The sequence below is a fragment of the Opisthocomus hoazin genome, chromosome 9, assembly GCF_030867145.1.
Source record: "Opisthocomus hoazin isolate bOpiHoa1 chromosome 9, bOpiHoa1.hap1, whole genome shotgun sequence".
Taxonomy (NCBI): Eukaryota; Metazoa; Chordata; class Aves; order Opisthocomiformes; family Opisthocomidae; genus Opisthocomus; species Opisthocomus hoazin.
In genome coordinates this window covers 31,195,439-31,339,617 of record NC_134422.1, presented here as the reverse complement: position 1 = coordinate 31,339,617, position 144,179 = coordinate 31,195,439, and the positions used below count along the sequence as shown (strand labels likewise).

The 144,179-nt window shown below is 42.5% G+C and overlaps 3 protein-coding genes, 1 long non-coding RNA gene and 4 other non-coding genes across 8 annotated transcripts; 6 read left to right on the top strand and 2 right to left on the bottom strand.

The window, feature by feature from the left end:
- The first annotated feature begins 6,680 nt into the window (after window positions 1-6,680).
- Window positions 6,681-10,890, top strand: FZD7 (frizzled class receptor 7). The gene has a single exon (XM_075430591.1). The coding sequence runs from the start codon at window positions 7,261-7,263 to the stop codon at window positions 8,983-8,985; it is 1,725 nt and encodes a 574-aa protein (XP_075286706.1). The 5' UTR covers window positions 6,681-7,260; the 3' UTR covers window positions 8,986-10,890.
- A 52,191-nt stretch (window positions 10,891-63,081) lies between these two features.
- LOC142362414 (uncharacterized) lies at window positions 63,082-89,955 on the bottom strand. Its single transcript, XR_012765062.1, has 3 exons — window positions 89,815-89,955; window positions 64,397-64,545; window positions 63,082-63,332 (listed from the first exon to the last, which is right to left on the bottom strand). It is a non-coding gene; the product is annotated as an uncharacterized LOC142362414 (long non-coding RNA).
- Window positions 89,956-98,022: 8,067 nt separating this feature from the next.
- Window positions 98,023-108,566, bottom strand: SUMO1 (small ubiquitin like modifier 1). The gene is made up of 5 exons (XM_075430305.1): window positions 108,429-108,566; window positions 103,218-103,292; window positions 101,845-101,922; window positions 99,848-99,919; window positions 98,023-98,899 (listed from the first exon to the last, which is right to left on the bottom strand). Exons 1-5 carry the CDS (start codon window positions 108,438-108,440, stop codon window positions 98,831-98,833), a joined length of 306 nt encoding a protein of 101 aa, XP_075286420.1. The 5' UTR covers window positions 108,441-108,566; the 3' UTR covers window positions 98,023-98,830.
- Window positions 108,567-111,465: 2,899 nt separating this feature from the next.
- On the top strand, window positions 111,466-141,167 carry NOP58 (NOP58 ribonucleoprotein). The gene is made up of 15 exons (XM_075430499.1): window positions 111,466-111,607; window positions 115,457-115,533; window positions 117,274-117,326; window positions 119,187-119,311; window positions 122,951-123,087; window positions 124,284-124,348; window positions 125,660-125,794; window positions 126,683-126,828; window positions 127,755-127,881; window positions 128,539-128,702; window positions 129,437-129,571; window positions 130,825-130,886; window positions 133,340-133,473; window positions 138,616-138,737; window positions 139,099-141,167. Exons 1-15 carry the CDS (start codon window positions 111,563-111,565, stop codon window positions 139,153-139,155), a joined length of 1,584 nt encoding a protein of 527 aa, XP_075286614.1. The 5' UTR covers window positions 111,466-111,562; the 3' UTR covers window positions 139,156-141,167.
- Window positions 117,580-117,668, top strand: LOC142362474 (small nucleolar RNA SNORD70). The gene has a single exon (XR_012765106.1). It is a non-coding gene; the product is annotated as a small nucleolar RNA SNORD70 (small nucleolar RNA).
- On the top strand, window positions 124,939-125,026 carry LOC142362475 (small nucleolar RNA SNORD70). The gene has a single exon (XR_012765107.1). It is a non-coding gene; the product is annotated as a small nucleolar RNA SNORD70 (small nucleolar RNA).
- On the top strand, window positions 126,919-127,002 carry LOC142362471 (small nucleolar RNA SNORD11B). The gene has a single exon (XR_012765103.1). It is a non-coding gene; the product is annotated as a small nucleolar RNA SNORD11B (small nucleolar RNA).
- LOC142362470 (small nucleolar RNA SNORD11) lies at window positions 128,046-128,131 on the top strand. Its single transcript, XR_012765102.1, has one exon. It is a non-coding gene; the product is annotated as a small nucleolar RNA SNORD11 (small nucleolar RNA).
- Window positions 141,168-144,179: the final 3,012 nt, after the last annotated feature.

The following is a 144,179-nucleotide window of genomic DNA, read 5'->3' as shown; positions in this document are numbered from 1 at the left end:
ACTCCTCCCGGTTTTGTGTCATCAGCAAACTTGCTGAGGGTACACTCTGTCCCTTCATCCAGATCATTCATGATTAGGTTGAACAAGACTGGGCCCAGTACTGACCCTGGGGGAACACCACAAGCTACAGGCCTCCAACTAGACTCTGTGCCGCTGCTGACAACACTCTGAGCTCTGCCATTCAGCCAGTTCTCAATCCACCTCACTGTCCACTCATCTCGCCCACGCTTCCTGAGCTTCCCTGTGAGGATGTTATGGGAGACAGTGTCAAAAGCCTTGCTGAGGTCGAGGTAGACAACATCCACGGCTCTCCCCTCATCTACCCAGCTGGTCATGCCATCATAGAAGGCATTCAGATTGGTCAAGCATGATTTCCCCTTGGTGAATCCATGCTGACTACTCCTGAAAACCTTCTTTCCTCCACTTGCTTACAGATGACATCCAGAATGAGCTGTTCCATCACCTTTCCAGGGATGGAGGTGAGGCTGACCGGCCTGTAGTTTCCTGGGTCCTCCTTCTTGCCCTTTTTGAAGATTGGGGTGACACTGGCTTTCCTCCAGTCCTCAGGCACTTTGCCTGTTATCCAGGATCTTTCAAAGATGATGGGAGAGTGGCTTAGTATCGACATCTACAAGCTTCCTCTGCACTTGTTGGTGCATCTCATCAGGGCCCACGGATTTGTGGGTGCCCAGTTTGCTTAAATGATCTCTCATCTGATCCTCCTCAACCAAGGGAAGGTTTTCCTTTCTCCAGGCTTTCTCTCTTACCTCCAGGGGCTGGGATGCCTGAGGGCCAGCCTCAGCAGGAAAGACTGAGGCAAAGAAGGCATTCAGTAACTCAGCCTTCTCTGTATCCTCCGTCACCAGTGCACCCACCTCATGTAGCAGCAGGCCCACATTCTCCCTAGTCTTCTGGTTGCTACTGATGTACTTGAAGAAGCCCTTCTTGTTCTCTTTGACATCCCTTGCCAGATTTAATTCCAGGTGCACCACAGCCTTCCCTGTTTCTTCCCTGCATACTCTGACAATGTTCCTGTATTCCTCCCAAGTGGCCTGTCCCTCCTTCCACAGTCCACAGACCTTTCTCTTCCATTTCAGTTTTGCTAGAAGCTCCTTGCTCATCCATGCAGGTCTCCTGCCTCCTTTGCTTGGTTTCTTACTCGTGAGGATGCACTGATCCTGAGTACAGAGGAGGTGATGCTTAAACAGCGACCAGCTCTCTTGGACTGCACCACCTCGAACCCTGACCCACAGGATTCCTCCAAGTAGGTCCTTGAACAGGCCCAAGTTAGCTCTGCAGCTGCTAATGGCATCCATGCAAATGAGACAGCTATATAGAATTGGCTGGCTGAAGGAAGGAGAACTAGTTTTACTCTAGCTTTTCTGCAGACAGCTGGGCTTTGTAATTTTGCAGTTTCTTCAGGAAGGACCTAGAGATCAGGTGTTAGCACTTGTCTTTGGTCTCAGAAACTGAAGGGGAATTTAGAGAAGGGGGAATCACACAGAAGGAACAAAATCTTTGGGTTTTGGAGGAAAAGAGATGTCTGACAGAGTCCAGACTAGGTCAAGGATTCATGGTGTGGAAGGGAGGTCTGGAGGAATATAGCTCTGGGAAGGGGAGCTTGAACTACAAAAAGACACTAGCCAAATTCCGAAAAACATTCCACAATGGTGCGAGTAAGCAGGGAAGGGTATATTTCTTTTTGTTTGGATCTGTAATACTTTAAGGATTACAAAGGAAGGAGTAACTCTGCTAAAGACCTTTGCAGACCTGTGAGTCATTTTCACAGGCACTGGGGGAAGCTCAGGATAACCTGGGGCAACTGTGAGGCTGGGACTCCTGCAGCACTGAAGAGGTGGCTGGCCTAGGGAGCCTGGGGCAGCTCCATTCCAAGTGGTTCTGCTGCTGGTGCTGCTCAGGCTGATATGTCACATATCCCATGTATAAGAAATCTGCCAAATATAAGAAATCTGCCAAAATCGGCTACAGCAGTTTGGGAAGCGTCCAAGCACTGTGCCAGGACAGAAGCACCTTTTCAGATTTAAAAGATCAGAAAATAAGTTTGCATGTACCTATGCTACATCCAGATTCTCAGAGCAGGATCTTCCCCACTGATGGAAAGAGGACAGCAGACACGAATGTCACCTTTTCCCACTGTCTCTGTAAGCTTCCCTTCTTCATACTGTGATATTACTGCACCCAGACACAATGACGACAGGGCCTGGCTGATAATACTGCTGCCATCAGACAATTTGTCTCGTTAAAAAAACACCTAGCTTAAGAAAGTGAAAGAAGGAGGAATTGTCTGGATTTTATACCAAAGGGCCTCTGTAACCCTAAAATTCGAGAAAGCAGATTAAAATCACTTTCAAGAAACAGGGGAATTCAAAGTGTCATGCAAGGGTTAAAATGTAACTGAGTCCTCACTGAACTGCTGAGTGGGGATGAGCAGATCAACTTCAGGTTTTGTTTTCTTATTCACGGATCTTGGAGATTAAAGCAATCATCAGCCTGATGATTGCCCATCTTTGTGCTTTGTGAATGTTTCCTAATGTTTTCCCCAATTTGATCGCAAATATGGAAGGCAATGCTGCTGCCCTGCATCCTTTGGGATACTACTTCATAAACTAAGAATTATCTTACAAATCCATGATGCAACCAGCTTTTACTTCGCTCACTGTGGGAAACCACATCCCCTCCAGCAGTATCCCCTTCCTTTTGTCACCTGTGTCTTCCCCATATGCTCTTTTCAATCAGTTTCTTATGTCTTCAATCTAATTTCAAATTAAGGCTCCATGGCGGGGGGGGCAGAGGCTTGCCTTCCTCACTCCCTGCCTGTGAAATACCAGGCTCTCTCGTCTCATTACAGAAAGACCAGATTTCTTTGGTGAGCTCAGACAAGATGCAATTTAGAGTAATCTATCAGACTGATAGAAATGCAAGCAGATATAATGCTGTGGATTTCTTTTATTTCTAATTATGCAAATCATTATGTAAAACAGCCAAATGCATCATTTCCCCCCAGGCTCCTGGCATTTTCCCACTAAGCTTTAGGGAGTGCAAATTCTGATGTTCTTAGCTCAATAGCCTGCCCGATCATGTAAGACTATATGTAATAGGCTTCAAAATGTTTAGGTTAAATGTGTCATGGAAGTTATTTACTAAGTGTAACTGGGACAAATCTCACAATTCAGGCCGCTGCACCAGGGTGTTGGCAGTGCTGGTTAGCAGGACAGCTGGTGAGGCCCAACAAGTTTCTGCGAGCAGGTGGAAGAAGAGGGAAGTAATGACCTTTGTTTTTTCTGAGGGCAAGGAGGACTGGAAGCCTTGCAACAGGTAATCTGAAAACGTTCAGCCTCAGGCGCCCAAAATAAGTGGTGGAGTGGGGAGGGGGTGTTTTGTTTTTATTTCCCTTCCCCCATGGGAAGAGTTTTCTATCAGATGGGACAGGAAACAAGGAAAATTATATTGGCAACATTTAAGGAGACTTTAAAACAGCAGGAAAAGACATCATGTAGGGGTGCTGCTCCTCACTCAGCTTGGAAGTTGAACTGGATTTATTTTTAAATGTGTAAAAAGACATATAATTGTTTGTTCCTAACAATTCCTCCCTATGCACCATAGTATAGTCAGACAGATCCAGACCTGGTATCAATACCTGAGACTGTAAATTTATCCTGGTATCTTGGACTTGCCAGGACTTTGCTTGTGAACAGACCATGTCGTATACTCGGAACACAAGTGGTTAGGAGATTTTTAGAGAAAACCTTTTGAACTGCTATGTGGTTGCAATAGCCAATTTCTCAGATGCTGCGAAGACTTGCACAGCACATTTGTTCTGGGTGGCTGATAACCTGGCTAATGGTGGTTGCCTGTGCTCATGTGCTGATGAGAATCCCTCCTGTTGTGAGGGAATTTGAGTAATTTTGCAGGCTAATGCTCGTGAATTTAGACTGAGGTAAAAACAGGAGATGAGCACAAATTTGTTGCCTTTTGAAAGGTAGCTGATACTACTTACAGAGATTCTGGATGCTTTGGGGTAACCTGCATTCCAGAATACTGGATTTTGCTGCTGCTTTTCTTTTTTTTTTTTTTAATCGTCCCCTGAAAGCTGTCAGTATATCCTAGACTGACTTAGCAGCCTGGGATCTTCTTAGGCCACAATTTGTGGTTTTGAGACTGCCATTGCCTCTCTTAGTGATTGTGTCCCATCTCCTAGTGGGAGAATTCTAAATGGGAATTTGGCAACATGCCCAAGAGACTTTCATCCTCCATCTTAGTAAATCCTGTTGCACATGGATGCAGAAGGCCCAGCAGCATCATTCCATGTGATAAATTTACTCTCTTCTTATCTCCCTAAGAAATAATCTAGGATACAGCTTTCCTTCCTTCCTCTTTTCTGCCTACCCTTCCAGTTTTTTTTTCTTTTTGCTTCACTGATTCTACTTGATGTTCATCATAAGTGTAATGGAGTCACACAGCTTTTAAAGCACATACCAGAGCTCCCAGTCGTCTTTTCATTCCTACCATGGTTTGAATCAACGACCAGTAGAACACACTGGCACTGATGCCATCTGCCCTGTCTTGTAAATAAATACCCAGTTAAAGTTTGCCACTTGATTTGACAGTCCTTACTCTGAATAGTTTCTGTCACTGTCTCCCTATTGGTGAAAGATAGTTCCTTGCAATACAATTTTACTAGCTCTGAACTTGTCTCTTTAGGTACAGAAATCAGAATGAGTGATGCATGTGGCAGAAAGTTTAAGGTTGCTTTACTTTCTCTGCACTGTCATTGCCCGAAAGTGAAACACTTCCTTTCATCCAATGATTTTCGTAGTGGATATCACAACATGCTTTGCAGATGAAGCCAGTCACATAAGCCAGCGTGAAAAATAGAGGCTTTAAGGTGATAATTGCAGATAGGTGACTCAACAGCTCATGGAATGTTACAGAAAGACGGAGAAAAAAAAAGAAACAACTGTAAAGAATAATCTTTTTGAAGGTTACTAACAGCCAAAGAACAAACAATAAAGCAGACTAGTTAAGGTAAGTTTGTACCATGGGAGGTTATTTAGGTGAAGAGTATCACAAAAACCTGCTTAAGTCAGTAGGTGTAGGAATTCAGATAATAAGCCTTAACAAATTGAAAAACTGAAGTTCCTCTAAGGCACTCTCAAACAGCTATAAGTAAGAATGAAGACAAGACTTCCTTCTTTTCCAGAAGCAACTGTTACAGCCATGAGTAGTTAGTCCTGCCAGTACATATTATTAGAGAGCACAGTATTATTTTTAAAAACATGTCCACTTTTAAAGGAGTAAATTTATTTCAATAAGCCTGCTTGTAAGTGTCAACTTCTCTTAACAAACATAACAAAAGCTGCAGCTCCATGGTCTTACTGGCATGAGGACACATTGTCCAACAATTGCTGTTGGAGTTCCCCGAGTCAAACTCTGCTCTCTTCAACTGCCCCGGATGACAGTACAGATTAGCTGTTTAATAGGAGCACTATTCTGAGTAAAAGAGTAAAAGTCAGAATTTGGATAGCACAGTTCAGGGGACCTCTCTCCTCAAAGGGAGGGATGGGGTAAATTGAATAATACACGGCTGGAGCCTGTCTTTGATCACAGGCTCTTGTAGGCCAGCGTGAAGGAAAAGCAGGCAGTGTCACAGGGCTTTTGTCGAGCACACCCTTTCTGTGCTGCTGAGAACATGCTCTGCCTGCATGTCCCAGAAGCTGGATGGTTCCAGCAACCCGTATTTTGGTGGTGCACCTCAAAACACAGCTATGCTGCAAAACCCATGCTTCTGAGCTTAGCAGACAGACGTACATTGGTCCAGCTCTAGATCTGCTCAGCATTGCCTGGCAAGGCTGGTAACACCCTACTCCTGACCTATGCCATTTTCTCTCTAGCAGGCAGGCTGGGCGCTTCCACAGAGGAACTCACGGTTTTTTACTGCCTTTTCGAGTCTCTTAAGGGGTTGCAGCAGTGCAGATGGGGATTAAAAATTTCTCCTCTTTGCTTAGGTAACAATGGACATTTCAAAAAAGGCTGCCTTACCCCACTTAAAGTTCAGATCTGCATGAATAAAGCGTTTATCCTGCCGGCAAAAAGCAACGGTCATGCTGCAGCAACAAACCAAACCCCCCACGCTGGGGGAGGCGATGGCACACGGACATGAACATCCCGACAACGCAATCAGCTCGTTCTGCAAACGTACCCGGGCGCTGCTCCACCCGCCCGTTTTTTTTTCTTCTTTAATAACTCCGGGCACAGGCAGCTGTTTGGATTTCCAAAGCCCGCTCAGAAACCAGCCAGTTAATTTTAGTTTGCTGGGGCCACCCTGAGCGAGCTGCCTACCCCCCCCTTCCCTGGCTCTGCCCTGCAGCGCGGGGGGCTGGGGAGCCCCCAGGCGGCTCCTCCCGCCTCCGCCCGGGATGGGAAAAACTTGTTCGCAACTTCCCCCCCGCCCCCTGAGCGGGCGGCTGCGCTGCGCTGCGCTGCTCTCCTCTCCCCTCCCCTCCCCCCTGCGCCCGCCCCGCCCCCTGCACGGCGATTGGCGGGCTGGCTCTGCGAGGCTCCGCCCCCGGCGCTGTTTGTGAATGGGGCGGGGGCGGGGCCCCGCGGCGCGCCCGCGCGTATATGTGTCTTTTTTTTTTTTTGTGCTGGGGCGGCCGCGGGCTGGGGGTTGTGGTGCGGGCGGTGTCTGTGGGGCTGTGCGCGGAGCAGGGCGAGGCGAGGCAGGAGGCGCACGGCTGTCCCGGACGCACAGCCCGCAGCGGCGCCCGTCGGGAGCGGAGCCCAGCCGAGCCGCGGGGAGGATCGAGCAGTAATTGGATTTTAAAAGTTATTTAAGCCCCGGAGTAAAATACACGGCTCAGCCGGGCGCAGCAATAATCCGTTTAGCCGTAACCTAAATCCCCGGCGCCGGGGCTGGACGGCGAGCAGCGCCGCCGCCGCGGGACCCCGCACGTAGCTGGCCGGAGCCGCTGCCGGGCTTCGCGCGCGTCTCCGGTCTCGACGCCGCCGCCTTCTCCGGCGGGAGCAGCTGCGGAAACTTTCGCCGGAGGAACGGCCGCCGCCGCCGCCGCGCTGCCAGCGCCGACTGGCCGGAGCAGAGGAAGCAAGCCGCGGAGGGCCGCCGCCGAGCTCCCGCCCCGCGGAGGGGGCCCCGCCGCCGCCCTCTGGGCGCTGATGCCCCTGGGTCGCCGCGCCGCCCGGCTCTGAAGGACTCCCCGCGGCTCCCCGGCCGCCCCGGCGATGCGGGCCGCAGGAGGAGGAGGAGCAGCAGCGGCCGCCGGCGGCTGCCCCTTGCTGGGCCTGGCCGCGCTGCTGGCCGCCCTGCTGGGGACCCCCGCGGGCGTAGCGGCGCAGCAGTACCACGGCGAGAAGGGCATCTCCGTGCCGGACCACGGCTTCTGCCAGCCCATCTCCATCCCGCTCTGCACGGATATCGCCTATAACCAGACCATCCTGCCCAACCTGCTGGGCCACACCAACCAGGAGGACGCGGGACTGGAGGTGCACCAGTTCTACCCGCTGGTCAAGGTGCAGTGCTCGGCCGAGCTCAAGTTCTTCCTCTGCTCCATGTACGCGCCGGTGTGCACTGTGCTGGAGCAGGCCATCCCACCCTGCCGTTCCCTCTGCGAGCGGGCCCGTCAGGGCTGCGAGGCCCTCATGAACAAGTTTGGCTTCCAGTGGCCAGAGCGGCTCCGCTGCGAGAACTTCCCTGTCCATGGCGCGGGTGAGATCTGTGTGGGGCAGAACACGTCGGATGCCCCGCCGGGGCCTGGTGGTGCGGCGGGCCGGGGAGCCACCGCCCACCCTACGGCTGGCTACCTCCCCGACTTCCTTACCCCGCCGCAGCCCCCCTCTGGCTTCTCCTTCTCCTGTCCCCGGCAGCTCAAAGTGCCCCCGTACTTGGGCTACCGGTTCCTGGGGGAGCAGGACTGCGGGGCCCCCTGCGAGCCGGCCCGGCCCAACGGGCTCATGTACTTCAAGGAGGCAGAGGTGCGATTTGCCCGGCTGTGGGTGGGCGTGTGGTCTGTGCTCTGCTGCGCCTCCACCCTCTTCACAGTGCTCACCTACCTGGTGGACATGCGGCGTTTCAGCTATCCGGAGCGGCCCATCATCTTCCTCTCGGGCTGCTACTTCATGGTGGCAGTGGCCTATGCGGCAGGCTTCTTGTTGGAGGAGCGGGTGGTGTGTCTGGAGCGCTTCTCCGAGGACGGTTACCGCACTGTGGCCCAAGGCACCAAGAAAGAAGGCTGCACCATCCTCTTCATGATCCTCTACTTCTTTGGCATGGCCAGCTCCATCTGGTGGGTCATCCTGTCCCTCACCTGGTTCCTGGCTGCTGGCATGAAGTGGGGCCACGAGGCCATTGAGGCCAACTCCCAATATTTCCATCTGGCTGCCTGGGCTGTGCCCGCTGTCAAAACCATCACCATCTTGGCCATGGGGCAGGTGGATGGGGATGTACTCAGTGGGGTGTGTTATGTAGGCATCTACAGCGTGGACTCACTCCGGGGCTTTGTGCTAGCACCCTTGTTTGTGTACCTCTTCATTGGCACTTCCTTCTTGCTTGCTGGCTTCGTGTCTTTGTTTCGCATCCGCACCATCATGAAGCATGATGGCACCAAGACAGAGAAACTGGAGAAGCTGATGGTGCGCATTGGTGTCTTCAGTGTCCTCTACACGGTGCCTGCCACCATTGTCCTGGCATGTTACTTCTACGAGCAGGCCTTCCGTGGCACCTGGGAGAAGACGTGGCTCCTCCAGACCTGCAAAACCTATGCTGTGCCCTGTCCCAGCCACTTTGCCCCTATGAGCCCAGACTTCACTGTCTTTATGATCAAGTACCTCATGACCATGATTGTTGGGATCACAACTGGCTTCTGGATCTGGTCTGGCAAAACCCTTCAGTCCTGGCGACGGTTCTACCACAGACTCAGCACCGGCAGCAAAGGCGAGACGGCAGTATGAGACCCCTCTCTCCTCTCTGGCACACACACACACATGCATGCACGCACGCAGAGGAGAGGGATACTTGGCAGTAGAGGACAGCAATGGCTCCCTGAAGAGTGAGGAAGGGAGGCTTTTCCAAACTTTTTCTTCCTCCCAGAGGGTTTGAAAAATAAAATCATTCTCTAAAGGATCAGACAGACTGTGTCCAGTGATGCTTATGCCCAGCTAAGTCGAAGAGCACAGAAAGAGGCCACTGGTGGGATGGGAGAGTCCTTCACCCAAAAGAAGTCTCCTTACTTTTCTCTCCCGCTACGCCTGTGCAGGAGAATGAACCAACCCAACTAAAACCATCCTGCCTTGCTTTGGACGAGAGGGAGGGGAAGCCAGATGTGCTGAGATACCCCTGCCGAGAAATAGCCAACCCCTCTCTGAATTGCTGGGGTCAAGCTGCAGCGCAGGCAGGGTAACTCCCAAGCCTGAACCCACTGCCTGCTCCTTCCAGCTCGTTGGAGCAATCACGTGAGTACTGCACAACCAGCTACAGCCCGCGTCCCGTGCTGGTGAGATGCCTCTCTTCTGTCACCTCACAAGTTCCTTTTTACCTCAGTGATCCTCGTTGTAATTGTTTTAAAGTGAAAATTTGGCCCTCGGTCTGTTGTCCTTGGTGCTGTGGGGAAGGAGGGGGTTGCTGTTCCACACCCTGAAAAGAAATGACTTGTTGCTTTTCAGCAGAAGGCTTTTCCCCCTTGCCTTTGTTCTAGGAGACAAAGGGGGAAACAAAAGTGTTTTCTATGTAGAAAGGCATAAGCATGGGATCGGTTTTTATGGGCAAGCTAACAAAAAGAAGTCGTTGAGGCTCACCCTTGGATGTGAGGAGCTCGCAGAAATAAACATTCATTTTATGAAAAAAGGAGGAGGCAGGATCTTTTCCTACCGTTCGATACGGGTGGCTTTTTTAAGCTGAAGGAAATGCAAGACTTAGAGGGTAAGAAGAACGTAACCAAGAGCACCTGCCAAATCAAGAGCTATTAAAATATCTAACGTAAAGATACAGTTTTTTTATTTCCTTCCCGTAAATGTGCTTTCTCTCCTGCTTAGCAGTGAGCTCGCTGCAGGTAAAGTCAATACACAGCCAGCTTCTGGGGACAGGAGGAATCCTTTTGGCTCAGGATGGACCCTTTGCCTGCTCCTCGGGTTCCCCAGTTGCACGGCAGTGACTCGTGGTGCAGGAGGGTGTTGGGGTTTAAAAGCAAGCAGTTACCACAAGTGAGAAGCCTTCTCATTTCAGCTAAAATGCAGCTGGTTAAGTTTCCAGTGATCACGTCTTGGAAGGAAAGACATTCAAAAACTCATCATCATATGCATCGTTTTCTTTTTAAAATGTGACAGATTTTTCTATTCTGAAATTTTTATGTTGATTTGTTTATACTTTATTTTTTGCATACTACTTTACATTCACTGAAGGGTTGTTTTTATATGTGTGTGTGTATTCTTGCCTAAGGACAAAATAGGAAATTCTGGATTTTTAGCAAGTCTCAACCCTATAGCTGCTCTTCATTTTTTGGGGCAAAAAGTGTCTGGAATGAAACTCAAAAAGAAAAAACCTGATCACGGTGAGGGGGCAGACTGCTGCTGTCTGAGGGCATACCAGTGGTCTGGGCATGAGGAATGGGCCAATTGGCCAAATCATTCAGTAGATCTGATCTCAGACTTGGAGGGCTTGGGTTTTTTGTCTTTTATAATGTGCATATGGAAGAAAAAAAAACCAAACGTGTAAGACAAGTGCAGTATGTATATTTTGTAAATCTCATTTTTGTAATAAAATATGTATTTATGTTTTTACTTGATTTTTTTTTTGAAGGTCTGTATGAGGCCCTGCTTCATCCCATGCACAGATCACTAAATAAATAATTTTAATATGAAGGCTCCAGTGAAGTTTTTTCAGTCTTTGAACACTGGGCAGGTTACAGAAGGGAGGGCAGCTCTGCGAGTGGCATCTTCCCCGCCACCCTCTTTGTTGTGGGAGATGTGAGAGACCTTTGGGTGAATACCCTGTGAATGTACTGATCTGAAACTCAGCTGTGACTTGAAACCGGCCTTTCTGAGTACTGGCCCCTCGCAACAGAAGATCACATTCTGAGACTGTTTCAAATGTTTGCCCTCACTTGAGGTACTTGCATTCTCGCCAAGTTTTCTTTCAGTCTCTGCCTCTCACTAAGGGCAAACTGATAAACCAGTTTCCTAATCTTGAAAATAAGGATAATGCTCTCTTCCCATTCCAAAGGGACTTTGAGATTGAGAACTGGAGGGTGCTGCAACTGCTGTAAATTAAATCCTCGCTTTGACGGGTGAAGTGTTTTAGTGAAACATGAAGGACTAGGTCCTTTTCAATAGCTTTCAAAGGGCAGTGTTTTGAACTGGCTTTTTTCTCCCCCAGCACCTTTGCTATTTCCAGTGTTGTTCAGGTGAATTTTACTTTAATCTTGATAGCTAGCCTGAAGCCTACATTCTTCATCACAGTCTTCTGAAAGCTTCAATAGAGTGATCTATTTTATTTCATTTTTTAAACGGAGATGAATGTTTAGATCTCAAGCGGTGTTGCTAAGTGCCCCGGCAAACAGAATTTTACACCTGTGAAATTATGATAGTTTCCAGCTTTTCTCTTGCCTATTTATTGCGTTCATCACCCTTCCTTTGTCTTAAACTGTGGCTATACTAAAATTTCAGTTACAGAACAGAAATCTAAGATGCCTTAGCTGGATGCCATCATGGTAGCTGTGGTTGCACTGCAATATTGTTTAATTTACTGAGCACAGTATGCGATAGTTGCACTTTCTCTCAGGGCACTATTTATCTGGATGCTGTGCTCTCAAACATAACCGATTACATTTACAGTGTATGAACTACTGATTTAAAGTTCTGTTCAGAGCTAGCCCTGTTCACACTGCCTCTCTAGAAAAGCCACACCTTTTATTTGAAAACACCGCTGTTCCCTAGAATTGTTCACGTGTCAAGTTTCCTTTTCAAAAATGCCTTCGCATTCCTGCAAGTGAGGCTGCTTCAAACTGCTCCATGACATGAGCTCACTGATCATTGCTGGGGGGGGTTCATTCCACTCACTTAGGAAACCTGAACATTTCTATAAACATTTCCTCCCGTTAATCCATCAGTGCCGGCCAGAGCGATGGAACGGCTGAAACAGCTCGTGCTCTGAAGGACTGGGAAGCGACAGAAGCAGTGGTGTGATGCCCCTGTGCTGTGCAGCCACAGCTGCATCGCTAAACATGCAATTACTCCTTAATACATCGTGGACAACTAAGTCCGCAATTCATGCAGGCAGCCTGTCACCCCACTCTTCTTTACACTCACTATCTATCCTTGCTAGCTGGTTGAGAAACTGCATTTAGGTGTGATCGCTACATTTTTTTCTATATGTGGAAAAACTTACATAGACTTCTTTTTTCATCCATGATACATTCATATCTGAAAGGAAATATCTCTATTTCCACCAGAAACCACTAAAGCTCAATGCTTTTATTTCAGTATTTCCTATTAAGTACTTCTAGATTTAAAGTCACTTATGCAAAACTATCCAAATCCTGGGATTTAAGTTGATTTTTAAAATTTGAGATTGTAGGTGAAATTTGATGCTGGTGGAAAGTAGAAGCAACTGTTCTTCACTTTTAAGCAGATGTGACTTGCATCAAGACTGAATTTGCTCACAGTGGAAACAATTTGGAGAACTGCAAGTAGTGATAGCATCTAGCCTTCTGGAATAAAAATCTATCACCATTCTGATAACAAAGTAGCAGTTACTTTCATAATGGAGTACAGTTTAAAAAATCTCTGTGTGAAGCTGTCTGGAAAAAAAGGAGGAAAAATAATCCTTTACTAACCTTTGCAGAACGGTTTTTATTTGACTAATATTTAAGTCCACTTTCAGTCAACTTTTTTTTAAACTTACATTTCTGACCCTTCACCTTCAGCTTTTGTCTGTGCAGCATTTTTGGTTCACAAGACCTTGGCAAGCAATAGTCATCATTGATCAATATCCCTGTAAGTTTACACCATATAGTACATTCTCATGAAAAATATATAAACACTTGGTTCTTAAGTTTCAGAGATGTTTGTGTTACTTTATAGAAGAAAGTATTAATATTTCAGGCAAGTTAAATACGAGGCTTTAACCGTTCTAGAGTTCACGAATAGCAGCAGCAACTGAATATTTGTCTCCACAGAAAAAAGTGCTTTTATAACATGTCAGTGTTTATTTGGGTTTATTTTTGGTGGAATACCCACACCAGCAATTGAATGTTTTCGTCCAAGTACTTCACCCGCAACCGATAGCTTTGCATGCAAGTAAAAAACCGCACATCTCTGTGTTCACCAACTGGCAACAGTAAACATTATAATTTCACATGGGTTTAGAAACCAAATTACTAGCTTGTATCTTAAATAGTCTTTTTCTCCACATCTCATTCTCACTTCCTTCCAGACCTTACAGGTACTTTGTATACACCCTGTTCTCCATACTTGCTTTCTATGCCTGTCATTTTTTAAAGCGATGAATCCAGTTGAAAGAAATTTAATCTGTTGCTTGGAGAGGAAAAGACAACTCTGAATCTTTCAGCACTATGACTGTTCATTGAGATGATAGACTATTGCCAAGCCTGTTCTGTATAAACCAGGGTAATTGTTTCATGCCAACATGAGCATGTGGTTTTGGCAGCTACAACACTGCACAGTATAATATAGGATTGGGAGAATAAGTACTGTGCATGGCAAGTTCCAAAATGCCCCACTTAGAACCAACACATTTTGGCTAAAATAATGCCCAAACTCTAAAACTAAAATACGTACATCAGAGGTTAATGCTGCTCAGACAACCAGTCTGCGCCACAGTCAGAGGAGGAAGGGGAGGATTTTGACGCTGTTTGAACTCAGGGTCCCAGGTTGCCTGGTTCAGGTGGCTGGGCAGTGCTCATCTCAAAACCAGCGGAAGTAAGGCACAGCACTTTCTCCTAATCCAGGTAAAGACCAGGCTCAAGCACAGCATTACCACAGCTGCAGCCAAATAGGATCCGACTGAATGATGCACAGTGAGGACAGGCCGAAACAGGGTCATGAGTGTGTACTCCTCTACATTGCATGCTCCTCTCTGTACAGCCAGCCTAACTGTGCCTGGGAACTATGGGACCAGGATAAATGAGAATATGGATAAAAAGCAGGAATAAGCAGGGCATAGAGCACATTTTTAAATAACAATTGTAGATTGGGGGGGGAATCACTTAGCCATGTCAGGCAGGAAATCCTGCTAGCAGCAACTTGTTCATTTTGGCTGCCCCAGCTGTGTCACAACTTGTGTTGGTTATACACAACCCTTTGCTTAAGCATGTTACTCTTACAAATACACGTGGAAAATCAGTGTGTGCTGCCTAGGGGAGTAGTCTATACGAGTAGGCTTTGGCTGCACAGGTCTTTTAGAAATTAATTCCATCATGTGGCCACCAGGGTAGCCATAACCTTACTACTAACACTAGGAACCCAAAGGCCAGGAAGAAAACTATAAAGGAAAAAAAAAAAAAAAAAAAAAAAAAAAAGAGGCCCAGTTCTCCCCTGCCTCCATGCCTCCAGCTTTACTGGAGGTATTGTCAATTCTAGCAGTGTTCTCAAATCTGCAGGAAGGCACTGCTGTTCTCAGGGCAGGCTAGGAGTAAGATTATTCCCATGGTGCTGTCCTTTTCCAAAGGCTAACATACAGAGGGGCTTCAGAAAAAGCTTGTGGTGAATGGGGAATTCTGACAGGAGTTACAGAAGAAGAAAAATACGTCATCTGGCTTAGATGGACACAAAAGGGTGTTCTAGCAAGTAGGCACTAATCTAGGATTTAGAAGACAAGTGCTTGATTACCTGCACTGTTACAGAAGGTAGACAGATCACTTACAGCCAGACTTTCAGCAGCATTCAGGCAACTAAAAACGCAGGCAGGTACATGGAAAGGACATTTCATAAGTGCTTAAATTCCCAGGTGCATGTCTTGGTAATTGACTGAAAATTCTCATCTCTGTCTCCAATTCTTGTCTATAAAATTGGAACAGTGGCACTTTCCTATAGTACAGGAATGTTGTGAGAATAAACACTCTCAAAATCAGAAGAAATTAAATACAATGATAATAGAGTTTGTATAAATACCTCTGTCAGATCTTTGTTCCATATTCTGATGTATTGCAAGGAGGTCCCATTCTAGAGAACACCAAATTTAGACTACCAGCTAGAATAAATTATTTGTATGTTTTCCACTATCTTTTATCTAAAATTAGCCAGGCTGAGCACATGCTTTCACAGGAGTATCACTCTAGCCAGTGCTCAAATACAAGGTGTGAGAATGTATAAAGATGCAAGCTAGGTAATTAGGAAAGTACACTGAGCTGGACGTGCATGCAAATCAACAGCTGTTGACTCCAGTCAAACAAATTGGACTTGTGTTATACTGACACGTAGGCATAGCAGAGATAAGGATTTAGGTCCATCTGTGCTGGTGCAATAGTGTGCTTAGCTCTTCCAGTACTCCTCAATTTCTCATTTTCTATATGCTATAAACACAGTTATTATCAACAGGCTCCATAACACGTCTGCTGTCCATGGTTCATTTCAGCTTGCTGCAAGCAGGATCTAAATCGTAGTAACAGGCCTAAAGCAGAGTAGTCCAAGGTTTCATCCAAGCCCTTAGCAGTGAGAACCATCTTCTCTGCCATGTTTTCACTTCATTTCTTGTTTCCTCAACAGCTTTTTCTGTCACCATGACCTGCAACAACATTCTTCTCTTTACTAAAGATGGCCAAGTAGAAGGATTAGTTGGCTGTTTGTACATTTTCCTGCCTCAACAACAGGGAACAGCATGAGACTACTATACTTCTTTCACCAATGAAATACAGAGGCATCTAAGCTGACTGGGGTAAATGTTTGTGTATTTCCCTGGTGCCAGCCTTTCCTGTGGAAGACTTCTGCGCCCTTCGCCCTCATCACACATCAGGTTTTTGTTGCTAAATAAAGTAAACCAACAAACCAAAAATGATTCCTCAATGCATCAAAGCATGCTCTAAGTTATAAATCCCCCCTCAAATAAACAAAACCCTAAGAGTCTTTATGGAAGACAGTCAAAGGGAGCTACTTCAAAAAATATTTACCTAAAGCATGAATCAGATCAGTTCCCTGACATGGCTTCCTTCCACAAATTTTCCATGCAGGGGGTGTGTGTATATGTGTGCGCATGTGTAGTGTGAGTGCATGCTAGTGTAACAGCTATGAGTTAAAACTGTGGGTAAATCTCTCATAAAAAACCTAGCGAAGAGAGGAAAGTCAAAAGGCCCTTGTCCAATGCAGCTGTCCGCGGCTAATTAAACACTGGGGTTAATTGCAATAGTGTGCTTGGACCCTGTTCCCCGTGTTTATTGAGGTGCCTGTGTGAGCTCTGGATTGCTCAGAATTTTCATGTTCTCACAGAAAATGAAACCGTCTACAAAAGGAATGAAAGGCTGTGATATGTGTGTATATATATATCTATAGGGCTATTTTAAAAGAAAAAAAGATTTTTTGTGTGAGCTAGTTCAAAGCCAGCTTTGATTATCTAAAGCAAAAGTCAGTCTTTAGAGTAAAAAAATACATGTAAAGATGGAATCTCTTTTATTTAATCCATGATGAAAAGAGCATTTCTTATTTCTAATGCTCTTGCCCCTCAATTTTTTTTTTTTTTAATTAACAGTGAAATGTATGAGTTTCAGGCAGCATTTCCTGTCCTTACTTCACAAGATGTGCAAAGCAGCATTCCACTAGGGCCATGAGCCAGTAAAAGCCATGTCATTTGACACCCTTACACAACTATGCATACCAGGCTGGAACCGAGTGGGATTATGTGAGTGGATAGAAAGCCATTCCAGAGAGAGGATTTACTCATACCGTTTTTCTTTACACATTCTGCTCTCTGAAGATAGTAAATCAGCTATTGGATTTGCAGAAACAACTCTCATGACAGCTAAAGAATTCAGGCAAAAAGTAGATGAAAGCAAAGATCTGGCCTCTCTAAAGCAGCTCATAGCAACCACAGGAAGAGACCGAACTGCACCCGTGTCTGAAGGGGCTAAACAGTGCCTGTGCCTGAATCATACTTCTCTTCTAAACCAGGGGCAGGAGGTGGGCTGGGTTTCCAGAGTCCAGGCCACATCTCACGGCAACTTTCTGCTTTTATGGCAGGCTAAACCAAAGTCCTGGATCTGAACGCTGTAAGATTTAAAAGGCCATACTTCACAGTTACTGTGAGCCAGAAACTGTCTTCTGGTAAGAAAACCGTTATCTGCAAAGATTAATTAATTGATGGACAGTTTTGCATTGTTATGAAGGCATAGAGCTTTGTATCACTGCCCACAGCCAGGGATGTCATCTTCTGTCTTTGAGATTCCTGAAGTTTTTTGCCGTTTGACTAATAGAGTCAACATCAACTAACAGACCTAACACTTTAACTCCATGCCTCTCATTTTCCTCAAGTAAAGATCTTACAGCACTGAATTCTGAATCAAATCTTAATTAAAACTTCTCAACAAGAGAACTGAAGATAAATGTTTCTCAGAAAACAGCCTCAAGAGACTCAGCAATTTCACTTAAATAAACCTCCCATTTTGCTATCAATTTTCATTAAAACTAGTTTTGTTAATAAAGTGTCCTTTGGTCAGCATTTCACCACTGCCCTCAGACTTAATACATTACTTGAACACAGACATTGAAGGTGTAGTAATGAGTTACATACATAAAAATAAGCCTGTGAAGGCCTGTGTCATGACAACCATTATTTTCACAAGCTCCACCTCTCAGCGTCATCCCTCGCTGCATCTTATTTAGCTGGTGAAGTTCTTTGTAACAATACCAGCCTATTTTACTTCTCCTTAAATGTAATTCTCCACAGGCAATGACATTTTTATTAGTAAATGAGAAGCAATGTGTGCCAGCAGACAGGGCACCAGACTAGGGATCAGGAGACTGTCATACTTTTTCCAAACTTGCCTATGGTCTGAAAATTATTCCAATCATCCTTACCTCCATTTCTTTTTTGGCCCTTCTCTAAATAGGATCATGCTCTTTGGGACAAAAAATGTCTCCATTGTCCCTACGTACACGTTGGTACTGTTCCCATCTTGCTGGAGCCCTGATCTCGACGGGGGCCTCTCAAGATTCGGCACAATGCAAGAGGTTCCAATTAAAAATAATTGATCATTAAGAGGCAGAGAATGGTAAAGAGTGAGCTGGCACTTCGCTTTCAATGGGGAAACAGTCAAACACTAGTGGCAAAGTAGACACATATGTGATGACACTGAATCTTCCCAAAGAAATGAAAGTTGGAAGTGTCACTCATCACCTTTTGGCCTTTTGTGTAACATGGGTAAGGAATGTTCCTTTCTCTGAAGAGTCTCTGTGGACTCTTCAGATGATGGGATTTACTGTCACATGCCCTCTTCTGCCTGTCTTTTTTCGGTTGTTGTACAAAGTGTTGCCATGTGGGGTCTGTGTGATAGCACATACTGCAAAAATCTCCAGCTGAGTGGAATTGATGCTGGCCAGTTTGATTGTTTGTTGGCTGACTATTCCCTAAAAATGAAAACCAGACACTGAGGAAACTATCATGTTCATAAAAGGAAAATATTTATCTGCAATGAAAAAAAAAACCCAACTGCCAAACCAAAATAATTGGCTGGACATTTCATTAAATGATCACTAGTGAAGACATTAAATAACTGAGCAGCAGAGCACGGAGGAAACCTGCTACTTCCACACACACCTCCAAAATATGGATTTGTATTAAGCAAAACAATTTTCCAGTTCACTCTGAACTGCTTCAATTGAAGAAGAAAACATAGGGGAAAATATCTGAACGTTTAGTTTAAATGCTTCCTAAATGAAGCAACTCCAAATTTGAATTTGAAATGCACTCAAAATGAGTGAAAAACATTAAGCAACCTCATAAGGTTTAGCTGCAGTTAAGGCGCAGACTGGATAGGCCAAGGCTAAGACGGACAGTTGAAGGCAGGTAGCTCAGCTTTGGAACAATGGGGAGTTTGAGAGACACAGGAGTCAGTTTTGCCTACAGTTTGCCCCATATCACTGAAAAAGTCTAACTCACTTCACCTGCACTATGTAGACCTGGTAATAAGGAACGTAAGGCAGCAAATGGAACATTTTGCTTAATGACACTAGAAATGGCATATAGTCTAAAGCATTTGTGGAGAGCAGAGAAAGATGAGAGCAATAAAACCAAATGACACTGACATACAACAGACATATAGGCACAATTATAGCTACACGTACATTTGCTTTTCTTGCGTTTGAAGCTGGCCAGAAAGAAAACTCCACCTGGAGTACTGCATCCAGCTCTGGAGCCCTCAGCACAAGAACAACATGGACTTGTTGGAGTGGGTCCAGAGGAGGGCCACAAAGATGATCAGTGGGCTGGAGCACCTCTCCTATGAAGAAAGGCTGAGAGAGTTGGGGCTGTTCAGCCTGGAGAAGAGAAGGCTCTGGGGAGACCTTATTGTGGCCTTTCAGTACTTAAAGGGGGCCTATGAGAAAGATGGGGACAGACTTTTTAGCAGGTCCTCTTGCAATAGGACAAGAAGTAATGGTTTTAAACTGAAAGAGGGTAGATTTAGAATAGGTATTAGGAAGAAATGTTTTTATGATGAGGGTGGTGAAACACTGGAATGGGTTGCCCAGAGAGGTGGTAGATGCCCCATCCCTGGAGACATTCAAGGTCAGGTTGGATGGGGCTCTGAGCAACCTGGTCTAGTTGAAGGTGTCCCTGCTCATTGCAGGGGGGTTGGACTAGATGACCTTTTAAGTTCCCTTCCAACCCCAACTATTCTATAATTCTAAAACAACTCCAGTGTGAAGCCATGTTTCTGCACATGCTCAGCCCAGCGCTCACACTAACTGGCCCTGCCTGCTGGCTAATGTGATGGGCTGACTGTGGTGTGGTTGACATGCTGGAGGGAAGGGATGCCATTCAGAGGGACCTTGACAGACTGGAGAGGTGGGCCTGCGAGAACTGCATGAAGTTCAACAAGGCCAAATGCAAGGTCCTGCAGGTGGGTCGGGGCAATCCCAAACACAAGTACAGGCTGGGTGGACAGTGGCTCGAGAGCGGCCCTGAGGAGAAGGACTTGGAGGTAGTGGTGGATAAGAAGCTCAACATGAGCCAGCAATGTGTGCTTGCAGCCCAGAAAGCCAACCACATCCTGGGCTGCATCAAGAGAAGTGTGGCCAGCAGGTCGAGGGAGGTGATTCTGCCCCTTTACTCTGCTCTCGTGAGACCCCACCTGGAGTACTGTGTCCAGCTCTGGAGCCCCCAACATAAGAAGGACATGGATGTGTTGGAGCGGGTCCAGAGGAGGGCCACGAAGATCATCAGAGGGCTGGAGTACCTCTCTATAAGGGCAGGCTGAGGGAGTTGGGGCTGTTCAGTCTGGAGAAGAGAAGGCTCAGGAGTGACCTTATAGCAGCCTTCAAGTACCTGAAGGGGGCCTACAGGAAGCATGGAGAGGGACTTTTCACAAGGGTGTGTAGTGATAGGACAAGGGGGAATGGCTCTAAACTAAAAGAGGGCAGATTTAGGTTTGATATTAGGAAGAAAATCTTCACCATGAGGGTGGTGAAATTCTGGTTGCCCAGAGAAGCTGTGGCTGCCCCCTCCCTGGAAGTGTTCAAGACCAGGTTGGATGGAGCTCTAAGCAACCTGGTTCAGTGGAAGATGTCCCTGCTCATGGCAGGGGGATTGGAACCGGATAATCTTTAAGGTCCCTTCCAACCCTTACCATTCTATGATTCTATGATTATATGACTTGCGGACTGGGCTGGCTCGTAGCCAGCCATCCCAGAGCCCATACAAGGCGAACACGTGATGGCCTGCCCCTGTCTGGGCAGGTGTTACTCTGTGATTCTTCATGCTGCCTTTTTAACAGGACTGGCCTCCAAACATAGCAAAGTACTGCCTCTGTCATCCTTTAAGTGTGGTGAAGTGCCCAGGCCACAAAGGAGCACTTAGTCATACATAGTTACATCAGCATCTCCAGGGCAAACTAATTGCTGACTGTAAACTGCTGCAATCACATGAATGCTCACCAAATGATACTCCTCCCATAAATTTTCAAAAGTAAGAACTTTACTGACAAAGAAATTCATGAAGGTTACCAGAAGCATGGAGTGCCTTTCTAGAATGCCAGTCCTAGCTATTCCCTTGGAAACCAGTAAATAAAGAGTTAAGGTATAAGCAAACACAACCTTAACTGTGCTGTTTGAGCGATGCCCCAATATGGCCATAACACACAGAGCCTGTGCTATCTCAAAGGCAGAGTGCAAACATTTGGGGAATAGGACACATGACCACAGGACAGAGTGTAAAGACTTCTTTTTGCAAGGGAAAATTGGTCTGTACCGACGTCGCAGGCACTGGGGGCAGGGGAAGTGCCAACACCAACCTTACCCAAGAGAGAACTGGTCTCTTCCTCAGGACTAACACCTACTTACTTTACAACCCCTGTCCTCGCAGGCCACCACAGGACTCCTCACTCCACCCTCCAGCACTGAGCCCACAGACCATCCTGCCAGTACCCTGGCGTGCTTCTGGTAATTCCCCTTGGGAGGAAGAGCTCTAGGCACCATTATTACCACAGTTTACAAAGTCAACACCAAAAGGAGACACACCATTGAACCAACCACATGAACAGAGGAGGCAGGGAAAGAGGCAAGCCACCTTCCAGAGGGACAAGGCCTTTCTCGCATCAAAGCCCAGCACTTTTCTTGTGTCACAGCCACAAAGCAGCCAAGCCCTCCAGCTCTGCCAGCTGGAGCAGGGCAGCTCCTGCAGCTGACCTGTACGATCCCTGGTGGTACGGCCAAGCCCAGTGAGGGCATGAGGAAGGTTACTCAGGCCCTGCTTTTCAAAAGACTTATGGCTAACCACATCTGCCAAGACAGAAAGATATTAAGATGCTACAGACAACTTTGCTGCTGTGTCAGTTAAGGCTCTTTTTTGGCAGGGGGTAGGATGGCAGGGAGACTGCTATCTCTGCTATGGCACAAATGCTGCTCTGAAATGCATGGCCATAGAGAGACCTGCTCAAATGCTCCCGTGGTAGGGGTATACTCCAAAGTGTTGTGCAGTCTCTCTTCTCTATTTATTTATCATTTTATGCTCCCTAGGAAACTGAGAATCACATTAGCGTCTCCCTCTTTTTTGTCCTACTTTGAATGCTGAGTAGCTAGCACCCATTATTCTGTGACAATGTCCCATCTTACTGACATGTCTTGAATATGTACATTTTTATACCGCTTTAATAGTGCTATTTTAGACTTTAAAGCCTGTCACTTGTCCTCATGAAAGACAGATGGAAAATAATGCTATTCTCATATTTTTCTGCTCTTTACATCCAAAGCAGCAGTCACCAGAGCAAGCCTCTGTCCTCCTGTTGGTAAGAATTTATGTATCCAGTTTGCACAGTACTGTCCTGTGACTACAATTGAAGGGCAAATCCTAGTACTACAATTACAGCACATCCGCAACATGTCAGGGCTTGTTCTGTGATCACTTACAACCCCTTGATTTGGAGTTTTGGCTGAGCAATGAATGCAGTATCAAATCAGAAATAAAGACAGAAATCAAAGACTACAAAGTGAAACCCTGTATTTATGGCTGTTCCCACCTTTGTATGGACACAGGCATGTACTGCTAGGGGTACACTAGTAAGAGATCAAGAGGTGGATGGACCACAAATCTGGGTCTTGAATCCAAACCTCCTCCAGTTCCAGAAGCCCAGACTCCAATCTCTGAATACAGGCACATTCCTGCCGTTTGGGCTTTCCCAAAATATCTCATAAGCAAGGGACTTTCCATTACATTCTACAAAGAGCTGAAAAGCAGAAGCTGTCCTACAGCAAGCTGACAACAGCATCCTCATGTTCCTCAGAAACAGTCTCCTGAGTTACAGGTAAGGTTGCAGGGCTGCAGACCCCATGCTTAGACCCTAGCGCTCTCAAGCTTTGATCCCAAGCCCTGGGTGCGAAAATCAGCTGATTGGCTCAGGAAATCAGGCCAAGGCCTGTTCTGCTTGACAAAGAAATGCCCTATGGCAGAGCTCGCTAGCAATAACCAACATAACCTGGCCACATTTCATCTGCAGGGGAAAAAAAGCTAATGAAGACTTCACATTGTTGAGCTGTCTTGTCCTCTTCCTAGTGATAACCACTGCATTTTCATCAGAGCATTTGTCACCAGCAAATTAGGAGTTAACCAGCAGTGTGGACTGAAGAGCATACATTTTATTTGTCTCATCCTGTAGTTCAAAAACATCCTCTTAGATTCAGGTATAAACGTCCCGTTTCTCAGCCTACGCAGTATTTGCCGTACTCTTTGTCTCTAGAGTTAAAAATCTCCCTGTCAGCAAGCACTTCTGTAAACAATCTCACTTTATCTGCAGAGAGTGAGAATCCCAGCAGTACTGGAAATAGATATAAATAGAAACTGTTAAAAAATTAAGGAAAAAAAAATCATTCAGCATATGCTAAGACTCGCAATGATTTCTGACAAGAATTAATTAAACCAGATGAAACACTTGTGATATGATTTCTGCTATCATATAATTTAATTAGTTCTGGCTTTTAGTTCATTGTAACAAGCTTCTGTGAGGGTGAAAAAGAAATAATTGTTTATTCAAATGGCAATAATTTGGGTTTCTTTAATTGACTCCTAGTGTGAAAGCATTGATTCCTGCTGTTTTCTAAAATGCTGAGTGGAAAAGTTCCAGCACGATCTCCAATTATGGAGGCCACTGAGTCCATTCCCCACTGCAGCCTCCCATCTGTGATCTAGCCTGCTTCAGCCCTATTGCTTCTCCTGGCTTCTCTGTACACTGCCAAGCACTGAGGCAGGGCTTAGCCATTCTCAGGTGCTAGTGGCCCTATTAAGTATTCCTATGCGAAGCTGATGATGTTCTCATAAATAATATCGGTGGGACTGAAATACATTTTCTGTCCAGCAGCCTGGATATTCTCGAAAGGAAATGTTTTAAAAAGAAAAAAAAATCAGACACCCAAAGAACGTCTAAAAGGCAAGAGGTTTTAGATTATACAAAAATCTTTCTTTAAAAAAAAAAAAAAGTGTTTTTTTTCCTATAACTAAATTGAATTCACCAATCTTTGCCCAAGGACAGGGGAGGAAATTGATTTTTCTTCACTGTCAGGATACAGTGTAGAAATGTCACTGAGCCTACAAAGATACATGCTGGTAGTTTTAAAAGTAGGGCTGGTAACTCCTGTTTCTGCTGATTGCTAATTTGTTGGGTGCCAGTCAGTGAAAAGGTCATATAATTCCTGCTGGGTAAAAGGCAGTACAGGACTAAGGCATGCAAAGAAGCCAAAAAAAAGAAAGAAAGAAAAAAAAAAAAAACATCAACCCCAACAAAAAACCCCACAACATTTCTGCAGTTTGAAACTCTGTGGAAGCATACTGCAGATTTATGCTTAACTCAATGCTGAATTATGGGTCACTGCTATAAAACCAGAATTCCTTACATTACTTAATCTAACAAGGTCCGAGAGACGAAAAATGGCCCAGTTTGTAAGATCTAAGGGGCTGAGACCTTATCTGCAAACTTTCCTGTAAAGCTCCAGGTGCAGTGTGAGATCTGTATCATCAGTTCCATGCTAAAAACTATGTTGTTTAAAACAAAACAATCACAGGCAGAAAAGCGAAGCTCTCAAATATCTTGCAAGAGCAAAGCAAAGGTTGCCTAATGCAACCTTCGTTCTGCCTCCGGGTTGTATGGTGTAATAGACTGTTCCAGTCTCTTGACCAGGTACTGCCCCCATATTCATTTTTTTGGCAAGAGCCCCTGCTTCACTCCAGGCACAGGACTGACAGTGCTCTGCATACAAAGCAGCTCTTTAATATTCTTTTTAATCTCTACTCTTCAGCGTGGGGCTCTGGCTTCATCTACTACAAACTGTCGCAACACTGCATGAACACTGATACTTTTCCATTCTATGCTGGTTTTGCTTTGCTGTTCAGCCCCAGAGCCCCCAGTGCTTTGCACTAGTTAACACATTTATTCCCAAAATGCCCCTGTGAAGTGAGGAATTATTATCCCTAATTTAGAGAGTAAGACTGAGTTATTTTCTAAAGAAAAGTAGGAAAGAGGCAGGAAAAGCAACCAGATCTCTGGAGTCCAAATCAGCCACCTAAATCATAATTTTTAAAGGCCAGAGGCCTGTTGTAATCACACCACAAAACTTCTGCTAGAGGTTAGGCCGCAGTGCTGGAGACATAGACCCATTCACTGACATAACATAAATCTACTCCTGTGACTCCCGTCCAATATATTACATGACCCTCCTCTAGGTTTACTCGGGGTGAACTTCAGTCTTGTGCAGAGGGCCAGCATTTACATCCTTTCTCAAAGGTTTGCAGTTGTGTGTGTGCCTCACGCTTACCCTCTGATCTTTTTTTGGAAAGAAAAAAGTCATGCTGTTTATCCACTAGACACTGCGATCACATAATTAGAGGCACATGTGTACAGACTACCATTAGAAGGGGCAGAGTAAATATTATGCTGGCTTCTTGAAAGCACTTCGATAGTCTAAAAAGTAGGAAATTAAACAATAACACAAACTCTACAGTAAAAGTCATTTTAACCCAATGAATTAAGGAACAAAATAATCTCTACCTTTCAATCATCATCTATCAGCAAGAGTGAGTTCTGTACACTTGAATACCTTCAATCCGCAAATCAAGAACCTTTTATTTAAACACCATGTCTTGCTATTTTAAAAGGAAAGGCCTCAGATTTCTTCACAGAGATACCTGCTCAGTTATGTGAAGGAGAGGACTGAGATGGCATACTGGTCTCATCCCTTCTGTGCTGTGCCAACTTTACGTATTTTCAGCTATCCATCTGTGTGGCCAGTGGAAGCTTGTGAAAAACCCGAAGCAGTAGAAGTTTCCTGTCCCTTTATCCACAGGTGATTCCCGAAACTACTTTGTTCCAGAGTTCATGGTAAACCAGAGTGCAAATAAAGAATGTTTTCTGAAACCACATCTAAACCAAAGCAAATCTGAGCAGTGACATATACCAATTACCCCGCTGAAGCCACATTTTCATTGCCTGCTTTGAGGCCCAATGTCAGTCAGAAGGTCAAGATTGTCAGCACAGCAGAGAAAGTGTAGCTCCTCACACACATGCACATGCCCTTCCTGGGTCTTCTGAAACATTCTGGGAAGGGGGAAGCAATAGCACCCTGCACACTCAGCCTCTAAAGCAAATTTACCAATTCAGACCTTTAATGTTCAAAACAACTTGTTTTTACAGTTCTAGTACCTGCCATGGTCTCCTTTTTCACTGACTGGGTGTTAACAAGTTTAAATAAATTAACAGTTACAAGTGACTGAAGAAAACGGACCTACCATATTCAAAATACCATTCTTTGCTGCTGTCATTTATGATTTCAGCTTTTTAATTTATTCCTTTAAAATACATTTTGTGTTTAAAACATACATAGGCTTTTCAGGATGGCTTTTAGCCATGGAGTTACTAAGCATCTCTCATATATTAAGGATTTATCTTTGTAAGGGCTTTCTGAATGAAGGGAGAATTATTCCCACTTTGCAAGTTGTGCAGCTATTGTACCTTCTTTGTCCCATCGCTGTGCTTGTATGATGTTACTGCATTCCAGCTGCCTGTATGACTGCGGTGTCTGGGGAAGCCAGGATGCTCCTGGCTGCAGCAGTGTTGACACAGCGATCAAAGGCTGCACCCCAACCAAAGACCCTGCAACTGAACTGAAAAAATGAATTGGACACTTGTAAATCAAGACAAAACAAGCTCTGGGTTTCTGCCTTGCGTGGGCAAAACTGAGTTTTGCTGTCCTAGCATAAGGGGCTAGTGCCAGCCTAGTGCTGGCCTCACAAAGCACCTAGAAACAATCACAGAAAACAGTATCAAAAAGTCTCTTAATACAAAGACGCAGTCCTGGCTCAGGAACCCACTGAGCTAATTGCTAGAGGTGCAGAGTGAATTCTGGAGAATACTCACCCTAGGTTTGTCTGCTCTTAGTGCTCTTCCCTTGCACCTTCTACTAGCCAGTGCTGGAGACTGACTATGGGCTTAGGTGTGTCCTCCTTTGATTCAAAACGCTGTAGCTCTGCTCTCACATCGTTATGTTACGTCGGGGCATTTCAGCCACTGGGGAAGGCTAGGGCAGAGATGGGAATGAGAGCTGGGGACTGAGCCTTGACGAGTTGCATTTGCTTCTCCAGCTGCCCATAAAAAGAAGAGGGGGAAATGGCAGGCAGGCGTTACCCTGCTGCTCCACCCTAGCAGCAGCAGCTACCAAGGCAGCTTCCCTGGGGTCTGCCACAGCCAAGGAAGTCACCACAGCTTCACTTCTGGTTTGGCTGCCTTTTGTAAGTGCCTGTTTTGCCTATGTCCAGACCTTTCCAAGGCCACACAGAGGGGGAAGCTACACCCAAATTCCACATCTCAATATAGTAGCTTAACCACAAGACTGTCCTCCCTGGCTTCTTTCTCAGGCACATATTGCCTCAGCCTCTGTATGCCAAATACAACATAGTGTCTCACAAAACAAGGTTACCTTCTCCCCTCTCCCAGACTTCAAAGGGATATGTTCATTTACCATTTTAAAACCAGGGAGGAGACTAGGGAAGAGCTCTATCAGGAGACAACAGTTTACCTTAAAACCTAACCAAAGGAGGCACAAATTCAGTTTAATATCCTCTGGCAGGGTATTTCATGACTAAAGCCATGCTGCTGAAGATCTTAGATGCTCTCCAGCCCACATTCTTAAATCCATGTTCACCCTAAGAAGGGCATTGTCTGTCCTGTGTGCTTTGCCAGGTAAACAAGTAACTACTGTAGCACACATTACAGTGCACATTGTCTCTCCTTGTGCCTTACCTTTACCTACATCTCTGCTCTAGCTGCATCATTCCCATGGAGTGCAATGGTCTCTGATTGTTACAGAACATCCTTCAAGGTAACCTCCAAGACTATGAAAATAAGGGAATAATTTCTGTCAGCTGCCAAGTCAATGAGAGCTTCAGTAAATCAAAAGGACAACATTTCTAACAGTGGAAGCATGACGCGGGTGTGCTAATGCCCAAGCTTGCTGATCGCTCTGTACCCCAAATTCTGCCAGATACAGACAGGCAAGATTGCTAGATATTTTCTCAACTTTCATGCAAACTCTGAATCTCCAGAAGTCCCAACACATGTAACACTCGAGGAGGCTTAACGTGAATTCTTTGCTCCTATTGTTCTCCCGTTCACATGTTGGGAGACTTCTTCCTGCTTCCTCCTTGTCAGGGGAGACAGCTTCAACAATATGGATTTTATTGTACACCTGCTACATCCCACTTCTGCCCCTTGTCAATAGCACAGAGGCCCAAATGCCATCTCAGCTGCAAAGAGGAAATGACTATTCACAAGACACAAAGGTTTATGGATTTCTGCCTAACAAAAGATTATTTCTCAGCGGACTCTTCATGTACTGATGCCTCGTCTCTTTCAGTAGGAAAGCAGACAGCCTCCAGCATGCCCAACACCAACGAGTGAGAGCACTCTCCAGGGCAGGTGTACTATGCAAGGTAGCCTCTTAATCTTCTCACATGCACAAGTGCTATTTTTCATACCAGCTGCATCTTAAACACTTGGTTAAGATAGTGATTAGTGGTGGTGGTAGGGTGTCACAGTGGGAGCTTTCTTAAGAAGAAAAGGCTTTGATTGAGCCAATGAAAGCTGTTGCCAGGGAACCAGATGCCATGAACACATCACTCCAGCAGCGCAAGAATACAAACCATGTGAGTGCTGGACTGAGCTTTAAATGCATTTGCTGGCTGAGGCCTGAAGACACCATTAACTCTTTGAGTACCCGAAAGAGTTCATACAATGAACCCAGAAGACGAGAATCTGTTACAAACACAGAGGAGCAAACATCTCACAATATCTCTGTATTACACCCTGTTGATCCAAAAGAAAAACAAAGAGGGGAAACTTTTGACCTTTAGTTTTTGACTGGCAAAGGAGGTTTGTTTGTTTTATGAAGTATGTAAGGAAACTTCTCTTCAAAGTAATGCTTAGTTTTACACTAATGTGAAAAGGAATCAGATAAGTGCTCAGATAGCCCTATAAAAGTATTAATTTTGTTTTTGTAGGGGGTGTTACACATGAAGTTTGATGTGCACAGTGTGTTCACCAGTCAGTTTCTCCGCAAGAGGAACAGAATAGCTTAGATTCCATTTTTCCCAGATCTGAGCTGGTTTCCAACACAAATGTTACCGATTTGAATTTTATCTGATCAGTTGCCAATTTGTTTCAAAGTTAACTTTCCACTCTGATTACTAAACAGCCTTGTACTCTACCGACAGAGCATTTTTTTCCTAATGTAAATTCCACAGTGCTCTGCAACCCTACCAGTAAAATGCAGCTAAAGCTTTAATTAAAAATCATGCCTGCCATATGTCAATTCATAAAACTAAAATTAAAATAACAAGGGGCTGTAACCAAAACTTTTTTTGAACACAAAAGCCTGCCTGCTCTGCTCCATTTTGAAGTAGTAACATGTGGAAGCCTCTGTAGTTATTGCAGGACAATGACTAGTACCAAACATTTCCATCTTTGGGTTTCTAGTTCAAATCCAGCACAGGTTCCCAAGTACAAAAGCTATCCCCACTCCGTAGCCTGAATAAAAGCCCCTCCATTCCTGTGTAGCCAGTACTGGCTGCGTAACGGCTTTGATCCCTCAGAGTCGGTGTGTTGAGCAAGTAACATGTTGCTGGCAGTATTATACTGAACTCCACCTACCAGTCTCCATTTCGGCCGTTTTATACCCTGTGGTAATGCCAGCCGTCTACTGAGCTCTGAGTTGGGGTCCAGTGTAGTACTGCCTTTTTATGCCTCTCCCACAGTGCAGAAAGCCTGGGGGGAAAGGACGTAGCAATACCATTATAATGCCTATGTGGCCATAAAGTCCCAGTGTGAGTCCTAACAATCTGAACATAAGGGACAATAAACCTTGGGCCCCTCAAATTTATTCTAGGGGATTGGCAAGAGTGGGTATACTGCAAAGCTGACTTAAAATCTTCATGCAACTCCCGTGCCAGTTCCTGCCCAGGATGAAGAACTGGGCTCCCCTGTGTCCACTGGCCATCCAAACAGGCACAGCATCTCACTGTCGATGTGGCACTTACTGTTCATTGCCACCAGAGACCCTTGGAGTCCCAGCCAGCAGCTATTCCATGACTGTATTGCATAGCTGAGGACTGGGAGAACACACACACCTATAGGGCAAACTACAATGCTGAAAAATGCACCACATGCTCATACAGAGCACTTCTGCCTCCCTAGATTCTGCAGGGATTTACTTGAGGGTCCACGGCCCGCTGTGAGCTTGGCCCTCAGACCCTGCATTAGTTACCGTGATGAGAGGCTCCCCTTCTGTTTACAATTTAACTTCTGGGTTTAATCTGCAGATACATGTGCCAGTATTACTGCAGTTGTTCCCACTGCAGAGCCCCTGTCTCCAGCAGGACATAACCACACTTTACAAAAGTTCTTGCGTAACCCTCATAGAACAGGGAAAAACAACACTGCAGCTCAGCTTAGGTTAGCAACAAATAAATGAAGAACTGGAAGAGATTTCTACAGGCAGAGCAGTGTTATCTAAAAACAACTTTGGCAACATATGAGGGCTAATAGCCCAGTTTTCTAACCAGTTCCATACAAAAGCTCTAACGATCAAAAGCAGTCAGTGTCTGCACTTTGTATTTTGAGCCTAAAACGTACATACGCACAGCTAGATACTGCACAGTGGCAAAGGAGGCCATTCTGGTGTGATGGCTTAGTGGGACATCAGGATAAAAGTGTCACTTACTGAGGAAACATGGTTCCAAGGCATGTCAGTGACCTCTGCAGAGCTCTGGTCAAAGACCCTGTGCAGATGTGATGCTGTTCAGTTTGCAAGACCAAACAGAACTGCAATGCAAGATGGTATTGTTACAGAGGCTAATAATCCAGTCTCTGCACTACAAAGAGGTGCAGATGTACTGAAGCTACCGTGCTGGAGAGTGGTATTTAAAACTGGCTATTGCTGCCCCCAATCCCCCCCCCCCCCAGTGTGCTGCTCAGCTCCTCACCAAAGATAATCACCCCAAAACATCTGTATTCCTTACTCTTACACACACACTCGTGCTGCTATGTTAGAAGAACGTAAATTAATTTACAAACTGGAGCCTTCAAGAAATATGAAGTTCAAGCTGTAATTACCACGTTTCCAAAATGTATTTCCCTCCTTCACATATGCACCAAGATATAACTCTCAGTTGATAATTGCATGTTCTACCCACACCGAGGATCCCAGTCGCAACACAAACATACCTGCTCCAGGACAGAAGTGACAGTGTCCTATAGGACTCTGCTGCAAATGGAAGATGCACAGCTAGTGAGGCAGAAGACAGCAAGAAAAGAAATGAGAATTTCCTGGACTGAGGAAGCTGAATGCTGCCCTGAGCAACTGCACTCTGTCCCCAAATACGGCACAGAGTCTCTGTGGTCAATCCTCAGGCTCTGTACCCAGTCCAGAGCCCCCTGCCCAGGCCTCTGACCAACCTCCGCAGCAAGCCCATCCTCACTCTCCTGTGCAGGCCATGTCCTCTTCAGCTTTGTCCCCACACATCCCTCCATTCTTCCCCTTCCCTTCCTCCATGCCCAGGCTCCCTGTGTCCTCTTCCTTTCCTTGGCACTGGCAACAGATTTTCCACTTCCTTCCTCAGACCTGACTCCTGTTTTCCTTACTCAAATTGTTTCCTCCTTTGCTCTCAAGCCCACCTACATTCAGATCAGCATCTGGTCTTACTTTGAGTTAATAAGTTATTTTTTCCTAAGCAAGCCTCTCATTACAATCACTGTCTCAATGAGATACACTCTGATACTCACTGAAAATGCATGTTTTCCATAGCTGTTCCATACCTACAGATTTGGAGAGTTTATTTCAATAGTACATTATTATGAATTTACACACATTTATTCTAACAGCATTTATAGCATATCTGACATAGCATGCGAGAGTGATGGATTTTTAGTTGTAAAATATATATTCTTCTAAGATATAATCTAACAATACTCACCAATAAAACTGACAAGCATAAAAAGCAATTGCCAAAACAGCCCCTTCCTACAACATTAACAAAATCTAATTAAGCACTGCTTAAAAACGATGTGGCACAGTGCTGACAAAGAATTACTAAAGAAATGCAAAGCAGAGAATCAACGATGGGCTTTGGAAGTAAATTTAGATTAATAATAAATCTCTATTTTCTTAATTTTTATTTGGTTCAATTCAATATAAAGTCATAAAGAACAATCATGCTTGGAAGCAAATTTTCTAAGCTGGGGAAAATCTAGAATGGCTCTGCCAGTACAGGCTCATTTCTATCGCTGTTCTGTTATGGAAAGAGTCATTTTTGCCAACTAAAGAAAGCAGCTCCACTGTTTGAAGACATATTTGTTTTGTACATTTTCCATTGCTGTTTGTATATTGTAAAGCACTTCGAGCACAATTGGAATGAAAGACACTGTATAAAAGTTAAAAGTTGTACTGCTGCAATATGCTGTAAGCCTTTGTACATGTCAGCAGGGGGCACTTCCACAAGACGGTGCTGAAGCGCAGTTGACAGACTGCCCTGGTCTCAAGGCCAGACAAAAGTGCTCACAGTGTGTTAACATCCCACTTCTGAAAGCAGAGCATGCTTGCACTGAACAACAGCTCCCATGAATGAAAAGCACAGAGAACTGCACACCTGAGTACTGAGGGAAGTAAATATCTGAACAGATCCTGCCACCCCAGTGCTGGTATAGGGGCTAAAGAACATCACGAGAGTCAGGAACACAATTGAGAGATCAAGACTCTTACCTTCCTCTGCAATTACCTAGGAGAGGTGAAATGTTCCTACACTAAGTTTCGGCAAGAAAACAATTGAAGGAATCAGAGAAGAAGTCACTCCAGTTACATAAAAACCTACACAAACCCATAGAGGGTGAATGTTCTATAAAACAACCCTCAAATCTGGTCTCTTCCAGCTCTAATAATACTGTTTTTCTCCACTCTCAGCTAATAATGGAATCTGCGGGGTGCCATAAAGAAAATACAATAAAGCAGCTTAGGAAGAATAATGTCATTCTGTCACCTTGGGGTACATACTGCAGGGCAGCCCATGCTTCAAATCTGAACCTGGCCCTTGCAGTATTTCTGTGCTTACTTGTGCTCTCCCTAGCTGATGTAAGCATCTTAATTTCTGTTTGCCACCATAGCAACAGAGAAACAACCCCTGATCACAATGAGGACGGTGATAGTGGTGGTTCACAGATCCCAAGATGTTGCAAAGCAACCGAACACTGAGAACAACAAGCGCACAGGACAGACAGGAGCCGGGGGGGGGGGGGGGGGAAGTAACCAACTGCACCAAATCTCCCTCACACTTTTCAAAAACCCAGGACACTAGTCTGGCTTTTCTGCTCTTTGGAGTTGCATGTTAGCAAGGCATAGATTTACGAATTAGTGCATTTCCGAATAAATAATCTGGCTGAGCACTCTGATAGCAAGTTTGCAGTTCTAGGGGCAAATTGTGAGCTCGCTGATGTTGGGGCTCAATGCCTAAACTCTCCCTGCTAAGCTGTAGCATTGGGTAGGTGATGAAAAGGGACCAGGAGAAACTGGAAGTGTATCATGAACCAGAGATAGGTCACTGTTAGACAATTCTCCATAGTAGCTCTCAGGAATTATTTTCCACTTCAGAACATTAACTAATGTTGAAATAATCCTTTTAATGACAAATTATTTTACAGTATCTTCTTTGCAGTGAAAATCACAATGTGATAATAACCAATGGCATAATATAATAACAGATATACATGTCTGCTGTAGCTAAAACTGGACAATCTTAACAAAATGATTGTTCGGGAAGCCAAAACACACAAATAAGAACAGATTTCCGGAGGGAAAAGTCATTGTCTCTGTGTTGTTAAATCTCAGGTGAACAGGTAAACCTGTTAGTTCCAGGATTTGTGTACGTTTCTTTTAAGCCTCGGTCTCTTATACTGATTTAAAATAATACTTACTTTGAATATCACATTCCATCAGAGTTTCACAGCAGCTAAAAGAACAGACTCATTTACATGATGTGTTGCAGCGTTGCGATGAAAAGTGAATATATTAGAGCCACAGCCAAAGACAGAGCTTTTTCCTGTGAGTTCACACCAACAGCACGCTGCACATTGGCCCTAATCTGACTCAGTGGATCTTCAGAATTATTTCTGAAATGATCATATTTTGATCCAGTTACACAGAAAAACTGAAGAAATAAAGCCTGCAGGATGCAGACCAAAATTGACCCCAAACTTTCCCCCCAGTTTCAGCACTGCAGCTCTACTAGTAGAGTGAGAGGGGCTGGGAAGAAAGCATCAGCTTCATGTATTTTTCACCCTACCTTGAAGTGGATTTTGAATCTCTGCTGTACCTCCCGTAAGAATCACGACTGTTCACTGTGTTAAGCATTGCTATGAGAACAGTTCTTCTAAAAATGTAACTTTTGGTCACTGGGAGCCAGAATATGATACCCTAACTTTACATCAAAGACAGCATCTGACAACTCCGATTACGAGAATAATTTGGAAACCCCTGCCTTATTAGTCGCATTCAAGAAACCAGAGAGTTTCCCTAGAGAAACGTTGCATACTTGTATTACAGTTTTCTCCCAGTGGCCCAGGGCAACTGATCTATCAGAGCCCTTCTCACCCACCTCATTCAAGGCACACAGACAACAGTCTCAAAGCCTCTATCTTATCTACACCCTTTCCAGGGCAGCCATTCGTCTAACCTCTGAGTGCATGAGGATGCATCTCAGGCTGAGATGGATTCCCCCAGCTAAGATAGTATAATCTGCTGCAGATGTATGTTGTTGCCTTTCCTACAATAAAGTGTGCTAGAGTTTCTGAGGGAAACCCCAGTAGAGAGTCCCTACATCAAGATCGTCTTACAGCAACTCCCTCTTCATTGTGTAATTAATCTCCTCTCTGCTGCTCACGACTTAAGGGCTTGTGTGAGTAAGAGAAAAATTTCTTGAGCTAGGAGGGGACAGACTTACCTGTTCACAAAGGATACAGCATAAAAGAGCTGTGGACCAGTTCGAATGCCACAGTAACACAGTTACTATCTCTATAGCGTAGCAACTACCTATCCCACCTGAGGCCAGGCCGATGTTTCTGTTCCCTGTGCACCCTCCTTTCTAAAGAGATCCATTATATAAAGAGAACAGGCAAAAGGAAAAATATTTTAAACTGAAACAGATAACAAGCTACAATTGCTGTTTATTCCTAAGACATTTGATCCCTATATTGTTACATTGCAAATCCATGAATTTCCCAATTAAGAAAAAATAAAATGTTTCACACTAATAGTGGTCATGGATGAGATGAAACAAACCCACACAAGTACTCCAGTCTGTGACCCGCAGTCTTGAGCAACTGGTGTGATACAAACCACATTGAATACTGATGTGAATATGGCTCTAGCATGCAGGCTTATCACCAGACATCCCAGATCCAGTCAGAAGTATCCTAAAAGAACATTTGCTTCAATATTTATATTCCATAGCCCATCAGACACACTGGACCCCAGGTAAAGACTGTGAAGTATCCCTAAAGCACTTCTAAATGGTCATCCTTTGTAAATCTGTAAATGCAGAAGACTGGGCCCAGAACTGTTCCACCTGCTCCTCGGTGCTGCGTGCAAAACAGATTGCTCCCAGCGCTGAAGGGCTGCTGTGGCCGCAGGAAGGGAAGATGCATCAGAAAAGGGCAGAGCTGGGAAGAGAGGAAAGAGAAAGCTCTGCAGATGCAGGGTTGCTGCTCCTGCTGTCACTAGGATAAAAGGAGCGATAAAAGCCACAACTGCCACTGTCAAATGAAACTCTGCCCCGGTGGCAGCAGCAGCAACCTGGTTTTACATGGCTCTAGTTTTAGGCAAAGTATGCTGCATGCTCATAGTCACTGCCCAACACATCTGCTGCCCTAAGCAAGTGCTTACTGTACCTTTGTCTAGGGCAGAACTTGTCTAGACCTAATCCATAAAACCCTCTTGCAGTCAAGAAGGCAGCTGAAGTCCCCACTGAGGTCACGTAGCGTATTGCCAGGTTAAAAGTGGGCGAAATCTTTGTGATTAATTCCTTAACTCTGGCTTTTCAATACTTCCTGCTGTAGGTGGTATATTGAACAACACCGTGGCTCAGGTCCTAGCTGTGCTGTAGGTAATTCTTACATACAGACAACAGAGCTTCACTTTACAGATTTGCTCATGACAGCAGATAAAGCCACGATGCTGAAAGCATCTAAGGAAAGAATAATTTCCTGTGTAGTTACTAAGCCACAAATTGACAATCTCCAAAATTATTAAAGGTTTTGATTTGCTTTTTCCTCTCCCATGTCTACCCTACTTTTTTCCTTCTCTGTTTTAGAAATATTTTAACTGGAAGTCTCATGAAAGTTACTCCCATTTTAGCAAGACTTCAAATGCAAAGCACATCATGGAGGACTGCTTGGGTCTGTCTCTTCCAAGAACCTACAGTACAAGTAAGGGTGTACTGGTTCTGTACTCTGAGAATCTAAGCCTTCATGGAAAAGTGGAGGTAGGAGAACAGGCCTGCAGGGCCACAGGTGTAGAAGAGAACTACAGATGGAGTTGCACACCCTCCAAGACTTGACAAGAGTCATCCTGGCATACAGACGAAAGCAGGTAGGAACTGACAGATTACAATGAGGCCCCTGGCTCTGTTCCTCTAGATGTTAACCACACAGTGACTCCACAAAACCTCAGAAAGACTACTGCTGTTCACTGATGTTAGCAAGCTGCTCATAAAATAAACCTGATATTGAAACATATTCTTTAGCATCACCTCCCCTATAATCTTCCTCATAATCTTCCCCTCTTTCCTTTGAAAGTTATCAGCTATAGTTCATTTGTCAGGATTAAATTTGTACCTGTTCTGAGGTTTTAAATGGTGCCAATATAGTCTCTGTGCCTCCACAAAAGATGAATTATTTCTCAAACACACTGCTGTATGGAGAGTTGCTTTCTTTGAAGCCCACATGGAGCTAGATTTTGGCGCCTGTAAAGTCTTCTGGAATTTTGCCATCAGCATCAACAGAGCCAGTTCATGCGTGGATTTCATGTCTATGAACACTGACAAGGAACAAACCTTCCCTACTTCTATTCAAGCGGAAAAAGTTTTTATGCTAACTAGACAAGTTTGGTTTTTTTCCTTGGATTGGAAAGGAAAGTATCAGCCATCCCACATGATACTCATCACACTGGCTCCCATATTTCTCAAGTCATGGTATAATATTCAAAGCAATTACATAATAGCATTTTGTATTCTGCATAACTCATTGCCATTAAATCTAATAAGATACACCCATGCCAATTATACAATTTTTTTCTGCAGTGCAGCAACTACAAAAAAAAAAAAAGGTAAAAAGCACAGTGAGGCTTTTTAAGAGGATGAGACTTATCCAGCAATCTCTGACAGTGTGAGATATTGTAGAGCTGCTACCGACATTTGTCTGGGAGGACTTTGCTTAACTCATTCTTGGCTCCACCATCAATGATGTAATGAGTTCATCCCAAACTTGTGGCAAGAATTATTTTTTCCCCCAACATCCTATGTCTTGATCTGTGCTATATATACACCCAATGATACATTCACAGATGTCTATGATAGTAAATTCTCAAATTAAGCAAGCCCATGCTGTGCCACTTTCCTGATAACACAGGATATTAGTAAGTTAAGATGAATATCATGATCCTCATCCAGCATCATATGTTTTCATGCTCTGACAAATGCTTAAATATTGCTTGCTTTTACATTGGAAGACAAGTCAGAGCTGAACAAACAGTTTAAAAAAAAAACATGCGTTGTTTTTTCTCCCAACCATTTCCTAGCAGTTTTTAATTTTGCTTTCCTATGACTCTGTCTCCACACTAAATGTCAGAGGCCCGAAGATTCAATATCAGGCTATGTTGTGCCAACAGTACTTAGAGGAGATAAAGACAAAATCTCTCTTCAGCTGCATTCTATTTCATGAACTAGGTACAGATCAGAGTGAGGGCACTGACATGGGTTAATGGAGATTACATAGCTTGTAAGTACTGCAGCAGGCCTGATGGTGAGCTGTGCCCAGTTTCTCATGTGACAGAAAGGGTCATGCACAAATATGACTTGATGTCACCTTTGCAGTTCCTTGAACCTGGAATTCAATGGCTTAATCATTGCCAGCGCAACTTACTTTGCTGCTGCCTAGCAGTTTCAAGGGAGCTAGGGCAGCTGAGGATTTTGACAATGTCTTTATGTCTCTAAATCCTTTATTCTTTGGGGAGTAGACTAGGGAGCTCCTATCTTGACTTTCTAGCACTTCACTCGGGGATTTACAAACACTGAAGGTATCCCTCAGGAATCAACCTTGGAGACCAGTTAAAGGGACAAATTTAACTAGACTTGTAATTTCTTATTCCTGCAGTAAGGTAAAAGCAGCAAAGCAGAGCCAAGGATCTGCTTCGCAGTTATTTGATATAGTCAACATTTCCTTGTTTGTTAGAGCATCTCAGCACTTTCAGCAGATAATATTGCACTAAGCTGGTCTTAAGCTTTAAATGAGGTTGCCAAATAACACATTTTGTAAGCGTACCTTGAAGGTCTGGGAGGGCATGGAGGAAAAAGCAGAGATATTGCCTTGCAGAGTTTGCCACTAGCAAAAGCTCTGCAGGATCCAGCTGACACACCTACCACCAGACTGAGACCGCTAGACCTGATGTTCAGAAACACTCCCAAGCCCAGCTGAAGTCATCAACAGGTGCAGGTGTTCTGAAAACACTCTGGCTGCGCAGAGTAGATGTTTCCTGAAAAACAGCATTGGAAGGAGGAATTCAGCTTCTAATTGGGAAATAAATTACAAAACAACTATTTCCCCTCAAGTCTGTGGCACAGCATCTTAACAACCTGCGGTCACAGTCCTTAGGGCTTTCCTTTCCTTGGTCAGCTGTCTCATCCACACTATCATCTATTCTGTCTCATTCAAGAAGAGTAAGCACAGTCTCGAGATTCTGGAAGAGGAAAACGGTACATAGCGTTCACAAACCGTGTGCCTGCATGTGTGTGTGTATGTAGGGCTATATGGGTGGAGGACTGAGAATTTTTCTTCCTCTTCTGTATGTTGGCTGTAGTTAACCAATTTGTTGAAAGTCACACAGAGCAGGGCATAAAAACACTGGCCTGGGATCCAGAAAACTTGGGTTTAACTAAATGGTCACCACCACAGAAATATAGAGAAACCAGAGCCTTTGACAAACAACTGCCTCACTTGTGCATGAGATCTCAGAGCAAACAGCAAGTCTGTCACAAATCTGGCAAAGCTAATTAGAAGCTAGTCAGCAGACAACTCTGCAGTAGAAAGATCTGGTTTTGTCTTAATCCTGTGACATGCTGTTACTGTGACAGCTCACTAGAAGAGCCTTGCTACCATCTTTGGCAGCCCTAGTAACCCTACCCCAAAAAGGATGAGCCCAAAAGATTTTCCAGAATTCATTAAATCCATGAGCCCAAAGGGCAACTTCAGTTACTTACACAAGGGACATTAATGAAAAAGCAAAATCAAGACGTCTAGCCTGTCAGCTATAAGACAAGGTACATCCTGCATGGTATTTGCAATGAAATAGCTAGATTTCTTTTTTAAAAATGTTGAACAAGATTGAGATTGACTTTGGCATGTAAAGGGTCAACACTCCCCCAAAGTCTACAAGCTAACTTCAGAATCAGTATGCTAATGCTTACTGCCCGCCAGAGCATGGCCTCCTTGCTAAAGTTTGTCAATAATTAAACAAACTATCTGTTAAGTGGTTACTGGACCAATATGACCACTTAATAACATGTTCTCTCTTTCACATAACAACATGCATACCCAAGCCATCAACTGGCAACAATGTTTAGTTATTATTAATCTGACCAGACTGGAAACAAAAATCAAATCCCTCTTATAAGAACACTGACTTCCATACAATTTCCTAAAGTTGTCTTTATTTTCTGGTTTATTTCTCATTAGCCTACAAGGTGCTGTAAAATGGTTCACGCACAAGGCAATTAACTACAAAATACCCAAGAACATAAGTTCAAAGCTCCATTTTTTTCAGGAACTACATCTTGCAAAATCATTTGGAAGCTTTGACAGTTGCCTTATGGATGTTTCTATTTCTTGATAATGCCAGCTTATTATCTAGGCTCCAGAAATATCCAAAGACCTCATCCCTATTGTGTTAAGCACTATAAAAACACATAACGAATCAACAAGCCTTTTTAGAAGAAAAAAGATCTTAGAAGGATCTTACATATGAAATTGCAATCTTCACTGAACATGAGAAATTTAAAGAGAAATGCCAGAGCTTAGTAGGTAAAACATTAGGAGGAGCCTAGAATATTTCAGCACTCATCACAATCATGTAGCTTAGAGTGAACAGCAAGAGCAATGTTTAAATCACAGGAAGCAATTTGGCTAGTCGTAATGATCCCAGATACCTAGTATTCTGCAAAATATATTTCGTATCCCAGCAACCCCCAAATTGCTGTTTAAATCTTAATCCTACAGCTTTACATATGATAAAATTTGACCTTTTATACAAGTGCATATTAATAACACCAGCTGAACAGTTTGAAAGGTGCAACAAAATTCAACCCTATTCATATTCAGAAATGAACATTTTTTTCATGTTATTAATCGAGGGCATTTTAAAAACCTTGCATGTGCACTATGCAGGCATGAAGGACTGTGCACACATACACACAAATATTTTACAGTTCTAGTATTTGCATGAGCCTTAAGCTAACTCTATCACATCTTACATAGTAACTATCTGCAGAGATAAAGAGTGAACTTTTACAAAGAAAAAGCCTTTAATCAGTCTTCTAATCAGAGTCTGAACTAATGAGGAAAGTCTCAGTGCAATTGAGATAGCTCTTGCTTAACTGCATCTGACATTTTGGAATAGATTAGGTTCTAATGGTCTACGGCAGAGCTTTCTCTTAGAAACCTTGGGATGTCATTAACAAATATTGGCCATCATATAGGGACTCCACACCTCTGTTGTCGAGACAAAACATCTTATAGGAAATCACTGCCTACTGTGTCGCGAATCACATCAGTGAAGCCAGGCGCAACATCCATCAAAGATTAAAAGAGCAGAAAACGAACACTGCTGTGACCAAACACTTGAAATCATGTGCCGACTACCACAAACAATTAGAATTCAGCAGGGGTATTCTCAGGCATTCACAAATCACGACTGCAGGAGACCTCAGGAAATGGGGCTACGATTAACCCATCCTGCTGTCCCCAGCCATAACAACGGGCTGTTACAGGGAAGAAGCCGCAAGCTTTCTTGTCATTAAAAAAGTCTCATTTTCCTAAAGTTTCACCTTCTGATCAGGATGTGAAGAATAGCCTGTTATACATGGAAACTTAAATTTCAGAGAGCAGGAAATCTGAGCTTAATTCTCTACTTTTTGAGCAAGAAACGAGATCCGCATTAAGGTTCTCATTTGGCAGCAAGGGGAACAGCTCAAAGGCTGCAGGCTTGGGATCTCCAAGGTAGACAGCTGCTCTCATCCCCCAGTGTCTAGTGACAATCTCAACACATCTTTGCAGAGCACCAGTAGACTCCATTGTTTAGGACGCATATCTTGTCCTTTCGCAGAAAGCAGATCACTACAGGAAGACAGGCTGGACATGACATTTGCTGATTCTGCTTGGATAAAGAGCATGTGAAAAATTGTATAAACTGTAGAATAAAATACCTAGGCTTGAACAATGTTGGGGTCAAAAAAACAAAGGCCAAGCTATTTGGGGCATTATCTCCATCGACATACAAAAATTGTGGAAATGCTCCTCTTTTTTACTACTTTTTATTTTAAAATGAGTCAGTTGAACTTAGTCCTATATTCTCAAATCTGCTGCAAGACCGCGTGAGATAGCCTGAGAACTGCAATGGGAACTTTCTCACCTGTCCTTTGAAAAGGACATAGAATTGGATTTTCACCAAAACAAAAAACCAAAAGGGCTGGAAGGGCTGGCCCTGCTGGCTAGTACAGCCCCACTGCCCCTTGAGTACCTGTGCTGGCTCTTGCCTTTACCTGGACACCACAAGCTCCAGTGCTCCTATTCAACCATCTCTCCCATAGCCTCTTCACAGCCTTGTTCATGTAGGCCCTCCTGCAATGCCTCAGTAGCTGTAAGCTGGCTTTGGAGCTGTGTAAGACAGGAGCTTGCAGAAGTTGTTTTGATCAGTCTTTGGAAGTTTTATCTTTTTCAATGTAAGTTTAGGCTTCCCAATATTATCACATGCAGGCACATTTGTTGGTAAAGGTCTGACATGCTGCCTGACTCCAGCTTGAGCTGAGAGCACCCAGTACCTTAAAGTCAAGCCTTGCACATTTTAAGAGAGCTCTCATGGCTGGACAGGCTCAAAAGCAACAAACACCATCGATGTCAGTGCAAGTTTTCTACTGCGTGATATCAGCCTGTTGTTTGCAACGGCTCTCACTAGAAGAAACGGTTGAATGCTGAGGAGAAATCTATACAGAGATGTAGGAAAAGAATAATTAAAGGCAGTAATTGGCTGTAGTGCAAAGGAAAACAGACACGCTTCAGCATGCCTCCTATACTGTGAAACACTTGGGCAAGTACAGGGTGGCCTGTTTTAAGAACTGCCAATAAATACATTCCATGAATCTACACAAACTAGAAGATGACTAACTGGCAGACACAATTATAGTTTTATAGAATTTGCAGTTTATTGAGATAACTACTGTTTAGAGCTATTATTCCTAAATTCATTTCTCTTCTGCGAGAGCATTTGATTTTCCATTTATGTCCTTTCAGTTCTTTCCACGTCTGCTCACTGGGATGTAGCGAACCCAGATCTTTCCAGCCCACGAAGAGTAATGGGTGTTCCCAGGTCAGTCCTTCATGAACCATAGAAATGACATGAGAGACACTCACCCTAATCAGGGAACAAGTTTGATACATTGCAGAGTACTTGAGATAAGGCACCAAGACCTCATTAACTCATTCTCAGTTCTTACACTGCACTGCACTGGGACTTGTTCAGATCATTGGCAACACACTGCAGAGGCAGAGCGTGGGATGAGGGCCAACACCAGAGGAGGTGGCTAAAATCAGAACAGACTAAAAAGGTAACTGATCTTGATCACAGTTCTCGTAAATTCTTACTGGATTAGCTGCTTACCTGTAGACATCTTCATAAGCACCTTCCAAGTTACTGGTTAGAGCCTGTTAACTCAGCAGCAGCGGGGAGATGGGACAGACACTGACAATGAAGTCCTCCCACATGTATCATTGCTGCAGAAGGATCACAAAGGAGCACCTTGGCACCCATACCTCCATTTCCTGAACAAATCTGATAACCAGATTGACTGACAGATTTGCCCAGGCTGTTTGTCCAAGAGGTACCTCTTCAGACTCTCCTGAACCTGGGATCCTGGCGTAACTGACAGGCTCCAATACGCAGGTCAGTGGCATTTAAAGTTAAATTAAAAAAATAATTAAAATTATCTTTCTTAACTGTTTTTATACTTAAGAATAATACAGCTGTTTCTGAAGTTATTACTGGTGGTGTTGATATAGAGAGGGAGTTAGAAGAGGAAAATGAACATTCATGCACACATTCCGTCCTAACTGAGTAGAAGGAAAACAGAGTAAACACTCTTCTCAGATAGCAGGATTCACAGGACTTGGAGTCCAAACTAGCTTCCATTCAAATCAGTGAACAAATACCAACAAACAGGAGTTTAATCAGACCTCAGATTACTCTTAATATCAATATACAAACTGATAGTACTGCATAATTGAGCCTGGCAAGTTAATAATTTTACTGCATGTGATACAGGAAAGGGACACAAATTTGGGACTTCCCAGTTCATAAGCTCTCACTTCCATGCTCTCCAGACATACGAAATGAAGACACATTAAGACAGAAGAGTTTGTATTCTGAACAAATCTGTGTTACCCAGATTTGGCACATAAATTTTGCCTCAAAGCTATAGCAGATAGCCACAAAGCTTGGGTATAAACTTGGTGATAAACTTCCAGGCTATTCACACACAGTATTTTGTTTGGACACAGCCTCCATGTATCCAATGGGAACCTCATATTATATCATCTTCCCCAGTTCAGTGCCTAAACCAGCTTTTGTTAAACTCACATTTCTGCTATTACTGGGAGTGATCAGAATAGTTTTAACAAAGTGTTTTGAATAAAAACACTTATATTAAAGAAAGAGCTGTATTATTTCACTTTTCAGATAGCTTAACAAAAACCTGTTTTTCATTCTATTCAGATTTTTTTCTTCCCTTCATATTTTTAGCCACAAAATGAAAAAAGAAAAACTGAGAGGAATTACAGTTTATTCCCTTTCAGTGATGTAGGAAATAAAGTTTATTTCCGCACGTCATCAGTGTCTGAGGGATTGGAATAGACTTAGCTCTTCACAGTTCCATTAGTCACCCAACAATCTGTAAACACATAACAAACTTATTTATACGTTCACAACCCATTTTCCTCTCCCACACAATGATTTCTCATCAATTATTGCCAATATGATTAACGTTTTGTGTTCTCCTACTCTAAGCTGTATATCTCTTTACTTGAAAACTATCTATTCCAGAATCTATCAGGAATCCACTACTGCTTCAGGAATATTCTGGACTTTATGGGAAGACACTACAGGATCCGTCTGCTATTCCTGAAAAATATAACTTTCTGCCTGTACCAACATCTTTCCTCAACAAACTAAGCCAACAAATCCACTTATGCATTGCTCAAAAAAACCTTTAAATGGAAAACATGATCTAAATCTATATAACCATAAAGAGCATGGAAAAAATTAATAGACAGTTTATTTGCAATTTCTCTAAAACACAAAAATGTTGTGGGACATTATACATTATCATTAGGCAGATGGGTGAGGGTTTCTTCACACTGTGCAGGTTAGCCGTGGAACTCCTTGCCACAAGATACGGATCCTTGAACTGTGTTATTGAAAAAGACAAATCTATCGAGGGAAAGGGCGGGGGGAAACCTAATCAAGAACTATTAAACCTACAGACCCACTCAGCTGCTCCTTGCCAACCACTGGGAGAATATCTCAGGAAAGCAGTTAACATATTTCTCTCATTCCCTCCTAAGCATCCATTACTGACCACAGAGAGACAAAATCTTGGGCTGGAAGGACCTCTGGGTCTGCCCCAAATAAGGCCATTCCTATACAAGCAGATACCCGAATCCTAGCTGAGGCTGGGCTTAATTTGTCTTAACAGTGAGCTGCCTGCAGCAATAGCACAAAACTGCTGAAATTCAAAGACTGTGTTCCAAGCCAAGGATTCCTTACATGCTGCTGTTGAAGTAATGGAAAGGCCCTATAAGCTAGAGTGTGAGGAAAATTCCCTGTACAATGTGCCTCTCTCCACATCTGCCTCAGGCTTTTAAAACTCATTTCCATAGTAATTTCCTTCTCAACTTGACATTGCTTTGCTCCTAGTTCAGTGAATACCTCCCCTGTTTGTTGAAATTCCTGCTAGGATACAGGATGTGAGTGCTTGATATAGTTTGCATTCAAGTTGCTCTGCCTTCTTCAGGATACATAGTTTTAAATTCCAAAGTACTGGTCAACACCTTGAAGAAAAATAAAATCGCTGAAGCAAAACGCCACTTCCCAGAACACAGCATGAATTCTCAATTAGATTATAACTTAGCCTGTGCCCATACACATTAAAAGACTAAACAAGGAGCTTTCCATGCCCTGCACAAAAATCCAATCTCAACTACTGTCCTTGAGCACAGACTGCCGAAGCTTAGCCATATCAACTTCCTCATGAAACCAGCATCCTTCAGTTGCCACTGGATGAATCAGGATGGATAAAGATTCTTGCAGCCAAACCCACAACCTACTAGCTTACAAGGCAACATAGCTCTCAGTGTTGGACAGAATTTAAACCCACATTTCAACCCCAAAAAATTAGACTTGCCCTGATCTCCCACAGATGCTGCACTTTTCTTGTAGGACAGAGTTATTTGTTTCTAAAGGAGCCTGAAGACAGAGAAAAGCTTGCAGAATACTATTGTCACCGAAAATCCGTGAATAAAACCTCGTAACACCAATGTAGTGTTAAAAGGCAGGCATTCTTTATTGCAGCGCTGGATGCACGGGGAATAATTCCACCGAACGTGCATACCTCATACCTTTTCCGTATAGTTTATATAGATCAAAATATACATATTTATTAGGTTACATAACTTATCCCTTTCATAATAAAATTAGTTCATTTTCATACACTCCTCCCACCCGCACTTGCGCAGTGCCTCCTAGTGGTGGTCGTCGGGGGTCCCAAGATGAAGGCTCATCCTCTTCATCACAGTGTCCGCTGGTTGACCCCAGCTTCTGCACATGCGCAGTCCTCTTCTGGCTCTTGTCCCGTAGTTAGGTCGCTGTAACTATGTCGCTGTAGCTAGGTCGCCTTGACTAGCTCTAGGCGACCGCTAACATTTCGGGTGGGAAACATGGGACTTTTTGTTTCAGTTAATTTAGACAATAGATAAAAACCACAAACACACCTACAACCATAGTAATGCTATTCCTATTAAAAATCCCCCTTTGCCGTTATTGTTTAACATTGATAATTACCTGGAAAACAAACTCTCTGTTGCTGGACCTAAAGTCCAGATGGGAAGGGGCTATACAAGGGACATAACCAGCAACATGGTTTATGTTTATGGTTAACAGATTTCATCCCCTTGGTTACACTATGGAAGTCAAGAAACACCTGGCTGGAGGAGAGCCCAAGTCTGGGCACTAGCAAAAGAACGGAGACCGGACGCTGCAAAGGACAATAGCTGGAGCCAAACTGCCTCCTGTTCAGGAGTCCCACAAGCACTTGTTGTTCACTGTTCCATTTTGCTGCCTCTCAGCCAGTTCCGACCTGCAGCTCTGAGTCCCCTCAGGCACACCCAGGAGTGGTACTGAATGGGCAGGATGGAGTCCGTCTTACAGCAAAAATTGTGCTGCTGTATACTCTGGCTTCAGCACAAAACAAGTGGCAGTCACACTGTTCAGCATACACTGGAAGGTGTTTAGAGACTAGAAACATCCAAAATCTTAAAAGAAAATAAAATGTTTGGGGTCATCTGACTGTGCTAAGATGATGCAGAAAAGGTAAGTGAAGTTTATGATATTCTTGTCTTAAAGTCTGTTTCTCAAAACTATAGGATTATTTTGCCAAGTAGTGTTGTGATTCCTGGCCTATTCATTAAGACTTGAATAATATGCCTGCTTACAAATAATATACTGAAAACAGTTACAGACACTTCACAGAAGAAAAATATCTTGCATCAATGTACCCAATAAAGTGTCACCTTTTAGGGGATCTCAATCTATTACATTGAAGTCAGTGAAAGTGCTGTCAAGCCCCTCTTGAGATCAAACACAATTCCATGGCTAAATGGTATATAAAATGCAAAAAAAAAGTGTAAAAAAATGCAAAGAAAGAGTGTGTAAAAGTTATCTATTTAGGCACTCTAGCTAGAAAAAAGAATAGAAAAACTTAAAAGTTATTCCCTCTCTTTCCTGCTCTAGCCATACAGTCTTACTCCCTTTGTGCCTGCTGTGGTAGTAATTTGATTCCTGGAAGAGCTGATTCAGCTCACTACACCAGCAGAAAAACACCCCAGCCAAGAAACAAACATATGAATAGAACTCAGACTCAAAAAAAAAAAAACCCACACCTCCTTCTACAAAATATAATTTTGACTGGAAGCACAACTTCTTGAGAGTGTCTGCTTTAGGCAGAACATTTCAGGTTTGTCAAAAATGAAGACTGTCTTCAAGTCAAATGACAGAAATTCAAAGAAAACATGGAATTCGGCCCCAGAACGGATGGAACAGCACACTGTTCTAACCAGTGCTTCTGTGAAAGTTTTCCTTTTCTTGTCTCCTAGAGCATACAGCTGAAAGGTTTCCAGGTTTCAAAGGCTGCTACGACAGAGCACAGGACTGAGCAGAACTATGTAGAAAATCCAAGGGACACTGAAACTCTAAGCAAACCCACAGAGGGCTTTGTTAGGTATCCCAACATCTCTCATCTTCTGAGTGAGAAATCCTATTCCACTTTCTATGGAAGCTACTTCCCCGAAAGAAAGAAGCCCTACAATGATAAGAAATATGTATATTTTTTTCCATGCCACATAACAGGCATATTTATCCTGAACTTAACAGATTCCTAAACAATGACAAGGCTTATAACCATGTAGCATATAAGGAAGTGTTGCTTTGACAGCCACTGCTGTCACTGTTAGCTGTGACTACAGGGCACAGGGAATCTCTCAAGTACACACGACCAAATGGTTATGGCTGGATGTGGCAAAGCTCCGTAGGAAGGAAGCACTGTCACAATGCAACACATTTAAAAGTGCCATGAAGAAACATTCCTCCTCCACAGAGGCATCTGGATTGCAGTGACTTTTTTTCAATGACAGATTCTGTGGCAAGATAAGGCTCCCAGTTGGAGGCACTGACCTGTTTTTATCTGCCATTCTTCTTTATGCCATCTCCCATTCTTTCATAGCTAAACAAGGATATGCAAAGAGCCAGGATGTTCAAGGACTTAATGAAAATAACTTTTTTTCCTCATATTCCATTTGCCACAGGCTCAGAACAAGATCTGGTAATGGTGGAAGACAGAAAGGTTAGTTTTTTTGGTTTTGTGTGTTTAGGTTGGTTTGGTTTTTTGTGCCTTTGTAGTTGGAATAACTTATAAAATGGTCTCAGGGGTCATAACTTAAGCGTGACACATAAAATGTGTGGAACTGAGACAAACCAGTGATCCATCTGGTCCAAGATCTTGTCTCTGACAGTGGATAGTATTTGACACTTCCCAGGAAGGGGCAAAAAGTGAACAAATTAAGAAATTATAAATGCTAAGTTAGTGGACTGCCTGTCCTTAAGGAAAAAGTCCTTCTGTCCTTCTAGAAAACCACTAGTAAGAGATTTGGCCTCTGAACTCAGGGTCCTAGAATTAAAATGTATAACAAATAAGTGTATGAGTTTTTTTGGAATAGACTTTGTAACTCCACAAATAATGTTTTGAAAATAAGATGAAACTAAAAAGTGCATACCACTGCTCCTTTAGAGCTGCACACAGCAGCAAAATGCTGGAAAGGTTTGTGTAGGGGTATTTGTAAGTTCATCCCTGGGGCTGGTCTAGACACCTGGCATAATGACATCTGAAATGCAACAATAGCAAGTGGTGTGACTAGAAATATGCCAAGTAAAAGCACTTAAAATCCCACCCAATGCTGCGAAGACAAGCAAGGTTGTTCTGCGATATCGTTACAACTCTGTAACTGGGCTATATGCCTAAGGTTATATTCTTGTTAGAACATGACCAAGGTTCCAGCCATACTGCATATTTTACTCATGCTATAATTTCACCGGGGACAACAGTAGGATAACCAGGTCCTAAGATGCAGACATATTTGAGGTGGAGTCAGAGCGAGCAATAGAATATCCAGGAGCAGAAAAGACTGCACAGTTGAGGTGCCTTAGGGGAAAATACTCATGTCTGCCAAAAAGTCAGAATAAAGTGGGGCTTGGATAGAAATCCCATGACAGATTTGTCAGTGCAGCAGCTTGATAGATTTACTTGCAGCTATAAATTCACTAAAACTTGCTCTAGTTAAAAATTAGCCAAACAATATGCCTTGCAGTGGAAGCAAAAGAAGTATGTCCTATAATAAGAACAGAGGACTGGTTAGACTTCTCAAAGTCTGTATCAGACTTTTTGACTTTCTTTACTACAGCATTTCTCTGGAGAAAACCATGTTTCAATAGCTGGCTATTTCCTTAAAAGCAATGGATCAACATTTTTGTCTTGCCTTTACCCAACAGGCTGTTCCGAGTATACTGTGGTGCCACTCCTCCCCTTGAAGCTGTTTCTACAGAAAACAGTGCTGCAGAAAGTATTCAAATCAAAAAACACAGCTGTGCTTAAGAAGGAAAAGCAAAAGGGGGAAAAAAATAATAAAAAGGATACAGAGATAAGAATTTGTATTATGCAGGCTAAAAAGGCACCCCCTTTGGAATCAGTGCAAATTCTTTAGACGTTAGATCAAGACAAAGGTGCTTACTTTTATGGTACTGAGGGTTTGACAGGTATCTTTATTCACTGTCATCTCTGTTGACCAGTTACTTATTCATTAACCACTCGTCTTTATTTATGTATTTATCTTCACTCTAATAGCCAAAGGCTCCATTATGTATCAGGCTGAGATAAAAGACAGATCTCAGGGTTCAATAAGAATTATAAATAGAGCTAATACATGACAAAACTGCAGCCTTGAGAATTATCCCCAAGTTTCGACACATACAAAACATCAAGCGTGAAGGAGTAACAGCATCTGATTTGCCTTCATGCAGCTCTTCACGTAGTACCCATAATATACAGCTACACAAAGAACTAAATACAAGTAGTAATGCTTTTTTTATTTTTGTATATGTCAAATGCGCAAAAGTGCATATATCACAGAAAAGGATACTCCACAACTCCTCTGGGCAGCCTGTCCATCTTCTCTTCAGGCTAAACAAGCCGAGCTTCCTCAGCCTCTCCTCGTAGGAGAGATGCTCCAGTCCCCTCATCATCTTTGTAGCCCTCCGCTGGACTCTCTCCATTAGCTCCTCATCTTTCTTGAACTGGGGAGCCCAGAACTGGACACATTGCTCCAGATGGGGCCTCACTAGGGCAGAGTAGAGGGGAAGAAGAACCTCCCTTGACCTGCTGGCCACACTCTTCTTAATGCACCCCAGGAGACCATTGGCCCTCTTGGCAACAAGGGCACACTGCTGGCTCATGGTTAACCTGTCATCCACCAGGACACCCAGGTCCCTCTCTGCAGAGGGCTGCAGAGCAGGTCAGCCACTGGCATGTACTGGTGCATTGGGTTATTCCTCCCCCAGTGCAGGACCCTGCACTTGCCCTTGTTGAACTTCATCAGGTTCCTCTCCACTCATCTCTCCAGCTTGTCCAGGTCTCACTGAATGGTAGCACAGCCTTCTGGTGTATCTGCCACTCTATGCCGCTGCTGACAACACTCTGAGCTCTGCCATTCAGCCAGTTCTCAATCCACCTCACTGTCCACTCATCTCACCCACGCTTCCTGAGCTTCCCTGTGAGGATGTTATGGGAGACAGTGTCAAAAGCCTTGCTGAAGTCGAGGTAGACAACATCCACGGCTCTCCCCTCATCTACCCAGCTGGTCGTGCCATCATAGAAGGCATTCAGATTGGTCAAGCATGATTTCCCCTTGGTGAATCCATGCTGACTACTCCTGAAAACCTTCTTTCCTCCACTTGCTTACAGATGACATCCAGAATGAGCTGTTCCATCACCTTTCCAGGGATGGAGGTGAGGCTGACCGGCCTGTAGTTTCCTGGGTCCTCCTTCTTGCCCTTTTTGAAGATTGGGGTGACACTGGCTTTCCTCCAGTCCTCAGGCACTTTGCCTGTTATCCAGGATCTTTCAAAGATGATGGGAGAGTGGCTTAGTATCGACATCTACAAGCTTCCTCTGCACTTGTTGGTGCATCTCATCAGGGCCCACGGATTTGTGGGTGCCCAGTTTGCTTAAATGATCTCTCATCTGATCCTCCTCAACCAAGGGAAGGTTTTCCTTTCTCCAGGCTTTCTCTCTTACCTCCAGGGGCTGGGATGCCTGAGGGCCAGCCTCAGCAGGAAAGACTGAGGCAAAGAAGGCATTCAGTAACTCAGCCTTCTCTGTATCCTCCGTCACCAGTGCACCCACCTCATGTAGCAGCAGGCCCACATTCTCCCTAGTCTTCTGGTTGCTACTGATGTACTTGAAGAAGCCCTTCTTGTTCTCTTTGACATCCCTTGCCAGATTTAATTCCAGGTGCACCACAGCCTTCCCTGTTTCTTCCCTGCATACTCTGCAATGTTCCTGTATTCCTCCCAAGTGGCCTGTCCCTCCTTCCACAGTCCACAGACCTTTCTCTTCCATTTCAGTTTTGCTAGAAGCTCCTTGCTCATCCATGCAGGTCTCCTGCCTCCTTTGCTTGGTTTCTTACTCGTGAGGATGCACTGATCCTGAGTACAGAGGAGGTGATGCTTAAACAGCGACCAGCTCTCTTGGACTGCACCACCTCGAACCCTGACCCACAGGATTCCTCCAAGTAGGTCCTTGAACAGGCCAAAATTAGCTCTCCTGAAGCCTGTAAGATGCAGGATGACAGAGAATATGTTGGCAGGAACTGAATCATAACCATGATCCAGCAGCAACTGCTAAGCCTAAGCTCCTAAGCAGGAGAGCACTCCAATGTGAAGCTCTTTTCCCACATATAATGTAATTTCTATACTTTCCCTATAAGTCCATTATTGACCAGAGACTGAGATTGAATACTGGGCCAAACAGGCCTCTTGGTCAACCCAATACAGCCATTCCTGTGGTGGTAAACAATATTTATTTGGATTTTAAAAGAATATGAAAAAAAAGCTTTTTGCTCTACTGAACTTTCTTTGAACAAGACTACACAGCAAGAAATAAAGATGAGAGATAATTCTGGGCACTACATCTTGGGTTGTATTTTAAAACAGACACCAGAAACACTACAATCTCAGAAGAGTCATCCAGGGTTTACACACTAAGAAACATCTGAAATACAGTGAAAACCCCAAAGGAACTCCTGGTCATGCCTTTGTTTGCTCAGATGCAGACCCAGTTGAAGACCAGGGGTCAGAGTAAGCCACGTATAAAATGCGTTGTAAGGTATCTAGTCTAAGACTAGGAGAAAGGAATTGCTCCAATCCTGAACTGCATCCAAGCAGAGTCAGCTTTTGCACTCTTAATCTGAAGGCATTTCAGAGCAGGTTTCTTAAATTGCTTATGTCCAAAGGTATGTCAAAGCTCCTACCTCAGCTGTCCATGTCAAAGTAGGGTAGACTCTCTCCCCACATTGGACAAACTTTAAAAAAAATCATATCAGATAAACCACTCCAAATTTCAGATTGCTTAGCCAAAGCTTTTCTGAATGAGACAAGTCTCTTTGGCAAGTGAAAACTGGGCTGGATGTCTTGCAACAACACCCTTTCTTGAAGCAATCAGCCACTTACAAAACTTTTGCCCATTCCTGCACAGCATATGAGGGAAGCAGTCTTAGAGGAGGTAAAAGCAGCACCTAGGGTAACACAGAAACCAAAGAAGAATTTTTCAAAATTATGAGTATCATATAATATACCAGAATCCCATTGCAATACTGGATAGGAAACAAAATATAATTCTTTAAACTGAAGAGCAGAGGAAAAGAAAAAAAAAATCCAGCCTGTGGCCAGAGTTGCACCTACTTTGTGTTGGTTGGAGCAGTCTGCAGCCACCTTTACCTTGAATGTTGAGGTGTGGCTCATGTAGCTAGCACGCCCTAACATGCAATGCACATCTAGATTTGAGCATGTTCTAATCAGATTAAAATGGAGGACTGCTTGCTGTGACCCGTAGTCTCAGAGGGCCGTATCTCTCTATAAAAAGACAGAGGGCCACAGGGTAGATCACAGAACTGCAGATTGCACATGGCCCTCCCACCCTTAGTCTGCAACATCACACACTGCCAGAAGAAAGATCAGATTTGCTATGTGGGCTGCCAAGGCAACGAAAGACTGACAATGTTATGAAGACAGATTTCTCAGCTTAGGCAACACAGAGAAAGAAAACACCTGAGATAAGCAGGTCCTTCAGCAGGTACATTGCACTTGTCTTTTTTTTCCCCCCACATACTAACAAAGCCATAGCCATGTCTGTCTTTGTAGCCAGCACTGACACAGTACAAAAAAAGAAGGGTGGGGAAATAACTCTTCTCCCTCAAAAACAAAACAAGTTGTTAATAGCCATCTGGTCTTCTCTTCCTTTCACAGCTAAAGAGTTTAATATCATCAGTCCAGAACACTGGAGACCTGTGTCTGCCAGTCCTCTAGGTCATATTTACATCTCAACTCCTGCTTCTCCAAGTACATAGGCTCATCCCTTCAGCTCAACAATTGGCAGTATTAAACTGGGGATGGGGGTTGTTGCTGGTGTTTTGTTTGTTTTTAACAGAAATGTCTTACGAGTTAAACTGCATTTTACATCAATAGAATGACAGCTTCTGGGATACATTACTTGAGATGGCATAGGGATTTTTACTTGTTTTGTGACTAAGAAAATAGAAATACCTAGGGAAAGCTTGGTTTGAAGCTGTTTCTCAGCAATTACTGTTTAATGCTTAAATGTTTTTCCCCTTTAAATGCAAAATTTGGAAACTATTCCTTGAAAAGGCAATGACTTTCCCCAGTATACCTGACATTAATGTGGCTTTTGAACCATGGTCATTATACAAAAAAAACCCCAAAATCAGGAGAACAGAGCAACAGAGTTTTTCCATGTGTACTACAGCCCTGCCTTTCCCTTTAGTTTATCTCCTGGCCGCCTCAGTTTCCCCAATACTTCTCCTGCCTGTGCTTTCACAGAGAAGGGACCATTAGTTCTTTGTTCTGCTTGCATCTGTAATGTAGGCCATAGTATTTTAGTCTTCACTTGTGCTTTTCCTTCGCTGTATCATGACTGTCATCCTCATCTGCCTGTCTGCTCAGGCAGACTTGTCACCTGAGAGGAATAATTTTCATTTGGCTAATGACATCCACTCCCAGAAAAAGTGCACCAGATGAACAAAAAAAAAATTCACAGCTGCTTTCTGAAATATTTTGACATACTAGCAGAAAAGGAAAGTCCAGAAACCATGATAAAAATACTGCAGTATAACACAGGTTATCATAATCATCAGCATAGTCAATGAATTTACAATGCTGCTTAAAAAAATCTAGCAGGAACACTCACTGAACAGGTGTTCATCACCCCACGATAACTGCAAGAGTGTCAGATACATCTATGAACAAAAATTGGAGGCACTGTCCTTGTTACTTTAGGGCTGGATTCCACATACATACAATTCCTGATCGACTTCATGTGAGTTGCATTCATTTACCAGTATGAAAGAAATTTCAGTCCCATTAACAGACACCTCTGATTTAATAATCATATTATTACTACTACTTAATAATCAAAGATAGTTGAGGAAGAAGAGAAAAACCTGTGTGGAGAAGCCCACAATGCAATGAAATAGGAATAGCCACATCTATGTCACGTAGGCAACATATGCAATTTTCCCCCCAATTTCTAAGATTAGAAATACTAAAACAAACATCAGCATGCACTCCTAATTTGACTCCAGCCTGGTGGGCTATCCTAGTTGGCAACTGCCAGTTCAGCATTAGACAAGGCTGAATAATTAAGTTGTATTTGTCAGGTTCCAGACGTCAACCAAAAATTTAAAGATGCCACTCAGAGCTATTGCGCGTTCTGACTTTGCTAAGTCCAGTCTCCTCAAAAAAATAAAAAAGAACAACAGGAACACAGCCATTCGGAAACTATTTTTTCCAGGAAACTGGTTAAGGGAATGAATCATGAAAACACTGACTAGTATCTCCATTTCATTTACCTCCCTTACCCCAGGAGCGCTTTTGTTACACATCCAAGCCAGAGACGAGCAGCCATGAGAAGTTGTTGGCTCCTTCCCTGCATGATCTCATTTCTAGGCCAGAAGGTACAGCTAAGCAGCACCAGATGGCCATTGGAGGTTATCCAGACATACTTCAAGGTAGCTTCACCCGACCTCCAACAAGCAATCAAGAGTTTGTTCTGGAGAAGAGGAAGGCAGAAGAAGGATGAATACTAGCATGAAGGGCCACTACAAGAAAGGCCAGTCAGCCTACATCAAAGTAGACTGCCTAAGCCATACTAGCTTAATTTCAGTTATAACACCAACAAGTTCCTAACTTCTCATCACTAAATGCTATCCCACAGCAAACGGCACTTGATTGCAAGCGCATCAGATAGTCCAAAATAACTTCCAGTTGAAATATACCTGAACTGTGCTTTGCATCTACATTTTGCACTGTTCAGATGACTGCAAAGTTTGATGACTCTCTGCCGCAGTGTTAGTTCATACCAAAACTTCAGAAGGCTCAAGACATTAAATACATTATTAAAATAAGATTTTATGTATATATAATTACAATGCTCAAATCTTTGTCAAACTGTGGCCATTTCTGATGAGATGTGGAAGACATCACATGTGCTTTTAACGTACTGTACCAAAAACTTCAGGGGAAGTTTCAGTAGAGGGAATGCGCAAATTGACCAGGAACTCCGTCAGAAGAGCAAACACACTCTTTCCTAGTGCTCTGTATGCGCCCTATTGAATGGCACAGCATCCCTCAGCAGTTTATAGCTTTTAGAAAAGATAAATTACCAGCAAAACTATTTACAGCATTCACGTTAACCCATTTAAGGCTATCTCAAGTGTGTTTGGGCTGCTATGCAGCTATCCATGTGACAAACGCACACAGATCTTTTAGAAAAAGGTTTTCAAATTAATGGAAGAAGCCTATTAATTAATACTTCCTAATTAAAACATTTTCCTAGAGAAAATAAGTTGTTTCTGGAAACAAAGCCCTGACACAGAACATCCACATAAGAACAGAAAATGTAGTTGTGCATTACAAGTATTAAGGCCAGTAAGGCAGAAATTTGTTTTCTATAAGCTAGTGATCAACATTAAAAATTCAGTACTCAAAAGTGCGCACAGTTACCCAGTGGAATATAAGACAGAACAGCTATTTCTAAGAGCAAAGGAAAATAATGGTGTCTATTATCATTTCTCAAAAAGATACTATAAAAATGGCTGTCTACATGCCCTTATAAATGCAGCAGCAGATTCATTACTTAAATTTTGTAGCAAAAATCCAATGTTCTGTACTTTTGTTTAACAAACACTAATTGAATCTCCTTCAAGTTGCTAAAATTGCTCGTCTTTTCAGACTGGTAATTGTAAAAGAATCATCACCTGCAAAAATAAAGATTAGTTAGATGGCTATGGATAAAGATTACCAGCATGGAAATCACAAGTTACCTTACATATTTATTAATTTCCAAAGGCTTTCTCTGGATTATTGGGTTTTGTTTTCCCTACTTAGAAGCGTACCTATTTTATGCAGCATTTCTTTATTTTTCCTGCTATGCCTTTTATGATAAAGAGATGAACTATGCACCCAAAACAACATCCCAGCAATAAGTCTCCTGCCACTTACACTTACAAAGAAATAGCCAGCATGCCAGGAGGGCAGGGCCGGCACTAAAGCTCCCAGCAGCCGTGATGTCCTTCCAGACAGCACTTCCAAAGCTATACCTGTAGGGATTGCATAGGGTGCCCTCCTGGAAAAGCAAAAAGGTAAGTCACTGCTATATGTTTGTTCTATGAAAATAATCTATAATTACTGCTTTTGTTTAAGTCATGGGGACTAGTATGATATTTTTAGGAGGAATCCTGGGAATATTAGGAACTACTTTTACTTTTCACTTGTGTGCAGTGGTAAAGGGGGTTGGGGATTCATTTCTGTAAGTTCACATGTGCCAGATGCTATTGAAAAAGCAGGAAAATCAAGAGGATTAGAACTCCTTTATATACCCATACACACACATCTTTATAGATATCAATATTCCCATCAACACAGAAGTGAAGATCCCTGGCGAGATCCAGCCCTGGAGCCCTCAGTACAGGAAAGAGATGGACTTGTTGGAGCAGGTCCAGAGGAGGGCCACAAAGATGATCAGAGGGCTGGAGCACCTCTCCTATGAAGAAAGGCTGAGAGAGTTGGGGCTGTTCAGCCTGGAGAAGAGAAGGCTCTGGGGAGACCTTATTGTGGCCTTTCAGTACTTAAAGGGGGCCTATGAGAAAGATGGGGACAGACTTTTTAGCAGGCCCTAATGCAATAGAATAAGGGGTAATTGTTTTAAGCTGAAAGAGGGTAGATTCAGACTAGATAGAAGGAATAAATGTTTTATGATGAGGCTGGTGAAACACTGGAATGGGTTGCCCAGAGAGGTGGTAGATGCCCCAACCCTGGAAACATTCAAGGTCAGGTTGAACGGGACACTGAGCAACCTGGTCTAGTTGAAGGTGTCCCTGCTCACTGAAGGGGGTCAGACTAGGTGACCTTTAAAGGTCCCTTCCAACCCAGCCTATTGATTCTATGAAGTAGTAGAGCAGTTCAGCTGTGGGTTTGGGTTTTTCCCCCTCTTCCCAGCATGCAAGGTAAGGGTATCCCAGTCCCCAGCTTCAGCTCAGTGTTGGACCCCCTCCCTGCCAGAACCCAAATGCACCAGACCTGCCTGGTCAACAGATCACACTGTATCTTGCACACAGTGAGCCCATAAATGGGCCCATTGCTACAGGCCGTCACATGCTAGGTAAAATACTTCCATGCCAAAGGTGTCGGGCAGGAGTGGTGCATGAGAAGCAGGTAGTCTGGAAGCCAGGAGGGCTTTCATACACTTAATGGATGAAAGCAGGGCTCATAAAAGCTGCCACATTCACTGCAAACCATGTAAAACTCTGGCACAGAAGTCAACTGCACATCTAATGCTCAATGTGCAGGGCTTGGCAAATGTTGGCACAAAAGTTAACAACACACTAAGGAAAAACAACAGAAAAAAAAAGATTAGTGGTAGAACTAAGCTCCAAAGACTTTCCATAAGAAAACTATAGGCAGCGAACCCACCGCAGTCGGTGCACCAGGTAGGTCTTTTGTTACACGCCTATAAAATACACACTCTTGTCAATTGGCAGCTTTAGATTCCAGGCCAGGCTCGCCCCCAAAAGCTATGGTCAGTTAGTATCCATCCCAGAAGCTGCTCACATACCAAAAAGAAGAGAGTAAGGAAATATACCTCCACTCAGTGAGTTTAGAGAAGTGGCAGAACAGCATGGAAAATCCAAATAAAAGATCCTGTTTTGAAGAGCAATTTTCATTTGCATGTATGCTCAGGAGCTGCACTCCTGTGCATCATGGATGAAAATATCCTGTACACTTTGGAACTGAGCACCCAAATTGTGGTACAGAGCTGTATTTTGGTAGTTCTTGCTGAAGACCAAAACCCAACACTAATGGAAAACAAGTAGTATATCTGAAAACACCTATCAAACTGGATTTCCTTCTCTGCTACAGATCACTCAGCCCTTTTCAGCCTCATCATTCTCTGAATTACCAAATGACAATGTAAACAATTATTTTAAATGCTTCTAAGAACGTGAGAAACCTCTCTCTAAAAAACGCCTCTGCTTTGATGATACAGATTGCTAACACTTCTTGTTTTTATGTTTTCAAGAATATTATAACACTTGACTAGGTAGTCTCATCATGGTTCCTGATGAGGTAGTAGTTTGTCCATCGTTATAAGAGTCTGTCCATAATTCAGATGTTTCTGTTCTATTCAGCTTCAGTCCAGATGAAGGTAAACACTAACAGTCCAAAGATTACATTTCTTTTTACATAGGTAGCTCTTAAATTTCCGACAGTCTAGAAAAACTGAAGAACAAGACCCAGTCAATATTTTCTCACCGAGACAGAATCGATTCTGCTCATTCAGACACTTCCACTAACCTCTGCACAGCAAGCTCACTTGTCCCAAACAACAGGAAAGATTGCGGCACAGCTATGAAGGGGTTGGGATGTTGTATGCTAACGAGCGTGAAATATCTCTTGGAATTTGCCAACTATAAACCATGTGTTCCTTTCCCTTGCACAGTCTCAAAAACAGGAGGAAGCAGCTAGTTTGTCATCTGTTCAGGTATTTCTACTATGCACCTCACCTAGCCAATGCGAATCATCTTCTGACAGACAAGTTATGCAATCTCCAAAAACTAAGTTGCAGGCTAGTTTATGGGAAAGGAGTAGGTCTTGTTTCTGGTAAGGTCCATCACATACACAAAACAATGTCCAAGAGTGAAAAATGCAAACAACAACAACAAATAAAACTCATGTCTCCAAGATCTTTTTTGCTCTTAGGAATAAGTGGGAAGCATGTTGGGATTCAGTGACATGCAGCATAGCTAGTAATAACTGGTGCAGTAACGCAGTCAATGCAGCTTGGTTTTGGGAGGCTTTAAGAGGAAGATTAGTGCAGAGGCATATGGCTGCATCATTAGACAAGTGGGACAGATCACCTGACCAAAGCCCACTTTGGCTATCGAGCGTTCTGGACCCTCCCTAGGACACAGAGACAGCACCAGCCAGAAACTCCCCAGCTTTTCAATCTCTCCTTAGTCTCTTAATGTTAATGCCCTTTGCAAAAGCCAGGGCATGTTCAAACTGCAGCTGTGCTACAGCTCTACCCTCCAAAGCTACAGGCAAGCAGGCAGAGGTGTGGCAGCACTGCCCTACAGGGTATCAATCAACTCCTAGTCAATCTATAAGACAACAAAAGAAAAAAAGGCAAAATATATTCTCTCCACTACTTTCCTGATATTTGCACTACCCTGTTACTGCACTGACACATTATATATGCTGTCTCTATTTATTGGTAAAAGGGTGTACTCTGAGTTTTAACAGCCCAAACCAAGGCAGGTCATAGCAAAGCCAGCCTCCAGCAAGAATTATGTTTTCTCTAACTGTGCATTTTTCAGACTTGATCTGGTACTTGATTTGGTAACTGAACATCAACGCTGACTTTCATTTTTCTTGTATCACTTGCAGTAGCAAAGGTGTCAAAGTTCAAATTATGCCTCCAGTTACACACAAGAGTTTCACAGAGTTCATATTCCCCACCTTCCCTCAAATAATACAGGGAAAAACTCACTGGGAGTATGGGAAATGGTGTAGTGTTAACAAGCTGTTCCTTGTTACTTGCTTGGGCAATGTGCAAACCTGGCAATCAGAAAGCCTATTTTAACTAAGTTTCTTACAAGACCATTTACTAATTGTGCTATGACTCAAACAAAATACTGCAGTCAGTGACAGTCAATGTTTCCACAACTCAACCATGATTTTTATATATTCTTCTGTGTTTCCTGGGTATAGATGTATGTAAAGGATCAACTTTGCTTAGCTTTTCTTATTCCAAACAGAAAGGAAACACTTCTGTTCCTGCAGCACCAGCCTGAGCTTTCTGCCTCTCACTCAGTCTCGCTGCAGAGGCCTGACTCCACCACACACAGGGAAGTGGGGCTGAAATGGATGAATATGGCCTTCCTTGGGGTCTGCTAAAGACAGCTTAACCTTCACTGCAAACAGGGACATCCTCACGAAGAATGACACTCCTAGAGCCTCTTCCAGTGGGTTTCACAAGCAAAGAGCAACTGTACCTGTCCAGTATTTGATACGAGGCCCTTCTATGAGCTACAAACCAGCACCATAGTTAAACACAGAGCACTCTTCTTGCTTTAAAGCAAAGGAATTCAGAGTAAAATCAGAGATGCTCTTCTCACCCTAAGCATGAGAAAGCACCTCAGCTCATTTCTGTTGCTTAGATGAAGTCAGGCACATGACTGGGAAATACACTGGTAGCCTTGCCCAAACCTATTAGCACACTGTAAGCCTTCTTTCAATCTGCACAGGATGAGAACATACGCTGTAATTGTGTCTGGGGGAAAGAACTCTAGTCCAGATCAAAATATATACGTTTTGTTGTGAAGCGTTATGTTCCAAGTTAAAACTGTATTACAAAACAGACCAAGCATCATTAAGGTAGCCTAAAAACAGCGAGAAAAAAACAAGAAACCTCCCAGCAATATTTATTCAGCAGAACATCCATGAAAAACATTTCTTCTAGGAAGAGACTACGTAAGGTTTCAAACAATTCTCAAACAGGCAAACTATTCTAGCACAGTGTTAAAAGTGTCCCCTTCAGTAAGAAACATCACATGCACGACACTTTAAAAACATGTGAATGCAAACTGCATTAGCTATTTCTTCTAACAATAAAGCTTCAAGGATATTTATTTGCCAAAGTAATACCTCCACTAGCATTTAAACCATTTTGAACCATTATTAAAGCTGAAGATGTCTGACCTTTGTTAAAACTGTTAAGGACTAACAGATTATTTTGCAGACAGCATTAGCGCTGCAGGATGTTGACTGAGCCTATCAAAAAAGAGACAGATCTTTGTCAGATGTCTCGCCACAGAAGTTACGATTTCCTACAACCCCTGAAATATTTTAAACCACAGCAATGAACTCTAACAGGGTATACCTTATTAAGCTACTGGGATGTAATCCCAAGTAGAAAACCTACTCTGGACTGCAGTGGGAATTGGGTTAGACCCTTAATACTCTGAAAGGCAAGAACAAAAAGAAAAACATTTTGTCTGATCCCTTGTTAAGACAAATCTTTAATAATTACATTAAAGTGTAACTTAACGCATTTTTAAGTCTTATGTGCACATGAACAGTGACAGTGGAGCTAGGTAAAGCATCCTTCTAGGAGAAGCAGTCCTGAGGAAAACATTAGGACAAAAAAGATAGGAAAGCAATATTAATGGATTTTCTCCAACTCTCCTTTACAAACGTCACTGGATTATGTAAATAGAAATTTCTGAAAGGCTTATAACTTGACTAAATTGGAGGGACTTTTCAGAGGAACAACATGAGGTACAGTAATAATAAAAAAATTGCCCCTTATTCATCAAAAAACATCAGGTATCTACTCCAATGCAGGAACACATTTCAGTTTTGCAAGAAACTAATCTAAATTTTTCTCCATGTTTACTATCAGAGGTCACAGAATCAGTTTTAGGTGTTGAAAAAATTACAAGCCACTAAAACCAAGGTTCTACTAATTTCCAGTTACAAGCATTGTTCCTTTAAGTTCTATAACAGCCAAAAAGACCCTCCAGGTATATCAAGTTTTCAAGAACCCTGAACTTAAATAAGCAAATAATTTAAATAATTTTTGAATGCTTTTTATTTGCTAACTTTTATTTTAAAATGTTAGAAGTTACACTTCAGATGTTTCCCCAAAATTACAAGAGGTATATCAACAAATAACAAAGATGGAAATCAGCCTTCCCATAATCACTTAAAATCAAGAACTTTAAGGTGAATATTTAATTATGTAAAATGTGATAATATACAAATAACTGACTGGAATACTCTAAGAGTTGTATATAGCTCACACAATTTCTTCTTCATTGTCAGATTTTTCTAGAAAGCAGTCTTTGCTATGAGAGAGAAAATTAACACTTATTATACTACTTGTCAATTAAACCATATCTTAAAACCCAGTAATTAATGAAAAACAAGAATGGACAGACTCCAGTGCATCTACCCTTGAACTCTACAATTAGCATTAACTAAATTTTTTCTTTCCACAAATGTTTGTTCCTGGATTCCCAATTTAACATGCTGTTCAAACTGTCTCACTCCTTCAATACTTTCAAGCACAATTATAAAAAAAACCCACAAATACTTTCACCAAAAACAAGTAAGTTAAACATTACAAGCTCAGGAACAGTTAAAATACATAAGTCAGCATTTAAATACTTATTTTCTCAATAGGCAATTTATTCTTTAAATCTAAGTGATGATTATTGGTTTTGGAGAGCAAGAAAAGGCCAAAAATGGTTCTCCTTCCACCAGTTATCACTAAATCAACACACATCTTTCATTCCAAGTTACCATAGGCACTGCAACCAAAGGCCATAAAAAAACCCTCCAAGTTCCACTTTGAGATTGTTCACCAGAACGTAGATTTCTCTAATCTTAACTCCCAGGACAAAATCCTGGCCTGAGTGAACTCAAGGGTAAACGCACCGCTAGTGCAGGAAGTTCATGGGAGACCCGAAGCCAGTTACCTCTGTACCAGCTCCTCTTTGAAATGCGCTCTTCTGAAGTAGCATTTGCCCCAATCAACACTCACCTCTTCGAGAGACTGAAATAGCTCAGCTGTTACAGCTGTCTCTGGCAAGTTAGTCCTCTTAACGACGCATGTGTTAACAATCCATTTGCACATTTTCCCTTCAGACTACGCTGATGGCCATATTGGAGTCTAGCACCCAAACACCCCAGGATGACACTACACATCTCTGACACACATTTGTCATTCAGAGTTCTTGCTTTATCTAAGAAGATTTTGCCTGCCAACAAATGCCCACTCTCATGTGGTCTCTCTCTTTCACCTGCACTTCAGAGGAGAGTCCAACCAAAGCGTCTTCTCTCACTATCCATGTCTCAACATACTTTCCCCAGTCCCCTGAGGTGAGCCATTCCTATCATCAAAGTTTACCTTCCTGTATGTTTGTCTGCAGATCTTGGCTACATGGCACCATGGTCAGCTGCTCAGTACTGCACAGAGAGTGTCTTCCGGGGGGGAACTTTCCATACTCTATATTCTGTAGCAAGAATCCACCCAGCTCCTGCAGGATCTAAAGAAACCTGCAAAAGCAAGAACATTTCCATTAGTGAAAATCTCCTTAAAAACGAAAGCCTTTCCTGCGATGATCCCAACATTGAGGGGTCTTCAATGCCACACTTTAGCAGTTAAGGAGAGTGGACAAGGTAGTGCTTTCTGCCTTCAGATACAACATCAGTTAACTTTTTAGGCTGACACCCATCCCTGAGACAATGACTGATGTTTGTAATGATATGCTTATAGTTTAGTAATTTTATAGATGTGAAGACTGAAATGAATCTGATTTTTACGTTAAACTACGTCAAAATCAGTGATGTTGACTCTTAACATTCATGTCAATATTTCAGCTGAGGGGAGAAAAACATCCAAACAGTTTCAAACAACTGGCTTACAGATTAGTCACAGTCTGAACCAAGATTTTATTCCAAGCTGGAATAAGAAATCCTTTCCAATTTTATTTACAGCTTTTAAGTATTCAGAAACAGACTCTACTGAAGAACAGTGGAGGTTTTTTCCCATTCTAACCAAGAGATTCACAAGGGATTTATGATGGTTTTTTTAAAACAAGTAAGAGTCATCAGGTCACAGATACCAAGTTGCCTTCTTATTGCAAAAATATAAATGCTATTGTTCTACAAGAATATCAAGAATTTCCTCATTGTACCACATATAAGGCAAAGTCTGTTATAGGACAATCAGCTACAGAGCCCTCTACTATTTTAGAGCAAAAGTACATGAAAATTTCAGCAGTCATTCTCTGGAGGGAAATCTCAAGGTGACTGGAAACATCCTTTATATGGATAAAAATATGCTTATAATTAGAACAGACTTCTTATGAGATCATTTTGCATTTCTTATTCATGTTAACAGATCACAGAAAAGGTATAGTTACTTGAAAAGACACAAAACTATAACTGATGTTATTTTAGTTCTGTATAAGATACAACCTACATCATGCTGTTTTGAACTAAAGCGCTACACCGCCTCCTTCTTGGAAGTCTGAGCTGCTATGGTGAGCTATTCATTAGTATAGGCAGGTAAAACCACACACAAAGTTCATAAGTTATTCCTCAGTTTCACAGGAGCAGTCGAAGATTATCACACAAGATGCAGCAAATATGGTTATGCAAGAATGTGAGAAGTGAGGAGGTCTCAGATGAAAGGGTTACGGGCAATCTCTGGTCTGTGGACTTTCACATTAAATTTGGCCATCTAAAGTTCTGAGTCACTTCTACAAGAGTCTGCAACTGTTACCAACCTCTTGGTGCAGCCAGTATTTTAACCATGGAGTCTGCCTGCCTAAGTACACTCAGGCAGACACCAACAGGGGCTAGCTGAAGACAGCTGCTTTCCCTCAGCTGATAACCAAACCTCCCAGTTCAGTCTCCTCAGGGAGAAACAGAGAAGATGCATCCTACTCCCAGCATTTCCTGCATACACAGGACAGAGGGGGCAGACTCTCCACAGGGTTCTGATACACGATTTTTATTTCACCAGTGTGAAGTTAGCCAGACCCTGGACAGCCTCATCCTTGTGCCTACCACTGCAAAACTGCCACTGCTTCATTAAAGCAGTCTAAGATCTACATGGACCCTATCCTGTCTTTGGGTAGTATTTGCATATTAGTAGGTTTGTATACCTGGGAACTGGCACTGCTTATGCTGTCACCTTTCTAGAAGAGGTAAAACAGATGAATTTCTGTTTCTGGGGCTGTCATTCTAGTTTGCTTGTTTGTTCTGTTTGTGGTTTTGGGGTTTTTTTGTTTTGTTTTAAACAATAATGCTATTAAAACTCACTCTATAAGCAGAGACATAAAGAAAACTATACAGACTCTGATCAAGATGCTCTCAATTTCACTGCAGGAAACTTTAAATTACCTTTTGAAAACAGAGCCAATCTTCACAGAGAGTCACATGAAATAAGGTATAAGCCATATCTTCTTATAAAATTCAGTATGAAGTAATACACTAAACATTTATGGAAAAACATAAGCACAAATTGCATTAAGTGGGTATGTAATTAGCAGACCTCAAGAAGGGCTTGCAGGCTCAAAAGCAAAATCTATTCTCCCTGCTCCCAGTGATGTCAGTCTAATAAGAGAAAATGCTTCTCCCTGCAAATTTTCCCGTACAGAAACTTGGACCTAGTATTTTCTAGAATTCTCTGGTCATTCCCCCCACATACACACTTTTGTGATTTGTACAGATACTCAGATTAAGACCTACCCTGTCACATTCAGGAGAAAATGAAATTTTCAGTGGACTTGCAATAACAGGCAGTCCTGAAGACATGGGATATGACAACCACGGAGTCTCATCTGAGGAAGCAGGTTTTTTCTAATAAAATTTGTGGATCAGCATTGTAGCCAGATTAAACAGAGGGAGAAATGCAGGATACCAGGCAGAAAAACAGAGGTTAAGGTAGAGATTTAAACAGGAATGATTACACTGGAAGTTGTGTATTATCTTACATAAGGGTTAGAGGATGGAACTAGTCTAGTTTACCGTGGAGGACAAAAAAAGGGACAGAGTGTCAATAGTCTCAATTTAGGCTACTTCCCTTCCTTGCCTTAGGCCTGCTTTACACCCTTGCAGTCCGGGGAAAAAAAAAAAAAGGCAGCAGCTTTTGAAATCAAGCATACGAAATGCCTTGGTTTGCTGCAGACTTAATGATACATCAGCCATTATCATGTTAAGCACAGGACAGAATTCTTAGGCTGTGAAGGGAATCTTTTTGCTCTCACTGTTTTGCTGTGTCCTTCCCTGAGTCCTCACTTGGTCTCTTGATCTACTAAATTAAAGGCTATTTAGTAACAGTGGGAAGATTATTCCCACCAGTCACTGTTCAGTCCAGGTCCTCAATAAAGTGTTACTGGTAAGGCTGCATAAACTGAGAGGACAAGCTGGGGTATCAGGATCCAAGTTGCCTCAACACATTTCTTGCATGAAGATTTGCAAAGAAGAAAGCCTCATACCGGAGTTGGCAATAAAACACCTCAAACTTGGGAGTAATGCTTGAAAAAGAAAAAAAAGTTTTAAGAGCAGTATCTCATAAAAGTTGTTATTTCTCTCCACACACAGTTCCACCCACTTCAATTATCATTACTCTGAACTGCAGAACTTTCTAACAAAGCAAATAACTAAGTGACGGCAGAAGGGTGGGGGGCTTATTTATTTATGCATTTATTTTTTATTAGAGGAAGTTCCTGGAATGGAGGCCAGACAGTCATTCCAATCTAACAAAAAAATCACGAGTAAATAGCTACCGGATGATTTTTCAGGATTTATGAAAGCAACTGTCCTCTACAAGCGTTCGATTACAAGGATGAGGAGACCCTCCCTAATGCACCAGCAGGAAAACAGGGCTGGGGTCACTGCCACTCCAGCCTAATTAATAAGTCTGTTACTTTCCGATTAAAAATCAGTGACTGCAGTGACAACCACTGTCCTTGACCTGCATATTGCATAAAGTTGTCCACAAAATCACTCATGTGCATAAGTAGTCCCACATGGTTCAAGTGGGTCTCATTACGTGTTAGCAGGGGTCTTAGGTCAGGATACTGCATTCCTTGAACCAGACAGATTCCCACTGAAGTGATTAGGAGTGCTTCATTTGCCAAATAGAAAGAATTCCACAGGTATTTGATTGAAGTGCGATACAAATTTACTTTGGCCACATTTCCACCTTTCTTTAAGGTTTGCAGGAAAAAGCTATTTGCGTGCATGACTATTACTGACCAAAGCAAATTTGACTCACATTCACAGGTATTTGCACAGGCAGCTACTACCACACACATTAGTAAATTGACCAAATCATTATGAAGCAGCAACCCAAATCTGTCTCACACACACATTTACTGATTCCCAAGACCATGTGAGATTTTTGTTAAGTTTTACACTTATGAAGAAATCGTTGACCGTTTGCAACTGAAAGGTGGGCTACATTCAATGCCAGGTAAATCATTTGGTTTGAGCAGTGAGCACGAGCTGCAACAGTGAAAAGCAGTAAATTAAGCAGACATCTTGCTAAATCAGCAACACAAGGTTGAACCCTTAGTGCTATTTACTACAAATGGATCTATTGGATTATGGGTCATTAGTTCAACCACTTTTAAAAGAAGTACAACCAACTAGGAATGTTATTAAACGTTTATCTTCAGGGGCAAATTTACTGGAGAAGAAAGATAAGGTGATTGTAGAGGCTCTCCATTAGCACTGCCTACTTCAGCATGCATTCCTGTCATAAGCACAGTTCATTCATAAAAATATCTCAGGAACCCAAAGCATCCTACAGATGTCTGCCTTTACATGCTGGTGGCTGCACCCTGGCAACCCTCCAGATGCTGACCAGTTATTTCCAACACACATTATATGACAACCTCTTGCTGCTTTCCTACTCCATGCTGTCAAGACAACTGGGGCAAACTTTGTTGAAAAAATACAAACCATAAGCTGAACTTCCCAATATTCAGTCAGTCCTAAGGACACTGAGACACTGAGCTTGGTCCTAACAGCAGGCCACCCAGTATTTTTTGAAAACCAGAACGATTATTTAGAAACGTAATTTCTGTCTCCATGTCTGACCCTCACCTGCCTTCGACCCTCCCACTGGCTAGAGCAGGAAGGCACAATGCAAAGAACAGGGCTTGCGAGCCTCTAGGATGACTCAGAAAAAAACTAGACATTCTCCCAGATCTTTTGCAGGTCTTAATTACAGGTCTTGAACAGGCTCCCCAACCAATCTGTAACACAAGGCATCAACAAAAGTGGCAGAAAGAGATCTCCCTTAACAGGAATGGTTTGTCAGGGCAAGGACAGAAAGAACATTAGGAGAGAAACAGGAACGATTCACCACATAGGCTGCAGAGGGGAATGGATCTTACTAACCGCAGCTGAAATCATCACAGACTTACTAAGAAAAAGGATAATTACATACACAAAAGCAGACTCTCTCCTTTCCCTCTGAGGTCAGTTTGGGTTCTTAGAAATTTGTACCTTGGCCCATATGCCATTCAAAGGTAAGAAGTTAATTAGTAAGGAGGAGAGTGTAGTTTTCACCTCCCTAGTCTATTGTTTCAGCCCTTGACAGACACTAACATTTGTCACTGTTACAGTTTACACTCCACATTTGTGGTTTCCCCACAAGAAATCAAAACTATTAAAATTTTCATTTAAAGGTCAAATTCCAGAAGAAAATAATGATGCAAGGAAGGATGGGTTGAGAGGCTTTTTGTTGCAAGTTTTGAGCAAGAGGGTTGCAGTCAAAGGCAGAGTGTCGTTAGCTACCTTTGCCTTACCCTTATTCTGATGGTTTCCTCACTGCCTTGAAAGAAAGCTTTATCCTGTGTTTAAAAGTTATATTAGTCCTTTTGGGTTTGAAGCTATGACAGACGGAAGAAGCTTACTGTAATATTCTCAAATTCTTTGCATTATTGATAGTCAAGAACTGAAAAACCGGACAATAAATAGGCATTGATCCTCTTTTAGTTAAAACAACAAATCTCATTCTACCACAACTGATACATGAATCACAACATCAGTAATCATTTCTGTTACAAAATATTTGTGACAACCAGGTCAAACTGAGCACCCATGATGGTGCATCTAGTCTCTAGAGAGCCAAATTTAATCCTGATTTTATGAAGAAAGTAGGACCAAGAACCTGAAGAAGCCTTGTCTTCTCAGAGTGGGTCTCAGGCTTTCTCATATCCCTTTAAATGGGTCAAGACTCAAGCAAGCTAGATTGTTATTCCATTCCAGAAGTCTCAAACCTGTTTTTAAATAGTCACAGAAACACAGACTGCACCACCTTAGCCAGCCTTGTGATATGAGGGATAGCTGGGTGCGAAAGAGAACAAACCAAAACAAACCTCAATCCCCCAGAACCAACTCTTGAAAATCCCAAAAAGGCAGCATACTTCATTGCTGAAAAGTGCGTTTTTATGGAAGGGTGTTGACCCCGTTGTCAACTGTCATGCCCTTACCAGCTCTTAAAAGTAGAACAAATGTTAGGAAAGCTTTTATAACTTGATGGTGAAAGGCAGGAGATAGACTATTAAAAAAAGGTATGGGAAGGCATTAGCAAAGAGCCAAAACAATCTTGCAGCTACATTACATTACCGCAGTTGGAAGCTGCCAGGCTGGCAGCAAAGTTAAGCTCTATGCTCGTGAAAGTGAAGCACTGATACCAGCAGCTACAACTTGCATTAAATGAGCTTCCCACACCTCTGTGCCAATCCAGCTCAGTCCTGATCGGCAACAATTTTGTTGTTCCAGCCTTCGGCCTGTTTTACATAAAGGCTACCAGTCAATCTGAACAAATTATACATCCAAACAGTGTAGTGATTTACAATTAAGCTTCCTTCAAACAATGATGATAAATAGTGAGGATTGCTATATGTAAGCAACAGCTAGCAGATAAGTACTTCTCTGAAATCTGCAAGCTGTCACCCATCCCATCGCAATCTGATCACAACACTTAAAATCTATAACCCAAATGAGCTCCTATGTTATTAATGCAAATTATTTTATAGTACCACAAGTGTAAACAGTACTTTTTAAAATACAAAATAGAGACATTATCTTTTCGAGTTGGAAGAGTTTACTACATTAACCCAAGATAATGACTTTGGAAAAGGAATTTATTGAATAACTGTGGTACGAAAAAAACACCTTGGAAAAGTTTCATAAGATAAAGCAGGATCAAGAAGCAGTACGATGGATAAATATCAGAGGATAGGCTATGCATAGGGTAAGACATGGCAGAAAGCCTGAAACTTTTTTCATGTCCTTGTCAGCATGACAGAGGCTTAGCGTGCCAGCTGAATGCTTTCTTTCAGCTGCAATATCTCTATGGTCACCCACTAGACCTTTCAACACCATCCAAAACCTACTACTTCCAGAGACTGCTAGAACTTGTGCAGACCTTCCCTGCTGATGTAAAAGTGGATCCATAATGCAAATAGTAGTGTGGAACCACAGAAATACAACCAACCTACTTCTAGTTCTTTACTGTTTCATAGGGACGCAGGCTATGTTGTTGGTTTAGAGTTGCACAGCTCCTCCAGGTTACACAAGCTCTCAGGGAGGAACAGATGTCACAATAATACAGATTTCTGTGCCATTTAATTCAAAGCACTTTAGCAACATTAACAAAAACAAACCCCCAGCTATAAAAGCAAATGGGATCACCTCACTAGTGAAGTGCAGCTAATGGTTCACAGTGACATTACACCACCATCCAAAGCCAGAAAAAGAACTTGCTATCAGGCCACATTCAGGAGTTAATTTTTAATATCTGCAGTTATGAGTACTACTTCTGAAAATATTTCAGATATTAAGTAACATTCATTGCAGGTCATGGCTCTGAAATTCTTCTGGTCATCTTTACAGAAAACTCTACAGTCTTTGGAGACAGCTGTCCAGAAGACAGAAGAGCCTCAGAACTTTAGAAATGCAGAGACAGTATGTTTGGTTTTTGCATGTACCATTTCTATGAGTGTGTTGTCTAGTATGTCATCATATAACTTCATGACAAACTTCACTTGTCAACTAAAGGGAAGCTTTCGGTTGCAAAAAGCACAACAAAACCAACATACACACACACCACAGATGACTGAATTTTTCAGTAACAAGCAGGCTGGATAACACATTTCCAAACAGTAGAGCAACTAGCATAAAACAGCTCTCATAATGTAAGAGATTAGATGTAAGAAACCAGGCAAATCATGTGTTTGCTGCCCATGTCCTAAACAGATAGTGGCATTTGCAGGCAGGCAGAAATCTGTTCCTTCACAGACAGCTGTTCTTTATCAGCTTTATCATAATGCTCAAATAAAGATGTAGAATGATGACAGACAAACATACCAAAGTTGGAAATAGGTAATACCCCAGTACTTCATTTCCAAACTAAGGTTTTGGTAGTTTGAGGCATGTTAGAAAGGCCAGATTATACTTTACCTGTTGTTTGTTTGTTTAATATCAACAGTCTACCCTATGCTGAGAGGAACGTAATTAAAGACCTTATGCAAGGAATCTTACAGTCCAAGGACACAACAAAACCTGCATAAATAGAAGTCTACTCTCATAGATCTTATTGCAGACGCAGTGTCTGAGACAACAGTCAGAAATCTTCAAAGACACGGTGTGATACAAGTTTAGAGGAATAGGAAAGAAGAGTAAGTCCTCTTCCTGCGTAGTGTATCCTCAGGCTGCAATCACATAACACTATCATGGAGCTGCAGAGTTGTATCTGCCACCAGAAAAATAATATTTAGCACTTTCAGAATGCAAAGAGCAATACAAAGCCCATTTATGTAGTCTAAACACATGGTTAATATTCCTATGGGGAAACAAAGTCCAAAGAAATGAATACTCCTTCTAAATTCCTTGCATTGATCCACAGGCCCCAGTTCAGTGTTATTACTGGTGTTTCTGATCTTTAAACAGTCAAGTAAACAGGCTAGAGTTAACACCTCAGTGTTGGTAAGTTAATCAGTTCTTTGGTTATAGTTTCATACTGTCTCCAAACTCAAGTAGATATTGCATCACACTGGCTTACATTAAATAATTTTCCCACACCTCTTTAAAGTATAAAAACGGGGCTTTGTTTTGATTAGATTATTCCAGAGCAGAGTTCCATGGGAGTGGATCCATTTTGTACATATAGAAGACATGGAGTCCCATATACTTCACTGTAGTTTTCTGTAATATGTTGATTCTACTGCCCTTTAAGGGGAAAATGCAAATATATTTCTTTATTAAATGTACTGACTATGGTGCTCTGGATTACACCTTCCTGACAATCAGTTTCAGCACTATCCTCTCTTCCAACAGAAAATCCTGACAAAGACGCGGGATTACACAGGCAAACGATTTAAAGAATGTTCTTAAGAACCAGCAGGAAACATTTATTTGCAAAGAAGGTTCTCAGTTGTTTCGCTTGCACCTTCATCTTTCCCTGAACAACTTCAGCATTTACAATAGACTTTAGTCTCTTTTCTTCTGCTAGGTTCCATATGGATGCACAGATTCCTTCTCAAAAGTATCCAGTCACTATACAGTAGCGCTGGGGGGATAATTTGTTGGAAAAATGCCATCTGTATTTGCATAGCTCTGTAAACGAGGATACCACCAATCTGATATACTGTACGTCAACTCTTCCTTTCTTTAGTGTTCACTTTTCAGCAACTGAAGTCACAAGGCATGAAGTCCATAGATATTTAAGCTATTTAAATAGCACTAAGGATAAAGGTCATGCCTCTGATGTGATTTATCTTCACAAGAACCCACCCAAATCTTGGAAACCACTGCCTTGAAGATATGAGATTCTAGGGGTTGTATAGATAAGAGACTGGTATATTCAAACTGGAGATAGCTTTTTCCAGAGTGTGTTTAAATAGCTTAGAACAAGGTCTTAGGTAAAAACAAACAAAAAGAACCCCACTCCGAGTGTGATATACTCAGGAAAATGCCCGTGAAGTTGTGGAGAGTTGCTCTCTCCTGCGCTGGTCGAGAGGCTGGTGTTTTCCCAAGTCTGTCACAGTAAAGGAAATCAGCAGTCAGGTCTTCCAGTCACTGCTGCCTCACGACCCAGCACTGTTTTCAGTCACACTCCTTGCTTTATTTTAGGATAACAATAATTCTTCTGAGCCCTAGTAGTTTGTGCCTGGCCTAAAAAGGAGGGAGACAGCTTACCCCTTTGCAAACCTCAAGTGCAGTTCAGTGAGCCAGGCTAAACAGCTGCCCATGCCAAAACAGGTATCCCACACTTCCATCTTCCCCCAACCTACCACACACTTCTCCTACTTCCCTTATGCAAGACCTGGCATTTGCTTAACTTCTCCATGGGTCCATCAGCTTGCTCACCCAGCCACAAACTAGCCCAGTAAAAAAAAAAATAAAAACTATTCTGACAAAGCAGCAAACTGAATCACTTAGTCAAAGGTCAAACATGAGAACTGATGCCAGTGAGAAAAAGGAGAAGGGAAAGCCTGTGGCTCCCTCTGAAAGTATCAGGAAAGCAGTTCCTAAAGTGGCGGCAAAAATAGGCAACTCCAGCAGCACCACTACATAGCTACATGCAAACATGTCAGGAAATAACTTGGTAAATAATAAAAATGTGAAATCAGACTAACTTAGAGAGGAAGGGCAGTATCTCCCTGACTTCCTGTGCACATCACTACACAGGTGAAAAACTGTTCACATGACTTTAAAAAGTTTTAACCAGTCCTGTGAATTCTGCTACAAAAAGTCTGGTGTCTCAAGTTTACTCTAGAAAACAGAACTCCAGCTGGTGTAACAGAGACAGCAATGGCACAATTAAAAAATTCCACCTGAGGCCAGCTCTGTTCAGCAACCAGAGGAGAGGAAGAGAGCCAATTAAAACCATGCTCTTTAAAATCAGAAGTGGTTAGTTCCACATACCAGATAGAACATACTCTCTGTCACAGGTGACTGACCTCAAAACAGAGGAGGGAGCAGGGAAGGTGAATGTGGTTGCAACAAAATGCACAGTCTGAAGCAAAAAGTGATTTAAGAGCTACTAGAATCACTGGTATTTGTGCTTGGGTGAAAAGAACAGCAGACGTGGTGCTAAAGTAGATGCTAAGCGCACGTTCATGCAATCCTGGCACAGACAAAACTGATGATATAATTGGGAGTTTTGCCTAATTTCTTGCAGATCAGTGTCTCTGTAATTTATTAAGTTCTCGCAACCAGTCAGTCCAGATAGGAAGTATTTCAGATTAATTAACTACAGGCTTAAACCTGCAAAGGAGCATTTTGCATCTCAGAGACACCTCACACCTTGCAGGAATGAGCTGGAGGTATCTTTTGAGAACAACCATGGGGACCATTACTGTTCAATTTTGAAAATTTCCCTGCATTGCCAAGTCTCTGTAGAGTGCAGCAGCTATCATTTTTGCTTCCACGGCAGTCAGAAAGCTCTTGAATCATTAACATGGGAATATCAGCATTGCTATTACTCCCAGACATTTCTTTCTTCACTTTCCAATGTTTTCTCTGCGCTATCTGTCATTACCTTGTTTTCTCATTTTCCTTTTCATTAAAGATTATTATTCAAGAGAGGAAATGTAGCACAGTCTGGGAATTCATTCAGCATGAATGGAGAGAGACATATGGTCTAGTGACTTCGGCGGAGGGTAAGGAGCCAGGCTCCTTGTAAGACCTAGCCTGACAGTTTCCCTCTTGGTCTTTGTGCAAGTCGTTTAAGGTCAAATATTTTTCCCTTCCCACAGCCAGAAGTTCAGTAGGGAGTCAATTCCTTTAGACAGAAGAAAGAGTCACCCCGTCAACACTGAAGTTCCAACTTATATTGTAGCTACACTGTCCTTGTGTGAAGGGCAGACACTTCATTTAGGCTTATCCTCACCACAGTTACGACACTGGATCATGAGCTCAAATATTTTGTGATCATGTCAATGCGTAGCATGTCTTTACACACACCACAGGCAGGGACAAGCTGTGTACACTACATTAGCTGGTCAAAGCAAAATTTGACTTGGATGAGAGCCCTGGCCCAGCATGACTGAAATAAAGAACATGTTTTTTTCTGATCTACTCTAGCTGCAAACTTGTATGTTTGCAAACATCACACGAACCAGTCCCCAGCAGTAACTAGTGCTGACTGGTTCACCACAGTCACCCCATGAAGACAACTCACTGTGCTTGATATCCAGTCACCTTTCGTCTCCTTCAGTCTCACAGCATTGTGATTAAGGAGAAATTCCCACAGAATGGGGCTCTGCAATCGACAGTGTGTATGGACTCCAAGTGCAGTTCCCCATGAGCCTCCCAGCCTTTTCATCACGCTGCGAGATCTCTGCACATACATATGACAGAGCAGCAGCAATGCTTCTTTCTGCCTGTTTTAGTTCTCCAATTTGGCAGAGTAACTCTCACTTGCCTAACAATGGAGTTGGGAAAAATACAATAATTCAGTTAAAGATTAATGTGTTTGTGGGTTTTTTTACTGCACAGAAGAGCGGAACCAGACAAAGTAAATCCTTCTCAGAAAATGAGCTTGTTAAAACTAAGTTATGTGAAGTTTAGTCTAATTCCTGTGGCACCATTTGTTGGGTGCATAGACCCATAGCTAGTTTCTCCCTCATTTTTCCTCTAGGAAACAGGAGCACTGTTGCTGAATTCAGAGAGCCACAAAGTCAGGATTGTCTCTCTGGAAGCTTCAGATTAATGCAGGATAAACAGACTAAGTTGGACTTTGGTTCTCTGCAGCATTCCTATTACATACCACGGATACCTGAAGCAGAACAGCAAGGTAACATCAATTCTGTGAAAGGTGCAAGATTCACAATCAGTTTGTATCTTTTATATGCAAGGTAGTACATTTTCAGAGAAATAAGGGTAAACGAATTTTCTTAGTAAGGTGAATAGATGAAGTACGGATTAGACGAATTAGCAAGCCTTTTGTTCCCCATTCTTCCCCCCCCCCATATTAGCCTGAGAGTGATTGCTGCACTTTTTTTTCAAGGTTAAGCAAAAAAAAAAAAAACAAACACCCATCTTCCAAAGTTTCTCCAACAGTCAGGTTTCTTTGTCCGAATTTTCATGACAAGAATTCTGAGCAAACTGAGGGTTGTCCAGATACCTTAACACCTTCAGTTCACAGTTTTAAAACATGGCAAACATCAGCACTGCCACACAAAACCCAAACAAAAATTACAGAGCAATACCTACATGCCTTCCCTCCCTTATTCCTTCTGCATGTTCTCACTTTGATGCTACATTGCCTCTTTCATATATGCCAGCAAAAGCAATTCTTTGAATGAATTTGAGCTTAAAGCTAACCCAGTAAAAAAAGGGACGGTTAATAAACCTCAGTCCAATTCACTAAATAGCTACACAAACCTTTTGGCCAGGCTCAAGTATGCAGTATTTTAGTTTCAGCTGTAAAATATTAATGAAAATAACTCTCAAAGCAAATTTACACTGAAACTCCCTGATCTAAACCACTACGTACCCAAAGCTGTATTGAGAACCAAAATACAAGGACTTTTGAAAACATTCTATTTTCTTCACGTCTAAAAAAGTAACAGAATCCTACTTATCACCTTCGGGGACAAAGGCAGAATCCTACTAAACACCACCCTTAGCACCAGCTGAGAAGAAGAAGTTTGGGTACAAGTTCAGATGGCATTGGCTCTTTGACATTCACTCACCACACAGGCATTAAGCAGAATGTAATTTACTTCACTTTCAAAGCTGAATGAACTGCCACAGAGCAAGGCACCATTACTGTGCGCTAAAAATATCCAAACACAGGGGAAGCACAGAGAAGTTGGTGCACTGTAAATTCATATTCCAACATATTGCACACTAACTTTCCTGTACAGACAAGCCCTTAGACTAAGAGGCACCTGGGAGTCTTCAAGTCTGAGTGCCCAATAAATAAAAAGGCTTTTTTTTTTTTTTTATTGGCGCTCTGGAACCAAGATCTGATGTCCCTACTCAGACAATGCTTCCATTGAAATCTAGTCTTGGTCTATTATTAAATACCATTTCTTTCACAGCTGCAAGCTTTCCAGGTTAGAGCATAGGGATTTCATATCAAGCCAAATCACTAATCTCAGTCCAAAGGGGATTGTGCAGGCATTTATTTTGATTTTATATGAGTACCTAGATACTGCTTGATTCAACAGACTTGCACTGATGCCTAGTGAAGTAACTTCCCTCGTGTCTACCAATTCCCAACTCTGATAAACTCAAAACAAAAATCAAAATTCAAATTTAATCTCCTTTTACAAACTGTTTCAGATTCATATTTGTTTGGGACAAAGTCTGAAAATCATTAATGCAGCTTTCAGTTCTAGCTTCCCAAGCTTTAAAAGCATAATGGACCCTCAGAGCAGAAAATGGTGTATGTTTGAAGGCTCCACTGCACTGACTTCATATAACTGATCATCAAGTTATTCTGTGTTGCTCCCCGCAGCCACCACAGCGATCTTCCATACTGACAGATGAGGCTTCAGCAGAGTCCACTGAACTCAAACACCACTAGAGAGGTAGTTAACTCACTACTGAGAGCTCACAACACAATTTATCAATTCCCCAATCACGGTGAGCAGTCCTGTTTCAGGTGACCTGGCTACTCATAGCCAGGCACTACTAGGAATTATTTGCAACTCTGTGGAGCTGTGATGAAGTGAATGCAGAGGTGAGCCATACGGCTAACAAAGCAGACCTGGCCAGTATTTGCTTGTTAGCTCCATCTGCAAGTAGCTGCTCAGATTCTGACAGAAGAACCCATTTCCCCCTTTGAAGGGGGGACATGAAGGAAACAATCGCTTACATCCACACTATTTTAACTTCCTTCCTGCTACACTTTCTGCTTTTTCAGAATGATGGGTCAATGACAAACATTTTCCTTCTAGGCAGTTCACTCACACTGGTGTTCATGGAAAGTTTGACAGCTTTATCTTCTCTCTCAGCTACTTACAGCTGTGACTCCATTACTTTGAAGTCAACTTGGATTTGGTTGGAATGAAGTGCAGACATCAGTGACTCAGGCTTAGTGTGTCACCTGCATTTGTTATCTTCCAGTAGACAATTTAATCAATTATACTTTTTTGTCCAGGCACAAGAACAAGACAAAAATGCTGATCAGCATTTCACAGGGTTGTTTCTTCACTGCTAGCAGGCCATTTAACATCTGATAGACCATATAAAAAGGTCTTCCCAGGGGCTTAGAGTGTTTGGGTTGTTCTTTTTATAGTGCAGAAGATCATTAATAAGCAAGGAGCAGCAGCGTGGAAATAGCTAGACAAGTCTTGTTGAGTTAATAAGAAACTGTCATTCTGCTTCAGTACTTTCTCATTAAGCCTAGCAATGTTCACGTCTAAGGAGACTGATGGTACAAATCTATTTTAATGCTCAATTTAGTTCCCAAAGACTTGAGTCAGAGCAAGTTTACCCCTCTTTTATTTTTTCCATGACTTTCAGTTCAGCAGTTTCAGAGGAAAATGACTACATTAATTTTTTTACAGATGCAGCCCAAAAGCTGAAATTCAGATTTTTTTTAAAAAAGAGATACATGTACCTTGACTTTTCTGAACAGAAGACCAGTCACCCCAAACAAAATTCTGTCCTCCTGCTCTTACAAAACAGTCTATAAAGCTAGTCACCATATTATTATACTTTGCATATTTTCCTGGACTAGAGTCTTACAACAGCTTTGTTGTTGGATTTAAGTGTCACACAGAAATGAATTCCCCATTGCTTAAATAGGAGCAAGGCACAGACAGCACATTTAACTGAGTCTTAAGAATCAACGGTTTGTCATGCAACATTAACAATGAAACCAGAAAGCCACTTCTTGCGAAGAACTACATTACAAGAAAAGCTTTATTAACTCTTTAGCTACTGCCCTGTGCCCCGCTTAATTTTGGTGCTTCTGACTAGAATCTTAACTGAGTTCACTTGCCTTTGTTCTTGCCAGGTATCCTTCCACAGAGGATCATTTACTGTTTTTCAGAGCTTTTGCTGCCAGACCCAAGCACTTTCTCTTAAGCAAATTTCACTGCTATGCTTACTGTTCCAAACAACTGACTCAGTAGAAGCTCAGCATCACACGGATCACAAGGAAATGCAGCTCAGATGTTAAAACTTACACAACACTGACCTTCATGTCACACTGCACTTCCCATCAGCTTTGTCACACAATTCATGTAAGTGAAGATGTGGGGTAAAGCATAACATCCTTGCTAGCCAGTTGCTGATGCTTGGTCCCTGCAGGGTCAGTCTCTATGTACCATCACCCCAGATCATGCACAGAAAGCCACGCTAGCACTGATGCAGTGTTTGGTAACTTAGGCCTAGCTTCAGACACATGGAAGTCCAAGAGAAGAGGGAAGGAACAGATGAGAGCAAAGTTCAACAAAGGAAACTGATGGAAAAGAGTCACATGTTCCCTTTTACGCTTTACATGTACAAAACCTTCATGTGTGTATCAGGCCAGAACTGCTAACACTGAACAATACCAATTCTCTCCTGCTGTTTTGAACACTAAAGAAAACAGTGCAGTGCATTACTGAGGGAGTTTCATTCTGTCATCTGTTATTCTCCAGCATTTGTTAGCTAAACCTCTTAACTCTCCTGGCTACCCATTGCTCACACCAGGGAAGTTCCTAAAGCACACCTTTTCACACAGCATGGGTTTCATCTCATAGTTGATTTCTCTTTTCTGAACTCCACACATATGGAATTTCTTGTTAGTAAGCCCGTGACACCTGTACATCCCAGCTCTGAAAAACCCCTCTAGAGCTGTTTCCACAGAACTCACTTTTATGTTAGCTTCTTTTCCTTTTCCTCTCCATACAACAACCTTCCAAAAAGTCACTAGATCTTCCAAGGCAAAGCACTACTTCCTGCAGTGCAGATACTGTGGTAAGGAGCTGAAGTTGCCAAAGGTTTGAAATCTCAAATCATTAAAGTCATACAAAGGTGAAAAGCATTTAAGGGACTGAAAAAGAGGTGAGAAAGAGAAGATGCATCCCAACATACCAAAAATACTGCAGGGTTCCGGTAACGTACATAAACAGTCTTCATTATAGGCCTTACTGTTTTTGTGGGACACTTCAGAAACCAACTGATCTGAGATAACTTGAGAGAAGTGTACCATTATTATTATTCCATGAGTGCTTCCCACTACCATTCACTGCTGCAGAAACAGTGCAAGACAACTGCAGAGTCTTTTTCCCTCCCAACTATGCTTTTGCCAGCTGAGCACTGATAACTTTCTCAGTACAAGCAATTCCTGACATTAGTGCAGCTGCCAGGGAGGAGAAAAAGGAAGACTTTAGTTAAATCAATAGCATATACCCCTCACTACCTTAAAGGAAATTTAGGGCTCATGCTGGAATCATGCCTAGCATTACCACAATCTACTCTGCACCATGTGAAGACACAGTGAACAATAGCATGAGACCATGTAAATGGCAATGTGGGCTGGTGGAACTGACGGTACAGACTAGTAATTGCTTTGTAGTAAAAAAAAAACTTTTTTAAACTGCATTTTTCTGGTGAGGGTGAAGGGGACAGCAAGGCAGCAGAAATAACACAGCCACTAAGACCAGTAAGAGAGCAAAACATCGACAGCAGCAAGCACACATGCTTTCATTGTGTTTCTGATTCTTTTTGCAGCTGATCAGCTCTGTGACAAAGTCATTTAAACTTACTACAGTACGAAATAATAAGAAAATAAGCCTGCAAAAATAGTAGTGAGAAGGCAAGGCTTAAGAGCTTCTGACGGATTAAAAAGAAATGAAAAAAAAAAAAAGAACATGGTCTCAGAAAAAGATTCATATTTAAAGACTTCTCTCCATTTTGATACTTTTATTACACAGCCTGCATCATACAGGTTTGGCTTTTCTTCACATCTACTATAGATTTGGGATACCTGAAGTAGATCTCCTGAAGTCATTATTTCCTATTTAAAGAAGGAACTCTGTTTGGCAAAAGGTAGTTTGCTTGCTCTTCCATCTGCATTTCAACATTTAGTGACAATTGCAAGATATGTCAGAAAAACTATTTTTCATGCTGCCATCACTGCTTCCTTCTTGAAGTCTCATCAGGGCTGGCCATAGGTTGTACAGGGCTCTACGTGCCAGTATCACATACAAGCTGATATCCGACTCCTTCCTCAATTATGATTAAGTCAGTATAATCAGCCAGCATAGGGGAAATATGCAGGCGTTGCCTCCTTTCTGGAGACAGAAAGATACCAGAGTTTTTCTCCTCTAGGCAAGAAATGAGAAGTATGAGATGTGATTTGCAGTGCAATTCAGAACCACGCAAAACTTGCCTGGTTTCAGATTTCATTACCCCCACACTAGAAAGGTTTGGCAAGGCCAGAGATCCTCCTCCATTTAAGGTCACATAACATCAAGAATTCAGGATGTTTCTAGCACACAGCAAAGTGAGAAGTTGCAGTTTCAATCAAGTCTTCCGTTGCGATTTCTTCAAGCTCTTAAGTCCTACAGGGTTTTGCTCATGGGCCAAGAAGCTGCCAAGCAACTAAACATGCCCCAACAAAAGTAAATAGACCCATGTCAGCTTTGCAAATGGTCATGAGTAACAGAACAGCTGGGAATGCTGTGTTCCTTCTTAGGCTTGCAATATCAGCCCTACAGCCAAAGTAAGACTGGTGTACACTCTCCTAAGGAAGGTCAGAACAGGATGATAGCAACTCCCCCTCACTAAGGATCCACCATTTTCAACACTGCTGGCAATGTTATAAGTCTCAAGAGCGACTGACGACTTCAGGAAGAAGAACAGTTCACACTGTTTGAATTTGATCCCCACCCCATTTGACATAAGTTCCAAGACTCATAACTACATATTTAGTTGGAATGCACATCTCCCTCAGCCCTTTCCTGACCAACATCCCATGGCACATGAGATTGCCCCCACTCTGTAAGCTCTTTTGAGACAAGCTCTGCCCATATCCTAGGTAAGTCATTAAAGGCTATATATGGCAGGAAGCCTAAAAAAGCAGAAGCAATGATTTAAGCCTTTAACTGTTAGCTGATCCTTGTGCAACTTTGTTCAGATATCTGGGAGGAGGAAGGGCTTTAAGAGGGGAAGATCTTTCTCTACAAGCGTTCTTTTATCAGGTTAAAAATTCCTGTCAGCTTTTACAGTGACACACTTCAGTGTTGTGCCCTGACAGCAAATTGTACCGTATGCTTTTCACACATCCTTGAAACAACGGCTCTCTCTACTGGTGCCTTAACATCCTATACCACAGGCCAGCTCTGCAGAGAAAAAGCTTGAACACCCACAGCAGAATGGCTTGCTTTTTTTCTAGGGAAAATCCTGCTCCTTCCTCTGCAGGCCTGAGGTTTATTCTCTTAGCATGTGTTTCCCAAGTACTGTCATTAAATATACATTGGAAAGACAATCTTCTACGGCTAAAGAATTGCTTACTTGTACAGTTTAATCTCTTGGACTTTCAGACGATGCTAGCAAGAAAACTGTCTCCTGGGGCTTTGTCAGGAAGAGAGACAGACCACTGTTTACATATCCCCTTGCCTTTTTTTATTATTAATTTACCCGACAGTTGAGGTCTGATAATTGACAGCACCATAGTGTTGATCTAGCAGCATCAGTCTGGCTCATAGGTCACCTGCAAACTTTTTATTTTAATTTAAAAAACAATCCATTTACTACTGCTGCCTCATATAAGGTTTCAGGAGACCTTTCACCTATCTTATCAATTGAAGGCTCAATACCAGTTCAAAGATTTGTAAGTACATCTGAACCTCAAATGTTCAATTCTAAAATGCTACCTAAAAGCAACCAAGAAAGGGGGAAATCCCCTCCTCTAATGCTGTATTATTGTAACTTATATCTTTAACCTTAAACCGAAGTTTGGAGAGCTATTTTAGTTTTTTGCTTTGTCCCTCAATTCCCAACTAATTTGAGCATGTAACCACAATATTAAGACATATTAAATCATTCTTTTTACCATCCTACACATTGAGAAAAAATACACTTGATAGGACTGTCAGAAATCTGTAACTCAAGCCAGAAGAGACTGCAACATCAAGTTCCAAATTTCTCTTGGGATGAGGGAGTTAAACACAATCACCTTTTTTTTTTCCAACGTCAAATTTAGAACTAAAGCTATTCTCTCATCCTATGGTTTGGCTACTTATTTACTGAGACCAATGGCATTGAACTACATCTGCAGCACAGATGTTCAGCAAGGAAAAAACTGTTCTATACAAATCTGAGCCTGGCCTAACTTGACCAAGAGTTGATCTTCAATTTTACAATCCAGACAAGCAAATGGACAGAAAACCTGAATGCAGTATTACACAAATTGAAACCTACTTTGACCATATAACAAACTTTACTAAAGAGATGTAAGTTTACATAGAAATAGCAGGTTGTCAAATTTTAACTTTCATTTCTGAAAACAAGACTCAGACTAGGTTTCCACTTCCTTTGTTTCTATTTTAGTCAGGCGTCTTAATTACATTATTGTCTATCACGTTGTCTAACACAGTCAAGCATCAGAGTGGAATTTCTCAGCAACTGTACCCCAAGAACACACACCTCTGAGGCCCATATTCATAGTGAGAGAGTCACTGCCTCCTGTTTATGCAGAGACAGATCCCGTGTCAGATTCCTGAGATTAAAACGTTTGACTGCTACAACATCTAAGTGCTTTCAGGGTGCTTCGATGAGACCTCTTAAAATTAGGACCAAGAAAAAAACAAAAAACGCTACAAGAAGTTTACTGCTCGGGTCTAAATCAATTCATTCAAGTTAAACACGTAACTATGCACTCCAGTCTAGACAGACTCTAGTGCAAAACTAACAAGTTATGGAGAAAACGTATACCAGAAACTAGCTGTGTGGTGACACCACACTAAACTTGATCAGATAGTTAAGTTCCACAGGCTTTGTGCTACTTCGATGATACAAGACAACTATAAATTAGTCTTAAACAGCCATTTGCACCAGGTTTATGACTCTTCTGCATAGCGATGTGACGCCAAGTACCAAGAACTCTGGAAGCACAGAGAGAAGACATGTACTTCGCACAGATTGTTCTCCACAGCTCTCTATAGGCCTGGACAAGTCTCTCAGCATTTAGGTGCCCAAGGAGAGGATGATCAGTGGAATTTATACCAAATGACCTGAAAACAGAATCAGTTTTTAAACCAAAATCGAAATAGAACTAAAACATCCAACTAGTATTAAGATTTTTTTTTTTCCCCTTCTCTCTCACCCTAGTAAGTAAAGATGTTGTTACACAGAACTTATGTTAAGTCAAAAGTTACAGTTACTACATTCCATTCTGAGAATGAACATTTGTCTTCCCCACCCACTACTCTGATACTGTGGCAAGAAGAGCAATGCACCATGATAGTGCTAACTCTTCTATACAAAATCCTTACATTCAGATCACACCTCTTAGAATCAAGTGCCTGCTCTAGACCAATTTACATGAAGACAAGACGCCTCTCATTTCTCTGTTAATCATTCTATTGACTTACAAATGCATCCCTTACAGCCATATTCAAGAAATACATTCCAAACAGGACTTCACAGAACATTAATACAGAACTTATTAATTAAAATGTGAAACGTCATTATTTGTAGCTTGATCTTCAGAGAAAATTAGCACTTAACTGCTGCTGCTAAAGGCACTGGAAGCTATGGATTCATATCACTCCTAAAATAAAATAAAAATCAGACCATGAGTTTCTAAAATACTTCAAGATCTTTGGATGTTGTGTTACAGAAATGAAACTGTAATTATTAAAATATTCACCATTATTAAATATGCAAAGCATAAGAGAGAATGGGACTTGCTTTCCTCAGTAATGAGGAGACAAGTGATCTCCAAGGAGAGTAGCAGCTACCTGCTAGGGTCATTACAATTACAAGAGTTGTTCATTATATAGTACTGACACAATTATTCTGAAGAGTTTCAGGGCTTACAGATGTGCAAAATACAATGAGAGGTTAAGGCAGGAGTGAAAGCAAACCTCCAGATTTTTCTACACCTTCCCAAGCTTTTTTTTTTTTTTAACCTGAATCGTTTAAATTTTGACAGTTAATTTTATTATTGCTCTCTCTCATCACCCAATTTTTTAAAGACAGGATATAGTGCCTGAATCTGGATCAAGAATTTTGAGATCTCCCTGTCAATCAGGAAATGCAGAAGGAGACATCTGGAGTAAAAACAAGCAACTCTGAAATGTACCATGCAAGAGAAGAAGAGACTTCCCAATGAACAGAGCACAGGCGAAAAAAAAAGCAGTTGGCAGCAGCTTTGATATTGTAAGTCCTATGGCAACAAAACTTCCTGCCCCTTCCCCTGGAACATCTCTGACTACATATATATGTTATAGACTGGTTTCAATCACGGTTCAGATACAGAATGCAATGAAGTAAGTGCTGTCTGGCTTGTGGTACAGATTCTGTCTGCTTTATACCATCAGGATAAAGTTAAGGTGGCAAAACAATCAATCATTTGCAGATGAAATTGTATATAGCAAACTGCTAAGTGACATATCTATACATACAAGTACAGACACTGCTGATTATTGGTAGAACACCATTCTTCCTCATAAACCCTCCATAGGCCAGCACCACTGAAAAAGTACAGCTGGAGTAGCAGAGGACAACTGGCTCAAAGCATGCTCTGAGATCCCATCTATCTTCCCTCACTAGTCCAACCACTGGTCTTAGGGTAAAGCGAAACAGGAGGGTCCCAGTGCACAGTGAACAGCCAATCTGTTAGAAGGAATTGTAGGAGCAGCTACGTCAACAGCAAATAATAGACAAAAAACAAACCCCAACAACACACACAGAGCAAACAGCAACTCTTTACACAATCAGTATAGCATTTAGCATAAATCCTAAACTGCAATTTATAGAGGAAAATAGTTTCCTTTATCTTTTCCTCAGCTATTCACCATTGGCAAGTACACAGAGCAATTTCAAGTTGTCTTCATAGCTCTGACGTTTTCATGTCTCTCATAGGTTTTCATGCAGAATTTTTAGACTTGGTAGCACAGGAATACCTTTCATTTCGGGTGCTCATACAACAGTGGACTACAGCAGTTGTGGTGAAGTCCTAGTGTGCATGTCCTGAAGAGTTATGAATATTCTCTTATCAGCAACTCCTGTGAGGTAACTCAACAAATTGGTACACAAATGTCAGCATTCACTGTTTGCCAGGAGATGAATCGATGACCTTTATCACCGTATGTCATAAGCGCATACACTTCATCGCTTTTTGTCTAGGATGCAGGAGCTGCAGAGACTAACGTCCTGAAGAGCATCAGACAGAAGTTGACAAAGGTGGATCCAGCAACCAAAATGCAGAAAAGGAACAGTAATAAAGACTGGCAACACCACAAGGCAGAATTTGTTACAGGTAAGACTGACGAACAAAAAGCAGATCTTTTAGATCCTGCTGAATACCACTGTATGCACCTTTCTAGTTATTTCAGCAGGAGATACAGCAAGGGTATATAAAGGATTAGCATGTTATAGTCAATTTCTTAAAACAGAATGAGAGGGTCCAGCCAACTTTATTTTTGTGCTTTTGCTTGGTAGTTGCTTGCAAGATCAAAGACCAGGAAAATTCTTGTATTTAGGGACTACTTTATAGTTTTGTGTGTGGTAATGATCAATTGTTATTAAAACTAATTTCATTATTATTAAATTTCAAACAAGATATATCAAGCATCACTAACAGTTACAAATATTTTAACTATACTAAGTGTAAGGGGATTTTTTCTTTTGATTTTTTATGACAAGTAAAGGATTACATATCACATGAACAAGCAGCAGACATGGTAGCTGGATATTTTTTCACCTCTAGACTGTGCCTGTAAAGCAGAAAAATCCCCAAGTCTACTAGAGCATGAACTTACAATAAACATGGTTTGAATTTATTTAGGCATACCTATTTACTTTAGGGTGGTACCTCGAAAAAGAAAGTTGGATTTTGTGCTGTAGGCAGCAGACTTTCAGAGACAGAGAAAACTTGTGAGAAGTTAACCAGCAAGCCAGAGGCATCACTAAGCTCACAGCTCACCTGCCTCATAACACAGCTTCCCTCTGCTGGATATCATGGCCTTCTACCATTTGTCCACAGAAGAGACTAAGTCAAGTGTGAGCATTTAATCTAGACAGACAGACGAGAGCCTCAGCCTTTAGGATAGCAGTCACAGCAGCAGTATTGTTGATTAGGACAAGGTAATTTATTATAGGTTAATAGCTGTCTGCATCAAATCTTAACATTTTCCCCCAGATTTTCTGTCTGACATACACTACAGTCCTGATGATGCATTTGTTGCACCTTTTTGACCATAACACTGAAGATTCAAAATAAGATTCTTGATGTATTTGATTAACTCAGGTAGAGTAGGAAACAGAGAGGCAGAAAGACCAAGAATAAAAGTTTTAAGACTCAGCAAGTTATATCATAGAGGAAATTCCCTTACCTAGAATGAGATGTAGATGAAAACACATTTTCATCCTATTTATGATTTGTTCTGACACTTTCCCCAACCACAAAAATATTACATAAATCCAAAAATAAACACATTAACAGAAGGAAGAGATTTACCTCGACTGAAACGTTTGCACTCTGAATGAACAATCATCACAGTATCCACAACATCCAAAAGCATATGACCCAGATCAACAATGTACTACTTCGACAGTGATTTGGCCATATTAGGTTTGGAAAGCTTTGTGTTTTTCCAGGAAAACCGAGAGCGCCACAGGGAAGAAAATGACCCATGCGGAGAAGGTGCAAGGCAGAGCAAGGCAACTGGAGGCCAACGGGGAGACAGGACCTGATGAGGCAGGTGGCAGCAGCCAGCCCATCCACTCTCCTCCCAAGGAGGACGAAGCCCTCCCTGACAGCCAGCCCCATGCAGACGGCTGTGACCTTCCCTCTGACTCAGGCCGCTTGCCTCCAACAGTCCCCCCAGCCAGCAGCACCCACATAGCAGCAAGCGGGAGCAGTGAGGCTGCGGAGGTGCGAAAGGGTGCCTGCGGGTGCGGGCAGTGATGTGTGCTGAAGCAACTCCCATGCAACGGGAATACAGATCTGAGAACAAAGACTTACCCGGTGTGTTCTTACCTGCTACAGCAGCAAGGCAGCTCTGCCGCCAGCCCCACCACCAAAAGCTGGCTGCCTCCTCGGGGTGTCCGTACCTCAGCACTGAGGGAGAGCTGAGCTCCCTCTCTCCTCCCGGGTGCCTTCCCAGCCCCACAACCCCTCAGCACACCCTGCCACCGCCCTGGCCAGAGGCTTCCCCTCCAAGGGCATGGCACAGGGGGCTCCTGTCCCCAGCCTCACAGGTCAGCACCTCCCCCACTCAAGGCCTGGTCCCGTGGGCTGCCCCGTACCAGACAGAGCTCACTAGCAGCCCCATCTCATTTTTCACCCTAAGTACAAGTGTAGCTGAGCTCAGGTCATCCCCACACTCATTTATCCTCATTAGCAACAGGCTTTGTTTTGGTTTTGTTTTTATTTGTCTGAGCGTCACCCACACAGGCAGGTATAGGGTGAAGCCATCACTCTTGGAGGCTTTCTGGCAGGTCAACTTGACATGAGAAAGGAAAGGAGCAGCTCCCACCTGCGAGTACCCCATGACAGCCTGGCTGAGGGTGACAGGAGCAGCGGGGGAGCCCAGGCAGGCCCCACTCAAACGCACAACCAGCCCACTCCCTCAGATCCTCCCCGAGGGCAGGTGAGACGTGCTGGTTCCTCACCTAACCCAGCCGACCTCCTCCTCCAGCCAGGCAGGCGCAAAGCTGGCCTCCCTACCATCAACTGGGGCGTCCTCTCAGAAAGCCCGAGGAGCCATGGCGCCAGGCCTGCCGCTCACGCTCTACTCCCGCCTCCACGGTCCTTGGGCGAGGCTGCTTTCCCGCACGCCGCGCGCCCGCGGCCCCGCCCAGCGCAGCGGAGCGGAGGGGCGGGGCGAGGCGCGGGAAGCAGGGCGCGAGGGCGGGCGGCGGCGGGGAGCCGCGGGCCCGCTCGCCCCGCTCCGGTCTTGCTGCAGCAGGGCCAGCAGAAGCCGCCGGTCCCAGGCCGTAAACCTCCTACATCAGCCTCGGAGAAAACCTGAAGCACGGAGGCGCTCCCCGATGCCTTCTTTCAAAGCGACAGCGCAGACCAAGGTAAAAAGGCTGGTCGGATGCACTCCATAGCTGCCTCTTAAATCTCTGCAGCTCCTGGAATGGTTTTCCTCAGTCCTAGTTCAGAACTGGAGAAATACGGATGGTTTATAGCTCTGCTGTTTCACCGCAGCGATCCTCTAGCTGACCGATCAGCTACCAGACTGAGAGGCTTTTTTAGACTTTACCCGTTTCCTCAAAGTGTCCTCTTTCCCGGGATTAGATCAAGCCCCTGTGCCTGCTCTCATGTATTACATCTTTGAAACATTTAAGAGAACGTACAGGGGAAAACATGTAGTTGGCAGAGGTTTGGAGAATATAGCTTAAGTAGCAACTTATTGGGACACTAAAATACTAGGAAATTAACCTAAGAGTCATCAGATACCACAAAGGCGAGTATCTACTGGAAGAAAATAGTAAAACATTTACCATACAGAGAAAATGGGCATTGTTGGCCACAGAGACAGGAAAAGTCCCACGTAAGTCACATCTACTTTAATAAGTACATAACAAGAATTTGAAATCTCAGTAACAGATAAATCATCATTCACAGAATGTCAACTTTAACTGCATTATGAATTATATTCCTGTTCAGATTCCTTCTGGACTCTGGCAAGAAGAGAAATCTGCACAGGAAAAAGTAAGAGCTGAAAAGGTAGAAAGGCAGCAGCTACAAGTGGAGAAGAGGAGGAAGGAAAAAGAACAAAAATGGAAAAAGAAAGAGCAGCAGGAACAAATGGAAAAAGTGAAGGCAGATCTGGAAAAGAAACAACAGAGAAGCACAGAGGAGATGTGGTTAGTGAGGATAACATTCTCATTTGAGAAGGGAACATCTGAATGGAATGATACAGAACTACTGTAGTCTTTGCTTTGCTTTTTGTCAGCCAGGCATATGCATCCAAACCCACCAATGTTCCAGCATGAAGAAACGTATACATAAAAAGCATCTGCTAATATAATAGAAGACTAATAATACATAAGAGTGTAAAGGAGCCAGCAAACTGATCCAGTACCTCCGGGCAAATTCCAAACTAGAGGATAACATCAGAGACATTTTGATCTAAAACATGCATAAAGTTCCATCTTTTAGCAGCATATTGGATTTTTTCAAAGTTTAGTATTGTGTGTATGTCTACTAATTTAACTTCTTTTTTTAAAATACTTTAATCCATTTATCATGACTCAACAGTATCAACAGTGATTCAAAGTCATTAAACAAATTCAGTTTTTCAACCAATTGTACCTAGCTTACAGTGAGTTCATGAAGATGATTATTCCAACACTTTCCACACAGCACCAAAACCACTACTGAGCATTTTCCCTGACAAAAACCTCAGCACGGTTAGAACTACATGGCTATAAAGACAATTAATAGCAATGTAGGTTATTACTTCATGATACAATAACTTTATACTACAAAAAAAATGTAGTAAGAGCACTTTTGCTCTTTACCTCTGCTGACATAGTTTTAGTGAAAAAAAAAACCAAACAAACAACAACGCATCAGTATGAGAAACAAGCTCTGGGGTAATATAATTATCACTTCCTATTCACCTTTTGAAATATTCTGCTGACACGAAACAACACATTCAGGCACCATCTTACTGCTTTGTGTCTGTTATTCTTGCTCATTGCGAGTAGTATTTACTGGGTAGAACAGCGACCTCCTTGGGTGATTTTGAAGAGCTGCAGCCTACCTAGAAATGACTGAACACTTCGGAGGGTATCCCACCGGTCACAGCATTTGCCAGAACCAGATTTGTAGAAGTAGCATCTTTTAATCAGATGGTTGAAAAGAAAAGACAAATCTGACCTATAAAGCATTTTTCGATGTTAGTGCCATGCCCTGCTTAACTTTATTTCAGGAAAAGCAAGTAGGCATTCAAGTCAAACTGCTGGACTGAGAACCCCGAGTTAGTTTGGAAATTATCTTAAATAGCACTCAGTGAAGCAGAAGACCTTTAGTTTGATTGTCCTTAACTTCCCGTCCCCCAAAATAAGGAGCATATTCCTTTGTTTCATGAACCTCCTTGACTTTCTCTCATGCTTCTTACCCACAGTGTGAATCCTCCTGCAAAAACACCCCATTTTGACCGCAATTCTGTTTACATCTGAATCTCAATCAAGGCTTTCCATTGCCTTCTTGCTTGTTGCATAGCCTGGGTTCATGCTCTTGTTCCACAAAGACGCATTCCGATTTTTTCTTTCAGCTCTTGTTCTCTGAACTTTCCTAGCTGCCCCTGTGCTATCCTCCATCCCTTGTCTCCACATCTTTATTTCATGTAAACCACATACCTGTATCCCCTAGTCCTCATGTCCTCCTCAAAAGCACACATGTAAAAATTATAATTCAGGTTTTTGCCTCCTTGTAGACAGTATGAAGGACAGTAGACAGTAATTATTATTTTTTTAATACTAATTTGCAGAACCAAACAGACATATGCCAAGTATCACTAACCAGCACCTATTCTCTCTTTATTCTAATTTTTCTCCCCTTCGCTTTGGCAATCTGCTTAGCTCTTTGGGCTACAACCTGCTCTCCTTCTGGCAAGGACATTCAGCAAACCCAAGGTTGCTATAGCAATTAATAATCATTTACATTTTAGTTTACAGAAACTAGAACAGTGGAGGTGCCAGGAGGAGGAGGCAGCAAACAAGTCACAACTGGAGAATGCAGCACAAGAATGTATTTGGCAGCAGCAGGAGGATTATCACAGAAAGCTTCTGCAGTTTCAGAAGAGACAGCTAGAGGAACAGGAAGGAGCAGGTGGTCTATAGAAAGGCTAATGCTTACTTTAGGTGCAGATAATTCATCTGAACGGATGATTTCTGATAAAGACATAGACTTAGCCTGTGCGTCTGCCAAGAAATTCCTGTGACACTCAGTTGCAAACTTGCAGTAGCTCAGCCTCCTCCTCTATTAAACAGATATGGTAACAATAGTCCTTTCTTCTACAGTGCCTGCAGCCTGAAGTAGAGAAATTCTACAGCCTAGCTACAATGCAATGGTGCAAGATGCTAGCAATAACAACATTCATGCTACATCTATTCATTTCTTGATGTTTTCATTATATATCTTCTCTGAAAGCCCAAGTCCCAGTAGTTACACAGTTTTAAAAACAAAACAGATCCTAACAAATAGTTGCAGAGGAAGGCTTGAAAACCTAAACACCAAGCAGATTTAAAAAAAAAATAAATCCAATTACAGACACACTCATGTGTTCAAGCCAATATTAAATACTTTTAATGTCAGTATTATAATAGTATTTTCTTTCTATTTGTAATTGATGAAAGAACCATTTTGTAAATAGGAAGTACGTTAGCAACTAATAGTTGTTGATGATCCATTTCTAAGAGGCAGAAAAACGCAAAGAAGAGGAACAGCAGCAGCTGGTAGAGACAGGAGAACACCTGGAGTATGGAAGAAGAAACTGGGAGAAGACAAGATACAAGGCTGAGGAGCAGATGAAGAAAGAGGAAGATGCTCAACTAGCTCTAGAGGAAGCCAAAACACAAGCACAGCTTTTAGTCAGGTACGTACCTATTAATCAAACACTGAAGTGATTTTTTTCCTCAGTAATAATAATACATCTTTACACTTAGTGCCAGACTATACTTCTCTAGTCAGGAGTTCTATCAGTGTAGTTAACACTGAGGAGCAGCATTGGTACCTCGGGAGTTAAGCTGCCTTCGATTCAAACTCCAAGTCACAATGCAGTTCTTTGGCTATTTAACCAGTTTTCCAATGTTTCCATTCCATCCGCAATTCACATACATCTGTATTCTTTAACTGTTTTAGAATTTATAACATACATTTACACTACAGAAGCCCAACTAGATTTCCCCACACATCTGAAACTATGATTACCTTTACGCAGTCCATCAGAGCAGACTCCAGCATAGCATGCTTCCAGAACTCATTCCTACCAGCACCTCAAAACACAGGAACTTGGGAGTCTGCATACCACATACTAAAACACTGCCAATAGCATAACATGCCTTCTTAAGGAAGCATACATCAATTTGTCAGACACAAAGCAGTGCCAGGAATAAGAGAATATATGGCAACTACAGCGAAGCAGGAATAACTACCACCTGCTTGCTCTATTCATCCTGCTGTGACAGAACATACTGGCCTACAAGAACCTATTAGCATAAACCAACATTTTCTCCTCAGCCCATTCCAAACCCTGCTCAAAGACAGCTCCTGAGAGAAGTCCAATCTCCTGTCCAGGCTCAGTGGCAAAGTCATAGAACCTGCCAGTGAACCAGCAACGAGCTAGCTGAGCATGTGAGTTTCAATTCAATGCAGCTTTCAATTCATTCACCAGCTTTCTAACCCAAGCAGGAATTCTGTCTTGTGTCTGCAAATCACTTTATTAATGCTGTTTGCAGGCAAAGAACAGATCTGGAACATCTCCAGTTCCAACAAGCACTACTAATACAAGCTACCAGACCAGAACACGCTCAAGACGTTCCTTGTCCTGGGTGTTTTCTTATTTTCAGCTGCTTGAAAAACAAGGCCTGAAAGCCATACAAAAGAATAAATAAATGCTTCGTGCCAGGAATGGGTCACTGTAGTGAGCTCTTTCAATTCCAGTCTAATTCAAGGTTCCAACCTGATCCAAGTGAGGAACGTTCCTTTTCGGGATGTGTACTACTCTCATTCACAAATTATTTCCCCAGACTGCAACAGTAGTCTGTGTATGTAACCTACCGATAGCAAGTAGAAGCATTCATGTTTTATCAGTCAGTAGAAATGAATCCAGACCAACCTCTTGAGGTGCCAGAACACATTTAGTTTATCCTCTGCAGCTTCATCCCAGATTCTTCGGTCCATTTTGTGTTGAGAGAAAACAATGGAATTGTCAGTTTACAAAAGGTATGAAGTCCTCCGTGCTGACTTTTGGAGGAATCCTCCAAACCAATACAATGCAATAAATGTGCCATTGTTTAAGAACAGGCTAGCTTTCAGTATCAACAATAAGATGACAACAGAGAAACTACAGCAAGATAAGAACTTTTCTTCCTTGTAAATCAGGTTTATTTTATTTTCTGCTTCTCTAATATTATTTAACACAAGAAAGTATACAATTTGTATTGCAGTTCCTGTAGAGAGTCTCCTGTGGAGAAGAGTAATCAATTTTTGCAGTCTTTAAATTGAAGCTGAACTTCATTAAATTAAATATGCATTAAGTACTCGTTCTAAAAGCAAAACAAAACCAGTTTACACTTCTTCCAACTTGCACAATTCCTACAGTTCTCTGTATGGTACCTCAGAAGCTGATAGTCTTATTTAAGAAAATTTACCTGAACACCAATAATTCGGAAGTGCATACAGAAGATGCACAGGTCAGCGCAGCTATTTTACTATTGTATTCTTAAAAATAATTTCCATTTAAAGTAGGAAAAGTTAAAAACTAATATACAGTTGTAGTGCTTCTAAAATAACACATGGTTAGTCAAAATTTGTGGCAGACTTCAAGTTTTAGCATTATCTGACATCCTAACTGAAGTCCAAACCTTGCCAATATTTACATATTTAAGTTCAAAAAAACCTTTTTGTTGAATTTATGATCATGTAGATATATTTATACTTAAAAGAATACAAAAATCATTTAAACATACCAGGCTTAAGAAAATATGTTGACTGATAATTTTGTAAAGCAGTTATCAAAACAGCTTTTACACACAACAGTGAATATTAAATATATTAATTTCATAATTAGAAATAAAGTAAGGATTAGCTTCTACCTTCCACTGCATAACTGACTCAGTGAAGATGGTTTCATTCTCCCACCACCACTTTTTTTAACACTTAAAACCAGGCATCGACAGCTGAACTCAGTTCTTCTAATATACAGGTAAGCATGTAAACAATGAAAAATTGCAGCAGGAAAAAAAAGATTCTTTACTCTATTTTTCTCCAATATGCGAAGACCAATCTGACTTCCAGTCATGTGCTTTAAATCTGTGAGTGGTTTAGAAATTCCACTCTAGACTATCTTTCAGAAAGAAATTCTTTGAAAAGTATTAGTTCTTCCAGAGAAATGAAGAAAATTCAAGTCTGTCTACACCTTGACCTCAAAATTCTGGTTTTATTTCAATGTACAATTTCCAAGAATGAAATTCCTTAAAAAGGGTACTAGCACATCTGTGTAGCAGGTTTATCTTCTCATTTTACATGAAGGTCTCAATGTTAATCTTTGAGGCAGACTACAGTTTTCCTGTTATTACTGTTTCATCAAGTTACTGAAGTACAGACATCACTTTAGACCAGCAGCTCCACTGAGGCACTAACTCTCTGAGGCTTCACAACAAGTCTGAGAGAGGTCAAATCAGTTTGTCACTGGTACCATATCCACTCTATAAAGAGCTGTATTTTAGGACAAGGTTACACAACAGAAAGAAATCTTCACCTTGAGCTTCATCCTACTGAAGGAAGGATTCTGCAGGATGCCCTCCTCCATAGTCTCGAGAGAACTAAATGCAGTGCTTCAACTAGAAAGCTGATATAAATGAGCATATAAAACAGATTTGGAAGAGGAAAGTGAACAGTAAGAAGCAAAGAAATTTGGTGCAGCAACTCGAGTACTAGCATCAAACCCAGGGGATCTGGATTCTCTTCTCAGTTCCACTTTCAGCTTCTAGAGTGACCTGAGTAAACTACCATCCCCTGCACCTCAGTTCCTAATTTTCAGAAGATGGATAATGGGAATTTGTCTAACAAGAGCATTATACAAATTTAAATTAGAAGATGATCTGATAATAATCACAAAGCTGTTTTATTTCTGGTATTCTGAAGCAGATATATTTAGTATTCTAAAAAAGCAATTGGAAATAAATGCAAAGAAGCCATGTTGTTCTACATCACCGTAGTAATCCCTCTTCCCCCTAAGAATTTAATTACATAGAATACTTCAAGAAAACCCCATATTCTGACATTTTGTAAACAAAAATTTTAATCTTTAAAAAAATTGCTTAGTGCAACTATGTGTACAAAAGTATTACTAAATCAGAAATAGGACACAAACCACAAGCATAAAAAAATGCATTTCTAGCTTTACAGCAAGTGCCATAAAAACTAATCACTCAAAATCTGAAATTTCTTCCAAGTATGCCAGCACTAAAATGTGTCTTCAAATGAAGTTGGCATTCATAGTGAGCTTGATTTACCAAACCAAATCAGAAACAAGTTCTTTTTATCCGCAGAAAGGCTGAAGCAGGGACAGTGCACAAACCTCCTCTCCACACTACCCTGCCCCAAACCACCCATCTGGGCATTGATACCTAGTAACATGTTCTCAAACTAACCATTTAGAACCTGCAACTACCTAGAACATGAAGTCGACCCTCATAATGATGCCTGATGAACTAACATGACACTTCTAGGTCATGAAGCATAGAGAGATTATTTAATGGTACCACAATTGTATGGAACATAGATATTAAAAACCATCTTCATATTTCCTTCCAAGTTGCATTTTCAGTTTACCTTTTGTGCATGAAGCTGTATGTAACTGTATGTGAATGTTCTCTAATAAGAAAAGAAACAGCTAGTAGTCTCAAAGTCACCTGCAATCCAAGTAGATCAAGTATTTCACTAGGGCAAGTAGAAAAAAGTTGGATTTTAGTGTTGTGGGTTTTTTTCTTTTTTCTTTTTTTTTTTTTTTTAAGTGAGGTATATTTACAGAGCACATTTTTATTCTGACATCAATGTATAGTTACTGGAAAAGCATGCTCTAATTATAACTTTTAATGGTTTTGCTCATTTCCAAACATTTAAAAATAAAATGCAAGTTGTTTATAAAATTGTTTTTCTTGTTTATTTTAAATGAAGCTGGTACAGACAACGTCCATTCAAAACCCATGTCCAAGGCCAAAAGGTACAAACAAGAGTGCCAAAGTAACACCAGTTGTCTGCTGTGAACATTCTTGCATGAATACCTGCATGTACTAATTGCTATATGAAGTTAAGATGTTTCTGGGCTCTTCTGACAAGATTTAAGAATCATTAGGGTTTTCAATTTTATGTCTTCAGCAAAGCCATCTCTGGAGCAACGTACAGATGACAACAGTTCTAGCTTTTCCATTTCCAGCTTGGTAACCTTCGCTGGGCCATCAGCACAATTTAAGTAAAATAGCTCTGAGTTATGGACACACAATTTTTCCACAGTTTAGTTCTCTGAAAAAACTTCATCTCGCACTGAAAGTTATAGTCCAGGAGTGAAACAGTCACACATCAAAACTTCAGGGCAGATATGGAAGTCATTAAGAACACTCGCCCACCTGGCAGATCTTACAGCCTTCGTGCCTGAAATGCACGAACCTAGTGAACATATAAATGCATGTGTGTACATGTATTTCTAAAGGGGAGGGCAGAAGGGAAGAGGGGAGCAAGGCTGTAGCTGGATCACAAAAGCTCAGCACAATGAAAATAGAAACAATAGTGTATAATGAGCACGAGAATTCAAAATACCAAGATGCTTGAAAATAAACTCCCAGAGATGGGGTGCCAGTTTCAATTCAGTGTTGAACACCACATTACAAAAGAACTATTATTTAAAAATAAAAAAGGATTAAAGGGGAAGAAAACAAACAGAAGGATCTAAACTGTTGAGTGACCCCCCGTCTGTTCCTGATAAACTTCAATCACATCTTCCTCCTCCATCCCCAGCTGTGAGAACAGAGAAAAACAGCACATAATTGTTATAAATCTGGTGTACTGAATTCAGAGCAGGTCCTAGACAAGTTATACAATGGTTTGTTCCTCTGTCCCATCATAATTCACCAAAGGGGTAAAAAAAATTTCAGTCACCATCTTGCTAGCCAACACTCATGATTTTCAGTCCTTTTCCTTCAGTCTTACACATCTCAGTCAAAGCAAAAGCCTTATCAGTGAAGTTTAAATCCGCTTGTGGAGCAGTACACATTAGCCTGGAATTTGCTAGCTTTACCTTTCTCTAAGTCCCTCCTTGGGCAACAGACGTGCAGGAATACAACCAAAATCATAGTGAATGCATCAGCTGTACAGTCACGTGAATTACATACAGCCCACTACTAGCTCACAATACAGCTAAGACCTACAGCTTGCAACTCAAAGCCTGTTTACAACTGTTCTCTCAAAGTGGGTAACTTGTTCAATTTCACAGTACACAAGTTTGATTTTTCAGAAGGTCCTTATTATAACAGTGTTTCTTCTTGCTTTGTCAATTGGTGGAAGTCACTGGACAGCAGAAATAACCTGTTTTGTGTTTATTTACACTTTCTTCTAATAAATGTGAACTAAATACATATTTATTCCGAAGCCAACAACTGGGAAGTTACCTTAGTGTTTCTTTTTTTTTGTCTCTGGTGAGCAGTGACTACACCCTCCCTTCTGAAACAACAGGACATATGAAGGTCCAATCAGGCTCTTTCTGAACTGCCCATCAGCCTTATTAACAATTCTAGTTAGACAAATAGTTAAGACTGTATTTGACTAACTGTAGTCCAAAAAGTTGGCTATCTTTAAAGAAACACTTTCATATTCTGGTTAACAGCCTAGCAGAACAGAGAAACTAACCAATCTGGTATTCAGTTTCTCCAGCGAACTACATAACGCTTTTCATAGAAAGAAACTCACCTCCTTGGGGGTATGATTATCAGTAATTCTCTGACCCTCAAAGAGGAACCTGAGTGAATTCATTGGAACACCCTAAAAAAAAAAACACAAACAGATGTAAAAGAAAAAAAGTTACTGAAACTTATATGGATTTACAAGAAAAACACTTTTAATAAAAACAACACATGTATAAGTCAAAAAAAAAAGCGCGTTAGTTCCTGTTACATTGGGAGCTATTCTGCTGCAACCATGTAGACTACAAAAAAGTGACTCAAGGAGCGTAACAGTGCTAAAATGAGTGTTTATTCCAATGTCTCATTGGAGCTCTAGCTCAACTTGGAAGTTTCCTTAGCTTTTTTTGTCTTTTCTTGTCCTTTTTTATTTGTAAATAAAGTACTGACTACACCCTCCCTTCCAAGACAACGTTACACATGAAGGTCCTGTCTTTTTCTGAACTCCCTGTCAGTCTTATTAAAGATCCTAAGGCAATAAGAAGAACATGATGTTTACTTCATGAACTCCTGTCCTTGCTTTCCCAATCTTCTATCACCATAGGAAGGAACAGCAACCTTTACCATTACCAGTTCTGTAAAAGCTCTGTGCTGTGGACAAGGAATAGAAGAGTTGAGGGGGAGAAAAAGGAACACCATTCAAACAGGGAGCAAGGAGCATCCCAACAGTAAATACAGTTAAGTTGCAGCATGTCTATTGTACTGTGTCCCTGTGTTACGGCAGAATATCATACTTCACCTCAACAGATGAGGCAAACACTTCATATTTTTCTCCTCTTTCAAGTAATGAGCAAAAAAACCAAAAGCGAAATATGACCTGCTTTGTGCATCAATTAGATGGAAGAAATACTGCCTGCAAATAACTAGGAAGAAAAATTCACAGGAAAGAACAGTTCACACTGTTCCAACAATCCCTCTGGCCAACTTGGAAGAAATATTCACAGTCCCTTTACCAGAGAAAGGCTACTTGACACTAAAAACCGTATTGACTGCTGATGAAGGAAATCACACAGTCTCCAGAAGTCAGCCCAGGAGACAGATACAGCTGTGTTCATTCAAACAATTATTTCTTTCTTAAAAAAAGAACTCCACACACATGCATTGTCATCAGTCAGTAAGGCTGCCAAATGGACTATTTCCAAGATCTTATTTTAATATTTCAAGTTTTTCAAATGAATCACAATTTTAATCATTTAGATTTGGCTACAAACATATCTGGTGTTTGATCTTTTCTTTTCTCCTACTCCAGAAGGACAGGAAAAAAGAACACATTCTACAAAAGAACACTCCAGTTGACAAGTTCAACTTGCCTCAAGGTACTAGGAAAAAACCCCAAGTATTATTTCTTATGATTATATCTCCTGAAGTGAACTCCACACAGCTACTTGAGAAAAGGCCACACAAGGCATCTATCCCCACAGCTGGGGATAAACTAGGCCAGGGCTTCTGGAAATAGCAGCAGTGAATCGACAATATCTGCCACAGAATGTGGAAGTGATGATATATTTTTGTTCTGTAACAGTAGTTACTATTTACTTACATCCACAATTAATGTTGCAGATTTCTTTAACTTAGGGCATAATAGCTAGTGTTAATCGATTACCATATTAATGGTCGCCACAACGTCTAAGGCTGCTTTCATCCTAAGCCACAGTATTTTACAGCTTTAAGGGAATTTCATGTGGAGACAGAAGATTTTACAGTAACTATAAATGCATGCCTGGGCATTTTAAGAGGTAACTTCTATGTCTTCTGAGCAGCCACTATATATTTTCAAACAGTAATATTAACTTACTACAAAATTCACAACTGTCTTAAATAGAAATATCTGTCAAAAGAAATGAGGAGATCCATTATATTTGTACTGTCAGAAACCTATCCTGACGCTAACTAGACAGAAGCTAGACTGTCTCAACAAATGTCTTTCTTTGAAAGAACAGTAAGACAAGTAAAGTGTTTGGCTTTTTTATTTTCTTTTTAAAGAGAGCATGTTATTGTTTCACAAACCTGTCTTTGACAGTATGATTCTTTGAGTTTCTTGAGGTGTGTTGTCATTTTCACCTTGAAATGAATTTCACTGCTGTCCTAAGAACAGAAAAGAAAAAAGTTACTCTCTTTGTAGTAGCTGCTTAGTCTATCTATGCTAATTTTAAGACTTTCATTCAGAAAAACTTATGTAAAACTAACATGGAATGCAGTTTAACTATCACCATGCATACCTTGGTGCATCATAACATGAACCTCCGGGATGATTTATCTGTCACTAAATTCATCATGCACTTTCACAGGAACCTCTGTTTTAAAACAGATGGCATAGTATAGCCTCACTATGGAGGTTTTGGATTTAAAGTAGTAAAACCCATACATGGTTCAGTCTGTGCTTCCATCTTTAACCAGCTGATGTAGTTATGAAATACAAACATACATATGCAGGGGACTTCTGCTCTAAAATTCCGAAAGAGACAAGTTACAGCTTGCACTTCAAAATACGAAATATGGCAAAATAAACGAATATAACGAAACCTCGTTCAATTAGTATAATTATCTAGAAATTAGGATACAGGCAGATCTGGCAACACAACATTGACCTAAGAGAAATCATAGGTCTCATTATTCTGTAGTCCTTCCTACCACCCGTAAGTTACAAGTAACTACAACTGCCAAAATGGCTACAGATAAAAAAGACTGCAAGAGGTTCTTTGCAAAACCCATGTGGGTCACATTTAGCTTTTGAATGTGTTCTCACCGTTGCCAATTAAACCAGCAAGAGATAAACTAGTTTGTGCTAGTCCTACTTTAACTCATCCATCTCCAGTCAACAGCACAGCAATCACGCTAATACTCCAACAAAGAATACTGTATTAAGTCATATGAGTTATGGGTTCTTTGCACAGAAGGACTTCTGTTGAAGGATCTCGACATTCACATTCCAACACAACTTGAATTCAAACTTGTAATCCACTGTTCATATCTACCAACATGCCACCCAACAGAATCCTCCTGCCATCCCTGCCCAAGAAAGTTGACCTCATGCTTGGTGTACTACACGAACTATGAAGACCTGAATTTATCAATTTTGCCACATATTTCATTCATATCCTTGGATAAATCAATCCCTCAATGCATCAAGTCCCCTAGCTGCAAGATGAGGACCACAATGACCAAATCCTGAGTCATAAGGATAACTCAAGTTTTTTTTAAAAAAAAGAAACCACACCAGAGATCATACCAACGCACATTAGTGGCAACTGACAAGTAGTTTAGGGCAGGGGATGATCCATGTTGAAGAACTGAAAGTATTAACTTTCATTTGTTCATTTCTACAATACAACAACTCACACCTCCACCAAATGTCAACAAATAATTATGTAAAAACTCACCTGCCCAATGACTTTGAGTTTAATGTATTCTCCTTCTTTCTTATCTCCTAAGTCCTCGGCTGAAGGTTTTGCTTCCTGCAAGAAAAAACGTTTAAAAAAAAAATTTGATCAGTTCAACACTTCGTTATTTTCACTGGCCAACACGACAGCTGTCATCCTCCTTATTACATGAAATCAGACTATCCAAGGCACCTTATTTCTTCCTTTCTGTGCATGAAAATAATAGCAACATAATATTATCAAAGGCCTGTGAAAAGCTTTAGTAGTGATGTAAGAGAAATGCTGTGAAGAACGTAAGAGATGAGAGAAGGACCGTTTGGAATAGATGACAGATGCAAAAATGAAAGTGTGATTTTTATACCACTAACTCCTAGTCAACATACTGCAAAAAAGAAATACAGGAAGTGTACGAAGAGGCTCAGATATTTGACAGAAAATAGAACATCCTGAGGAAAGTAAACAGAAAGCACCTGTGACACCCTATCAGTGTAAACAGTGAAACATGCAAACATTTTTCAGCCTATTACATCAACAGTAGTTCACTACTTTCAAAAGGATGGTCAGCCACCTACTTTTTTACGACCACAAAACAACATCAAGCAACAGCTTCCTTCTAGCATGTGTGTTTTAAGATCACAATTCTTAAAAGTTACAATTCTAAGAACTATGGTGTTTTGATATCTTTCCAGTATAAGAATTAATTGTACAGAGAAGTTTGATTCAACAACTGGAGCGCTAAAGCTCATCAAAAGTGTTTAAGTGTTATGTTCTAAAAGACATGAATTAAGTTTTCATGTTAGCTGCAGATAGATAAGACAGCTGAGAGATGAGATACTATTAACCCCATCCCTTGCCTGTCACTACGTATTCTGCATCAGGCCTTTAGTATGTTTCACTGCAGCATGAACGGATTTTACACAGACACTGTCTCGGGTCCAGATGGTGCTCGATGAAGAAATCTTCCCAAGTAACCAGAAACAAGGATATCGTGCTGATCACATTTCAGATCTTCCTTTCATATTTTATTGCTTAACATGGTAAACAAAACAAGCAAAATATGTACAGACACCTACCATATACATTTTCACAGTCCTAAAGGGACTTTTTGCTGAGTATACAGAAATATCCTTTGTATGGCTGGACTTGAACTTTAGGATCAAGCACCAAAAAACCATACCAACCCATACCAACCTTCTGTATTAAGTCCATCCAGATAGGTCTCTATCTTCAAATTAAAATGGCAGACAAGCCTTTCCAAGCTCCCCCCCCCCCCCCCCCCCCCGGCTCCTTAAAGAGGTTAAACACGCACAACTTCTTTGAATGTTAAAAGTTCAGGGAAGAGCAGGGGGAAAGTCTGCAGACACCTTCCCTATCTGTACCAGTCTCAGTCTGTAGGAAAGAAAGAGAGAGGAAGTGCTCTTTGTATCAGTTTGACTCACTGCCTCGAGCCAGATCCATTCAGTTTCAGTGATGACAAAAAAGTATGAGGCAGAGACTTCACTTGGTTTGAATTTTTTTTTATTTATTTTTTTTTTAAATACCCACCTGGGTATAACCTGGACTGCTCGGATGGATTCATCACCCTGCAAGCTCAAACCCAAAACTGACCCCAAGCTTTCAAGAAGCTAGACACCCTCAGGTCTCCAAGCAAGTCACCTTTGAAGCGTGAAAGGAGTCTTCACTGGTAACACAGTCACATCACAGCAACCGTGCTCCCCACCTAAGTTTTCCTTTTCTAACATATTTAAACTCTAATCTCATGGCACAATTTGCAGTAATAAAAATACACTGGTTTCCACTGCCGACTAAAAAGAGAAAGAAAAGCAAGAACCTGTGACTTGTTTTGATAACTTGCACAAACAGCATTTTTATTGTCCGTATGCAGGATTACTAACCTCTAGGTATCAGAAAGAGATTCTAATCTCTACAGATCTGAAGCCTGTAACTTCAAAATTATCTCCTGTTTTGCTACCAGTGAAAGAATTTGTAAGAACATCCTGTCCCTTTACGTGATGTTTCAGGTCAGTCACTTTCTTAGTTTACTTTGCATAAGAACCAAATTGCACGGCAGCATATTATTGCAGCAGCAGAGGCATTTGTATTAGTTTATACAATTCCATGCAATTGTCACAGATCTACCTACTCAGTTTTCCAAAACAAATCATCCTGTACAAAGTACGACAAATCATCATTGCTGCTATGACAGTGCCTCTGGCCAGTATGAGCGAAAAGCAATGATTCATAAGATGTTTGACTCCTGCCCTCAGGGAATGAGAGCTCTAGGACTAAAAACGAGTGAGGGAAGCAGCAAACAGTAGACAAAGCAGAGGGAACCGGCATCTTGAAACATCATACTACAAGAGATGCTCGTTTAAAGCCCCAGCAACCTCTTACCCACAAAATAAGAGCAAACAGAGCTGAAATATCAAGAAAAGAGAAATAAGATCAAATCAATATTGACAATGCCAATAACTGAAGCTTAAAAAACGAGCAAAATACTTGAAATCAGAACACAGCAAGACCCAGTAAGTCTGAAACAGCTCCCTGCATTTTGTCAGTGAACTATACTGCCATTCAATGCTGAATGGTAAAGCCAACACAAAACCACTTAAGAACAAAGAAAGCAAGGAGACTGCAAAGTTACTAAACTACAAGCATTCACTAAAAAAATCCTGGATCAGCTATCTGCAAGCAAGCCTCCAGACTTTTACTCGCACTGTGAAAGGAACTGGTGTTTAGGGTATCTTATGAAACAGTACATAAAAAAAGACTACCATACAAACAGAACAGGAATACCACAACGCTCCCAAGCTCTAAACTTTTCATTAGATGCCTGAAGTTTTGAAGACTTCATGCCATAGTTTTCCTAAATAGCACAAAATGAGGCTCCTAGAATTGTCTCACATTTATGTACCAACACTAAATTCATGACCATAAAAAGTACCCAAAGTTTCTTCGATGAAACACACTGGTATTGCTATCACGACTAATGAAACCAGAAAACAAACATTGTAAGGAAGCATTATTGCAAGTTTCCTCCTCCAGTTTTCTGAAGCGCTCAAACTTCAGTGTCCAAGCCTAAAAAAAATCCTATACTCATTTTTTTTTTAAAAACAACAAACCCCAAATTACTAGAGGAATAAGACTACAACACACTTCCTAACACAGTAGATAAACTCTTGCATTTGTTATGAGTGGAGAAACATACACAAACTATAGCATTCTTTATTAGTATTACACGAACAGGTAAAAATGCCAGCATCTAGATTCAATCAAAGCAAAAACAGTCTGAGACCCTCAAAGGGAGGGGGAAAACAATTCTTGTTGTTTCTGCTTAGATCCCACCAAGCAGCCATGTGTTTTTTAAAGTCTGCCCTTCTCACTAGTATTTTTCCTTATCATAAAAGCTAATTTCCTATTGGAAGTACATTAACTAAATCAAGTATCCTTCTTTATTTATATTAAAAAGACAAGCCAAAGTTATTGTAACTGGTGACAAATTGTGTCCTCTTAATTCCAGAGCCAAAAAGAAAGACACTGTAAGCAATCCACAACTTCATGTAATCCAATTATTCCTGTAGGATTGATAAACAGAAGATTTACAGTGCTGAATTACCACACGTTCTACTGTTATTTAAGCATGTTTATCTCTTGTCACACTGTCCCCCAAGAACTGAATGACACAACATGTAACAATGTTAACTTTTCTATTAAAAACCCCAAAACAAAACAGGTTCCTTACTCGAAGACCTATCAAAAAAAAAAGGTTATCACATGTAATAGATTTTAGATACTTCAAGCACACCCAAAGAACAAATATGTATGTGTTTTAGCAGAGCTTGCCTGGAGAAGATATTAACTAATGAAAGCTGCTATGCGTTAAAACACGCCTTAGTTCATAAATGCAGAGAGCTACAGGGCAGGTCACATGAAGATCAGTCTACAAAATCTAGTTCAGAGTTTGCTATTTTTTGTGCAACCACTTTGACGTATTTTACTATACTGGAAACATGTCCTAATGGGTGCCAGCAAGAGCCGTGCTCCTAGCTGCACCCTCCCAGGCAGAGCCAGGCAGCAGCACCAACCTCATCAGCAGAGTTGCACTGCGCTTGAAAGTCGGGGGCGGGGAGGAAGACCACCAGCGCACAAAGCAATGGTTTCTATACATGGGTCATAATGTATCCAGGCTATTCCTCAAGGCAGGCAGAGCGTATACCAAGCTTAGCCTTGTCTCTGGATACTTTTAATTTCCTGGCTGGCAGGAGCACTATTCTTGACTTCACAGCATTGCAGGAAACATTTGCAGATACTGACATTGATTTTTCCAAAGTTGAATCGTCGTGACAAAGTTAGAAAACCATGCCATATGAAGGCAATATAAAAAAATAAAGCAAAATAGAACACAATTAAAACCGGAATGCTGTTTTAACTTTCCACCAGGAGGTCACATAGCCTAAAGCAGTAGCTGTAAGCAAAGGACTGTATACACACCACGCCAAGCAAGCCACACACGTGCAGTACAAGTAACTATTTAAGTCCCAGGTTCAGAAGCCAGAACTGACAGGAACGTAACAAGGAGTGAAGGCAGGGCAGTCCTGGTGAAAGACGGGGTGTTTAATACAGGCAAGCAACGCTCAGATAAGTCAGTCCGGGGTTTTTTCCTCCCTCCTTTTACATTTCTAGGGCAAACAGAGGACCTGGTAGGGTTAGCCTAACCCGCATAAAGTCTGCTGCGGGGGAAGAGCTTCCTACTACACACCCGGGAAATGGAAAATGAAAGGAAACAACTATTGTGCGCTCCCGGGTTTCCAGGGCCGGGGCTGCCCCAGCGTCGATCCCGGCCCGGCGCCCTGCGGGGCCGCCCCCAGTACCAAAGCCCCGGCGCCCGCCCCCGTGTTCCTCACCAAACACCCTGAGCGAAGGCGAAAGGGGGATTAAAACACAAGGAGGGGTGCAGAGTTTGGCCGAGGCCGGAGATTGGCACTCCCCACACGCACTCCCCGAGGGGAACACCGCCCCAGGCGCCTCCGCTCGCCCCAAGCCGCCCCTCACAGAAGGCGGAGCCGGGCCGGGGGCGCCCGCAGGCAGCTCCCCCGCGCCCCCGGGGCTGCGGGGCCTGCGGCCGCGCGCCGTGCCGTCCCCTCGCCTCCTGCGGCGGCTCCCCCCGGGGCCGGCGGTCGGTCGGTCGGCCGGGGCCGGCGGCACCCGTACCTGATCAGACATGGCTCGGCCCCGTTGCGTGCGGCAGGCTCGGCTGGGCCGCTGCAGGCGCTCCGCTCCTTTCTCTGCCCGCAGCGCAAACACAGGCCGCGGTGCGGGCGGGATTTCCTGTGCGCCTGAGCTCACTTCCCGCCCGGCGCGGCCCGCCGACTCCTCCCACCGCGCAGCGGTGGCCGGCGGGAGGCGCTGCTTGCGGCCCCCGGGGCTCCCCGCGCCGGCAGCCCGGAGGCGCCGCTCCCCCGGGCTCGCCCGCACCGGCCCGGGCAGCGGCGGGGAATAGGCGGCCAGGCCGCGGCGGGGAGGGCGTCTCGCCCCAGGCCCCGACTGCCGGGCCCGGCGTCTGCGGGTGGCCTCCGCGGGCCCGGCTGCCGAAGGGCCCCTGACGCCTGCCCCGCAGAGCGAACACAGGTGGGTTTGTACACTCCCCTCGCTACAGGCGCAGCAGCATTTCGCTAACCGCGTGGCATTACACGCGTCGCTGCGCCGAGGGATGCGCTTTAACCGGCCGGTGAAACTACGCAGTATCTGCATTCGTGGGAATTAAGTTTTAATCACAACTGTTAATTCAGAATTACCAAGGGAGGAAGAAAACAAAGAAACCAGAACAGATGCTACAGAATTAAGGTGATCTTTCTTAGGCAAGGCCTAGTAGGCAGGAAAGCTAAATACTGTGCCAAGCTCACAGTAACAGCTAGCAGCTTAATAATGCTACAAAAAGCACCAAAACAAGCCATTCAGGGGCTTCACAGCAACACATGAGACTAACAACAGAACATGACAAATGCTTACTCTGTACTAAATATCAGTGCACTAAATATCAGTGCTATTCACACACTAAAGCAGTTGTAAGAGCTGGGAGAGCAGCCTTATAGCAGTAAGGCTAAAGTCTCAGACTGTGGCACGAAACGTGAGTGTACTTCTTCATTTCACCAATTTTTTCTATGCAATCTTGCAATAAAAACTAACACTTATACAAGTCAGAATGCAGTTACCTATCCCTATAGATAGCAATAAAGGTAGTGTTGAAACATGCGCACCTGCATACACACTTAGTAACATGAAATCCTTTACTCCCTTCTTAGTTGTGGACACATTACCTCTTCCAGGTACAAGCTACACTTGTGCAGCATCCACAAGCTGGTCTCCAGCCCACAAGAACTATGGTAGCGCATCAGCAAAACTCACACTTTCTTTGACAACCCAAATTCAACACACAGCAAACTTCAAACACAAAAACAACACTGTTTTAAAAGGACTAAATATATCTATACAAGCTTCTTCCCACCAAGCCCAAAGTTATCCTTGCTGCCACAGTCACCACCAAGGCTACTTGCCCTAGTAACCTCAATTCTCAGGTGTTTTATGACTTCTCTAATTTCCCCATCTGCAACTAATCCCAATCACATGAAGTTAATATAAGTTCACTTCTGTTCCTTCGAATTACTGCTGACTTTTCCAAAGCTGTGTGTACAGTTTAGAAGCCAAGAGCTATTACTGTTTTTCTCCAAACTATTAGCCCACCTAGTCTGTGCAAAGCCTCTTCAGTTCATCAAAACCAAATTTCTTATAGAACTGGACTTTTAACAGATGAACAATCTGTAATCTCATCATACCAACATACTTGCTGGAGAGCGACTAGTGCTGGCAAACAGGATGAACAGAAAGTTCTAAGTCAGACAGTTAAGTAGTATTTACTCTTAAATTTGCTCTTCATGATAGTAGTGCTCTCCCTGAGCCAGCAGCGCCAGAACCAGTCCTTTAAAGCTAGGGAGAAGCTGCAGATTCTTCTTCTAGTTGAACATAATTTCTTTTGCAATATTATCTGTTGTAGGACTTCAAAAAAAATGGTTATCCAAAGCACCAAAGTCTTTCCTTCTACAAAAAAAATTAAGAATGATATGAATCATAGATTTCTCTTGCTATTGGCTTTGCAGCATATTCCTTACATAAGAAGCAGGAGAGGTCCTACAGACGGTTGCATAAAATGCAGCAACGAATGTCTGATTTGAAACCAGCCCAAGCATTGCTTAGAATCCTGCGGGCAGGAAAAGCTCTGCCTCTGTTCCCAGCGCCGGTAACCCGCGGTGTGAAGGAAGCGGGGCTTGGCCAGGGCGGTTTTCGCCCGCGCTCCGCTAGGCCGTAGCTGTTGGACGGCTGCCGGGCGCAGCAGGGCCCCGGGCGCAGCAGCCACACCGGGACAGGCACCGGTAGGTGGCACAGGCGGGCAGCCGGACCCGCCACCGGCCTCCGCCTTCCCCCGGAGAGGAGCGCCCGCATCCCGGGACGCCGCAGCAGCGCTGGGAAACGGCCAGCCCTTAAAACGCAGGTCTTAAACGCGCCTAAGTCTGTGAGTCGGCGCTCCTCAGCAGGAAAGGCAAACCGCCTAGGCGCACACCGCTGCCCTTCGCCCCAGCAGGTTCTTTACAAAAAAGCCTCGTGTCCGTGCGAGGATCTGCCGACAAGGCCTTGAGAGCAAGGCCGCGGAGCGGGGCAGGCGGCGGCGGACCCCCAGGGGCGGGGAGCGGGCCGGGAGCGCCGGCCGAGCCCCGCAGGGCCGCCAACCCCGACGCGCTCGGGAAGGAAAACTCGACGATGCTGGCACCGCGGAGCCCTGGGGCACGGGCCCGCTGCCCGGCGCGGCGGCTGCCCCCGCCCGCAGGGCCCACGGGGCGCCAGGCAGGGCCCTGCTGCTCCCGCGGAGGCGGGCGCAGGACAGGGGCGAGCCAGCCCAGAGCCGCTCGGCACAGCGGGCAGCCCCCCGAACGCGTACTGGGAGGCTTTTCACGTCATGAGACTCGAGCCCTCAACGAACACGGCGCAGCGGAGCGAGTAAGGCCAGGCCGCCGGCCGCCCCTGGGACGGGGCGGGCACCGGCGGTAACGGCCGTTAACAACAGCTGTGCCACAGCCCCCCCCCGCCGCGCGCGGCCACGTGGTCCCGCCGGCCGCCACGTGGCTGGCAAGCGCGCGCGGGGAAGGCGGCCCCACCGCTTCCCCCTCCGCGTGCCCTCACTTCCGCTGCCGCCACTTCCTCTTCCGCCGCGCGTGTGCGCGTGCTGAGCTAGGGGTCCCGTCCGCTGGCGCACGTGGCCGTGTCCCCCCGGCCCCGCCGCCGGCCCCACCGCCATGTTGGTGCTGTTCGAGACTGCCGCTGGTTACGCTATCTTCAAGGTGAGGCGCGGGGGCGGCCCCCCGGCGCGGTGGCTCTCGCCCGGCCGCGGCCCGTCGCCGCTTGGGCGGGTCTCGGCGCGGGGCAGAAGCAAGGGCGGGGGGGGGGGGTAGCGCGCCGGGTGTATGCTGGGCTCACGGGGGTAACGGCGGTGGGGGGCACTGGCGAGGTTACTCCGCGTGGCGGCCTGTGCGGGGCCTCGGGCCGGTTCGGGGTCGGGGGCTGCAGCTGGTGCCTGCGGGCGCCTGGGAGGGTGAAGGGGGTTTCCCGGTGGTCCCGCCAAGCGTCACCTGTGGCGCTCGCTCCCTCCCACCGTGCAGGTCGAGGGGTTGGGGGGCGCGCACCGCGGCCGTGCCCTTTGTGGGTCTGTCTCGAGAGGCACCCGGACTCCGGGGCGCCGGCCGCTTGCGCTTCCGAGCTGTGCCCCGGTGGCGGGCGTCCCGGCCGGGCCTGGTGGCGCGGGGGAGGAAGGCAGCCCGCTCCCAGACGGGCCTCCGGGGTGCCTTGGCCCGCAGGTACCACGGCCGGCCTGGCCTCCCTCCCTGCGCTGAGCGGGGCGGCTGGGAGGAGCAGACCGCCCCGCCGGGCTCTGCCACCCCTCTGAGGCTGCGGTGTCACGCTGGCTTGAACAAGCCTGAAGTAGAGCTGCTACGGTGCCGCGCTCCTCTCCGGACTGCTCTCTTGCTCCAGCGTTGATGCCTGCACAGTCCCACCAGTTTGATCATAAAACTTGTAATTTTTCCTCCAGCTTAGTCTTTTTTTCTGGGTTTAGCTTGTGCAGGTGCAAAGAGAGCACGGTGCTGGTTTGTTTTGCCCTAGCCTGCTGCAGACCTACACTCTGTGCTCTACAGAGTGCCGTGTTTAATTCATCCTGCCCTGAAACCTTTCCTCCCCATTGTGGGGCAGCTGTGCAATTCAAGCAAGGAAGATTTCAAGATGTAAGCCTCAGGGAGAAGACAGAAATACCTCTAAAAGCAGATAGCTTCTGTTCTGTGCCCCTCACCCCCAACATGTATACCTGGGAAACTAGTGTGTACTGCAGTCTCCCTGGAGGTTTTGCTCACGGGATGTTCACACTGGTTGGTGTCCTGCATCTTTCAAGTTACTAAAAAAAAAAAAGTTACCTCTTGAGTAGGCTCAAACCTCTTGTGCAGTGACCCAAGACCTTTTAACCTTTCACAGGAGCCCGGAGGGGCTGAAAATAACCCGTATTCTAATTTCTGAAAGCAGGGTAGGCATAAAGCAAAGGTAGGAGGAGGACCATAAAGAGAGATGAAGAAGCCTCTTTGCAGAAGCGCTGCGGCACTCCGCTGCCGGTGTTACCCACTGGGGCACGGGGTCTGACTGTGTGGTGTGTGTGCGCAGTGGCTGGAGGGCTGCTGTTAAATGCTTGCTCCCTGGGAAGACCATGGACTGCAAACGTTGTCTGGGCTGGATTGGGAGAGAGGTGAAAGCTGTCTGCTGGAACTGAGCAGAAGTGGTGTGTTATTGAAATACGTTTTGAGGCAAGCTTTGGTTTTCCATGCTGATTCTGTTTGCAGCTGCCGAGGCCACATATGGTGAACCCCAGCCCCAGTGAACATCTGCAGGGCAGGCTCTTGATTGCATAGCTTTTCTTTCCTAAACACAGTAGCTGTTCAGCTGCAAGCTTGTGTCGTTGTTATATTTGTGTTTTCATCCTGTATCACAAAATCGTAAGAGTGGGGGGGGTTGGAAGGGACCTCTGTGGGTCATCTAGTCCAACCCTCCTGCTGAAGCAGGGTCGCCTAGAGCAGGCTGCACAGGACGTTGTCCAGGGGGGTCTTGAATGTCTCCAGAGAAGGAGACTCCACAACCTCCATGGGCAGCCTGTTCCAGTGCTGCATCACCCTCAGATTGAAGAACATTCTCTGCAGAGTTTAGCTTTTTTCCTTTTTAAAGCAGTCTGTAAAGATTGTCACTGCTGGGTTTTTTTTGGTGGGGGGGGGGAGGTGTTTTTGTTTGGGTTTGTTTGTGGTTTTTTTTTTTTTAGTTACTTGAATGTTGGACAGAATTTATGCTTCTGAATTTAGGGAGACAGTCGTGGTCACCCACTTCCCTTTTCAGCAGTGCCCACAGGTGTCCACTGCCAGCATAACTGTGCTCTGCCTTTATGCCTTGGTGATCAACAGCTATCATCCTCTGCAAGCTGTCTAGCTCTCGGGTATTCCCTTGTAGGTGTTGCTCCCATTAGAGGAGCAAACAGTCTAAATGGTAAGGGCAAATGGGTCACAGCTATGTTCTACATCTTGGAAGACTTTTTCCAGTGAATCTTACTATCCTGAAGGAATCACAGAATGTTAGGGGTTGGAAGGGACCTGTCTGGATCATCTAGTCCAACCCCCCTGTCGAAGCAGGGCCACCTAGAGCAGGCTGCACAGGACCGCGTCTAGGCAGGTCTTGAATATCTCCAGAGAGGGAGACTCCACAACCTCTCTGGGCAGCCTGTTCCAGTGCTCTGTCACCCTCAGAGGGAAGAAGTTCTTCCTCATGTTCAGACGGAACTTCCTGTGCCTCAGTTTGTGCCCATTGCCCCTTGTCCTGTCACTGGGCACCACTGAAAAGAGTTTGGCCCCATCCTCCTGACACCCACCCTTCAGATATTTGTAGGCATTTGTAAGGTCCCCTCTCAGCCTTCTCTTCTCCAGGCTAAACAAGCCCAGCTCCCTCAGCATTTCCTCATAGCAGGACACAAAATATGTGTAGGTGTGTAGTTTCCGTATACTACCAACTTTGATTTAGCAACTTCTGTGTCTTTATTTTTCTCTATGCACCCAAGTCGGTTTATAGAGGCTGAAAATTCTGTAGGCCCTGGGGTAGGAAGGATGAATTGGAGGAAATAATCAGTAGGCTGAGGAAAGGAAGAGCTGCCCCAAGGTTGTTCTGTGCCTCAGAGTCCTGTGGGAAATGAGTTACTATGTTTATTCGCTCAGCTACTAATTGAGTTTAAAAAAAGGCAGCCTCCTTTGACCAGAGTTTAAAAATCTGCAAGGGAGCAAAATCTCATAATCCAAAAAATAATTTCTGCACTGAGTCAAATTGTAGTTGTGTTGGATTTATGTTGTGGGGACAAAACCACAAGATTTTTGGGTGGGGTGTAAAGAACATAATGTTCTTTACTGTTCACCTGAGCACTTTTCTAGGAATTTGCAGTACATTCTGCATTTTGTGAAATATAAATGGGCTCTAGGAGTGTAATTGTTAACCTGCTGTTTAAAAACTGAGGGGGATCCCCTTTGTACAGAGATGGGATTAAGCCATTGCCGCCTCTTAGGTAATTCTTGGCTCAGTTGATTACCAAGCTATGGTGAAAAGTCTTCTTTATTAGAGATGTCCTATTTCTTCGTTGGGCTGGCTCAGATTAATGAAAATAACTTGTGGGATCACTCCTTCCTGTTAGGCATCCCAGACGTGTTTGTATTTTCACAAAGTAGTGGCAGCTTTGGTTTTGGATCACTGGGGTTGTGAATGAGTCCTGTAGAGGAGGTGGAGCAAGCCCGGTTTTGATAAGCAAGGAGAGGGTTTTGCTTTAACATGCAGGTTCAGAAGGGTCCAGCCGTTCTTGAGCAACTTCTGTAGTCCGGTTGAAAGTAAAACCACTGTAAATATAGGTATATATTAGTAGGATAAAGCTTCTGAGAGAGAATGATGAAACTGGAGATCACCAGAATTGAGTTAGTTGACTCAATCAGCATTAACTTCCAGTGGTTGGATGTGTTGTACGTCTGCTTTAGGTCTTCTCAGCTGAATGCAGGGTTGAAGATTGTTCAAAAGTGCTTTAAAAATAGTTATGTGTTTGGGGTTTTTTGTTGTTTTTTTTTCTTCTTCTGCAGGTTCTGAATGAGAAAAAGCTCCAAGAAGTCGACAGTTTGTGGAAAGAATTTGAAACTCCTGAGAAAGCAAACAAAATGTAAGCAGCTTTATGTGGGGATAGCAGCCTGGCTTTTGGAAGCCCATGACTGCCTGTAGAGTTATGCACATCTGGGGTTCAGCAAGAAGTATTGATTTTTATTTTTCATAATTGTAAAACCTAAAAGCTGTGGACGATAACATGAAGTTAGATACTCAGAGAAACTTAAAATGGAGTATCACAGTGAAAGAAATAACTGCTTTTTCCTTGCAGTGTAATTAAGCTGCAGAAGTCATTAACATGTGTCACTGAAGCAGAAAATTGAACAATATTTTAAGGAGATCTGGATGCTTTGACAAGAACGTCCAAGCTTGTAATGCTGGAACTGGCTGAAATGACAGGGTTTTGTGCTCACAGGAAATTCTTTTTTTTTAAAAAAAAAAAAAGTTTAATCTAGCTGAAACTAATAGCATGTGAATTGCTGTGAATTGAGAGTTAGTGTTGTTGCCCATGCCATCAGTGAGTGTTAGCACTGCTGCGTAGCTGCACAGGGATTGTGGTGTCCACTGACCAAGCTGGCCTTTCCAGCAGATTGCCCTAAAGCTGGGGACAACAGTGGATTGCTTCTGTCTGGGGTGTTTTTATCGGAAGATTTCTATCCAGCTTTGATTATAACTGATACCTCTGAACAAGCTATGCCTTGTGATTTGGATTTATCCTGCTCTGTAGCAGTATTTAGAGGAGAGGACAGAATATATCACATGTGCCTGTTTGTAGTGGTGTTAATCTTGTCTTGGAAATGTCATTTTGGCAACTTGCTAGACAGGATGTGGTTCTTAATGGATCTCTACTCTGATCAAAGTAATTCCTCTCTCTCCTGCATGTCTAAAAAGGCATCAGCATAAGCCTGGAGCTTCTGTTGGGCTGTATCAATGCTTAACTCGAGCATTCAGCTTTATCTGTGACCTTGCTTCCTTTGCAGATACTTGGCTCACAAAGAGCAGTGGTTAATCAGAACTGGATTAGTCAAATGCCTGTCCCTGACAAGGAATTTACTGGATTGAGATAACTTCTTAACTGTAACCCTAGATATCAACACCACCAACTATGTGAGGGGGAGAGGGAAGCTGGGCCTAAGACCTGACACAGTGTAGTTAAATACTGTCCATACAGTTTTTTGGCTCTGGTGAGCAGTTAGGGCATGGAAGAATTTTCTGTTGTTTGATTCCAGGTCAGCTCAGAACTTGTATTCTAACATCTAATTACAAGGGAGGACTTGAGGATTCATGGGCAATGAATCAGTTTGGTTTTGAAGTCTTTGAAGATTCATTTGGTTGAAAAGCATGTTACATCCGAGCTGTACAGGCTATGCATTCCACGAAGGCAGAAGGTTCCTTTTTGAAGATGAGTAGGCAGATGCTGTCATCGGTCAGTCAGCAGTGACACCTACCTAATCAAGGTGCAGTGCTGAAATTTAGATGGATGATGTCTGTCTTTAAATATGAAGTACAGAAAAAAAGGGGGGCTTAGGTTTTCTGATTATGTTGGTCCTAGAAATACTAAATCAAAATTCCTCTTTTTTAATAAAGTTTGTGGGACTGAGCTCAAAAGCTACATCACCCTCAAACTTTATCAGGTTTAGTGCTCTTCCTTCTTTTTGGGGATCTGGGTATTGATCTCTGTTCTCTTGCAGTGTTAGGGAGAAGAGGGGAACTATTAACAGCAGAGGCAGAAAAAAAAGTAGAAAGATTCTAGCATCTGTTTTATGTTCGTTTATACACTTATATTTTTCTTCTGTAGAGTAAAGCTGAAACACTTTGAAAAATTTCAGGACACAACAGAAGCACTTGCTGGTAAGTGAGTTAACACTATTCTTACAAATAAAAAACCAAACCCGTCATGCACTAGTTCACTCATTACTTACCTCTGTCTCTGCTCTGTCTCTTTGCTTAGTTTTTAAATTACAAACTTTTCAGTCAGCTGTTGTTTTCTGAGGTCATCCATCCAGTCTGTAGTGCAGTAAAGAGGTAATAAAGTCTATTTTTTCCTGCCATGCTTATTTACGAAGTAGCTCACTAATAAGTACCACATAGAAGGTTTTGAGTGTAACCTGTTGTCAATGATGGATTCTTGTTGAAGCTGAATATAAATGATTTAAGTCAACATTTCGTCACTACCACTGAGACAACAGACATATCAGAGTACATATACTATCACAGCTGCCCTTGTTATATGGATGCATATTGCATCTGTGTTTTTTCAGCCTAAAAAAATGCATGTATTCCACTTAAAAAGAAACTCAGGAGTTTAAACAAAATGGAAAGCCTTATATTTGATAATTTTTACTAATTCAACACTTAAATGCTTGATGCTGTGGACAGAAAATATTTGAACAGAAATAATAAGTTCTAGCTAATGACTCAGAAATGATGTGACTTACTACTGAATGTGCTGTATGACATCAGTAGTTGGAAGGTCCAGATCACATTTACAACTAGAGAATGGATCTCCATATTGTGATGTGGTAGGAATAGCTTATAAAGGAAGCTAAGGAAAGAAGAGTGGAGACACTACCATCATGTGTGAGATGCAACTGAAACAGCTGAGACTGAAGCTGCTGTATGTTCCTCTCCCTGGCATATTTTTTGGGTTATGTTGCTTTTGCATAGCTTCGGATTCAGATCATGTATAGTTAGGCTGATTTAAAAAACAAACAAACCAAGCACCCTCACAGAACAAAAAGAACAAAAAAGAATCCCCCCAAACTTCTACTGCTTTGCTTCAGGTTTACTTATCTGTGAAATGGGAGAGATTATTCAAACTACCTCTCTCACATTTATTTTGAAGGGAAGACTATGTGTGTGGCTGTTTTAAGTGGATTAGAAGCTATTGGCCAGCTTGAAAGGTGGAAATTTACCTCCATTGTAGAAAGGCTGAGAGGAAACTCAGCACAGCACTTAAATTTTACCCTTACGTTTCATTAAGGTTCTGGAAATCAAAATTCATGGGCTTGTGCTCTGTTTACTGTGATGAAGATGCATCAGCTGCAGAAGTTCAGTGGAGCACAGAGCTGACGTGCAAAGAGAGTTGTAGAAGTGCCTGCTGAAAATATATTGTGTGGAATTGTAAAGCTTTTACAGATCTATTAATACTTGAGAATGAAGAATGGCCTTTAAAAATTCTTCAGGCTGCATGCTATATTAAAAAGGTCCATGTCTGACTACCCAGTCAGTGTGTTTGGCATCATTTGTTGTTGGGCTTTAGGTAGTACATTATTGGCAGCAGGGGATGCAGATAAGCCATTACTCAATTTAGAGTATTGTGGTTGCTGACGAAGGGACCTGGAAAATTGTTGGTTAATTAAATGATCCACAGAATGTTCCCATATAAACTTGCCTTCAGAAATATTAAACATATATCTAAAGCATATGGCATACTGCTTGTAGAGATCCTTAAGCAAAGTTGACAGCAATAGAACTGAAACCACATGGAGAAAGGAGAGGCAACTGGGAAACAGGTTTTTGATTTAGGCCTCCAAAGGAGCAAATACACAATTTTCTTTGATTTTAGCCACTGCATGGCATGATGTCATAGTGTTGTTCACATTAGAGCTGCTGTGGGCAGATAAAATAAAAATACAAAGTTAGGAGTACAATTTTTACAGGTTTTAGAAGGGGAAAGACATGCATCTTTGGTCTTTTTGTTTTATACAGCATCCACAGCTCTTGTAGAAGGCAAGCTCAGCAAGAACTTGAAGAAAATTCTCAAGAAGATAGTGGCAAAAGATGCCCATGAACAGTTGGCTGTAGCAGACGCCAAACTTGGAGGTGTCATAAAGGTGATAACTGATTTTGTCATTCTTCCTTTTATCTCATGCCACTGAAATTTTCTAGTCAATTTCTGGAGATTTTGCAATTATTAGGAATGGAATATGCTGCCAATGCTGGGTTTGCACGGTGGAAGGTATCTAATCCTTATGATCAAATGTGTACTTCTTATATACTGGGAAGTTGTCATCTTGAGTATGTCGTGTCTATGGAAAGTGATGTTATTGTGTAGCGCTGTTGTAGATAAATTTAGATTAGGTACAGGCACGTCACAGTATGTACTCATCATTCCATGGCCACCCCGTGGAGCACAAGTTACTCGTTTGTCATTCAGTATTCATGAAATTAAACAGTAGTTCTCCACCACGTTTAACTCGGAGGCAGAGTGCCAGTACAGGCTGCATAAAAGTGAAATTGTGCCAACAGTCTGGTTCTGGTATATTGTAACAAGATTTTTCGTTGTCTCTGGGTTTGGAAAAGTTGGTGTAATACATTCTGATTTTGGTGGGTTTGCCATGGTAGATCCATTGATTATTCAGCATCCTATTTTCACGTTTTCCCCCGGTGTGGCTTGGAGTGAATTTGGTGAATGCTGTTATCATTGTGGGATATTCCATTTCCTTTGTTGTGTAGCGTTTCCCATTTCCGTTCCTCCTTGAGGTATGCCTCGTCTCCGTGCATAACTAAAGCAGCAAGGTTTAAGTGTGTTTTTTCTTTTGATGGGATCCCAGCACTTCCAGTATGATATACTGGTGCATGGTCCCAAGGGTCTTGTGTGTGGATAGTCCAAGGATGTTGTGTCTGCACTGAAAGGGTTATACTTATCCCAGTTAAGAGGAAGAACAATGGTGAACTGGGGATACACCATTGTCGTTGCCATTGCAATTGATGTAGAATCTTCTCTTTTGGTTTTTTTGTGTGTTTTGGTGTGGTGGTTTTTTTTCCCCCAGAAAGAAAAGAAAGAAAAGTTTCGATGGGGAAGGCCGAATGGGTTACCCGTTTATGATACAGGATAAATTCACCTAGAAGTTATTCTGTGTTTTGTACCAATGTTGGCAGTAGCTTCCCAATTTTCATTAGGGTTGGGATTGATATTTGAACCGGAAGACCACACACTGCTCTCTGGCAAGCACCAGGTTTGTCTGTTTAAAACATCGAATCCTAAAATATTTTCATTGTGATCTTTAACTGCAAAGCAAGTAGACAACATACACTTCTCAACAGGGAGCCATAAATTAACATTTGCAGTTTGGTGAATAGCACTTGCTCCATTCACTCCAGTAATTTTAACTCCTTGCTGTCTGGGTCGTATACCCAGCTTTTCAGCATCTTGTTGTGTTGGTATTAAAATTTGTGCTCTCGTATCTGTCAGGAATTTTGTCAATTGTTGTCAAGGTCCGACTGGGATTAAAATATATGGGACATCATCATATATCCATTGATAGGATTCCACTTGCTGGACAGACAGACCCAATGGCCGTCCAGGCGCTATTTGTTTCTTGATCAAGAAAGGGAAGTGTTACCATTCTCTCTCAGAGATTGTAATAGTGTTTGAGTGTTTGGAATGTTTTATTTTCCATCTTTAATATGAGTCCTAGCCACCAGTAGTTGTTTTTCCATAGCTTGCCAGTCATGCCAGTTGTCATGAACCTATTCATCCAAGAATGTGGGAAATAGGTTTATTCTGGTTTTTTGTAAGAAATCAGTGATACTACTTGCCATCCTGCCGACTATGCCAGTTTGTTGCTAATGAGTGGTTAGGTCACTTAAATGATCACTCAAAGGTTTTGTAAGAAAAGATTTTACTGCAAATTTAGAAAGTGTGACCTTACAAAGTTTGTTGGCAAGGTTCACGCTATTATTAAATTAATGGATACTAAATCAAGAGGGGGTTTAAGCAGAAAATTATTTATACAGAGTGGAAGATAAGTGTAAGGGGGTAGGAAGACCCTCCTGTTGAGTCATCGGGTTCAGACTGGACACTCTTGCTTTCTAAACTCCTCCTCAGAGGAGCCTAGGTGCGGCCAGATCCAGAACCAGCCTTAGACCACAAGGGTTTATGTCTGAGGAATATGCTTAGTGGCAATTCAGGCTGTGTTCACAGTTTAAAGAGAGAAAAGAGAATCACAGGAATTTAGCAGCTATTAATCATTGGCTAACTTAGCATTTCCAGAGTGATTAGAAAGAATTGCTATCACAGTCACAGTAATAGAATATTATGCGTTGAATCGATTCACACACATGCGCACAATCATAAAAATTCCCCTCGAGTTCAGTGAAATGCTCACTTAAATGATTTCTGAATGGGCGAAGGTTGAGTCTCGAGTAGGTCAGCCCAAATAGTTTACAAGTTACTCCGAGAAGCATCCCACTAGAGGGAGTTACTCGGTGCAGCCCGCTGCGGGCCAGAAGAGCTCAAAGGGCCTTCCTTGGTACTGCTGTTTATAGGGTCTCAAGATGATTGACTTCAGGCATCAGTGATTTTCCATCCTGGTCGCAATCCACATGATGCAATCCTGGTATTTAGACAGCAACTATACAATTCCAGTACTACCCAGACTGTACAGTTCTGACGTTTACCAGGCAGGTGTGACTCCAGGCATCAGGAGCTCCAGGTGCGGTCAGGGAGCGCCTGATCGGCCCAACTCACTGCTCTTGGACAAAGACAAGGAAAGTGCCAAGTCGTCCTGATTCGATGCACACCAGCTAACTATTCCTGCAGTGCAAGCAAGAATACAATGTTGGCTGGTTCTGGGATTGCTGGGGCGGGAGGGGGGGGCTGCCACCGCCACAGTACACAAGTGAATGATATAGTAAAAGTGCACTGAGGTGTTCAGGTTTGCTTGATTTCTCTCTTAGGTATTGTTTGGAAACCCAGCAGATTAAAAAGTTAATTTCCCTGATGATCCCATCCAAAAAAAGAGAGGAGGGAGGAGCCAAACAAAAAACCAGCTGGGCAGACACACTTATTCCTCACTAACAGATGCAGCAATAGTAGGGTGATGATTTATTGTCTTGTTGGAAGTACACATCGTTCTGCTTTCCTCAGTCTGCACGCAGTTGTGCACATCCTTAGTCCTTGCCTACCAGAGGAAGGAAGAAGTACAGTGGAGGTGGACTGCTTTCTCCAGCGTCTCCTAGGTGTCAAATACCAGGTTCCCATCTAGTGTCTGATTGCTCCCTATTGCAGTGATTTTTATTCTGACCACCTCCTCATGCTGTCTTAGGAGACTGGTGTAGGCTGCAAAATGAGGAAGATTTAGTGTTAAAGTGAGTAATGCCCAGGAGACTGAACTAATTATTCAGCTTTCTTCTCTGAAAAAGACTCAAAGCCCCCAGCCTTCTACCTCTGAATTTTCTCACTGTGGCCAAACTGTTTCTAGTAAACCACAGAATCTTGAATCTTCAGTTCCAGTGTCTACATAGCAGATAAAGCATTAATTGTAAATTTGCTCTTCAAACTGGAATTGTTACTGTGTGGGGAACTGGGGGTGTCGCTACCTTGAACATTAAAGACGACTGAAACTGTTGTGAGATCACAGGATTGCAGTGGGAAAACCAGGTATAAGGAGATAAGGGTACCGGAAGAAGGGCTTTAGTAGAATGTTGTTGTTGTGCCTGAATTTGGACGATTGATTTCCATCCTGCAGGACAAGCTGAATTTGAGTTGTATACACAGCCCAATGGTTACAGAGCTGATGAGAGGAATTCGCTCACAGATTGAAGGGCTTATTACAGGTCTCCCTTCTCGAGAGATGGCAGCTATGTGTCTGGGTCTGGCGCACAGGTGAGCTCCTAGGACAGCTGTATTTCATCCCATGTTTGCCCCGCTCCTGTGTCCTTGGCTGTGCTGCGTTGCTTGAGGTGTCTCTGGGTGTGTGATGTGGTCTCATACTCTGTAAGTCAAGACACATTTGTATCTGAAATCTTGTTTTATAAAGGAAGGGCTTTCCAGTTTGCACCCATCCTTTAGGGAAAGGCTTCATCTTCACCCAAAGCTGAAGTTGATAGCTTTCCTTTGAATGTTACATACTTCAGGATTTTGTTTGAAATGTCTCTGTAGTAGTCAAATGGGACATATAAAACTCTATTGCCACTGAGAGAAAAGGTGAAGACCGTGATTTGCTGATATGTGCCAGAATAAGTACCCCTATAATAGGTAATATAAATGTTAAAGGCAGAGTGGTCTTCCCACCTTGCTATCACTGCCTTTTAGGTTTAGTGGAGCAGTAGTGAAATACAAAGATGTTGTATCAACATGGCGTCAAGCATTCATTCCTGAATATCTTTTAATCCATATTCTGGCATGAGCTTGTCCTGTCTGTGAGCCATTGGCAAGTTAGAGAACTGCTTTGCTGTAGCTAATTCGTTAAAAATAGATGCATGTTTGCTGTTACAATGTATGAAAAATGGTGTTAATATTGAAAAAAAGACTTTGAAGATGCAAGTCTGCATTGATACTATGTATTTTACTGTAGCATACTGAGAAATTTTAAACTTACGTTAAAGCCAGATGGTAATGGACTTTTCTCAGACAGTGAGAATCTGTTCAAGGAAGTTTCTTCTGTTGCTTCACATTAGCATTGCTGATACTTACTGCTGGGTAGGTGCAATTTTGTGAATTGCCTCCAGCCGCTGCAGAACTGGAAGTGCTGTTGACAAATACTTTTTGTGGGGAACCATGCAGAGAGAAGCCAACAGCCACTTTCCTGCCACAGCACTCAAGTTCGGTCTGCTGCATGTGGTATGGATAGCCTTAACTTTCCCTTTCACCCTAGTCATGGGGTATGTGCATGTACATGTGTTGGAGCTGTTGTGAAACTTAATGTCAGTGTGGCTTCTGGCCACAGCTGTGAGCAGTCAGTGGCATAAAACTGAGCTGATACGAATGAATGTATGGACAGCTATATTCATGTAAAATAGGAACAGGCAGTTCATGCTCTGCAGCACGATGCTGATGAAGCTATATTTCTTTCTCCTCAGCCTTTCCCGATACAAGCTGAAATTCAGCCCAGACAAAGTAGATACCATGATTATCCAAGCAATTTGTAAGTATATTTATATCGTAAATTATTCATGAATTCAGCTTAGGGTAGCTGACTTCTTTACATTGGTTACAGAAAAGTATTGCTGTCAATTTCCTCCCAGCACGTTTCAGTCAATTGGGCATCTGTATTCAGCTTGGCAGAAGGTGTGTTTTCTTAATAGGGTTTTCCACAAGCAGGAACATTTTTAGGGTGATACAGTAAACTGAGGTCCACTTTTTCTAACCGTAGAGATGAGCTGAAATGCAGGCAGTGTTAGTTCAGTCCTCTGAGGACTTCACTTCCCAACATGCTTCCCTGCTGAGTAGTATTGTAAGAATGGACCCTACAGGACAGGATTTTCTGATCCTTCATTTTGGTGGTATCTTGTATAGAAGGCAATGTAGAAATAGACTCTTGTGTTAGGCATGTAAATCCCATTGCAGTCTGTAGTGCTGCATTCCATCTCCTTGCTTTCTCAATGAAAAACAGATTGAAATTGTGAATGCAGCTAGAAAAGCCCATTCCTAATTTTTCCTTGAAGACATACACATTGTAATCGGCATGCTTGCTATGAAGCAGTGATGAGGCATCCTGTTTGGAATATTAATTTCTAGACTGTTGTCAATGATGAAACATAGTTAAGCTGAAATTAATGATGTAATTCAGTTCCTTCGTCACTACCACTGAGACAACAGATGGAAATGTTGGTATTGCATTAAGCGGGAAATATTTTAGCCTCAGGGCTATGTAGCAATATATGCTGTGGGTGTTATACCCTTGCCTTGTAAATCCGGTTATTGGTCATATCTGGTAAATGGTGAGCCTGTTGGATTTGTGCTGACTATATTTATATTATAAAGGCAACTAAAGGGCTTAATACAATCTTTTAAATCAAGTAATTGAATACAAGATCACTTTCTCACCATTAAAGCATTTTTCCTTAAAGTTTGTTAGATGAGTAAAGTTTACATCACTCTTGTGTGTAGCACTTCGGCTGACTGAGAGGAAGAATAACTGGCTGCTGCTCCCCTTCCAGGGGAATGTGCCTTACAGCTGTTAAAGGAGTCTGTCCGAGACAATCCCAGTGGTGAAACTTTCAGGCCGTGGTCATGGGAATTCTATTATTTCTATAATATTGTACCTGGCATTATGCAGTTCTCTGAACAGTAAGGACTTCTAATGTACTACAGCTTATGTTTCACTCCAGTCTTTATGGGATAAAATACTTCAATTTATCTCTCTTTACATTATTTAAATCTGTTGATTTGAGAGTTTTCCAGTTTTAGATTACCTTTTTATAAAAAAAAAAGTAATTTTTTTTCTTTCTCTTAGCACTTCTTGATGACTTGGACAAAGAACTGAATAACTACATCATGCGCTGTAGGGAATGGTACGGTTGGCACTTCCCTGAACTGGGCAAAATTATCACTGATAACCTAACGTATTGTAAATGTGTGCGGAAAGTTGGTGAGTAATAAGGAGGCATGAACCTGGAGAATGTTGCATGTTGTTATGCAGTGCATTAATGGCACTGATCTGTAGACCAGCCGTTCACTCATTCAGCTAGTCATGACCTTGTATACAATTCTGTCTTCAGCAGCAGTGTAAATAGGGCCAGTGGAAAAGTAGTGTATGCTTGCATCTGTATGTTGATGCAATATACCGTTCTGAAGCTTCAGAGAAAGCTAATACCATAGAACCAGTCAGTTCTTCATGGACCACCAGCATATCTTCTTAGAATCACAATTAGTCAGCAAACCAGTTTGGAAATTAGCTGCCAAAAACTGCTGTAAAGATAATTGCTGCCTGTTTGTGGGTGTTCTTGCAGACTGCAACTGCTAGAATTATCCATAAGAGCAGAAAGAATGACGACTATAATGTTTTGGATGCTTGTCTCACCTCTTAGGCATGTGCTTTGTATTGATTTTTTTTTTTTCTCTCAATAATGAAGTTTGTAGTCCAGAGAGAGAGACTTGTGGTTATAAAGGAGCTTTTTTCCACAATTGTAGGGAAACATAGGTTTGATTAGTGGTATATGACTGCTTGCTTGCTGGAATGCTTTCTTTGTAATCTTGTGACTGAAAATGGTGAAAGTAGCAAGCAGCTACTCAAAAGATGAAGTATGCAGTGTTACAGAATAAAGGTGCGTTTTTCTAGTTTGAAATTTAATATTTCTAACCATTCTTAGCTAGTATAAACATAAATTCAGAACACTGACATATATTTTGGGGGTTTGGAATAGGATGACAGAAGACTTGATTCACTGTTGTTATATTGGCCTTTGTCTGTTCCTGTGCTTTTTTTACTATTTCATCTCACCCCCAGCACAAACGTGCTTTCATCTGTCCCCCATAGGAGACAGAAGCAATTTTGCTGCCTCTGATGTTTCTGACATCCTACCAGAAGAGATCGAACAGGATGTGAAGGCTGCCGCTGAGATTTCTATGGGGACAGAAGTATCAGAAGAAGATATAAACAACATAATCCATCTCTGTGATCAGGTTTGTACACATGGATGAATAGCAGTAGGAACTCCACTGTAGTTAGCCATATCAAGGAGAGGTTTTTCCAGGATGTTGTTAACACGCTTGTGATGGCAGTGATGATTCCCACATTGTTGCTCTCCTGATGTACAGATATGAGGGTGTACAGTCACTACCTCATCTGAGCCATCTCAGACTGATGATGTTTGCAAAGTCTGCCAGAAGTGGCAGTCTTACGTTTGGGTGGAATTTTGGCATCATTGTGCTTCAAGTCCTTGAGATAATGGTGCTGTATAGCTGTCAGTTTTGAAGCTAGGTGATAAACCCCGGGTTAAAAGTGGAGCACCAAGGCTCCACAAGAGTTAGGAGCCCTGTCCTGCTTTCACGTGGATTGTATGTGAGCTCCCTCTGACTGTAGTGGTGCCAGCTGGATCCCTTTGTGACTTTACCAGGGAGTGGCAGTGTTAGGAGTTCCTGTTCTTGGTCTAGACCGGGGTGTTACTTTATGTGCATTCTAATTGTGTGTATTTGTATGGAACAAGTAAAGAGCATTTATCCCATTTCAAGAGAATGGTGACAAAGATTTATGTGAAAACTGAATGTTCCAGGGTTTTGTCCTAAAGAAATTGTCCTTACTAAGTATTTTTGTTCTGCTTCGCTGTCTTTGGCATGTTGTCAGCTCCTTTATCAGGAGTTTTTCTGAGAAAATATGTTGCATAAGGGAATGAGCAATACAGATCCAATATACTTTGTGGATGGAGCTCTGCTCTGGGAATAAGCCGTATATAAAGCTTTCTGTAACTGTGGCTCATGGTTGTGTGTGCAGTTTGCATTTTGTTAATCTCCTTTGTTGGAATTCTCAGCACTTCCTTATTTAAATATATTTAGCTCTTAATATTTGTCGGTCAGTTAAAACTGCTTACTGTAACCAAACTCTGTGCCAGGTGATTGAAATCTCTGAGTATCGGACACAGCTGTATGACTACCTGAAGAACAGAATGATGGCCATTGCTCCGAATCTTACCATCATGGTGGGCGAACTGGTTGGAGCAAGGCTCATTGCTCATGCAGGTGGGTTATGCTGTTCAGCGTAAATAAAGCTTAGATGTCCTCATCAGAGGTTGTCTCTGAGGAGCTGGTCAGCTAAAAGCATTACACAAGGCCCTGATGATCCTCTTGTGGTAAAGGGGGACTGGATCTTGAGGAATCTGAGAATACCAACCATGAGCTTGGTAGTAGTCTGTGATGACGAAGTTCTCAGTTGTCCTGAATTCTTGTTGGAATATGAGGGCAACTTAAGTCACTACCTCTTCTGAGACACTGACTGAGCCTCCTGCCGATAGTTCAATCGGTTCTGAGGTAAAATGCTGACAAACTCACTTTAGGTTTTTACAGTCTGACTGGCTCAAGGTAGCAGCCTTATTTCAGTTATCTATGCTGCAATTCTGAGATGACACGTTCTTACTGCCCAGCTTTGTCAGGGGTAGGTATTACTATAGTGGAATGTTTTACTGAGTCAGCCTTCTTTCCTGTTGCTGAAATCAAACCAAGACAGAATTAGTTGAAGCATGAAAGACTGAAATGGCTTACCTGTGCCTCAGGAAATGAACGTGAAGCAGCTCTCATGGAAATAGATTTGTCTGAGCTTTTGAGTAGTATAGGAATCTAGCATCCTGCTTCTCTAGCTAGTGCTATAACAAATTATATTGGTGTGTCACCTCCTCCTAGGTTCCCTCTTGAATCTGGCAAAGCATCCAGCTTCAACGGTTCAATTACTGGGTGCTGAAAAGGCACTCTTCAGAGCACTGAAGACTAAACGGGACACACCTAAGTTTGGCCTTATCTATCATGCTTCACTAGTGGGACAAACCAATACCAAAAACAAAGGAAAGGTGAGTTGCAGAATCGTTTACCAGCTTAGCTTTTTCCAGAGCATGAATATCTGTCGATGAGATGGCTTCAGCTTCGCAGTGAGGGTCTTTCCATGGCTTGCTTTGCTGTATTGCTTCATGGTGATGTGGAAAATGCCACTGTCTCATAAATACTTGGATGTCCTTCCTTGCTGTTTGAAAATGCAAATGGGATTGTCCATTTGACACATCTCAGTAATAGCAGATGCATTTCTGCTGAGTTATGATGTAATGCTGACTTTCTGAAGGGGCATGTGACTACTTTCTTCTACGTGACAGTAAACTAAGCTGTTACAGGCTTTAGTCTTGCTTGAAAATGGGACTCTTGTTGTTGTGCTAAAGCTGGTAACTTTCGTAGCTTGCTTTTAGAGGGCATAGGCTTTTGTAATGCAGGTGGATGAGTATGTGTTTGAATTGTGGAGAAAGCTATCCAGCCAGAAATTACACCTCAAACTGAGCTGATCTAAAGGTTCGGGTAGAGTGGAGTATGTGTATATAACTTGTCTCGGATGTTTCCCTCTCTTTCTCAAGAAAATAAGGTGTTACATTAACAGTATTTCAATGTTTTAAAAATTATGTGCTAATTATTTATTGCACTAAACACTGCTAGTAAATGGTTACTTTGTTCTTTTGTTTGTGGATATGGTTTCCAGATCAGAATGAATCATTGCCTTATGTTAAATCTTAGCGTTTAATATTCTTTTTGGCTTTTCTAGATTTCTCGAATGCTGGCAGCTAAGACTGCCTTGACTGTTCGTTATGATGCCCTTGGAGAGAATACCAGTGCCGAAATGGGAGCTGAGAACAGATTAAAAGTAGAGACGAGACTAAGGCTTTTGGAAGAGAGGGGGGTAAGTCTAGCAGAGGGCTGTATGAAGCTGACATTCTTGTTTATGGTATGATTTTCTGATGCACTGCTTTCTGTGTCTTTTCCTGTCACTCAGTTGTGTGATCTAGTGTCACTCTTACTCTAGTTTCTCCCAACGTTGGCTGGAGCAGTAGAGTTTGTAAGCTGGCTGCATCCATTTGTTTGTATGTTGTTTTATCATGTTTACATGCCTGTTTTTGCTTACATTATACTGAAAAATCTTGCCTCTGAGCAAGATGAAGATCGTACCTTTACATTCTACTACACCTCTGTATTAATTGTGAAGATATGCTTACTACTTGATAGCTTCTTTCTCTTCACCTTAGAAGAAAGCACATTTGGGTTCCCCCCCCTCACATTTTCCACCATGGTTCCCCAAAATCTGAACTCATGATGCCTAGTCAAAAAGAGTTTTGTCTGTAGCTAAAGCGAGATGTTATTCTGCAAATTGCTGCATTGTCCTCCCATCACCTAATGCATATCCTGCCTCTCTACACCTGCTGTTCCATCTGTTGCTATCAGCACAGCATGCTGAGAGAACGTAGGGTTCACCTTCCTCTTTTAGGTGGCATGCCTATTGCATGTGATCTTGTAAATGATGACTAGATTCAGCCTTCCAAGTTGGAAGATCTGATACTAATGCTGCAGTACTGGCATTGCTAGAACAAAAAAGAAAGATCCAGAAAAACTTGCCTGTTCCTCCTTGAGCATTTCATGAGAGGTGATACCTCCCATCGAAACAAAAGCAAGGAGACGTGGTAATACCAAAACGCAAACTGGTCACCTGACAAATACATACTTAATTCAAATCCAGTTTGGGGCCTGTATTGTGTTTTTAAGGTTGGCTTTATGCCAGGCATAGGGTGATACTTGCCCTGATGTGCAGTTATCCTTGCAAAAAAAGAAAGTGCACAAATTAGAGCTGGTCTTGGGAATTTAGACGTACGATATTGTCTGTCATGTGGCTGTGGTATTTCTGATCCAGTACTAGGTGCCCTTTAATTGAGTTGGGCCCTTGAAGAGCAATATTAGAAAGACTCATGCCTTTCTCACACCAGTTACCTCCCTGTCACTATTCTGCTATCAGGTGTAAGACTCATATAGGTACAGAAGAGCCTGACCAATAATGTATGTCTATCTTTCCGTTTTTGATTCCTTTCATGAGCTGTAGAACTTGTGTTCTGTATTGTTTTCATTATGAGTAATTTGGTTTTAACTTCCAAATTCTTCTTGTAGATAAGAAGAATAAGTGGCACTGGAAAAGCCTTGGCCAAGACAGACAAGTATCAAAACAAGAGGTGAATAGTTTTTTGCTTTCAGCTTGGCTGAGTATAAATAACTCTCCATGGTTTTATTTCTGAGAATGTTTTGGATGTGGGCTGAGTTGACTTAACATCCAGAAAACATTTTCTGTGCACTTAAACACTGATGTCAAGTCACTAATGGGAATTTCGATTTTCCCCACATTTCATAGCTGTGGTAAAGCCAGAGAACTGGAGAAACAGTCCTGACTTTCTAGTAGTAAATTACTGACATCATCAGAAAAAAGTATATTCACATGCTATCAGCATCAGCCCAAAAAACTGAATAGTTTGGGTAGTTAATATGTATCAGCTTTATTTAATGCAAGTCTGAATAAATTTGAAAAAATCAGGGTTTGAATTAATTTCTTTGACATGGAAGCTGTCCTAGAGACCTACTTATTCTTATTCTTAGAAGAGAGGAAAGAACCGCTTGTTTTGAGCAAACTCCTTGTTTAAGTCCTGCACGTAATAAGTAATATGTATGTCAAGCAGTAGATAGGGTCTGTACTCTGGAGCAGTTTGCAGCTGGGACAGCTGAACACCTAAGTATTGGAACAGATTATTATTACTCTGAGCTGTGACATCTGGGTGTTTCACTTAATTTGGTTGCAGGCTTCTTGCTTAGTTTGGCCTGCTTATTTTGCTGAACCTTCAGTGTAGAGAGGGCAAGTGCTCAGCAAAACCAGGGCTAGATGCTAGAAAAAATTAGCACTGTTGCTCCCGTCTGCAGTCCCCAAACATCTTTCTCAAACCTAGCTGTAACTTTGTTTCCATGTGCTATTGTAGTGATGGCTGTGATTTCTGGAGCAGCTTTTGAAAGACAGTGTCAGTAAATGAAGCATTAGGGCCTGTAAAGAGTGAGTAGCTTAGGGAGGAGGGTGTTGAGGAGACAACACGTGTGCATGATTTTGACCTCTTGAAATGAGGAGTGGTGAATTCCTGTCAGGACATGCCTCTGCTGTTAGAAATGCTCTGCAAGTGTGTCTAGACTTGGGGGAAAGAATGAAGATAATTCCTGGCTGTTTGGCTTAGTCTGTTTCCCTAAAAGGGAAACTGACTCAGTCTCTGTCCAACTGTCCTTGTAGTACAAAAATGGCAGTATTGCTGCTTTCTGGAGATTGTTTGGAGGGCTAAACTAGTGTTTTAAGGAGATTAGCAAGAATCTCTTAGTCTTGTATGGGACTATATGTCCTGTATGAATCAGCTACATCAAAGTAATGTTTCAGAAGTTGATTGTGAGGTAGTTTTTAGACATGAGGTTCAAGTGAAGCATTTCAGTATATTTTCTAAAAAAGATGTGAAAGAGCATATTACCTATCTTTGACATGTTTATTTGCTGATTTTTTTTATTTGTTAGTAATATTTTGACAACAACAAGGAAGCCAGTGAGCTCTTGCCTGGGTTGAACTGAAGCAGAGTCCACTGTTTGCAAAAGGCTGTGTAATCAATTTCTGTAAAGCAATATGCAGTGTTCATACCTGCAAGAACAATTTCTGATATTTAGAGGATGAACTGATGGTACTGTCTGCTATCATTACCATGTGCTTCCCAGTCTAGTCACTAGTTTCAGTTGCTTTTGTAACCTGTGCAAGGTAGCTACTTCAGGTTCCTGTTTTAGAGAAGTTTTGGATGCTCAGTATGTGGCTGCAAGGGGGGACAGTTTAAGCTTACTGTTTTAAAACTCCTTTCTCCTTCAGTAGGAATTTTGTTCTGAATAAGAAAAAAAAATGCTTAATTGCTGTTAGATGATTCAACTGCCCCTAAAAAGATCCAAGTAAAGAGCACTGGATTTCAGGGTGGCTGGTTCTCTGCAGTCTGTAGAGACGTTTGGAACTGAACAAAGGAGCATGTAATGTTCAAAAAGAGTCAGTTTCAGACACAGATTACATATTTGCATGTCCCATGAAGTTGGTGATACAAGTGATACAGAGATAAGCCATAGCATTACCCTGCCTGGTGCGTTGTGCCCTGTGAATGTAATGGTGGAGAGGCAGTGCAGAAAAAGCAGAAGTAAAGCTACTTCTAATCCTGTATAGGGTATGTTTATACGGACTTACCAAATTGTAGGGAGCTATGTGCTTGTGACTGACTATGCACTGCGATAGAAAGGCTTTCAGAGGCAGAGAGATCAATCTAATGGGTAATTGGAGTGCTGTGTAGCGCCTTGAACAGATATAAACCAGAACCAAACTCTTACTTAACTGGTATCTTCTGTTCAGATCAGACAGTTGTACTTCACGTGGTATCTCCTGTAGTCATCATTACTGATTAACTGTTCATGTTTTTGAGAAAGGGCCTGGCTACCTGTAGATGCTTTGTTAGCTGTGCAAGATTGATTTGCGAGTATTCTCGGGAGGTTGTATTGGAAATTGTGTTCAACTGCAGGATCTTACTTGGGAGCTAGCTCTTCTTTTTGTTACTTAAACTGACTTGTTTCTTCCTTACAGCGAGGTAAAGATATTTGACCCATCTGGTGACTCTACACTTCCTGCTGTTTCAAAGAAACGCAAAATTCAGGAGGTGGAAGAACAAGACACAGAGGTTGCTGTGAAAGCAAAGAAGTTCAAAGCAGAGATGAAAGGTGAGTTGCTACGTCTGAGCTGCTGGCATGTCGCTGTGTGCATCATGCAGTGGGGCTTAGCATTTACAGCCAGCCACAATACCTGGTTATTCTCCTTGGGTATGACATTGTATTAAAAAAAAAAAAAAAAAGCTTTATGCACTGACACCAGACTGCAGTCAGTTTACTTTAAATACCTGCTTTTAAACAGTTGTAAGCATATAAGAACACCTAAGAACAAAACTCTGCCCATATTCTTCTTGCAGAATTGCTTGCTCAACAGGTTCCTATTTAGTGGGCCTCAGTATCCTGAAGACAAAAAAGCTCTTCTCTGTAAAACCAGAACTTGCCCAATTTTCTTCAAAGAATACTGTTTTATTCTGTATAGAAATATTTTCTGGCGTAAAAACAGTGAATGTCAGAATTTGAGGTGAATTGACACTTGGAAATTTCAGTCTGAATTTACGGAATATATGAACAACTGTTATTCTCTGAATAGCTAAAACTGAACCACGGCCACAGTTGTTCTTTCCTGCTGTGGTAAGTTACTGTGTGAAGAAAGATTTTTGGACTGTGACTTCAAAATAATCTGATTTTATATTATGGTTTATTTTAAGAAACTTTCTCTCTTTTCTTCTCTACAGTGTGCACTTTAGTACCTCTAAATGGCTTGCCTAACACTTGCTATGATAGTGGAGTACTCTGTGTAACTTGGGAGAGGGGGGGAGGGGGGAAGAAAAGGAAGATGCCTTTAAGTAATTTCTGTGAGACCCCGAGCCAGAGCTGGTCATGAGCTACTTCCAGGTTGTGTCAACTACCTGTACCTGCAGCAGGTGAGGGCTGTCAGAGCCTTCACTTTCTGCCCTTCTCTGTGCTGCTGTATTCTAGAGTATCAGAGTGTAGTTGGGCTGGTTCTGTACATATTTGTGCACAGCTGATGCTGAGGTGTGATCTTTCTACATGCCGGTTGGTTCATGGTGTCTGTGCACATAGATGGAGCAACTTGTAGGAAACTAAACTTTGCTGAGAATTAAAGTTTCACTGGAGGGAGAATCCTTTGTGCTTAAAAGCTGAGATCTGTGCCCTAGCTTGTTTTCTTGTGCTTAACATAATGAGACAAGGACATATGAGTACTTCGGAGGCTTGAACTTTGCCCATTTGCTTTTTCAAGAATGTGGGTGTTCTCACAGCTACTGCTTTTGATAATCTTTTGAACTAACTTCCCTTGCTATAGTCTCAGAATTTGTGGGCTGCCCTTGCATTACCAAAGCAAGTGTTGGCATCTCAGATGTGTGAGCTGCTCTCAGGTGAAATATTACATTCATTTTCAGCCTGGTCTGTTACAGTATGAGGAGGATGTTTCTGTTAATAAATACATTATTCAATGGTTCATGTTGTTGTACACAAAACCTGCTTGTGTTTTGCTTCCTTTGCTTTACTGAGCATTGATACCTCCTGGTTTAGGGGTTGGGTGCAGCTTAGTAGGTATCCTTGAGCTACCAAAAATTATTTGAGTCGTAGATGATGTCTAGAATACTTGTGGACTACTGAAATCTGTGCTGGCTGGGGTTGTTTTTTTGTGTTGGTTTGTTTTTTAGGTTTCCAAAATCTGAATTACAGGATTCAGATGCATTGTTTTTCTTCCTGATGAGATAGGGCATTCTTCAAATGTGTGGGTCATAGCTCCTGTTTTTTTGCCCAGTTCTTGATATCAGCTAGGTTTTTTTATTTGAATGCTTGGGCATTAGAACTAACTGTGCCAGTTACTTCAGACTACAGAAGAAGTGTTTTAAGAGAGCTTATTTATCTCGTATCACCTGTATGCAGACCTAATCCTTTCAGCCTGTCCTATTGTACACTTTAAAAGATCAATGTCCCTATGTTTGCAAATTCTTGTGTTTGACCACCCAGCAAAGTACATGGATTTCCCTGACACAGGCTAGATGGACCATGACTTGCTCTTTTCCAGTATAGTTGGTATGACTGCCCAGCGTACTAGAGGGGGTGTAGTGGTAAGTCCAAGAAGTCTGAGTGGTTCATTAGGTCCTGTAATACACAGAAGAGTGCAGAGGAGGTCCCAGCATTAAGATTTACGTTGCATGTTCACTTGAATATGCATGAGTCTGTAATTTGTGCTGTTCTTGACTCTCTTTTTTGATGCAGTGCTCTGTTAAGCTTTTCCCTGGTCAGAGATTACACATCCAGACATAGTGTTGTGAAAGAAATCTCTGCCCTCTCCTTCCCCATGCTGCTTGTGCAGCTGTGTGATAAATGCAGGTGGTGGAAAAGCAGTCCAGGAAAAAAAGGAATTCTTCATCCAGAACAGTTTTGATCCAGTTTGCATTGTAAGAGGGTGAGGAACAGGAATAAGCTGGGAAGCTGTTACTGAAAAATGATGTGTCAAACTATTGCTTTAACATTTTTGTAAAGGGAGATAGTATTTTGAATTGTGCTAGCCTGAAATGTAAATGGTACTGCAAGATGAGATGTGTGACACTCTCTCTTGCTGTTTGGGGTGCAAGTATGGCAGTACTTTGGATAGGGACTGGCAGGAGGATTGGGGGCAAGGTGTGACTTCAAACCACTTTCACCTTCTATACCTAAAAAGAAACCAAGTGGAAGGATAGTGCCTGAAACAAGTTGCAATCCATTGAAGGAGTTGTCTGTTAAAACCTGTTGTAATGGTGATGAAAGGGAAATAGGACAGATGTTTTTGTGACTACAGTCTTTGAAGTTGAATGTGGCCAGACAGAATGCAACCAACAGTGCCCCCAGTGAAGTGCTCGGCTTTCATTTAAGTAGAAGGATATAGTAGCAGCTAGTTGCTTGCAAGGGTCTCGCTTGAAAAGAGAAATATCATCTTAAATTAATGGAGTGAACCCTGCAAGACACAAAGCCTTAAATGACAGCAACATCATGACATAGTGTCTTTATTGATAAGCAATGTGACTTGATTCTGCACATACGGAGCATCATGTGGAGGAGGGAGAGTACATCAGGGTGGTGTGTGAAAGTTTAGAGAAAACTGTCAGGAGATGGGTGAGTGGAACTACTGCTGGTGATCTCCAGCACCGCACAGGGCCATCAATCAAACTGCTCTTCTGGGTGATGCTTTCTGTGCCTCGATGCCTGATGGTAAGAGCTGTTGGCTTTCCTGCCAGCTGTTCTGGATCACAAAGAAATCCCACTGGGCTTGAGTGACTTAGAAGTGTTGCACCCAGAAGAAAAAGACCAGCACCCCTGGAGCCTTTATCCTCGCTTTGCATAGGTACAAAAACATGAAGTCTTGTGATGAGCTTTGCTAGAAAGCAGCAACTGGAATCTTCAGGAAGGCATCTGCTGTTAGCTGTGAGAAGTGACAGTGCTTATGAGTGCAGAGCGCATCATCTGCAGTTGTAAAATTGTGACAGGTTCCACGGTCTGGTGTGTCAGAATCAATGACTTGCAGGGTAATAACAAGTTACTTTTCCAAGTTACCACTCAACATTTTGCTTGAAAACGCATAGCTTACCAATCCAGCTCAGTGCAAATGTGTTGCATAGCAAAACGTGATGTGTATGCTTCTGTTGTACTGTATGGCTTTAATGTAGTTTATGCTTATTTTTCAGCTACTTTCTATTTTCCTGTGTCATACATAGGGAGGTGAGGATACTTAATTTTTACACGTGTTTTGAATGCCATATACTTGCATAGTGTTCAGTGTGGATGATGTGTATGGCAGGATCTACTTAAAATTATATTTACCAGTTCCTTTATCTGGAATCCTTTGCTGTTTTGCTTCTGGCATTTTTTAATGTCAGAAAACTGCATGTGTTAGTTGACTGTATTTTCCTGTAGACGTCTAGAAATTTTTTACCCTGAAGCCAATTTTTTTGTCTGAAGCTTATGTTAGAGGCAAGATTGAAGTGTATTTTTGACTCATATAATCCTTCTGTTGCCTTGAGGAACTAAACTTGTGACAATCAAGATGTTAGGAGGTTGTGTGTTTTGGGGTTTTTGTAACTGCGCTGGTTTTGTTTCTGTTCTTTTTGTAAGTGGCGAGTGTGCTTCAAAATGAAATTGATTCTTTTTCTGGGGAGTAGGCTCAGAAAATTACTTCTTGAGTCACAACTCCAGTAGAAACTGTACACGCCACAAACCTCACTGCTTTCAGCATCTCTGTTTTGTAACTCCTGAAGGACAATGGTTGCTACGTCATGAACCTACTTAAAAGTACTACATACTAAGAAACTTGGTACCCAGCACTGACACAGACGTGCAAATAAATTTAACTTGGGCATACTCCATTAACAGCCTGGCTACTGCATAGGCTGTCACCTTGGTAATGATTTCTGCTTGGTTTCTTTACCTAGAGTTTCCTAAGACTGTGGTATGTATTCTAACAAATGAGTGGTAAATCATAGTGCCTTTACCACTGTGATTAGATAGGCCAGCTGTTGACAAGTAGTTCTGAAAAATAAGTGTAAGAGGGCATTAGTAAATCTTTCCTTGGGTTAACATTGCTCTCAGCTTATATAAATAATTCAGTTCCTGTCTTCCAGGACAGGAAAGAATTTCTGCTTTTGCATTAAATGCTTTATGTTAGCTCAGCATAAAGAGATCTTTGTGTTTGCCAGTCTAAACAATTAAGAAAACTGGTCTGTTTCTTAGCAAATGTCCAATATCAAGATAGGGAAATCAGTAGTGAACAAGCTACTCCTGGCTGCCCACATTTGTAGTGTGGATTTTAGAATCCTTCCACTGTTTTTGTGACGCTGGTGAAAATACTTGCCAAACTGTGGACAGTCTGTTTTCAGAAAGAGTACTTGAAGATAATTTGGCAGACAGATGAAAATGTGTGAGCTTCTTTTAAACTTTGGTAGCAGTGTATAGGAGTTGTGTTTGCACCAGGAGTTGTGAATAGTGCTGTCTGAACATTGTCACTTGTGTCTTAGGTAGTTGTTTATTTTGTTTATAGAAGAGAGTAGTCATGCAGGTAACGGCAAACTGGAGAGAAAATAGGTGTAGAGAGGTGTGAAGAAGGGTCAGTGTGGTATTCAGTATTTTGTATTCTTACTATCATCATTGCATCCTCTCACATCTCATAGAAAGCATTTCCTTTTGCCTTTTATGCTTTTAATAATTGACAACCTGCCTTTCGTTTTTCTTCCTTCTGTGGTACAGAAGACACAACTGTAGAAGATGATGAACCTGTCAAAAAGAAGAAAAAGAAAAAGGATAAGGAAAAGCAAGCTGAAGAAGAGGAAGTACTGAGTGAGGAACCCCCCACCAACCCAACAGTTGAGGTGAGGCAGAATTGCACAGCTACCTGATCCTTTATGGGAATGGATTCTCTCCAAAACATGTGGAGTGAGGGGAAAAAAAACCAAAAATTTTTATCTGTATAACCCATGGTATGCAAGAACAGTTTTACTTTAGTAATTTTATTTCACGAAATCCATCACTGTAATGCGCAAGAAGATGATGTCTTCTAGCAACAGTAGAGTGGATTATTAGTGGTAGAGGAGGGGGACATCTCTTGGGTTGCGCTTTGCCAAGTATGGCAAGCGGCTGTGATGCTTTGAGTGTCAGCTTGGTTGGCTAGTTACATGTGTTGCTTTGCTTCTCCATCATGGTTTGTTCATAGCAACACTTGTTTGTTTGCAGAATACAGAGAAAAAGAAGAAGAAAAAGAAGAAAATGAAAGATGAGGATGAAGACTGACGAGGAGCAGGGGATATGTTGGCGCTTGGACAGCTGCTTCGGAGTAGCATTTCGTGACATAATTTCTTTAGCCTCTTGCTGATAACTGTAACTTCCCTGTGTTGCAAGAGGGCAAGGAGAATTTGATAGCTGTCTGCTGCCCTTGAACAGGATACCCCAGTGCCTATGCTACTTAGGAGGATTGCTGGGTGTTTTTTGCAGGTTTTTTTTGTTGAAAAGCTCACAATAGATCTTCTTTTCATATGCAGTCTCCACTGATAAGGAATAAAACCATTTTTGTGGAGATTTTATGCCACTGTCTTTTGTTTGCTGGTTTTCTAACCGTTATCAGGACTATTTCTAAGGTTCTTTTAAGTCAATGGTCAGCAAAAAAGTTTTCTAAATGTGTTCTGTTGCAGTTTATTCTCAAAAGAATTCAAAGGTGGTAATATTCTTAAGTTCTCCATAAAACTTATACAAATATCTCTGCATAATATCAAAGATGCATTGAACAGCTGAGGTGCATTATTGAGCCTGCGCTGTAGTTCTCCTGAGAAAACATTTTTTAATCATCTTTCAGACATCTTGGTTTTGCTGCACTGACTGACAGGAGTCAGATGCATGTTCTGAACTAACATGAGTTAGCTTCCAAATTGCTTCGGTGGTGATTGTGGCAACTTTCTTCACTTTGTTTAAAAAAAAGACCAGGGCAAAATTATTTCTTCAGCTATCTGATAATGAAGCTGAAGGGACAGGTGTTTTTTATTAGTAGCAGAAATGGGCTATTTGCCAATTCTGCCATTCTCTGTAGGGGATACAGATGCAGTGAGGTAGTATCATATGATCAAGACACTAAAGCTCTTGAAGCTTTATGTGGCAAAGGAGACAGTTTTTATTGGACTATCCTTATTGCTCAGTTTATTAATTGATATGAAAAAGTTTTTTTTTCTAGGTGTGGTGGTAGACTATTACCTAAACAAAATAGCAGTGTCTTTAGCTGGGTAACAGTTGGTACTGCTGCAGCCAGTGTAGCTGGTGTTTTTCTGTGGAATACAGCTTATTGACCAGCTCATGGGATTTAACTGCCTGTGGCTTACTTACCTGTTAGTATAAGTGGATGTACCAAATCCCTAACAAAATTAGTAATGCATTCGTTACTGCAGTTCTATTCAAGAATATAAACTGCGTTTTGGTTTTTTTTTTTTCCTCAGGAAGGTTGCAGTGACTTTAACTGCTATAACTGAGAGGCTGGGACCATGCTGCAGTATTGCAGCCACCTCTTGTCCTAGGTTTTATGTATGGATCCTTCTGTTGCACTGTCTGCAGTCACTGATGTTTTACTGTGCAGAGCTCTGGATTGCCTGGGAATACTGAGACTTTTCGAGTTCATCTGCATTTTGTTAGACAAGTAATATGAATTTAAGCTGAAATATTTGAGCGGGCAGCAATGGTATTAAAAATACTCATAATGAGATGGAAGACTTGGCTATTAGTGCCTTTAGTTTCTTATTGCAAATGCATTTTCAAACAAAATCCTTACAGATGTGCGAGTTCAATTTCCTCTGAACTATTAATGTAGTTGCTTACTCAGAAGTATCAGATAAATTATGTATATAATGCTCAGAAACTGTCCTATATAATTTGCCCTAATCAGAAAATTTGTATGAACATCAGTTGCTTAGTGAGTCTAATCAGTGGGATCAAAATGGAAAGAAGTTATTTTTGCACAGCGACTTTTTCCTCCTTTTTACTTATTCCTTTGATAACAAGGGAATGAGATTCACGTCTTTTCTTACATAGCACATTTTTAGTGGTTTGTGATTGCAAGCTGATAACTCAATGCAGGCCAGCTTCCATCTTACAAGGCAGTCTGTTGGAGCTTAGTCATGAAGCAGCATGTCTTTGCCTCACCTCCTGCTCAGTGTTGGGAGTGTTGATTTCAGTATCAAATTAACTAGAGCTTATACTTCATTCTCTTTCAAAATTTCTGAAATGCTGTAGGTTTTTTGTTTTTGCTGCATTAAACTACTTTGAAGGAAAGAAGCACTGAGAGCTCAATATGTGTGACCCAGAAATACTGGGTGGCAAAAAGCAAGTTTTAAGCTTTTCAGTCCTGGATCGACCATGCACTTACCTGACACCGCCTCTCTTAAGCAGGTAAGGAAATAAGTACTCTGCGTTCTGGTTTGAACTGTTAAACTCCTCATCTTCAAAGCAGTGAGCTGCATATCCCAAAGGGCTGCTGCTGAAACACTGGTAAGTGTATTCAACTTGAGGGCTAAATACATCAGTGAAAATAAATGGTGGTGATAGACTGCAGTCATTGTAAGCCAGGGTCACCACGTTGCAAGTTGCTGTCCTGAGATATAACACAAGGTGCGCTCACTCTGCTCTTGAAAATCTAGTCCCGTGTTGATTGACAGCTGGAGAAGCAGCCTTGTTTCACAGCCCGAGTTAATTCTTGGTTGGTAGCCAAAAGTCCACTTGACTGTGCAGTTGCAGACCCTACCAGGGAAGGCTGTCCCTCCCAGGGAAGGGGTTACACACAGCAGAGGACAGAACCACCAGCCCAGCCTTCTGGGAGCTGCCAGGTGCTCATCTAGTGACAGTGTGGCATTTCTTGTGACAACCCTTTGCCTTCCCTCTGAGAGGGAGGGGCTTCTGGGCTGAGGTCCTGGGGGTCTCCTACATGCTTCTCTCTGCTCTTATTCACACTGACCCTGAAGGAAAGCTGTGCTGGCTTTGGGCTTTCAGCTGCGGAATCCAAGTGGCAGACCGCCTGGCAAGGTTAAAGTCTTTTTTATGGTGGAGTTTTCTTGCTCTTTTTTCCTTCTTTGGAATCTGAGAGTTGTGTGCCATGCCCCCTTCCCCACTCTTCAGCTCTGCAGGGAGGGCGTCAGCAAGCGCAGGAGCTGCTTGCTGTCTGTTCCTGCTGGGGCACCTTCTCACCAGAGAGACATCATCTGGCTTTTCTCGTAGCTGCTTTGCGCTTTGAAAGCAGTTGTCAGGAAAATGAATGTTTTCTTGAGACAAAGACTGTAGTCTTTTGGAAAACAGATGTTTGGGGGTGTGTTGTTTTTTTTTTCTTTGCTGCTGGGGAATTTGCCTGTTAGTGTTCCATGTGCATGAGGATTTGCTTGCATGGGACTGTTGGGGGAATGTGGCTGCAGCCCTGCCCCTACACGCAGCAGTCCCTCACCCCAGTGCCTACTGGGCATGGATGCACGCTTCCTTCCAGGCGTCTCCCGCTGCCCATGGGCATCGTGCTTACTCCAGCCACCCACAAATTGTTCCTCCCACCCGCAGACACATGCCCTGTCTGTACCTTCCCTGTGTCTGTGTGTATTGTGCAGCAGCTCTTGTTGGGCATCAGAAGCCACAGGGAGGGATCCTGTTTTTCCCCACCATGGGGCATGGGGTAGGCAGGCGCCCTGCACCACTCTGGGCACTGGCCCTTCTGCTCCAGAGACGACGAGCTCCCCAGAGCTGAGCCATGCCAGGATTTTGTGTGCCCCTTCAGTGAGAGGTGCCTGCTGAGACCAAGGTGAGGACATGGGAGGTACTGCTCAGGGGTTATGAAGTATCACTGCTGTGGAGGGACAGAATCACTGCCGCTTTTCAGGTAAAACCTCCAGCTTGCCTGTCCCTCTAGAGCTGTTTCTGCACATGGAAGATCCCGCAAGTCAGCTTCCTGCTGTCTGTGCTACATCCTGCTGCCTCTGTGCTCCTGCAGTGAGGCGTCGCTTTTTCAGGGAGAAAAAAAATATAAATGACAGGCAGCTCAGTAGTAGCTTCCTGTCTTCCCCAGGAAGAAGCACAGTGGCCTGTTGTCTTTTGGAGTAGCTTAAAATTTCGAATAGCAGTCTTGCTTTCTTAATCACCAGGCTCGGACCCCGTGCCTGTCCAGCCGCAGGGTGTGATGTGCAGCCCTCTGCATCAGCCAGCCTTGCCTCCGTGGAGCTGGTGATGCCCTGAGTCGAAGGCTGCCTCCTCGAGCTAGTGCAGAGTGCTGCCAAATGCTCTGTCCATGCTTACACTCACTTATGCTTAATTAGCCCCTGTTAGAAATGCAGGAGCTTCTGCAGCGAGGACCCATCCTCCACAGGTGAGCCCTAGCTCTAAGCTTTCATGTTGTTTTCACATCCTTTGCATTCTGCCTTATTTCTTAAGCAAAATGTTATTCCTCTTGTAGCAGTGAGCATCTCTAAGTTCAGTGATTCTGTTTTAATTCTGTATTAATCCAGGACAGATTTTCTGATGTTCAATTTCTCATCTCAGTTACTGGCTAATGGAAACAGTAATTTCGTCTCCACAGACCTTAAGCAAAATACAGTGAGGGACTGATGGTGATGCGCTGGTGAGAAATTTGTAAGCTACCGTGGAAAGAAAGGACAGGGTAGGACTGAGGTGCCGGGATGGAGAAGTGGGAGAGCTGGGCTGGTGACAGGGAAGCCAAGAAGAGCTCCAGATCCAAGGAAAATGAGGTAAAAAACTCCTGTTGTTTGGATCACAGCCCGTTGAGTTTGCCACCTTTAATCTCTGATCTTCACATTCCACCACTTAAAAACTGAGATACTGCCTCCAAAAACCCGTAAGTGTACAGGGCTCTCATTGCATTATTTATGAAGCACTGTAAGAGCTCTAAATAGGATGTGATGTGAAAGTGGTGTGAAAAAAAGGAAGGAAACCTGTTTGACAGTACAATGCTGCACGCTAGGTTGTCTAAGTCCATGATGAAATCTCTTTTGATAAAGCTGCAGCCTGTCTCAGGGCAGCCACATTAAACTCTTTCTTCTCGAAGGAGTTAAAACCAGCTGTGCCAAAACACAAAACACTTCCTTTTGCACAGTGGCAAAACAGAGGTTTGCTTCTGTAGCAGTGTAGAAGCATGTTTAAAATTGGTCTTTTTAAAACTGGTGGGGCAGTGGGGGACAGCACCAAAACCTGAGCTTGGGCTTTATCGCTGCTCCCTGTTAACAGGATCGGCAAGGTCGTGCAAGATGGAAGCTACTGTGGATGGGAGATGGGCTGTTATTTATACAGCT

Excerpts from the sequence above, each read along its gene's own strand:
- FZD7 (XM_075430591.1), top strand. The coding sequence starts at position 7,261 with ATGCGGGCCGCAGGAGGAGGAGGAGCAGCAGCGGCCGCCGGCGGCTGC.
- SUMO1 (XM_075430305.1), bottom strand. Across the intron at positions 101,923-103,217 it reads AACTCAAAGTCATTGGGCAG|GACAGCAGTGAAATTCATTT; the intron begins GTGAGTTTTTAC and ends TTCTGTTCTTAG. Across the intron at positions 98,900-99,847 it reads ATAATCATACCCCCAAGGAG|CTGGGGATGGAGGAGGAAGA; the intron begins GTGAGTTTCTTT and ends CTGTTCTCACAG.
- NOP58 (XM_075430499.1), top strand. The coding sequence starts at position 111,563 with ATGTTGGTGCTGTTCGAGACTGCCGCTGGTTACGCTATCTTCAAG. Across the intron at positions 117,327-119,186 it reads CACAACAGAAGCACTTGCTG|CATCCACAGCTCTTGTAGAA; the intron begins GTAAGTGAGTTA and ends TGTTTTATACAG. Across the intron at positions 133,474-138,615 it reads GTTCAAAGCAGAGATGAAAG|AAGACACAACTGTAGAAGAT; the intron begins GTGAGTTGCTAC and ends TCTGTGGTACAG.